The sequence below is a fragment of the Cetorhinus maximus genome, chromosome 6, assembly GCF_964194155.1.
Source record: "Cetorhinus maximus chromosome 6, sCetMax3.hap1.1, whole genome shotgun sequence".
Classification (NCBI taxonomy): domain Eukaryota; kingdom Metazoa; phylum Chordata; class Chondrichthyes; order Lamniformes; family Cetorhinidae; genus Cetorhinus; species Cetorhinus maximus.
In genome coordinates this window covers 123,430,394-123,552,289 of record NC_135884.1, presented here as the reverse complement: position 1 = coordinate 123,552,289, position 121,896 = coordinate 123,430,394, and the positions used below count along the sequence as shown (strand labels likewise).

Here is a 121,896-nt window from a genome sequence, read left to right as displayed (position 1 = left end):
GGACAGGTAGTATTGAGGAGGCAGGGAGGCTGCAGAAGGATTTGGACAGGTTAGGAGAATGGGCAAAGAAGTGGCAGATGGAATACAACATGGGGAAGTGTGAGGTCATGCACTTTGGTAGGAAGAATAGAGGTATAGACTATTTTCTAAATGGGGAGAGAATTCAGAAATCTGGAGTGCAAAGGGACTTGGGAGTCCTAGTCCAGGATTCTCTTAAGGTTAACTTGCAGGTTGAGTTGGTAGTTAGGAAGGCAAATGCAATGTTGGCATTTATTTCGAGAGGACTAGAATATAAAAGCAGGGATGTGCTGCTGAGGCTTTATAAGGCTCTGGTCAGACCACATTTAGAATATTGTGAGCAATTTTGGGCCCCTTATCTCGGGAAGGATGTGCTGGCCCTGGAGAGGGTCCAGAGGAGGTTCACGAGAATGATCCCAGGAATGAATGGCTTAACATATGAGGAACGTTTGAGGACTCTGGGTCTATACTCGATGGAGTTTAGAAGGATGAGGGGGGATCTGATTGAAACTTACAGATTACTGAAAGGCCTGGATAGAGTGGACGTGGGGAAGATGTTTCCATTAGTAGGCGAGACTAGGACCCGAGGGCACAGCCTCAGAGTAAAGGGAAGACCTTTTAGAACAGAGATGAGGAGAAACGTCTATAGCCAGAGAGTGGTGAATCTATGGAATTCATTGCCACAGAAGGCTGTGGAGGCCAGGTCATTGAGTGTATTTAAGACCGAGATAGATAGGTTCTTGATTGGTAAGGGGATCAAAGGTTATGGGGAGAAGGCAGGAGAATGGGGTTGAGAAACTTATCAGCCATGATTGAATGGGGGAGCAGACTCGATGGGCTGAATGGCCTAATTTCTGCTTCTGTGTCTTGTGGTCTTATGTTCTGAAGGACGTATCTGTTAGGCTGGGCATATGGCAGGTGATGAGGGAACCTCCTTATGAGGACCCCGGCATCACTGCTGCCAGTCTTCAGTCAATTCGATTCACTCCATGTTATTTCAAAAAATAGCTGAAAGCACTGGAAAGGCAATCAGCCCTGACAACATCTCAGCAATAGTACTGAACACTTCTGCTCCAGATCTAGTTGTGCCCCTAGCCAAGCAGTTTCAATGCAATGACAACACTGGCATCTACGCAACAATATGGAAAATTGCCCAGGTACATCCTGTCCACAAAAAACGTTCAAATCCAACCTGGCCAATTACTGCCCCCTTACCAGCAAATGATGGAAGGTGTCATCGACAGTGCTGTTAAACAGCACTCATGCAGCAACAACCTGCTCACCATTCCTCAATTTGGGTTCAGCCAGAGCAGCTTGGCTCCTGACCTCATTACAGCTTTTGTCCAAACATGAACAAAATAGCTGAAATCAAGAAGTGAGGTGACTTTGAGATTAAGGCATCATTTGACCAGTGTGGTATCAAGGAGCCCTAGCAAAATTGAAATTAATAGGAATCAGGGGGAAAATGCTCCACTAGTTGGAGTCATACTTAGCATAGAGAAAAATGTTAGCGTTGTTGGAGAGCAATCATCTCAGCCCCAGGACATCGCTGCAGGAATTTCTAAGGGCAGTGTCTGAGGCCAATCATCTTCAGCTGCTTCATCAATGACGTTCCCTCCAGCATAAGGTCAGAAGTGGGGATGTTCGCTGATGATTGTACAATGTTCAGCACCATTCCCGACTCCTCAGATACTGAAGCAGGTCATGTCCATATTCAGCAAGACCTGGACAACATTCAGGCTTGGGCATGGGAACACCACCACTTGCATATTGCACTCTAAGCCACTCACCATCCGGACTTGTAACTATATCACTGTTCCTTCATTGTCGTTGGGTCAAAATCCTGAAACTCCCTCCCTAACAGCACTGGGGGTGTACCTACACCACATGGACTGCAGCAGTTCAAGGACCATAGAACCATAGAACACTACAGCACATAAAACAGGCCATTCGGCCCTTCTAGTCTGTGCCGAAATATTATTCCACTAGTCTCATTGACCTGCACCTAGTCCATAACCCTCCAGACCACTCCCATCCATGTATCTATCCAATTTATTCTTAAAACTTGTGAGCCCGCATTTACCATGTCAGATGGTAGCTCGTTCCACTCTCTTACCACTCTCTGAGTGAAGAAGTTCCCCCAATTGTTCCCCTAAACCTTTCCCCTTTCACCCTAATGCCATGTCCTCTCGTGTTTATCTCTCCTAATCTAAGTGGAAAGAGCCTACTCGCATTTACTCTGTCTATACCCCTCATAATTTTGTGAACTTCAATCAAATCTCCCCTCACTCTTCTACGCTCCAAGGAATAAAGTCCTAACCTGTTTAATCTTTCCCTGTAACTCAACTCCTTAAGACCCGGCAACATCCTAGTAAACCTTCTCTGCACTCTCTCAATCTTATTGATATCCTTCCTGTAGTTAGGCGACCAGAACTGCACACAATACTCCAAAGTTGGCCTCACCAATGTCTTATACAACCTCACCATAACATCCCAACTCCTATACTCAATACTTTGATTTATGAAGGCCAGTATGCCAAAAGCTTTCTTTACAACCCTGTCTACCTGTGACGCCACTTTCAGGGAATTATGTATCTGAACTCCCAGATCCCTTTGTTCCTCCACACTCCTCAGTGCCCTACCATTTACTGTGTTTGTCCTACATTGGTTTGTCCTTCCAAAATGCAACACCTCACTTTTCCGCATTAAATTCCATCTGCCATTTTCTGGCCCATTTTTCCAATTGGTCCAGATCACTCTGCAAGCTTTGAAAGCCTTCCTCGCTGTCCACAACGCCTCCAATCTTAGTGTCATCAGCAAACTTGCTGATCCAACTTACCACATTATCATCCAAATCATTGATATAGACAACAAACAACAATGGTCCCAGCACAGATCCCTGAGGCACACCACTAGTCACAGGCCTCCAGTCTGAGAAGCAATCATCCACTACCACTCTCTGTCTTCTCCCACACAGCCAATTTCGAATCCAGTTTACAACCTCTCCATGGATACCAAGTGTCTGAACCTTCTGAACTAACCTCCCATGTGGGACCTTGTCAAAGGCCTTACTAAAGTCCATGTAGACAACATCCACAGCCTTTCCTTCATCTACTTTCTTGGTAACCTCCTCAAAGAACTCTACAAGGTTCGTTAAACACGACCTACCACGCACAAAGCCATGCTGACTATCCTTAATCAGCCCTTGGCTGTCCAGAAGGCGGCTCATCACTAATTTCTCAAGGGCAATTTGGGATGGGCAACAAATGCTGGCCTTGCCAATGACACTCACATCCCATGAAGGAATAAAAAGATCATTCAACAAGTTGCAACTTTCTCCAGGGTTTTTACAATGAAATTTAGAATGTTAGAGCAGAAGTTCTAGTCAATTCATTATTGCAAGCGAGTCTACAAGACAGCATTGCAGAATCTTTACAGTGCACCCTATGGAGGAGTGCAGACTGAATGAAAGCAACTTTGGGATTTCTGGGTTATCCTGTGCATGTCTAAACTCCTAAAGTCGCTTTCAGGGGAGTAATGACAGTGAATAATGTCAGTTTCACGCTGATTAGCAGTGCAAAATTCAGGCCATTAATTACTGGCCCTTCATAGTTGTAGCAGGAGTCTTCTTTAGTAACAGCACAAATCCAGGAATTTCACAATTAATTTCATTAATTTGCAAAGAATTGGACCTCATAGCATTCATCTCACCAGTGCATCCTGAATGATGCAACATTTACTCTCAATTTTTAATCTACCAAAATGGCGTTTTTTTTGCCAGTAATATGTCATTTGAATGATGCAAGATCCCCAACGATTTCTGACCCAGGGTGTAGATTTTTTTTATGCATAATTTGTGTCTCAAAGTCAAATGTTGTATTTTTTTTTTACGCGTACAATTGCACTTTTTATTTTACATTTTCTTCAGCTTCAGAGCGAAAAAAAAACACGACTTGGGTTTTTCTTGCAGAGCGACTCCTAGCGAGGCACCCCAAGATTGTGGAGTGAGTTGTTGCATCATTCAAGGATGTCCTTACCGGTGAGATGAATGGATGGGATGCGAGCGTGACGCTCTGAAGGGGCGCGCGCGGGGGCGCGGGGGGAGGCGGTTACGCGTTCCCAATTGGACTCAAATAGCGAGCAAGCGAAGTGGGGCGGGGGGAATCGCGTTCAGTTTGTAGAAGGACAGCAGCTACCGCCACCGGCTTTAGCGGGACAAAAGCAGCACTGCCGCCCCCCACCCCAAAAAAAAAATTAAAGGAAACAAAATAAAAGGGACCGAGTGAAAATTTTTTTTTTTGTCATTTCTTCAGAGGACCGGCCACTGCGCCTCAGACTGACTCCCATGGCCAACCTGAAGAAGAGGGGCTCGGGCGCGCTGCGGGAGCAGGAGGAAGAGGATGGTCAGCTGAAGGAGAGCATGCTGACGGCCAGCGTGAACGGGGAGCCGGGGCTGCCCGCGGGCGGCCGGGAGCGCCAGGCGGACTCGGGCGTCGCGCTGAAGCGGACCATCACCCTGCGGAGCGGCGTGGCCATCATCGTGGGCACCATCATCGGCTCGGGCATCTTCATCACCCCCACCGGGGTGGTGCGCGAGGCGGGCTCGGTGGGCTTCTCCCTCATCATCTGGGCGGTGTGCGGCGTCTTCTCCACCATCGGGGCGCTCTGCTACGCCGAGCTGGGCACCACCATCGTCAAGTCGGGAGGCGACTACGCCTACATCCTCGAGGTGTACGGCTCGGTCATGGCTTTCCTCAAGCTCTGGATCGAGCTGCTCATCATCCGGCCCAGCTCGCAGTACATCGTGGCGCTGGTCTTCGCCACGTACATCATCAAACCCGCCTTCCCCGACTGTGCCGTGCCCGAGAGCGGAGCCAAGCTGGTGGCTTGTATGTGCATCTGTGAGTATCGGGGCAGCAGCAGCGGCAGCTCCATCTCCTCACACTTCACCTACACTCAACCCCTTTCCCGTCACCCGGGAATTGGGGCAGGGAGAGGGGAGCTTGTCCCCCGGGAATGGGGGAGGGAGAGGGGAGCCTGTCCCCCGGGAATGGGGCAGGGAGAGGGGAGCCTGTCCCCCGGGAATGGGGCAGGGAGAGGGGAGCCTGTCCCCCGGGAATGGGGCAGGGAGAGGGGAGCCTGTCACCCGGGAATGGGGCAGGGAGAGGGGAACCTGTCTCCCGGGATTGGGGCAGGGAGAGGGGAGCCTGTCCCCCGGGAATGGGGCAGGGAGAGGGGAGCCTGTCACCCGGGAATTGGGCAGGGAGAGGGGAACCTGTCTCCCGGGAATGGGGCAGGGAGAGGGGAGCCTGTCACCCGGGAATTGGGGCAGGGAGAGGGGAACCTGTCACTCGGGAATTGGGCAGGGAGAGGGGAGCCTGTCACTCGGGAATTGGGCAAGGAGAGGGGAGCCTGTCACTCGGGAATGGGGCAGAGAGAGGGGAACCTGTCACTCGGGAATGGGGCAGAGAGAGGGGAGCCTGTCACTCGGGAATGGGGCAGGGAGAGGGGAGCCTGTCACCCGGGAATGGGGCAGAGAGAGGGGAGCCTGTCACTCGGGAATTGGGCAAGGAGAGGGGAGCCTGTCACTCGGGAATGGGGCAGGGAGAGGGGAGCCTGTCACTCGGGAATTGGGCAAGGAGAGGGGAACCTGTCACTCGGGAATGGGGCAGGGAGAGGGGAGCCTGTCACTGGGGAATTGGGCAAGGAGAGGGGAACCTGTCACCCGGGAATGGGGCAGGGAGAGGGGAGCCTGTCACTCGGGAATTGGGCAGGGAGAGGGGAGCCTGTCACTCGGGAATTGAGCAGGGAGAGGGGGGCACTCAGCGTTTTCTTTTAGCCATTCGCAATGGCTTACAAAGTTAATTTATTTTTAAATCAGCATTGAACATTTTCACTTGTAATTTTGATTGACCTGCTTAAAATAACGCAAGCAATACAATGCCGTTAAATTGCACATTTACTAAACCATGATGTTTACTGCGCGTTATTGTGGGTTTTTTCTTTTACAAAACTTCCCCTTTCCAAAACTGCAGGTCGGCTTGAGCTTATTGATTATTTTTTATGGTGCTGCTTTATTGCTAGTGTTTGCCAGCACGTGTTACACCGGACCAACGTGCCGAGTGATCTCTTCCTGTTTCATTTCTGCCATTTAAACATATGACTGTGTTTCCACATTTGTTCCTTCTCCTTATTCACAACGGCAAACCATCAAATGAATCTCGTCAGTTAGTTTTCTAGGCCAGTGAGTGTTTGACTTTCTGATGTGAACGGTTGCTCTTTGCCAGCGAGAGCTGAGAACCCAAACCAGATTACACTCGCTCCCTATTATTTTCCACATGACCCAGCTCAAAGATAGGATACCGGTATATGAAATAAGATTTTTTTGTCATACTTTCCTTGCCTACACTCTGGTTTGCCAATACACTTGAGGCCTTCTGTAACCAGGGGGCACTGCATGATATATACTGAGTAATTGATTTCAATAGTATCCAAGAGAGGGTGATCTTTTGGCGCAGTGGGCAATGTCCCTGTCTCGGAGCCAGAAGCTGTGGGTTCACGGAGGAGAAAATGCATTCATAATGTGGCCGAACAAGTTGAGTATCAACTTGTAGATCTTTCCAAAAATGCCACAGAAGACAATAGCAAACCACTGCACCAACTTGCCTAGCATAACCATAGCCCAATACAGGGAAGTCCATGGTTGCTGATGCCCTTTAAGGGCGTGGTACCTGAAGAGAGAAAAAGTATCCAAGAACATTGTTAGGTTATTGTCACACTAATGTGTAGCATGGATTCAGAACAGGTGCAAATCACACTCTGAGATAATTTAAAATCAGTTTTTAAAACGTGGCCTCAAATCTCAGCAAGGTATTAAGCTGCTGGAGCAGAAAATCAGATAGACATAAGAAGGAAAGTCAGAATCATTTATGTAAATTATGCCCCTGAGCTTCGTTGGGCAGAAATTGCTTATTCCATTACAGTTCCATAGTCACCAGGAATGCTGTGAGACCTTGCCCAGGTGTCATTGTGAGTCTAAGCAATTAAATTTGGTAGGTTATTGGGGTAAGGGCTAGGGGGGGTGAAGCACAGACAGCTTCTTTAGCAGAAGCTGTACATTCTACTTCTACCAATGCTGTAGTAAAAGCTTTTTATTGTCAGCAGTATACAATAAAGGGAACTAAACTTTATTGTCAAGCAACATACAATAAAAAGAACTAAACTAATATGTTCTTTAATGTGAAGCTATCTTAATTCTGCACTGAAGTTGCCATGCAGCAACTCCCAGGTCAGAGGAAACAGTCAGGGATTTTTCTGTTATTCAAACCCTGCCCTTGAGTTTGGTTATGTATAAATTATTACACTGCTTTAATTCAATATCTATGCACCTTTACATTAGAATACTTTATACCCTTGATTTTATGTGGTAGGACCTGAGATTCACTTAATAGTTGAACTTTTGCTGTAATCTATTTTTCTTTTTTCTGTTTGTTAAACACTGACAACTTCTCTAAATTTATCAAGTTCTTTGGTCCTTTAGTATAGTTTCTCTTTTATTTATAGTATAGCTTCTCTTTTACATTATTTACTAATGCATCATCTACTCTCCGAGGTTACAGAAGTTAGTTTGCTAGAGTCTTTGAACTAGTGAGTTGTCCAGTATCTCACGTGGTGTTTTGCCTCAGTTTAGAGGAGTATCAGATAACTACTTCTCATGGCAGGAGAGAAAGCAAGATATTGTTTTTGTTTGCTGTATGTTTGAACGCAATAGGGAGAAATAAAATCATCAGTACGCTCCAATACATAGCAAAAAGAAGAACCTGGATTTTTATCGTGCCTTTCACAACTTCAGGATATACAAAAGCACTTCACAGTCAATTACATACTTTTGAAGTGTGATTGTAATGTAGGGAAACACAGCATTTTGTAGACAGCAAAATCCCACCGACAGCAGTGAGACAAATGATCATATTATCTGTTTTATTAATATTGGAATGAAAGTTGGTCAGGACACAATGAGAAGCCTGCCATTTTTCTTCCAAGTGCACTAGGACCTTTGACATCCTCCTGAGGATGAAGATAGGGCCTTGGTTTGGCATCTCATCAAAAAAATGGCATTTGGTTCCCGTGCTAAATCATTCTAGGAGCATCATAGTATATTACATTAATTTCTGATACAATGTAACACTTGTTACTACATCTAGCAGTGAGGGAGCTGGGAACAGGATGTGCCGACCATCCTCTGCTACTCGATCTGTTTGAGGTTGGCTAATTATGTATATCAGGACTCAGCCAAACTGCAGATAATTTAGTCACTTAACTCAAAAATTCTTGATTGCAATGCAATTTTGATACAAATGGCAATGTGACATTGGAGAATCTTGTCATGGCTGTGCTGTGTCAAGTCAGCCACATCTGGACTTTGATCCAGCCCTAAAACCATAAACTACCTCTGCATGTCAGTTGGTAATAAATAGCTGAATAAATGTACTCTTTAGTTTGCTATGATTTCAATTCTCAACTGTAACTGTCAATGATATATACCACTTCCATATCAGAGTGAACTTCTTGCACTTCACTACAAAATTTCAATTCAATATCAATATAAGGATGACACATAAATACCTTAGGCTAGGATTTTACGGCTCCTCCCATCCGGCAGTAGCCTCTGTTCTCCTCCTTAACCCCAGGGCATCAATGATGAAGGGTTTATTAGACAAGCCTGTCTATGAATGAAATTTAAAGCATATATCTTTATGTTTTCCATATTGTGAACAGCAACTGCATAATTATTATGCTTGAGCTGGAAGTTTACATTGCAATTGTAAATTATGCTATTATAGATGAACTTCATCTATAATACATGGTTATTATCTTCATAGTAAGGAGACCAAAAATGGCCATATTCCTTCATGTATCTTCATAAAGTTGAGTCCACAAAAATGAAGTCTATTATAGATTGATACAATTCTGAGAAGGGAATTTCTCATGAAACCACGAGTTGCAATAAGATTATAATGTTTGCAAAATAAGTGAAGGAGGAAACCTCACTAGCTCTGTACGATTAACCCTTTCTAATACCATATTGATTTATTTGGAGAAACACATGGGCAAGATTTTAACCCACTCAAAACCACACACTTGCACAGAGTTAACATTGGGCCCACAGCTTTAATTTCACATTTTCCCATGTAATTTTCTTCATTTCCCATATTCCATAAAAGAAGATAGCAGGAGACATTCTTAATACCTTACAGAATTACAGCTATTTCTGACTATTACAGATGCATTATGAAGGCCAAGGAACCAAAATGTGCAAAGATGAAATACTGTTAAATACTTATTTTGAACCTGTACACTTTGGATAAGAGTCATAAGAACTTAGTTTACAAGGTCTTAAGCAACCATGATGATAACGTAACACAAAAGATTTTAAACAATAAATGCATTCCACTTCAATTTTGATTGACTTCATTAGAAATAGACCGATTTTAAATAAGACACACATTACTGTAAAATTGCTATTTTAAGTGATTAAATTTTGCATTATTTTGATTAATTTTGATTAAAGTAGCTTTAACAGTCACAGTTACCCACAAGGATTAGTATTTCTTGAAATTCTGTGCTCAAAACTAGTTTTAATTTAGCTTGAAAACAGTGTAAAAATGTAATTTAGCTTCAACTGGAACTATGTATATATATCAGAAAAAATTAATTCGGGTGTTTTCGCACGTAGCCAAGATGTGCTTTCACTGTAACAAATCAGCTTGAGGTGAATTTGCATTGCCATTACAGCCATTGAAATTTGAGAATAAAGGCATCCTAGAACAAGTTTATTCATTATTCTGAGTCTCTATTGAGGCCTTTTTCTGCAGCGTTGTAAGCTGTCGGAACAGGAGAGTGTAAGGGTTATTAAAAGTACTAATAAAAAAACAGACTTTTTTGAGCAAGGAAGCAAATTTTTCCATAATAGTGGATATCATAGCTTTGTTCAAAACTTTTTCATTAGTTTGTTAGGAATTATGCAGACTTGTCAATAGGCTGCAAAATCAGTCTTCATTTAATTTTTTGGGCGTGCATACGGTTTGTCTGATGCAAGCATAACCCTGTCTTACACACTAGTGTAGAATTACTCATACAGGTCATGGTAAAATTGCATGGTGAAGTTGAGGTTAACAAAATCAACATATGCAATGAATAGCTTGTATAAGTTAAAAAAATATGAAGTCCTCTGCAACCATATGCAGCAGTGAACTTTTTCACCAGACTGCATTTTCTTCTATTTTTTTTGCACTCTGTCCATTTTAGTAGAACAGAAGGCCACTTATAATAAATACCATGTTCCTTCTCAAGAATTTTTTTATCCATTAGATAGCCTGTACTTTGGTTCTCTCTCCACTAACAGAGATATACTTGCAAATAAATAGGGTGTAACACCATGCATTTTACCGTGCTGTTACTATAAATGTAAGTAATTCTATTTTTAAAAATGTATTTGTTCTTGAGATGTGGGCATGAGGCCAGCATTTTTTAAAATTAATTCTTTTTCATATAAATTGGTCATCTTGATTGGTCCATTGCATAAAACTTTTTAATAAAATGAAGTGTACTTTTGTTTCTACTCTTCATTTCATAGTTTATTTATTCATTTAGAATCCAATATTTTAAGCATGTTGCCATAATTTCAGGCAATACATAAAATTGGAATGCGATAATTTGGAACAGCTTTGAAGATTTAATTTGGTTTCTGGGTACTTGCATTATCTAATGTAGTTGTATTCTTTTGTATTAAAATAACAGACAATATGGCATGAAGTCTAAAATTTTGGTGGCAATGCAACTTTACATTGTGTACTTTGTGGCCTAATTATCCATTGTTTTTACTTCCGGCACTTAGCTTCTTAACTATTTACCTACAACACTTCATCTGACAGCCTGCTTAATAGGTATTACATCTCACCTTGCAACAAACCAATCTTGATTCAGAGGCAATAGTGCTATTATTGAGCCAAGCTTTCACCAATTTAAAAAGTGTAATCTTGCAAAGATGCAAGAATTTAGAATTATTTAGCTATATCTTGGTTGGCTTCGAAACAAAGCAATATGAGACAATACAATTAGATTTTAAACTCTCCTGTGGCAATGCACCCAGGAGTCAAGACCAATTGCAATCTTTAGGTGAAGTGATGGATAATTTGATTGGAGTGTGCATGCGTAATTCAGTTCCTATTTTATAATCCTTACATTTCGACATCGATTACAAATTCTGATGACCACATTTAAACATATCACACTGTAATTATACACTGCCACCAGTGGTAGTATAGGGCCTTGAGATAGGGTACTTGCAGCATGACCAGTTTACATTCAGAGTTTCATTCATGATAAAATAATACATAGTTTTAAAAGACAATTTTGACAGGGAATCCAGGTAAACATCATATTTTTAAATATAAAATACAAAAATATAAATCTAAAAATAAGGAGATAATCACAGAATCACAGTGCAGAAGAGGCCCTTAGGCCCATCGAGTCTGCACCGACATGTGAGAAACACCTGACCTACCTACCTAATCCCATTTACCAGCACTTTGCCCATAGCTTTGAATGTTATGACGTGCCAAGTGCTCATCCAGGTACTTTTTAAAGGATATGAGGCAACCCGCCTCCATCACCCTCCCAGGCAGCGCATTCCAGACCATCACCACCCTTTGGGTAAATAAGTTTTTCCTCACATACCCCCTAAACCTCCTGCCCCTCACCTTGAACTTGTGTCCCCTCGTGACTGACCCTTCAACTAAGGGGAACAGCTGCTCCCTATCCACCCTGTCCATGCCCCTCATAATCTTACACACTTCGATCAGGTCGGTGACTGCACTTGACCTTGATTCCCCATGTGTGACAGCACAGAAGACCTCAGTTCTATGCATTATGAAATGTTGTCCCAGAAGCACTAATATCTTTCATAAAATAGTAGTAGTGACAGTAATAAACAATTGTTATAAAACAAGCAACCTAAATTCAAAGCTCTAAATGAATGCAAATTGATCCGCATGAGTTTCTGTCCTACATTTTCCAATGATGTTCAATGTAAGCTCGAGGAAGTGTACCTCATCTCTTGATTAAGCACTTTACATCCTTCTGGACTTAACATTGAGTTCAACAATTTTACACCATAAACACTGCTCCCATTTTTTGTTTTTGAATGGCACTTGAAGATGATTCTGATTTTCCATTTACCCCTCCTCCAGACACATCTTTTTTTTCTTTACTTGTCCCATTATCTCTCTTTTTGCCTTGCTCCATCACCACTTTTGTCATTTTGATTTTTCCTCCCCTTTCTGACCCTTTATGCGTACTTTGCTTAAAACCTGTTACATCTCTAAGTACTCCCAGTTCTAATGAAGGATCATCAACTGAAACTGTAACTCTCTTTCTCTCTCCAGAGAGGCTGTCAGATCTGCAAAGTATTTCCAGTGTTTTCTGTTTTTCAGTTTTCCAGCAAGCAGCGTATTTTTCTCCTGCTCTGTTACTTATTTAACCTGATGTAAATTTTCCATGATTTAGGTATGCCTCATTTGAAGTGGCATTGCTGCACTTGTGCGGCCAAGATTTTGTAATTAAAATTCTGTTGTTTTTATCCAAGTATGCTTTCCTTCACTTCAGATCCTCTTCCAGCTAACTTAAAACCAAGTCCACTACCACCGTGCTAAATGTTTTCAAACAGATCCAGCAGCTCAAGACTGGGCATCCATGAGGCACTGTGGGCCATCAGCAGCAGCATTGTACTCGAACGCAATCTGTAACCACATGGCCCGGCATATTTCCCCCCATTCTACTATTACCACCAAACCAGGGATCAACCCTGATTCAATGAAGAGTGCAGGAGGGCATGCCAGGAGCAGCACCAGGCATACCTAAAAATGAGGTGTCAACCTGGTGAAGCTACAACACAGGACTGCTTGCGTGCCAAACAGCATAAGCAGCAAGTGATAGAGAGCTGAGCGATTCCACAACCAACGGATCAGACCTAAGCTCTGCAATCCTGCCACATCCAGTCGTGAATGGTGGTGGACAATTAAACAACTCACTGGAGGAGGAGGCTCCACAAATATCCAATGATGATGGAGCCCAGCACATCAATGCAAAAGATAAGGCTGAAGCATTCGCAGCAGTCTTCAGCCAGAAGTGCTGAGTGGATGATCCATCTTGGCCTCCTTCGTAGGTCCCCAACATCACAGATGGAAGTCCCCAGCCAATTCGATTCATTCCACACGATATAAAGAAACAGCTGAAGGCACTGGATGGGCTCGGACAATATCCTGGCAATAGTGCTGAAGACTTGTGCTCCAGAACTTTGCCGCGCCCCGAGCCAAGCTGTTCCAGTACAGCTACAACACTGGCATCTACCCGGCCATGTGGAAAATTGCCCAGTAATGTCCTGTACACAAAAAACAGGACAAATCCAACCCGGCCATTCACCACCCCATCAGTATACTCTCGATCATCAGTAAAGTGATGGAAGGGGTCATCAGCAGTGCTGTCAAGTGGCACTTGCTTAGCAATAACCTGTTCACTGACGCTCAGTTTGTGTTCCGCCAGGGTCACTCACCCTTTGACCTCATTATAGCCTTAGTTCAAACATGGACAAAAGAGCTGAACACCAGAGGTGAGGTGAGACTGCCCTTGACATCAAGGCAGCATTTGACCAAGTGTGGCATCGAGGAGCCCTAGCAAAACTGGAGTCAATGGGAATCAGGGGGAAAACTCTCCACTAATTGGAGTCATACCTTGCACAAAGGAGGATGGTTGCAGTTGTTGGAGGTCAATCAACTCAGTTCCAGGACATCACTGCAGGAGTTCTTCAGGTTAGTGTCCTAGGCCCAACCACCTTCAGCTACTTCATTAATGACCTTCCTTCCATAATAAGGTCAGAAGTGGGGATGTTCGCTGATGATTCCAGAAAGTTCACCATTTGTGACTCCTCAGATACTGAAGCAGTCCATGTTCAAATGCATCAACACCTGGACAATATCCAGACTGACAAGTGGCAAGCAACATTCATGCCACACAAGTGCCAGGCAATGACCATCTCCAATGAGAGAGAATCTAACCATCGCCCCTTGACATTTAATGGCATTACCATCCCTGAATTCCCCACTATCAACATTCTTGAGGGGGTTACCATTGACCAGAAACTGAACTGGACTAGCCATATAAACATTGTGGCTACAAGAGCAGGTCAGAGGCTAGGAATCTTGCAGCGAGTAACTCACCTCCTGACTCCCCAAAGTCTGTCCACCATGTGCAAGGCATAAGTCAGGAATGTGATGGAATACTCTCCACTTGCCTGGATGAGTGCAGCTCCAACAACACTCAAGAAACTTGACACCATCCAGGACAAAGCAGCCCGCTTGATTGGCACCCCTTCCACAAACGCTGCCTCCACCACCAATGAACAGTGGCGGCAGTGTGTGCCATCTACAAGATGCACTGCAGGAACTCACCAAGGCTGCTTCGAGAGCACCTTTCAAATCCATGACCACTACCATCTGGAAGGACAAGGGCAGCAGAGACATGGCAACACCACCACCATGATGTTCCCTTCCAGTCCACTCACAACTCTGACTTGGAAATATATCGCCGTTCCTTCACTGTTGCTGGGTCAAAATCCTGGAACTCCCTCCCTAACAGCACTGTGAGTGTATCTACACCACATGGACTGCAGTGGTTCAAGAAGGCAGCTCACCACCACCTTCTCAAGGGCAATTAGGGATGGGCAATAAATGATGGCCTAGCCAGCAAAGCCCACATCCCGTGAATGAATAAAAAGAAAGATTGTTTCCAATGGCCCATACAGAGTGGTTTAAAATTGATGTTTTATAATTTCTTGGGGACAACAACTTCTCCAAAGAAATAAGCCGTTACCTAAAGTAACAATGAAACTTCCAACTTGCATAACCTTAACACAAACGTTTTTTTCTTGCAGAGAGAATTGGCTCCTAAGAAAGATTGGAGTAATATGCAGACTGATGTCTGGTGCATTCTTGTTAGAATGATTACGTAGATAACACATAGGCCAGAATTTTCCAGCCCCTCAGGCCGGCAGGATCTTCCGGTCCTGCCGATGGGAACGGAGATTTCAAGGGCTCGCCAGTCCTGCCACGGGGGAACCCGCCACAGGGGCGGGGGAGTGGGGTTGGAAAATTGCGGCCATAATGCCTGATAACATACCAGCCCATAATAAGTAAAAGGAGACAGAGCAAAGAAATCCCTGGATGTATATTTATCTAGTAAACGACATTCTAGAAGCTGGCTTAAGTAACAGTTTTCCTCCTCCTCTCCCTCTCTAGCATTGTGCCCTGCTACAGAATTATTCTTTAAGTTCTTAAAAACCCCCCCTAGAATAATTACAGGACAGAAGGAGGACAATCGGCTGGACAAGTTTGTGCCAGCTTTCTGCAAAAACAATCCAGCCATTCCCCCGCCCTTTCCCCGTAACTCTGCAAATTTATTCTCTCCAGATAATTATTCAATACCCTTTTGAAAGCCATGATTGAATCTGCCTCCACCGCACTCTCAGGCAGTGCATTCCAGATCCTAACCACTGGCTGCGTTTAAAAAAAAAAGTCTTTCTTCATGTTGCCGTTAATTCTTTTGCCAAACACCTTAAATCTTTCTCCTCTGGCTCTTGACACCTCAGCCAAAATTGAACTCTGTATTTCACTTGAGGCCGAATCATTGTTTCATAAAGTTTCATCAAAATTCCTTGGTTTTGTACTCGGTGAGCTGGATTTTATGGCCCCCACCGGGTGTGTTTTTGGCGGAGGAGCACATAAAATACGAGGGGTGGCTAGCACATCACCTTCTCACCCACCCCTGAGCTGTACCCCACAATGCAGGAGCTTTTGGCAGCCTGCCCGTCATATGTAAATAAATAAATAAGGGTCATTTATGCTTGTTTACAAGCTAGTTGACCCCAATATTACTCTGCCTATGCCACAACACGATTAGTGTAGACAGGCAGGCAAAAGCAGCACATTGTTTCAAAAAAGTTTCTAAAAAGGGTGGAAGGGATGAGGGAGGGTTTTATCTCCAGGAGGTGGTGCCCTTTGCACACCGGAGGCACCCCCCTCCCCTCAAAAAGATAGTAACCCCTTCCTCCCCACCTGCACTGCAAAACCCAAACCCCACCACTCCCTACCAAATGCCTCTGACTTACCTACTTCTGGGATCCATTGGAGCCTTCATGCTGGGACTGCAAGAGCTGCCGGCCAATGGGGGCAGGACTTCCTCCCAGTGAGGGGCTGAAGTCCCACACTTGATGCCACCTGCAGCTTGTTTTTGCTGCGGGGCAGATATTTTTTCGTCAGTTGGTTTCCACCGACTCTTTAGTCGGGTTGGGGGGCTGCCTAGAGGGGCTAAGAGCTTTTAAAACACCTGGGACAAAGCTCCTGAGAACTGAGGCGGGCCTTCTAACCAGCCTACCCTGACACTCACCCACTCCCATGGCTGCCTAGGATCTGCTTCTGTGCCTGATTCAATCCCACCCCACCTCCTTGGAGTGACAAACTGTGTGTGAAAATTGCTTATATTGAGGCAGGTCTGCCGAGTCGCGAATTTACTGACTCGAGGTTATAGCACCTTGGTAGCCATAATCCAGCCTAAACCTTTTGTAGCCTGAAAGGACTAATACCACATTACCAGGTTTTATTTATCTAGTGAGTCTTCAAAGAACCAATGTCAGTGTACCGATTGATTGTGAATGTGTATCTTGTTCAAGAAGTATCTAGGGTGTTCTGGAAATTTGAAGAATTAAAATATTGACAGCATTTTCCTCTTCCTTTCAGTGTTTCTGACAGCAGTGAACTGTTACAGTGTAAAGGCAGCCACGAGAGTACAAGATATCTTTGCTGCAGCCAAGCTGTTGGCTCTAACTGTTATCATTATTTTGGGCTTTGTGCAGATTTTTAAAGGTAGGTGTGGACAAATTTTAATTGCACTATCAGTCTGTTCCAGTTGCATTTTTCTGAGAAATATATTATAAAAGACAGGAAGGTTATCATTTCAAATAAAATTGGATTGCGCCTATACTGAACAATTAACTTTGAAAAATATATTTCAGCTGCTATAAATTCTGGATGAATCAAACAATTTTTTGTTGGCTCTGCTGTAGTAAATAGGAAGTCTTACTTTAACTGCTTTAAAAATGCTCATATCTTTCTCTAGTTTCTCTCCTATCTCCCCTCATGCCCTCTCCGAGCACAACTTGTCCAAGAGATCAACCTCCTGCTGCCTCGATCCTGTTGCCAAAAAACTGCTGACCATCCCTCCTGATCCCCATGTTAGCCAAAATTGTTAATGGTTCTCTATCTTCAGGCTTTGTCTTCATCTTCAAATCTATTGTCACCAACCCTCTCTACAAAAAGACTAACCCTTGACTCCTTTTGCGCATCCTTGCAAACACCGCCCCATCTCCAAGCTCTCTTTCCTCTCCAAAGTCCTTGAACATGTTGTCGACTCCTAAATCCATGCCCATCTTTCCCAGAACTCCATGTTTGAATCTCTACACTAAGGTTTTCACCCTGCTGCAGTGCTGAAACCACCATCAAAGTCTGAAGTGACATCTTATGTAACTGTGACAAAGGTAAGCTAACCCTCCTCATCCTTCATCTGCAGCCTTTGACATGGTTGACCACATCATCCTCTTCCAACACCTCTCTACTGTTGTCCAGCTGGGTGGAACTGCTCTCACCTGGTTCCATTCTTATCTATCTAATTGTAGTCAGAAGATCAATTGCATTGGCTTCCTTTCCTGCTTCTGCAGTGTTACCTTTGGAGTCCCCCAAGAATCTATTCTTGGCCCCTTCCTGTTTCTCAGCTACATGCTGCCCCTTGGCAACATCATACGCAAGGTGTTAGTTTTCACATGTATGGTGACGACTCCCAGCCCTACCTCACTACCACTTTTCTCGTTGTTAAATTATCAGACTGCTTATCTGATATCCAGTACTGGATGAACAGGAATTTCCTCCATTTTAAAAATTAGGAAGACTGAAGCCATTGTTTTTTGTCTCCGATCCAAACTCTGTTGCCCAACTGTCAACTCCATCCCTCCCCTTGCAATATCGTAGACTAAATCAGTCAAACCAGTCTGTTCGCAGTAAGACCTCGAATTTCCACCTCTGTCGCATCGCTCAACTTCGTCCCTGTCTCAGCTCATCTGCTGCTGAAACCCTCATTCATGCCTTTGTTACCTCCAGACTCGACTATTCTAACACACTCCTGGCTGTTCTCCCGCATTCTATCCTCCGTAAATTTGAGGCTATCCAAAACTCTGTTGTCCGTGTCTTAACTTGAGCCATGTACACCTCACTTATCCCCCTTGCATTTGCTGACTTGCATTGGCTCTTCGTCGAGCAACATCTTAATCTTAAAATTCTAGTCCTTGTTTTTAAACCCCTCCATGGCCTCGTCCCCTCCCTGTCTCTGTAATTTCCTCAAGTCCCACAACTCTCAGATATCTGTGCTCACTCAATTCTGGCTTCTTGCACATCCCCAATTTTAATTGCTTTACCATTGATGATCATCCCTTCAGTTGCCTTGGCTCCAAGCTTTGGAATTCCCTCCTTGGCCTTCTCCACTGCTCTACCTCGCTTTCCACCGCTCTACCTTGCTTTCCACCACTCTACCTCGCTTTCCTCCTCTAAGATGCTCCTTAAAACCCACCTCTTTGATCAGATTTTTGGCCCCCTGAGCTAATGGGCAGAATTTTGCCCTTGGTAGGCGAGCGGGCCCCATCGGCTCAGTGGCGGGCGGGCAGCCGACCCCCATCGCCGAAACGGGGCCCACTGCCATTTTGAGTGGGCGGGCCAATTGAGGCCTGCCCGACAGGAAGTGCTATGCGCTTCCTGTGCAGGTGGGTGGCAGGGGGAGGGAATCCCCAACTGAGGCAAAGTGCTGTCTCAGGGAGTTTACTGACAGGTAAGAAAAGTCAAAAATAGAGAAATATTAAAATTATTAACATGTCCCCCTCATGTCACAATGTCACATGAGATGGGACATGTTAATAAGAAACACATAAAGTTTATTAAATTTTTAAAAAACGGACATGAAACTTCATCCTGCCAGTGGATGAAGTTTCATGAATAATCTGGAGCCCGCTGGGGCTCCTGGCCTGCCCACCAGCCTTAAGCTTGGACGGGCAGGGCCTGTAACAAGGTTAATTAGCCTGTCAATGGCCTTAATTGGCCATTGACAGGTCGGCGGGCGGACAGCTGATTTCGCTATCCGTCCGCCTTCCTGAAGATTTAAATGGACCGGGATGACGTCGGGGGTTCCTCCCGATGTCATCCTGCGTCATTTTCCCTTGGCGAGCGGGCCCCGCCCCCAAATCGCCGAGGGGAAAATTGAGCTCAATGTCTACTTATGTGGCTCGGTGTCGTATTTTGTTTTATAATTCTCCTGTGAAGTGCCATAGGACATTCTATTCTGTTAAAGGTGCCATATAAATATAAGTTGTTGTATATTATTTGCCTATATGTTTAATTCAACTTTCTTAAGACCAGTAATAGTTGAAAGGATAGAATTTCATAATTTCTGTTTGCATCTGTGCTTGTAAATAAAAACTGACTTCCACTCCATCACTTTGAGAACATTGAACCGAGTCCACCTATTTTAAGAACGTGACTTCACAAAGGACTGCTGTGTACTAGAACTCAAAGCAGTGTGAGTGTAGGCATCTTGGATGAAGTCTTGCATCGCCTTGAAGTTAGTGCACATGATGGGTATTCAGTGCGTCACTGAAGCTCTGTTTTGTATGATTCCATATGGTGTTTCACATGATTCATTCTGTGGCACTGGAACATTGTGCAGCAGTGAAGAAATATGAATGATTTCAATTAAACATGACTTCAGTGGCATGTGCCTGTGGCAGAGTTTTGGAGGGGCATCAGAAAAAATGATTTTATATTGTGCTTAGGGCTGTTAATTCATTGCAGCTCTGTGATGAGCAGATGAATGTTCTTAATACCTTAATCAAGGAAGTTTTGGAAATAATACAGGGTTTCAAAGAACTGAGCCCCAATGTTCAACAACTTGTTTTCAAACACCATCTATTGTTCCTGTTGTGCTTTCAAACTAAAAATATTAAAAATTATTTCAGTTTACTTGACAATGAATCATAGAGCCATAGAGCTTTACAGCACGGGAAGAGGCCATTTGGCCCATCGTGTCCGCGCTGGTCATCAAGTCTCTATCTGCTCTAGTCCCATTTTCCAGCACTTGGCCTGTAGCCCTGTATGCTATGGCGTTTCAAGTGTTCATCTAAATACTTGTTAAATGTTGAGGGTTCCTGCCTCTACCATCCTTTCAGGCAGTGAGTTCCAGATACCCCCACCCTTTGAGTGAAAAAAAATTTCCTCAAATCCCCTCTAAACCTCTTGCCTCTTACCTTAACTCTATGCCCCCTGGTTATTGACCCCTCTACTAAATAGAAAAGTTTCTTCCTGTTTACCCTATCTATGCCCCTCATAATTTTGTACACTTCAGTCAGATGCCCCCCTCAGCCTTGTCTGAGCATCAGTTGTGGCTCAGTTAGTAGCCCTCTTGCCTCTGAGTCACAAGGTCCTGGGTTCAAGACCCACTCAGGACTTGAGCACAAAACTCAAGCTTGACACTTCATGGGATGTTGAACTGAGGCCCGATCTGTCAGCACGGGTGGATATAAAAGATCCCTCACCCTTCTCTGCTCTAAGGAAAACAACCCCAGCCTATCTAGTCTCTCTTCATAGCTGAAACGCTCCAGCCCAGGCAACATCCTGGTGAATCTCCTCTGCACCCTGTCCAGTGAAATCACATCCTTCCTATGGTGTGGCGACCAGAACTGTACACAGTACTCCAGATGTGGCCTAACTAACGTGTTATACAGCACCATCATAACCTCCATGCTCTTGTATTCAATGCCTCAACTAATAAAGGCAAGTATCCCATACGCCTTCTTAACCACCACCTTATCAACCTGTCCTGCTGCCTTAAAGGACCAAGATTCCTCTGTACTTCCAAGGGTCCTACCATTCATTGTGTATTCCCTTGCCTTGTTAGTCCTCCCAAAATGCATCACCTCGCACTTTTCAGGATGAAATTCCATTTGCCACTGTTTAAGGCTTTCCTCCTCGCTATTTACCACACCACCAATTTTTGTGTCTGTGAACTTACTCCTACATTCATGTCTAGATCATTAATGTATACAGTACGCCACTGGACACAGGCTTCCAGTCACAAAAACAACCTTTGACCATCACCCTCTGCTTCCTGCCATTAAGCCAATCACCCTCTGCCTCCTGCCATTAAGCCAATTTTGTATCCAATTTGCCAAATTGCCCTGGATCCCATGGGCTCTTACCTACTTGACCAGTCTCCCATTTGTCAAAAGTCTTACTGAAGTCCATGTAGACTACATCAACTGCTCTACCCTCATCTACACACCTACTTGAAAAATTCAATCCAATTTGTTAGACATGATCTCCCCCTGACAAAGCCATGCTGACTATCCTTGATTAATCCTTGCCTCTCCAAGATGAGATTAATCCTGTCCCTCATAATTTTTTCCAATGGTTTCCCTACCACTGATGTTAGACTCACTAGCCTGTGGTTTCCTGGTTTATTTCTAGCATCCTTCTTGCATAAGGGTACCACATTGGCTGCCCTCCAGTCCTCTGGCACCTCTCCTGTGACCTGAGAGGATTTGAAAATTAATGTCAGAGCCCAAGCAATCTCCTCCCTTGCCTCCCTTAGCAGCCTGGGATCCATCTCATCTGGGCCTGGGGATTTATCCACTTTTAAGCCTGCTAAAACTGCTGATACCTCCTCCCTCAGTGCGAATTTGTTCAAAAAAGTAGCTGGAGGCTGAGACTTTGCTGTTGTGCCCATATATAAACAGAAATCCTGCTTTACAGTTGCACTTTTTTCCCCCTCAGGTTTGTCCCTTCCTTTCCTGAAGACAGTGATTCATACTGGGGTGTGACATCTTGGCCACCCCAGACCAAATGGCTCTTCGTTGAGTAAGTCTAGAACAGCAACATCCAAACTTACACACTTTGGGCTCTACCTCGCTTCAAAGGTGAAGCAGTTTAGCTGACTTATGCACATACCTCTTTGATTTGTCCTCACTTTTGAATTTCTGGTGTGTAGTGGTTTGAAAAGGAATGTTTCTGTCCCACTAATGAGCCAATTCATAAATCTGTTAGTAATCACAGGTTCAGATGTATGCAAATTCGTGGAAACATTTGGGGACAGTTTACAACATTTGTCCAAAACGAACATGAAGTTGGCGATGTATCCCCTACTCTTGCCTGAGCCGTTCACAATGCACCTGGACCATTTCCAGGTTCAGGTTCCATTAGAAAAAGCTACCCAGTACTCCATAAGGGCGAGCAGCTATCTCGTCGAACCAGGGGGCTGAAAATATGTTGGCTTCCTGAGTGAACCTAGTGCAAGCCAACAAAAATGAGGGAGGGAGTTCAGAGGTTGTTGAGGTGGGGCGGGGGCTGGCAGATCTACTCAGCATTACTGTTCTTCCTGGCCTCTCAAAACTTATGTGAAATGTTCCCAATCATTTTTGAAGTGCTCTCCAGTGGTCCCCTGCTAGACAAAAGCAATATACTGTGGATGCTGGAAATCTGAAACAAAAACAGAAATAGCTGGAAAAACTCAGCAGGTCTGACAGCATCTGCGGAGAGTTCTGATGAAGAGTCATACGGACTTGAAATGTTAACTGTATTCCTCTCCGCAGATGCTGTCAGACCTGATGAGTTTTTCCAGCTATTTTTGTTTTTGTCCCTTGCTACACCTTTGGTTAGGTTACTCGCTGCTTTGTGAAAATTGATAAAATTCTTAAAAATTGTGAACAAGATCTTACAATCAGGTGTGCGACCCCAGTTTGCCTATTCAGGCAGTCTCCCACCTGTTTGGGACAGGAGTGCTTGGCACCCATTTACAGACCTGTGTGAAAATCAGATTGGACAGGCCTTGAGCATTAAGGATGTTTTGTCTTTATATATAGACCATGAAGCTCTATGGTGCATACCTAGCGACCCTTTACCTTTGGTAAAGACCAAATAAAATGTCAACATTCCTGGTCTAGACTTGTGTGTGTTGGGAGACTGTTCTACAGCAGATGCTTCATAGCCTGGTCCGATCCTGCCTTCACTTGACTTGCAAACATGACTTTTTCCATTTGGAAAGATCTTGGAAAGGAACAGCTACCCTGGACTGTTTTTCCTCCCTAGATTGGGGACTCTGAGTAGAATTATGATACTCCTACTTCTGTCTGGTCGAAGTCGACTAATTCAGCATGTTTTCAGTTACCTGTAGGGTCGGTAATGGTTACAGGTGTGATTTAAAAATCATGTTCCTGGAGGGTGTCTGTGGACCCCAAAGCCTCTGGGTGGATGTGCTCCAGTTTTCAAAGGGAGTTGGGGGACGGGGAACAGGGAACCCGCTCACCTCTAATGAGCAGCTCGTTAAGCTGCTTGAGGAGCTGGGGAGAGCGAGACCGGAGTTTTCAGATGTGAATTCGATGAAGCTGAACAGCCTGGTGCATGTTAGTGCACAGCTATTGGGCTCAAAGTGGGCCCGAAGTTAAAGCCTTTATTTTTATGCAGTGGAAAGTCTCAGGACCTGGTGGGAGGTAGGGGGGATCTTGGGTTGGATCATGCACATCGCCTCTAATTTGCCCATTGAGGGTGATTATGTTGCTGGCCCTCTGGGGTGCTGCCTTCTCGGCTCTGCTCGTATCCTGCAGGCAGCTCCCACTTCCTGGACACTGGCGTCAGCACTAATTTGCCCGAAACATGTTTCCAGCTCAATCCGGTCATTTACATTTCGCAGGAGTGACACAGTTGCAGCTCAGCGTTGGGACCTGGAAATTGTCTTGCCGTCGGCTTCCCAAACCCGCTTTGAAAATCTGGCCCATGGAAGGAAAACTGGTTTCTTCTGTTCTAGATGCGTTGTCACCACATTATAGAGTGTATTTTCTTGGTACTAAATTACTGAGAGAAACAACTGTTCCTCTTATCTACATTAATTCTTTGGAGTACATTCGTTTCCATGATCAGTAAAAGTGTGTTTGATACATTTGTACATAGATCATTACTTTGCTACATATTGTAACTGGAGCTTGTTTTCATAATACCATTAGGTGCCACATTTTGCTCAAATATTGCAAGCACAGTCTCAGGCCAGCTAACATTTCGCCGAATGCTCTCATTACTTTTAAAAATCTGTAGCAAATATAAACTGCAGAGTGATGACAATTTTGTCAAAATAGCTGGTGACATGAATTATGATGTTTACCAGGCTCTGTCAGTAGCATGGAGACTCACTGTCAGCCAAGCTGCAAAAAGTTGTCACCCAACGAGGAGTGACATTGCAACAGGATGATGAAGCCAATAGGATTACAGGCACTCAGAAAGAGAAGTAGTTGTAACTGAAGTGCAGGCTGGGATTGGTGTGAACATTCTTGTGCTAGAGAAAATTATCCAGTCATTTTTGCGAGATGCCATTGGAAAAGTGTTGTACCCCCAAAGAACATGCTTTGCAGTGTTTGCATTGAAATCCCCTTCCAGCACTTGGTAACTTTCTCTGGCATTCCTCAGCAAACACTGTCTGTGCTAAAGAGCAATAAAAATATGAATATTTAGTGATCCGTCAAGTGCTCTAATTGGTGGCCAATTCCATAATTTAGAGATATGTCTAAATACCACTGGTGTCACATTTTAACCAAATAATGTAAACACGCTCTTAGGCAAGCTAGCATTTCACTGAATGCTCCCATTGCAGTTAGTATTCGCTTCAACTATTTTCTAATGAAACCTGAAAATGTGAAATTGTGAACTGCTCAGGCAGGAGTAGGCGATACATCGCCAACTTCATGCTCGTTTTGGGCATGTTGAAAATTGCCCTCAAATATTTCCATGAATTTGCATACATCTGAACCTGTGTGTTACTAACAGATTTATGAGTTAGTTCATCAGTGGGGCAAAAATGACAGAAGTATTTATTTTCAAACCTCCACACCACAAAAAAGAAGACAAACTTAGAAGTATAAGCATAAATGAGCTAAATTGCCTCATGTTTGAGGCTGGATAGAGCCCAAGGTGTGTAGTTTAGATATCATCTGTTCTGGCCTCATTGGGCAGAATCTTGGGGAGACAACAGGCGCTTCGGCTGCTGGCTGTAGACTCAGTGAGACCCCCGCATCACCTGTTTTCGGGAAGCCCCGCCACATTGATAATTCCAACAATTGTACGTTGAGGAAGAATGAATCTGAAACTAGCCTGTACCTTAAAACAGGTTAGTTTCCAAGACAACAAAACAAAGTTACAAACTCTCCCAGTTCCTCACCTCAGTGTTCCAGCTGTGCCCTTACTCTTTTGAGTAATCAAGAAAAAAAACAAATTAGAGCAAATTAAACAAATTAAAGAAAGAGGGGGCAGTCCCTTAAAGGGAACATTGTAACTAACAACAAAATCTTAAAGGAAACTTAACAAATCAAAATAAAATTTTGTTCTGGGGGTCAATAATGCACCCCAGCCCCCACGGTACCCAGTGGTTACAAAAGGCCTCAAGCATTGTGCCCATTTATACTCTTTTGAGTTAAACAAAACAAATTAACTTAACAAATAACAGGGACAGCCCCGTAAAGGGACACTAACAAAAAACAAAATTGCAAAGGAAACTTAGAGTTCAAATTAAAATGTGATTTTGGTGGGGGTGGTGTGGCGGTAATAATGCACCCAGGCCCCCGCGGTGCCCACCAGTCTTGAAAGGCCTCAAGCATAGTGCCCATTTATATTCTTTTAAAACAACCAATGAAAAATAAATTAAGCAATTGAACAAGTTAAATAAATTAATGGGGGGCAGTCCATTAAAGGGACACTTATTGAAAAAGCAAAATGTTAAAGAAAACTTACAAAAATCAAATTAAAATGTGATATTGGGTGTCAAATTATTTAAATTCTTCAGTCTCTAAGTGTGGCATTGCTTCATCCTTCACCAGTTCCAGAAGAGCCCGCTGCCTAATTCGGCGGGTTGCAACTCTCCTTCAGTGACTGGGCTAGGCTCTGGCCTTGGCCTGGAGTGATAGACATTCTCAGGAATTGGCCGGTCTGTCTGCACCTTGGTAACCTTTGAGAGTTCTCCTAGGTCTGCTCGAACCCAGCCCAGTTTGTCGAGCACACAATTATCAAAAGCATCTTGTTGCTTGCGCCATCGGTGGAACTCTTGCAGATTGCTACAATCAAGGCACGTACCAATATCCATCACCTGTTTAACAACGTAATTGCCATTAAACCTTTATAATTTACCATTTAACAAAGGGGTTGCCACTGGACCTTAATGTAATTAATAAAACATTGACAGATTCCCCTCTTTTCTTTTAAATTAAAACTTGTGAAAATGCAAGAACAATTCTTTCAAGTTAAACAAAAGGAAACAAAATCATGTATTTTCCATCCTCTATGGTTCACATTACATTATAACCAACCATTAATAGATCCCACACTTCCCTCTTCTTTAAACAAAAAAAATTCTTTACCATATGTAAATAATTACAAAGCAAAAGGAAAACATCAGTTTTTCATATCATCACAATAACACAATACATCCCTCTTCCAGTACATCTACTAATTTCTTGGAGCAAGCATTCCTTTTTGTAAAACAGTCCAATAATTGGTGACTTGCAGTGATCCTCGTAACTTAGGGATCTCTCTTTTCTCTAACATTTCTATTCTTAACCTTTTTTCAGTAACAGCTTTTATTGAATGGACATTGTCCCAAATAGACCAGTTATCAACATAGCATTCTATGGGCAAGTGTTTCTCAGACTGCCCCTTTTATAGTTCTTCAGTCAGTATGTTAGATAAGTAAACCCCCATATCTATTCCTTCTACTAACACCAATGTTTCAGAAGCTAAGGTGTTTTTAGTTACCCTTTTTATTTTCTTCACTTCCCAAGCCAATGGGCAACATTTATTATTCTTTCCCACCAAGAATATGAAAAACCCCTGCTGTGCTAGAATATCTATCTGGAAGATTAGTATGTGAAGCATCACTAAAAATAACTAACCTCATACCTCCTGGATCATCCAAGGCTGGAAACTTGAGTGTGCATTTCTCTGAATTTAATTTCTTTAATATTCTATTTGCTTTCAGAACTTCCTCAGCTGTAGCTTGTTTCACCATAGTACTCAGTTCCAATACATCATAACTAGCATCAGATCTAGTTTGAGTGCACAACAAGTTCAAATGTCCAATCAAACTTTTTAATTGGTCTATTTCCTCCTTGGATGCAGGATCCTATTTTTGTGAGGATCTGGCCCGATTTATTGGGATACGATTGACATTTTCTAAATGAGACTGTTGATTCAAGATCACTCCTGACTTATTCTGCTTAATGTCTAACTCTATGCATTTAAAGGCCCCCAAAGCCTGACTTCCAACCCTGACCTCTTGATCACCAACTCTTTTTTTAAAACTGCAAGCTACTCGTCTAGCTTTAGCCTTGTACATGCCATCAGGAAGCACCTTTTCTGTGCACATCCACCTGCATAACAAGCTTGGCTGTCCTCTGTCTGGTATTTCAGTGTATACACCAAACACTTTTCAACTGTTCTTGTTCGGCATCCTTTATCAAAGGGCTTCTACTTCTAGTGGCATTCCTAGCTTGTTCTATGGTCCTTGCTTTTGTCAAACTACAACCCCTCAGAGGATAGAGACAAAACATTTGTTATTCAGCAACCAGTCGCCAAAGTTTAATGTTCATCCTCTGCTACCATGATAATTCCAATAATTGTATGTTGGGGAAGAATGAGTCTGAAGCTAGCTTGTACCTTGAACCAGGTTCCATTTCCAAAACAACAAAGTCACAGACTCTCCCAATTCCTCACCTCAATGTTCCAGCTGTCTCCATTTATAGGTGTACCAAAGTGATTGCCACTGGACCTTAACAATGTAATTAATAAAACTTTGCCACACATCATCTCGCAAGGGGCAAGCCTTCCTTGGGATCAAGGAACCCAAAGCCCACTGAGAGCTGCTAGCCAGTCACAGGCCGGCAACTCATCTATGTTCAGCCAATACAAGGGAAGCTGCTAGTGGTATAGCACCCATCTGAGGCCTAGTATCGAGGAGGGACCCAGGCACAGGTGAGTGATGGTGGGATGGGGGTTCCAGAGGAGGGGAGTCAGCAGCAAGGACAGGGGGATGGCTTGCAGCAAGTCCTCCCCCTGCTCATTCCCAATGCCAGGCTCCTCGATCAGGCATTGAGTGCTTTTGAACAAGTGATAATGTCAACCCCCCCCCACCACCACCACCACCACCATACCCCAGGAACCCAAAAGCAAGCAAGCCAGGATTTTTTTGTCATGCTCCCAACATAGCAAGCCATCCATCTACACGCCTTCCCACCAGAGACTTGATTGGGAAGGTGACGGGGTCCCCGCCTGTCATCCTCCCGCCCAATTAATTCTCCTCCACTACCAAACTTGCCACAGGGGATGGCACACAATTCTGCCTACTGTATCTAACTAGTCCCAGGGTGCTAAGAACAACTGTAGTAATAGACTGCTTTTGGGCATTGTGAAACAGTAGGGCTGGTGGCAGTAATGAACATCCAGATGTGGGGTTAAGAGATGACTGAAATCATTGTTAGTAACGTAGTGGCTGTAAATGCCTGTCCAATCTCAAACAATTAATGGTCAAAGGAGCCTGGATGATGTGGTTAGATGTGAGGATCCCTTGAAAGGATGCCTTCTGCTCTGCTCTCTTTTCTTGTCACCTGCGGGGCACTTCAGCTAGATGACCAACGACCTGCATGCAAAAGGTCTATATGATGGCTAAGCCCACAACTGTAGTAGCTCCATCCGGCCAATCATTAATGTTATCCAACTCTAGCAGCAAAAAGCTCTTGTGGATACCTAAGATCTCAATTGTGACAATCACCATCCAGGACAAAGCAACTCGCTTGAATGGCAACCCATCCATCACCTTAAACATTCGCTCTCTCCACCCGCGCATTGTGGCCGCAGTGTGTACCATCTACATGACCATTGCAGCTTTGCCAAGACTTCTTTGGCACTATCCAAACCCGTAACCGTTACCATCTAGGGCAGCAGGTGCATGGGAACACCACCACTTTCAAGATCCCTCCAAGCTACACACCATCCTGACTTGGAACTCTATTGCTGTTCATTTACTGCCACTGGATCAAAATCCTGTAACTCCCTCTCTAACAGCACTGTGGGAGCACCTGCACAACATGGATTGCAGCATTTCAAGAAACCGGCTCAGCATCACCTTCTTGAGCGCAATTAGGAATGGGCAATAAATACTGGCCTAGCCAGTGATGCTCACATCCCATGAATGAATAAAAAAAATAATATTGATCTGCACCTGCTGTGTTTTAGGGTTTAACTGCAGAGTGATATGAAGATGCTGTCTTCTTATTGTCCATGTGAATATGTTAAATTGCATCATTGCACTGTTAGCAGAGGTTATCCACCAGCTGCTTAAACTGCCGATACAGCAGAGAAGGATTTTGCCTGGGTCTTTTATGCCTTGACCAAATGCTGTCCCAAGAAGGTACTTGCCACTCCAGCAGAGAAACAATGTGATTGCTCTGGCTGGCCTATTCTTCACTGTAAACATCCTACTACTTGTTCCTCCATTCATGAATGGTGAATCTCCCAGCTTTTGCAAAAGTCACTACCTACTTTCCCTGAAGTACTAGGATCTGTGCTTATGTTAGGGGTAGGTAGACTGTCGGACACCAGCTGTAATACTACTTGGTGTGCCCTCATCATCTTGAGAAGAACCTGTATAATGAGAAAAAAATAGGAAGAATTGTGTTAGATTCCCCATACAATGCCTGAAAAGACAGGTTAAATCAGGATATTTTGTTCCTCATACTGCTCCTGTTGCACCTAGTGGTGATGAAATGGTCGAAAGGAGTAAGCATAAAAAATGGAGGATACTTGGTACTTGGTGACATCACACCTCTAAACTTGCCCTAATCTGTACGCTCCACAGATCCATAGCCTGAAAAAGGCCAAGGCTGCCGCTTTTTTGTCTTGCTTCCTTCTGTGCTTGTTTACTACATTCACCTGGAAGCACTCAAGAGTGTATTAATGTATGACGACCCCAAACACTAGCCCTTTGCCAGGCCACCTTCCCTCTCTCTATGAGGGTGATGCAAAGTACCGTATATCTCAATTATTGTGACTGTAATATTTTGATCAGATAGTAGTATTGCTGTGTGCCCTGCCAAAACTATGCCCTATAGCTTTTCTGCAAAGAAGCATTATTGAGAAAAGGGACAGAGGGCCATCAGCAGCAGCAAAATTGTACTCAACCACAATCTGTAACCTTGTGGTCTGGCATACCCCCACTCTACCATTACAACCAGGCCAGGGGATAAATGAAGAGTGCAGGAGGGCATGCCAGGAGCAGCACCAGGCATACCTAAAAATGAGGTGTCAACCTGGTGAAACTAAAACACAGGACTACTTGCATGCCAAACAGCATAAGCAGCAAGTAATAGACAGAGCTAAGCGGCTCCACAACCAGTGAATCAGATCTAAGCTCTGCAGCCCTGCCTCATCCAGTCGTGAATGGTGGTGGACAATTAAACAACTCACTGGAGGAGGAGGAGGCTCCACAAATATCCCCATCCTCAATGATGGAGGAGCCCAGCACAGCAGTACAAAAGATAATGTTGAAGCATTTGCAATAATCTTCAGCCAGAAGTGCCGAGTGGATGATCCATCTTGGCCTCCTCCGGAGGTCCCCAGCATCACAGATGCCAGTCTTCAGCCAATTTGATTCACTATATCAAGAAATGGCTGATGGCACTGGATACTGCAAAGGCTATGAGCCCTAACAATATTCTGGCAATAGTACTGAACACTTGTGCTCCAGAACTTGCCATGCCCCTAGCTAAGCTGTTCCAATACAGTCACAACACTGGCATCTACCTGGCTATGTGGAAGATTTCCTGTACACGAAAAGCAGGACAAATCCAACCCAGCCAATTACCACCCCATCAGTCTACTCTCAATCATCAGTAAAGTGATGGAAGGGGTCATCAACAGTGTTATCAAGCGGCACTTGCTTAGCAATAACCTGCTAACTGACGCTCCGGGTTCCGCCAGGGCCAGTCAGCTTCTGACCACATTACAGCCTTGGTTCAAACATCAACAAAAGAGCTGAACTCCAGAGGTGAGGTGAGAGTGTCTGCCCTTGACATCAAGGCTGCATTTGACCAAGTGTGGCATCAAGGAGCCCTAGCAAAACTGGAGTCAATGGGAATCAGGGGCAAAATTCTCCACTGGTTGGAGTCATACCTAGCACAAAGGATGTGGTTGTTGGAGATCAATCATCTCAGCTCCAGGACCTCACTGCAGGAGTTCCTCTGGCTGGTGTCCTAGGCCCAACCATCCTCAGCTGCATCATTAATGACCTTCTTTCCATCTTAGGGTCAGAAGTGGGGATTTTCACTGATGTTGCAAAAGATTCAGCACCATTCATGACTCCTCAGATACTGAAGCAGTCCATGTCCAAATCGAACAAGGCCTGGACAATATCCAGGCTTGGGCTGACAAGTGGCAAGTAACATTCGTACCACACAAGTGCCAGACAATGGCCATCTTCAACAAGAGGGAATCTAACCACCCCATGACATTCAGTGGCGTTACCATCACTGAATCTCCCACAATCAACATCCTAGGGGTTACCATTGAGCAGAAACTGAACAGGACTAGCCATATAAATAGAGTGGCTACAAGAGCAGGTCCGAGGCCAGGAATCTTGCAATGAGTAACTCACCTCCTGACTCCCCAAAGCCTGTCCATCGGCACAAGTCAGGATTGTGATGGAATACTCTCCACTGCCTGGATGAGTGAAGTTCCAACAATACTCAAGAAGCTCGACACCATTTAGGACAAAGCAGCCCGCTTGATTGGCACCCCACCCACAAACATTCACTCCCTCCGCCACCGACGCACAGTGGCAGCAGTGTGTACCATCTACAAGATGCACTGCAGGAACTCACCAAGGCTTCTTAAAGGCAGCACCTTCCAAACCTACGACTGCTATCATCTACAAGTACAAGATCAGCAGACACATAGGAACATCGCCACCTGGAAGTTCCCCTCCAAGCCACTCACCACCCTGACTTGGAAATATATCGCCGTTCCTTCACTGTCACTGGGTCAAAACCCTGGAACTCCCTCCCTAACGGCACTAGATGATAGCAGTCGTGGGTTTGGAAGGTGCTGTCTTTAAGGAGCCTTGGTGAGTTCCTGCAGTGCATCTTGTAGATGGTACACGCTGCTGCCACTGTGCGTCGGTGGTGGAGGGCGTGAATGTTTGTGGGTGGGGTGCCAATAAAGAGGGCTGCTTTGTGGGCGTACCCACACCACATTTCAAGAAGGCAGTTGACCACTGCCTTCTCAAAGGCAATTAGGGATGAGGAATAAATGCTGGCCCACCCACATTCCATGAATGAATTAAAAAAAGACTATGTTTTAATTGTGATTTAACCGGAGGGTGATGTTTTCCTTCAGAGCCGTGTATTCTCCTTCATCTACTCTTGTTACCAGAACCTGCGCCAACTTGCCTGAAAAGCAGGGTTATTTCCATCGTCAGCGTTGCATGTATTTTCAAAGCTAATAATACTCACATATTTATCTTTACACTCCTACAGCTAGATTTTTTAAAGAAAATAGTGCGGTTCTTTTTAGTGATGAGCAAGAGTTCTTTAAGAGCTGCTACTTGCCTAAAATTGTGCTTCGCAGACAATTATTATAAAGGCCTGCCACTCTACATGCATTTCCCTACACACAGTGATTTTATAAAATGTAGGACGATGGACTCACCGCACAAAATTTGGTGAGGCCTGTCCTGTATTAAAAAATAAATTTTATTCCCGAGATTCCATTTTACCCCCAATGAAAGTTTCCCGTACCTGAATTGCGAAGTTTGAAACTTATACCTTCAAAAGTGTCTCATCCAAAAAATGTGTTTTAGATGTTGAAATCTGTTAGCCTTATATACCCATCAGGATCGCTAATTTTGAAATGTTAATTACTGGATGGTTGAAAGTGCAGCCAAACTACCAGAGGAGCTGGTGGTCACCCTTGTAGGGAAGGATTAAAATTTATCTCTGGTTTGGCTGGGCACTTGGTCATCTGCTAATCTCATGATTCATTTTTCTTTTAATTTGTTTTAAGTCATATGGACGTTGTTCCACCAGACTTTATGGTTGAATTGTTCAATCTTTGAGGAACTATCCAGCATGTGATGACTGAGACAGATGGATAGAATTGAACTTTTAAAAAAAAAATTATTAATCACTTTGTTCTTAAATTGTTTTTTCCTTGATGGCTTTTTCATATCAAAGAGGAGATTTTTCATTGTTTCTGACATTAAAGTTTTTTTTAATAAGCATTAATTCAGATTGAATGGTTCAGAACCATTTACTCGTTCAAAAGTTGATCTCATGTAAAAGTCGAACCCATGATTTTTGGCCTAAAAAACCCATAATGTTTCATGTATCTCGTGTTAAAATCAACCCTAGTTTCTCAGGGATCAAAACCTATAAATTTTAGAACCAAACTATAATCCTGGAGATGTTGATGATTTGATTTCATTGTAAATGTTCAAACGTTAATGAAATTGAGCGGTAAATAAATGTTTAAAACATTTATACATCCAAGTTTTGTTTTTATTTATTCAAATTATCTATTTAAATTAAAGTGATCAGGTTATGAATGATAATTAATATGCATTCTTTACTGTTGTTGGTTTTTACTTTGTTCTTTGGACCCAAATCAAACATGCATGTCAACCCATCGAAAACATTACCCATGTAAAAGTTGACCCCTTAATTTTTGGCCTAAAAAATTGGTTTCAAAATTTAACTTTTTCACGAGTATATACGGTATTTGAAAGGTTTTCAATCGCAATTTTGTTGCAATTTTTTATGAGAACAGTAAGTTTAACCTCTCCCACCTAATCACATTGCTCTTGTATTTATTCTTCCTGAACTGTTAAATTTAGTGAGTGATTTTGTTTTTCAAAATTATGTGTCTTTTAGTTGAAATCTTATCAGGTAAGAATACAATTTGGAGAATGTGAGTCAGGGTCTATTTCTAGTAGCTTAATGGGCACTTTATTGGTGTCAGATTTGTAATGACCCTTAAGGAATATGGTGCCAGTTATTCATTTCTGCCTTTTGTCTGATAAAACTATTGCAAAGTGTTTGTAAAGTTGCAGAAAAATTGGAAATGCAGTCCCCATTTAAAATACAGTGCAGGTATTGTTCTAGTAGAGTTTCTCATAACCTCTGTCATGAACTTTGGTGTTTCATTGAGATGAAATCTTTTGTTTAGTGTTGAACTTGCGAATAGTTTGTACTGGTGAAAGAAAATACAAACTGGGCTTTAATGAATTCTTTTGCAATGTGTTTACAGCAGTTATGCCCGTGTGAGAGCAAGAAACATGTCAGCTGAAGGGTCCACTGTTAAGTGACCCACTTTTTACATTGGCTATCTTCAGCTGCAACAAATAATAATGAACAATTGTCTGTACTTTGAGTTAGGATGGATTATTCTGAAGGACCAGTAAATTCTTTCAGTTGGCCTGCTATCCTTTTCCAATACAGATTGGGCTGAGTTGGTAATTTGGCAACATTTCTGGCTGCTTTTGGAAATTTTAGGAATAAACAGATTAACTTTTTGTATGTTGATAATTGTTTTCTTAACAGTAAATTAAATATTTAAGGACACCTGATGTGTTAAAAAAAAATCATTGGTGCTTACAGGACGAAACAGCACCAATGTTCTACATAGTCAAGAGTTTCTGGTGAGGACAGAACACCATCAAATTGAGTTTTGAGTGCTATACAGTCAGTTTTATTGCATTTTTCACTTGTTCAGGGCAGACTTCAGATTGGCGTTTTTCTTAAAAGTTTCAACAGCAATCATTTGAATTTATATAGCATCTTTTAATGTAGAAAACATTCAAAGATGCTTCACTGATTACAATTGGGGACATTGGAGAAAAATGCTAGGGCAGAAATCAAGAGGTGAAGAAAACTGAACCAAAGAGAAGAGTTTTGTGATGAATGTTAAAGGTGGAAGGAGAGGCCCAGAGAAAGAGTTCTGGAGAGCAGGATCAATATGACAAAGCCCTAGCATCAGTGCTGGAGTGAAGGGAAAGGGGCTGCACACAAGGCCTGAAGCAGAGGAGTCCAGTAGTCAAGAGGCATTATGGAACTGGAGGAGTTTAGAGATAGGCTGAGGCAGAACTGTTAAGTAATTCATAGACATCAATAAAGTCTCGAGCCTATTACGTTGAAGAACAGATTAGTTAGATGAGTGAGACCTCATGTAGGATGGGGCATAAATGGTGGCATTTTAGACAAGTCAGAGCTAATGAAGGGAGGGGATTGGGAGGACACTGAATAGGGCACCAGAATAGTTGAATCTAAAAGCGACAGATGCACTTAAGAATTTCTCTGATGGAGGAGTGGTTGAGATTATGGCAGAGAAAGGCATTACTGCAGATTTGTAAGGAAGGCCCATCTTAAGGTCAAACAGATTTTGTGTTTCAGCCAATGGGAGCGGTCAGGGATGAAGATGGAGGGAGTGATAAGGAAAGATTTATGTTGGGAGAAACATAGAAACTAGGAGCAGGAGTAGGCCATTTGGCCCTTGGAGCCTGCTCCGCCATTCAATATGATCATGGCTGATTCTCTATCTCAACACCATGTTCTTGCTTTCTCTCACTACCCCTTGATGCCTGTAATATCCAAAAAATGATCAATTTCTTTCTTGAATATACTCAGTGACCCGGCCTCCACAGCCTTCTGTGGTAGAGAATTCCACAGGCTGACCACCCTCTGAGTGAAGAGAGTTTTTCTTATCTCAGTCCTAAATGGCCTGCCCTGTACCCTGAGACTGTGGCCCCTGGCTCTAGATTTCAGTGTTGAGCTAATGGAAGTTGTGCTGAACAGGGTTTGATGTTAAAGAAGCAAACTGACAATATAGAGACAGTTGAAGGGTCATGGGAAATGACGGAGAGTTGGAGAGGCAGATTTGTGTGCCATCAGCATAGGTCTGAATGTTAATAGTGTCTGTGAATGATGCAGTCAAGGGACAGCATGAATTTTAATCAGTCTGGCTGGCAATGTAGTTCACTTACGCTTGTTAGAAGCTACAAATATTCATATGTGGTGACCTGTCCTCTGCAGCCAAAAGTAATATGTCCAGGCATTGCACCTTTTTGGAACAAACAAAAGCACGGTGGACAGTAGCTCCCTGGTACATTTGCCAGGGCAAAGCCTCGACCAATCAGAGTTGACTATCTCCTATGGTCAGATATTTTTTTTTTAGCCAATGTAGAGATGCATCCCCAGCGGAACACCAATTGCTCTGCTTGTGTTCATTCACTTAATGCCTTTTTCATATTCGGCACAAAACTCCAAATTTATCTAGCAATGCTGGAAATGCATTGCAACTACAAATCTCAGGTCAACAGTAAAACAAGCATAACCCCAAATGGATTAACTAACCAATTAAAAGTGAAATAAAGAAGTAAAATGACCTTTGGAAAACTTGTAGAAGAAGGGGGGAAGTAATTTAAAAGAGTGATCAAAGAGACCCAGAAAAACATGGGGCAGAATTTTCAGCTCAGCATGCGGGCGCCCGCCCAACCTGCTCGAGCGTAAAATAGCGCATGATGAAGTTGGGCGAGCGTCCCGACATCATCCCGCGCTTGCGCGATATTCCGGTCGGCAGACATGCGTGAAAGTCGGAAGCGTGGCCACCGACAACTAAGAGGGTAATTAAGCCCATTAAAGTTCCACTTGCCCCCGATTTTTCGTGGGCAATTCAACCTTGCGGTTGATGGACGGGCGAATCTGCCAGGCGAACTTTGCATCTTTGATGAAACCACAAACAAGGGCGAGATGAGGTTTCCGTTATTAAATTAAAAAACAAGAAGAATGTATGGACAGAATTTTCATCATTTATACGTTCAGGTGACTGATTCTGATGCGTGGACATTTTTTTTTCTGGATTTTAAAATATTTCTTTGTTGATTTTAAACTCTTCAGCTCCCTGAGGCAGCTCTCTGCCTTCAGGGAGCTTTCATTCCGCACTTGCCTGTGCCTGCGCAGACTTCAGTGCTGGCCCTCCCCCAACCTCCGCCCCCACCCCGGCAGCGCTGAGCCTTTCAGCACGCGTTTCACACTAGCTGGCCACTGTGCCCACCCGATGACCTGAAAATGCTGCCCTGAGTGTCAACAAAAACAACAATACTTGCATTTATATAGTGCCTTACAGGGCAGTTCACAGGCACGATCTAAAGCAAAATTTGGCGCTGAACTACGTAAGGAGATATTAGAGAGATGACCAAACGCTTGGTCAAAGGGAAAAGTGAGGTACAAAGGCAGAGACATTTAGGGACAAAATTTCAGAACTTAGGACCTTGGCGGCTGAAGACACGGCCACGAATCGTGGAGCACTTAAAATCAGGGGATGCTCAAGAGGCCAGAATTAGAGGAGTGCAGCTATCGCGGAGGTTTGTGGGGCTGGAGGAGATTACAGAGCTAGGGAGGGAGCGAGGTCATGGAGAGATTTGAAAATGAGGGTACAAATTATAAAACTGAGATGTTGCTTTACCAGAAGCAAATGTGGGCCCGCATGTTGTCACCAAATATCAGACAGCTTTCCAACCAGGCTTAATATTTATATGGGAGAGTTATTTGCAGCATTTTATGAATTGTAGTATTTAATTCCATATGGTTGGTCAGCTGAGTAAAATTGTCTCAGAAGAAAATTTTTTTAAAGTTTGATCAGTTTGTTTTGTTTTATGGCAGCAGTCAGACTCTAATTAGCTGATTTGGGGGGAGGGGGGGAAGATTGAGTGACTTGGTTGGTTTTGTATGGCTTGATGGCTGGTGATCATTAGCTTTTTCTCTCAGTCTTTTAGAAAATCGGTATTGTTAAATAACAGAAAGTAGTTGTCAGGTAAAAGTGTTGGATACAATCCAGCCCTCTGATTGGCCAGCAGCTCTTGGGGGTGGACGGCAGCCTCCATGTACCTGACCACCCAGAGGCCAACCCAGATTTATACCCTGTTATCAGGACCCCCGCCACAAAGGTAAAATTCAGCCCTTGGTATGTGATAGTCACTTTCTCATGCATTACAGACAAGACGACATAATACATAATTAAATTTAGCTAACCTAGAGTGGACTGAATGAAAGTTTAGCAGACAGTTTATTCAGCAGCCAGTCTACATGTTTGCAGTACTATACTGAGAACTGTTCAGATGAAAGACTTGGGGCAGAATTTTGCCGTTGGCGAGCAGGGGGCGGGGCCCGCTTGCCGACGCCGGATGACGTTAGGCGGAATCCCCGACGTCATCCCGGTCCATGTAAATTTTCAGGAAGGCTGGGGCACAGCCAAATCAGCTGTGTGCCCGCCGACCTGTCAATGGCCAATTGAGGCCATTGACAGGATCATTTAAACAATTAAAGGACCTGCCCGTTCAACCTTAAGGTTGGCGGGCAGGCCAGGAGCTCCGGCGGCTAATAGATAAAACATGAAACCTTATCCACTGGCAGGATGAGGTTTCATGCAGGGCTGCAAAAATGTTAATAAAGTTATAATGTAAATTATGAACATGTACCATCTCATGTGACATTGTCACATGAGGGGGACATGTTAGGGAATTTTTTTTTTCTATTTTTAATTTTTAAAAGTGCCAGCGATCTCCCTGAGGCTGCACTTAGCCTCAGGGAGATGTGCGCTTTTGGGGAATCCACCCCCCCCCCCCCCCCCCCCCCCCCCCCCCCACCCCCCCACCAACCCGCATAGGAAGCGCAGAGCACTTCCCGCTGGACATCATGCTGGGCAGGCCTTAATTGGCCCGCCCACATAAAATGGTGGCGGGGCCCGCTTCTCCGGCGGGGATCGGGTCCCTGCCCACCGGAGATTGGGTCGGGCCCACCCGACAGGCAGAAAATTCTGCCCCAATTGTTTTCAGTGTGTGAGAAATCACTTTTAAGCAAACTGTCTGAATAAACTTGCAACACAAGCTCAGGGAGACAAGTGTAAAATAATTAAAGCAAGCATTTTAGTGATGTAAATTTGTACAGCAATTTGATCTGATTTGTCATAATGGAAATTTGACACTGTTTACAGTAATTCAACCAGTAAACCAGGGAGGTGGCTAGGTTTCAGGTTGAAAGGCATCAAAATTAATTCTAAATGAAGTCTGATTCCTGAAGTCTGCACATTGTAACAATAGGTAGGTGAAAATTTGAGTACTGCCATTCCAGGAACCTATTGGATGTATTCCAATGTCATGTACAGCACTGTACTTTATACATAGGTGAACTTTTTTTGCAGACTAATAAACTAATGCATGTTACATGCAGGTTGTTTTCTTCAAATGGTGGGCCAGTGATTTTACTTTAATTGTTTCTGGGATCTAGGGGTCATTAGCAAGGCAACATTTATTGCCCATCCCTAATTTCCCTGGTAAAACCACCACCTTGAACCACTGTGGATCTTGTGGTGCACCCACAGTGCTGTTAAGAAGGAAGTTCCAGGATTTTGATCCAGAACAGTGAAGGAACGGCAATATTAGTTCCCAGTCAGGATAGTGTGAGGCTTGGAGCGGAACTTACAGATGATGGTGTTCCCAAGCACAGTGTTGTAGATGGTACACACTGCTGCCACCGTGTGCTGGTTGTGGAGGGAGTGAATGCTTAAGGTGGTGGAAAGACTCCCATTAAAATGGGCTGCTTTGTCCTGGATGGTGTTGAGCTTCTTGAGCGTTGTTGGAGCTGCACTCATCCAGGCAAGTGGAAGAGTATTCCAACACTCTCTTGACTTGTGGCTTATAGATGGCAGAAAGACTTTGGGGATCCAGGAGATGAGTATTTGCTGCAGAATTCCTAGTCTCTGCCCTGATCTTGTAGCCACAGTATTTATATGGCTGGCCCAGTTCAGTTTCTAGCCAATGGTGACCATGCACCCCCAACCCCGCCACCCCCCCCACCACAAGGATGTCAATGATGGGGCAATTCAGAAATGGTAATGCTGTTGAATGTCAAGGTGTATTGGCCTGTCTCTCTCTGGTTGGAGATGGTCATTCCCTGGCACTTGTGTGGCGTGAATGTTACTTGCCACTTATCAACCCGAGCCTGAATTTTATCCGGGTCTTGCAGCATGGACTGCTTCGGTGTCAGAGGAGCTGCACATTGTATGGAACACTGCAATCATCAACAAACATCCCCACTTCTGACTGCCCTGAGGAAATCCTGCAGCGATGTCCTAGGGCTGAGATCGTTGGCGTCCAATAACCAAAACCTATTTTACTTTGTGCTAGTTGTGACTCCAAGTGGGGAGTTCCCCACTTCCCGTTGAACAATTTTATTTGAGCATCTTGATGCTACACTCAATCAAATGCTGCTCTCACCCCACCTCTGGAATTCAGCTCTTTGTGAATAGGACAACTCTGGGAAATTTTTCATTTTGTCAGCTAGATGCCAGTATTGGAGTAGCTTGGCTAGAGGCATGGCTAATTCTGGAGCACAAGTTTTCAGCATTGCAGCCGGGATGTTTTCAGGGCCCTAAGCCTTTGCTGAGGTTCCAGTCCAGTGAGCTCAGCTTCTTGATATAAAGCGGAATGAGCCAAATTGACTGAAGACTGGCATCTGCGATGCTGGGGACTTCAGGAGGAGGCCAAGATAAATCATCCATTTGGCACTCCTGGCTGAAAATGGGTACAGACACTTCAGCTTTGCGTTTGCTCTGATGTGCTGTGCTTTACCAGCTTTGAGGGTGGGGATATTCTTGGAGCCTTCTCCTTTAAGTTGATTGATTGCTCAGTTGTGGGATCACTTAACTCTGTCCATAGCATGCTGTCTCCACTGTTTAGCATGCATGTAGCCCTGCGTTATGGCTTCACTAGGCTAGTACCTAATTTTTTAGGTATGACTGGCATGCACTCCTACACTCCTCATCGAACCAGGGTTGCTCCCATGGCTTGATGGCAATGGTAGAGTGAGGGATATGCCGGCCATGAGGTTACAGGTTGTGGTTGAAAACAATTCTGTTGCTGCTGATGGCCTACAGTGCTCAGTTTCGAGCTTTGAGATCTGTCCTGAATCTATCCCATTTAGTGCAGCGGTGGTGCCACACAATGTGAAAGATGCATCTGCAACTTTGGTGAGGAGAAGGTCAGGTAGGCGATTCTTTCTTGTTGGTTTTCTCACCACCTGCTGCAGGCCCAGTGTGGCAGATATGTCCTTCAGGACTCAGCCATCTTGGTCAGTAGTGGTGGTACTGAGCCAATCTTGGTGATGGACAATGAAGTACCCCACTTTGATTAGACTTTTCCAAATCTTGAAATGTCATTACAATTGGAGGAATGCAAATGAGTGTCTTCAAGAGATTATTAGTTGATACTCTAAAATATCCATTTTGGAGTAAATTAATATCTTGAGACAAGATATTAAGACAAGAGACAATGGCCAACAGCCATTTTAAATATACTCAATCACTTGCTGTTGAAAGACTTAGGAAACCAGAGCCTCTGGGTTTGTTCTTAGGAAAGAGAAATTGAGAGGAGATTTGACAGAGGTGCTCAAAATCATGAGGGATAGAGTAGGTAGGGAGAAATTGTTACCATTAGTGGAAGTGTCAAGAAGTGAGGACACCGATTTAAGGTGATTGGTAAAAGAAGCAATGACGACATAAGGAGGAAATCTTAGGCAGCGAGTGATTAGGATCTGGAATGCACTGCCTGAGAGTGTGGTGGAGGCAGATTTAATCATAGCTTTCAAAAGGGAGTCAGATAATTATCTGAAAAGATTTGCAGGGCTATGGGGAAAGGGTAGGGGCGTGAGACAGTTGATCTTGCAGAGAACTGGCACAGACTTGATAGGCTGAATGGCCTCCTCCTGTGCTGTAACTATTCTATGAAATTATAATTTTGAAACATAATGATGAGGGTATCTCAAGAATAACATGTAATAGCATACTTCATGTGTTCAGTAAAACTCTTTAGAATAAATGTAGTTAAACGTAATTCTTTTCATGTCACATTCATTTCTTATTCTCTGTAAGAAAGGCAGAGAGTATACAGGGAAAAGAGGGGCAATCAACATTTATAACACAAGTAGGGTCAATTGAAGGCCTACTACACAATCCTCACAGGCAGAATTTATCCTAATATGTGCATTTTTGTATTTATTTAATACAGTCTACTGTTAATTTAAATTTGAATTGCTGGATAATTTGTTTTTTGGATAAAATAATTGAATTAAAAGTAAATTGTACAGGGAAATGTCCATAAATCACATCTGTCTGCTTCCACAATTATTGATGTTCTTTCTTTTTAACCTCTGATGCCATTTCACGATAAGCCAAAAATAAGTTAGTTTCAAAGGCACCTCCATTTTAAGCATTTTAGCCAAATACAGTGGCTTTCCTATTTCCATTTAAGGAATTGCTAAGACATATGGGGATCCGATTAGTACAACTCTGATCTTGGAGACATTAGCAGGCGGCTGACAAAATAAACATAGGAAAATGCTGAGTCATCTCTACTAATGTTCTTGTTGGCCCTTTGTGCCGATGTGAGCAAGGTGTTTTAAGCAGTATCATCTTACATGCCATGTTAAACAGCTTGGGAATGTCTTTGCTGTTTGTAAATTCACGCTGCTACTTGAACTTCAGCAAAATCCGTTAAAAAGCATTAAATCCACAGCTCGTGGTAGAATGATTTGGTGTCAGCTATTGTCTGGCAGTCATTGCAGCACTTCTCCGACACTGAGAGATTAGCTTTGAGCGGCTGCCAGTGATAAAGCAGTAAATGCTAATAAATGTGCTCTGTCTGCTCCCAGCTCATTTCATTCTGAATTTTGCATTACCTTAAAAACTGTGAGGAGAAGCTGCCAGTGATTTATAACCAAATCAAACTTTGCTGATGCATTTGTCACCTGGGAAACATTATAAGATGAATTTTTAACTAGTTGGCATCAGCTGTTTAAAAGATTGTGCAAGAGTTTTGTGGATGTGCAATTGGGCTCGGTAGTGGCTATTTTTGGTGCTTTGAGTGTTCTCAATAGTTCCAAAATGGCACATGAGCACACTGCTGACAAAAAGCATGCCACACACCATGAATTTGATATGCTGCCTACATTACACTGGACCGGTGCAGGGAAATCATGCATTGTAATTTCCATTCCAGCTCTATCCAATTTAGTCCCTTGATCATTTCACAGATGAATGAACTGAAATAGAAGGGGGTATTTTAACTGGCAATGATTTTTGGGAGAGGCAGGTGGTCTTCATTTTGACAACCAAAGGATTTTAAACTGCTGGGCAGCATTAGCCTTTGATTGGTGGGGTTGCCTACCTGATCGTGTCAGTGATGGGCAGCATGTACTTATAGGGCAGAATTTCCTGAATGCTATTGAAAGAATGAAGTTATTGCTGAAAAAAGTGACTGCTGTCAAAGCTTTTCATCTTGCATTTTCACCCTCTCAGCATTCACACTGAATCAAGAAGCATCCCCACATATAGATATCTCTTTTCAACAGCCACTCACTAACTTTCACCCTCTTAGGGATAAATTGGCTTGTAATGCAAGGGAAGATAGCAAGCATTTGGGCTCTTTCACAAATGGAACAGGCAGCTCTGGAGATGATGATAAGGCCATCTAGAAAAAAGAGTGTCAGAAAGGGTGAGGCAGGGGTGTGGGGTGACACTAAACAAGGTGCCTGCCTATCATTTGTACCCTTGCACTGACCTCTAGCAATCCTCTTTTCAAGCAGCTTACCAACCTAAAGCTGCATAATGATGCTATTATCATCTTCTACTATCCAGACCTCAGTGCACCCCAGGTCTGGCCCATCCCCAATTCTATAGTTTCTTCCCAGCAGCTGGATCTTGTGGAAGAGGATTTGAAGTAGCATAGCCCTCCAGAAAAAGCGCAATCACAGGTTTCAACCCTCGTAAGCAGCAGCACAGAGACTAACACTTCAATGGGTGGTGAGAGTTTAGAGTGTTGAGTTAGAGGGCTACATCATTTGGCAAAGCACTCAGCACAACTGGGAATGGGAAGTGTGGAAAGGACCCCCCAAGAGACAGCTCACTGGAGGCAAGCTTTGCTCTAAGCTCTGTGGAAGAGGACGAAGATGCTAAATTGGGGTTATGGCCTTGACAAGAGAGTTCTTTTCAGCACACATGTAATTATGCAACCTCTTGGAAAACAAGCCAAGGAGTTGCTATACCATGGCCTGAATTTTCCCGTCGGCGATTTGGGGGCGGGGCCCGCTCGCCAACGGGAAAATGTCGGGAGGAACCCCCGACGTCATCCTGGTCCCTTTAAATTTTTAGGAAGGCGGGCGGACAGCGAAATCAGCTGTCCACCCACCGACCTGTCAATGGCCAATTGAGGCTATTGACAAAGTAATTAAGATAATTAAAGACCTGCCCGTCCAACCTTAAGGCTGGCAGGCAGGCCAGGAGCCCCAGCAGGCTTCTGATAACACATGAAACCTCATCCACTGGTGGGATGAGGTTTCATGTCCGTTTTTAAAAACTTTTAATACATTTTATGTGATATTTATTAACATGTCCCACCTCGTGTGACTTGTCACATGAGGGGGACATGTTAATAATTTTTTAATTTTTCTATTATTAAAGTTTTTTGGGCTGTCAATAATCTCCCTGAGACAGCACTTAGTCTCAGGGAGCAGTACGTTCTTTCGTGCGCATGTGTGAAAGAGCGCACTTTGACAGCTGGGGATTCCCCCCCACCCCGCACAGGAAGCGCGTAGCACTTCCTGTTGGGCAGGCCGCTGGGCAGGTCTTAATTGGCCCGCCCACTTAAAATGGCAGCGGGGCCCACTTCAGTGGCGGGGGTTGGCTGCCCGCCCGCCGCCGAGCCGATGGGGCCCGCACGCCCACCAAGGGCAAAATTCTGCCCCATATCTTTAAGTTTTCGAGCTCCATTTGTGTGACATTCTGTGGTAGGATATCAGAAGACTGAAGTTGAACCATTAAGTATGTGGACTCTTTGAGTGGCTGCCAGTGATAAAGCAGCAAGTACTAATAAACATGATCGGGCTGCTCTTTGCTCATTTCATTCGTAATTTTACGTAGGGCAGAATGTTACGTCCCGTGGTGGGGGCACGCCCGACCCGATCGGGCGTACAAGAGCACGCAATGAGTTTGGGTGAGTGTCCTAACATCGTCGCACACTCACGCGATATTTTGGTCGGCGGGTGCAAGCGAGAGTTGGCAGCCTGCTTACTGACAATTAAGAGGCCTGTTAAGACCATAAAAGTTTCAATTAGCAGGGATTTTTCGCTGCCTGTCCAACGTTACGGTTGGCGGGCAGGCGAATCGGCCAGGCGGCCTTTGCATTTTTGAGGAAACCTCATCCAAGGGCGGGATGAGGTTTCCGAGACTTATTTAAAAAAGATAAAAGTGTTTGGACACAAATTTCAGCATCCATATGTTTAGGTGACTCATTCTGATGCGTGGGCATTTTTTCCTGGATTTGAAAATCTGTTATTACTGAATTTAAATTCTTCAGCTCCCTGAGGCAGCTCTCTGCCTCCAGGGAGCTTTTATTCCGTGCGCCCCCGTGCCCACGCTGTCTTCAGCACCCACCCTCCTCCCGCCTCCACCCTGGCAGCGCTGAGCCTTTCAGCACACAATTCTCCAGCGGTGGTCCGTTCCCTGGCCGCACCTGGGCCCACCGATCGCGGCTGCCCACCAACCCAAAAATCCTCCTCATAATCTTTGCATTTTTTCCTCGCTATCCAACTTCTTAAATCTTCAGAGCGTGGGTCTTGCCCTGCTGCAGTAGAGGCTACAAGGGAAAGGAATCACTGGTAAGTAGTGGGTAAGGTATTTACTACTTTAATCGCTTATAGTTTAAGGTCTTTTTGTGGTTTATAGTTTGTATATTCTATAGTAACAAGGATCAGGAAAGAAGGGCCCTAGAGTAATTGACTTAAAAGGTTTAATTTAAAGGGATAAATCATGGCAGGAGCGCTCAAAGCAGTGGTGTGCTCCTCGTGCTCCATGTGGGAAGCCAGGGACATTTCCAGTGCCCGGGACCAGCATGTGTGCAGGAAGCGTGTCCAGCTGCAGCTCCTGGAAGCTCAGGTTTCAGAGCTGGAACGGCGGCTGGGGACACTGTGGAGCATCCGTGAGTCTGAAAGCATCGTTGATAGCATGTTTAGAGAGGTGGTCACACCGCAGATGAAGGGACTTGAGGAAGGAAGGGAATGGGTGACCACCAGGCAGTCCAAGAGAAACAGGCAGGTAGTTCAGGAGTCCCCTGGGATCCCGCTCGCAAATCGGTATTCCATTTTGGAGGCTGAGGCTGGTTCCTCCAGGGAGTGCAGACAGAGCCAAGCTTCTGGCACTACAAGCAGCCTGTCTGTACAGGAGGGGAGGAAGGGAGGAAGAGCAACAGTAATAGGGGATTCTATAGTCAGGGGAACAGATAGGCGCTACAGTGGCTGTCAACGTGACTCCAGGATGGTATGTTGCCTCCCTGGTGCCAGGGTCCGGGATGTCACTGAACGGCTGCAGGTGATAAGGCAAAGGTCATGGTACATGTTGGTACCAATGACATAGGTAGAAAGAGGGATGAGGTCTTGCATCAAGAATTCAGGGAATTAGGCAGTAGACTAAAAAGCAGGGCCTCTCGGGTTGTAATCTCTGGATTACTCCCATTGCCATGTGCTAGCAAGCTGAGAAATAGGAGAATAGCAGCAGATGAATATGTGGCTTAAGAGTTGGTACAAGAGGGAGGGTTTTAGATTCCTGGATCACAGGGACCATTTCTGGGAAAGGTGGGACCTGTACAAGCGGGACAGTCTACATCTGAACCAGAGCGGGACTAACATCCTTGCGGGCGGGTTTGCTAGTGCTGTTGGGAGGAGTTTAAACTAATTCGGCAGGGGGAGGAGACACAGAATGTTAGCAGAATAGGGACACTTCATAATACAGAAAAATAATCAAGTCAGAGGGAATGCAGCTGCAATAAGCTTCAAGGGAATAAGGCAAGGCTGGATGGCCTCTACTTTAATGCCAGGAGTATTACAGGTAAAGCGGATGAGTTAAGGGTGAGGATTGACACATGGAATTGTGATATAGTAGCCATCACTGAGACCTGGTTGAGGGAAGGGCAGGATTGGAAGCTCAACATTCCGGGATATAGAATCTTCAGGGGAGACAGGGGAGGGGGTAAAAGAGGAGGAGACGTTGCATTATTAGTTAAGGAGTCAGTTACTGCAGTAAGGAGAGATGATATCTTGGAGGGGGCATCGAATGAAGCTTTGTGGGTAGAGCTTAGGAATAAAAAAGGGGCAGCCACATTATTAGGTGTTTATTATAGACCCCCAGATAGTCAGCGGGAAATTGAGGAGCAAATATGTGCACAATTTGTGGAGGTGTGTAAAAACAATAACAATAGGGTAATTATATTAGGTGATTTCAACTTTCCCAACATTAATTGGGATAGACATAGTGTTAAGGGCTTGGATGGAGTGGATTTCTTGAAATGTGTACAGGAGAACTTTTTAGTTCAATATGTAGAGGGTCCAACAAGGGACGGCGCAGTGCTAGACCTAATTCTGGGGAATGAAGCCAGACAGGTGGCTGAGGTGGTGGTGGGTGAGCATTTTAGTGATAGCGACCACAACATGGTACAGTTTAAGTTTGTTATGGACAAAGAAATCGACAAGTTGCAAAAAAATGTTTTGGATTGGAGGAGAGTGGATTTTAGTAAAATACAGCAGGATCTGGCCAAGGTAGACTGGGAACAGTTACTTGTGGAGAAATCTACAGAGGAGCAGTGGGGGTGTTCAAAAAGGAAATGGGGAGGGTATAGACTCAACATGTTCCCTCGAGGAAGGAGTAACAAGCCCAGAGAACCATGGATGACCAGAGATATTCAAGTTACGATGAGAAGGAAAAGAGAGGCTTTTAGCAGGTACAAGGGAAGCAAAACAGCAGAGGCATTAGTGGAGTACAGGGTGGAGCTTAAGAAAGCAATTAGGAGAGCAAAGAGGGGATATGAGAAAGCTCTGGCTGGTAAAAGTAGGGAAAATCCCAAGATATTCTGTAAGTTTATCAATGGGAAGAGGATAACCAGGGAAAGAATAGGGCACATTAGGGACCAAGGGGGCAATCTATGGGTGGAGCCAGAGGACATCGCTAAAGTGTTGAATGAATACTTCACGTCTGTCTTCACCTAAGAGAATGAGGTTGAAGGTATGGAACTCGGGGAGAGAGACTGTGAGGTTCTTATGCAAATTGATGTAGGAAGTGACAAGGTATTGGAGGTGTTGGCAGGCTTAAAAGTGGACAAATCTGCAGGTCCAGATGATTTGTGTCCCAGACTGCTGAGGGAGGCAAGGGAGGAGATCGCAGGGGCTCTGACCCAAATTTTTAATCCCTCTCTGGCCACGGGGGAGGTGCCAGAGGACTGGAGAACAGCTAATGTGGTTCCGCTATTTAAGAAGGGTTGTAGAGATAAGTCAGGGAACTACAGGCCAGTGAGTCTCACGCCAGTGGTAGGGAAACTATTGGAGAAAATTCTGAAGGAGAGTATCTATCTCCACTTGGAGAGGCAAGGTTTATTCAGGGATTGTCAGCATGGCTTTGTCAGAGGGAGGTCATGCCTAACAAATTTGATTGAATTTTTTGAGGAGGTGACCAGGTGTGTAGATGAGGGTAGTGTAGTTGATGTAATTTATATGGATTTCAGCAAAGCCTTTGACAAGGTCCCACATGGGAGACTTATAAAGAAGGCAAATGCAAATGGGATACAGGGTAATTTGATAAGGTGGATTCAAAATTGGCTTATTTGTAGGAGGCAGAGGGTGATGACAGGAGGATGCGTTAGTGACTGGAAGCCAGTATCCAGTGGCGTTCCACAGGGATCTGTGCTCGGCCCCCTATTATTTGTCATTTATATAAACATCAGAAATGACTATGTGGGGGGTAGGATTAGTAAGTTTGTGGATGACACAAAGACAGGCCGGGTGGTTAACAGTGACGTTGAGTGTCTTGGGCTACAGGAAGATATTGACGGGATGGTCAAATGGGCAGATAAGTGGCAGATGGAACTTAACCCTGAAAAGTGTGAGGTGATACACTTTGGAAGGAGTAATTTGACAAGGAAGTATTCAATGAACGGCAAGACACTAGGAAGTTCTGAGGAACAAAGGGACCTTGGTGTGTGTGTCCATAGATCTCTGAAGGCAGAGGGGCACGTTAGTGGGGTGGTAAAAAAGGCATATGGGACGCTTGCTTTTATCAATCAAGGCATAGATTACAAAAGTAGGGAGGTCATGTTGGAGTTGTACAGAACCTTGGTGAGGCCACAGCTGGAGTACTGTGTGCAGTTCTGGTCACCACATTATAGGAAGGATGTGATTGCACTGGAGGGGGTGCAGAGGAGATTCACCAGGATGTTGCCTGGGATGAAACATTTAAGTTATGAAGAGAGGTTGGATAGATTTGGGTTGTTTTCATTGGAGCAGAGAAGACTGAGGGGCGACCTGATCGAGGTGTACAAGATTATGAGGGGCATATGGTGGATAGGGAGCAGCTGTTTCCCTTAGTTGAAGGGTCAGTCACAAGGGGGCATATGTTCAAGGTGAGGGGCAGGAGGTTTAGGGGGGATGTGAGGAAAAGCATTTTTACCCAGAGGGTGGTGATGGTTTGGAATGCACTGCCTGGGAGGGTGGTGGAGGCGGGTTCCCTCACATCCTTTAAAAAGTACCTGGATGAGCACTTGGCACGTCATAACATTCAAGGCTATGGGCCAAGTGCTGGTAAATGGGATTAGGTAGGTAGGTCAGGCATTTCTCACGTGTCGGTGCAGACTCGATGGGCCGAAGGGTCTCCTCTGCACTGTGATTCTGTGATCTTAAAACTCGGAGCTGGAGCTGCCTGTGGTGAGATTGATTTATAGCCAAACCAAACTTTGCTTATGCATTTGTCTCCTGGGAAACATTGTAAGATGAATGTAACTAGTTGGTATCAGCTCTTTTAAGGTTTGTACAAGTGTTTTGTGGGTGTGAAATTGGACTCCAGAGGTCTGTTTCATCAGCTTGTGTTGGTTCATTGGTAGGTCAAAATGCAGCTATTCAGATTCTTGGCTCCAACATCTGCAACACCTTGGATGGGCAAGGGACTACAAAGATAAGGGCTTTAGGTGCTTCAACTGATCTCCTGAAAGTTACTCATTTTCAGATCAGCAGGAGTAGTGAGCAGTAGCTCTATGGCAGATCTTGTGGCACATGTTGCCCCCTTTCAAGATGATGACATCATGCTTCCTCACTAGCCCCCAAAACCAATATCCGCCATACTGTCGGAAAGTCCGCTGAATCAGGTTGCCCTGGCAGCAGCCGAGTCCTTTAAAGCTGGAGCTCCTAAAGGTCACCAACTGGGTGTATCTCAAAGGATTCTCACTTGAGCAACAGCAGTGTTCCATCAGTTATAATGAAGCCACTGAAGAAGCACCTCATAGGAGTAGTAGTATTAGTAAAAGAACATTAAAGGAAGATGCAGTGGGTTGGTACATGGGCAACAAATGATGTTAACCTATTTTAGCCATTAAAGAATTCACTTTTCTGCCCTGTATTTTCATAGGTTATAAATGTAATGTCAGATTATTATATTGGGAGAGTGAAGTTGAGATAGATGATTAGCCCTGATCTTATTGAATGATGGAGCAGACCTGGGGCCTACTGCTGCTCTTATCTTATGTCCTTATCGATGGTACAATTCTATATCAATGCAGATTTAATGATGTGTCACGTTAAAAAACATTTTTAAAAACAAACGCATTAAGGGACAAGACAATAGTTGTTGTTCTGTCAGGGACAAGTTGGACAATGCATTAACACTTGTGGATTGAAAGAATTTTGTTTTTGTGTGTAATCATTCAAGGAATGTGGGTGATGCTGGCTAGGTCATTTTTTATCTATTCCTAATCGCCCTTGAGAAGGCGGGGGTGAGCTGCCTTCTTGAACCACTGCAGTCTATGTGGTGTGGGAATGTCCACAGTACTGTTAGGGAGGAAGTTCCAGAATTTTGACTCAGTCAAACAGTAAAGGAACGGCGATATATTTCCAAGTCAGGATGGTGTGTGGCTTGGAGGGGAACTTGCAGATGATGGTGTTCCCGTGCTTCCGCTGCCCTTGTCCGTCTAAGTGGTGCAGGTCATGGGTTTGGAAGGTGCTGTCGAAGCTTTAGTTGATGTTAACCCAGAACAGATTTTAGCTCCAGGGTTTTAATGCTGCTATTTTAATTTTTCTTCTTCTTTTGTTTTTGAACAACTTAATTTGATCTCTCCCCATAGTTCCTTTCTACCAGCCTGGTTGTTTATGAAATCCAGATGTTTTTGTCCCTGGTTTTCTTGATATTCCATTGATTAAAGTGGCTCACATTGGCAGAGGGATGTGCTTGTAATCTCACTGCCTGAACCACTGAAGAAACTCTACTGCCCTGGATCTGATTGAAGCTTGTTACAGCAGATCTCTGTGACTTCTCTGGTGATGCACACCCAGCTTTTCACTAACACATTTATGTAAAAACAAAGGATCAGCAGGGCAAATAGTTCAAGTCTTACAGTTCTGATACTGGAGTGTAAATGTGAAGCAAATAACATTGTGCACATGCTTTCACCATCAGGATTCACACATGAATTCCCATTTGGATGAGGTACCAAAAGACGATACTGCTGCCTGTGAAGTCAATTAACACCTTTAGGAAAGGGGATGGGAAATGGAGACCATTTAGGGAGGGACGGGAAGCGGAAAATTTAACATCTACATAAAGACTCTAGCAATTTAGCATACTTTATCCAGAAGAATTGATGAATTAAACCTGCCTTTTTACTCATTCATAAGTAAATTCAAAGTACAGTTAATGGAAAAAGTTCTCTTTAAAATATTTTACCATATTTTAAATTGATTAGCTTGTGTTACAACAATGTTTTTATTGTTTGTTAATTTGTCATTTGACATAATCCAATCGCTCAGAGACTTCCTCAGGAGTTTATCAGTGTACTAAAATCCCAGGTTGCAAACATTGAATTAATTATCTGCACTTGGTGACCTCATGGAGCACAGCTAACATCAGTCAGAGGATCCTGCTGGTTCCTTTATCTGTATATTTAATTTTTATCACTTTTTAAAATGCACAAAATCTGTACCAAAATAGTCACCAAGATGTTCCAGGTTAAAGGTAAGTATCTGGAATCTAGGACCCTGGACGAGGGGTTCATGGGGTTAGACAAAACTGGGGAGGCCTGAGGCTTGGCAGATCTTGTGTTTGGAGAACAAGGTAGAAATGCTCAGCTTTTGCATTACGGAAGATGGTCTGGTCTTTGGCAGCATAAATTTAAGGGTGCTGGAAAGTTAGCACAATGAGGAAAGTCCTGCAGTTTGGCACGAATATGGAGGGAGATGTTGTGGGCTACTGCCCACAAAAGATAGAGAAGATAGCAAGATAGCATCCTAGAAATTGGCTAGGGGTTTGGGGTGGGGGTGATGGTGGCATGACTTGCCATCCCTGTTCCATCAGCAACATGACCAAAATTATATTTTCATATTTTCCAAAGGCCCCCTGCTGAATGGATGCAGCAGCTCGCTGAGTCAGATGACGGGCCGTTTTAATATGGTGCACATTGGAACCTGATTGCACAGTTTCCAATTGGCTGTCCAGCTTTAGATGTGCCCAGAAGCTAAGTTTTTGTTATCCAGTTTAGTGGGTAGCAGTGTTGCTCTGGGCTCCAAAAAACCAACCTGGGCCACTGCCACATTGGAATCACCCAACTACCCCCCCAAACAACCCTGCTAAACAAGGGGTACCTCTTCTCGAGCCTGAATGTTGACTGTGTACTGCCATAGTGTACCTGTTTAACACTGCAGTCTGCTGCCCCTCTGTTAATGCAGCCCATCTGCTTCACAGGCCAGCCACTCCTAAATCACACAGCAGCCTGGATTTTCTAGGACCACCTTGGCAGGACCTGCCACGGGAGATTTGGTGGCCCAGCCATAAGTCCATTGACTTTTGGCAGGACCGGATGACCCCAGAGGCCACTGTACACTCAAAGTCCTGCCCAAGAGAGAAAGTCAACCCTGTGGTATGGGTCCTGTTGTTTTGCAACACTGGGAGGGAGGCTATCTAGCTTAACAGTAAGAATGGAGGGCTATTAGATATGGCAACATCATATTGTGACGCTAAGACTTCCGTTTCCTGTTTATCCAAATCCTTTGGGTTAGATGTTAATATTTTAAAAATCCAAACCTGCTTTCTACCCACCCACATGGGTATTACAGAGGCAGGGCAAAGGGCAGGCAGCCAGTCTGCTCCCAGGAGGTAGGTTGGCAATTTAACAATAACAGTTCGTATTTATGTGCCACCTTTTGACATAATAAAGCATCCCAGGGTGCTTCAAGGAGCATTATCAAACAAAATCTGCCTCGGAGCCACATAAGGGGAGATTAGGATGATAACCAAAGAGGTAGGTTTTATGGGGAACCCAATAGCTGAAGTGAGGCAAAGACAGCTTTAAGGAGAAGGTAAGTACATTTACAGCATTTCTTGTGGACCATGAAGAGTAGGCGTGCTTCCCCCTGGCTCCCAAGCACCACCTCTATCAACCATCACCCCACCCTGGGCTGGTGAATGAGTCTCACCTGCTCCAGAGTGCTACCCTTCTGACTGGATGCCAAGCCTGTCAATTAGGCCAACTTCTAGCGGGGAGCCTGTCAGTGACAGAAGACACATGCTGTGGAGTTAAACCATCCTTGTTAATATCCAAGCCTCAGTGATTGTTAAATTCCTCTCTGCAATACTAGCTTAATATGCTCCCCGCACATTCCTCCCTGCTATTTCAGCAGAGGCATCAGTTGATTTAAAATAAATCCTTACCCTAAAATAATAGAGGAATTTCAGATTTCTTAAGTAGCTTCATAATTTCTTTAGTAGCTTCATTTCTTCTTAACTATATTGTTCAAAAGTAATCTTGGACGTTGTTTTTTCCCAAACAGGAGACACTCCAAACTTGAAACCAGAGCGGGCCTTTGAAGGGACAACCACAGATGTCGGAAAAGCAGTGTTGGCAGTTTACAGTGGTCTCTTTGCATATGGTGGCTGGTGAGGCTGTTTGATGTGATATGTAATTAGCCTCACATTAACTTAAGCAACCCTTTTACGCAAATGTCGCTTTGCTCCCACAAAGAACTGATCAGGCCATTAGCAAATTTACTGCACTCAGATTACATGTAAATCTCAGCATTTTCTACCAGTCTTTTCATCTCCCCAACGAGTTTAACCAATGGGAAATGATGAGTTTTCAATCTCAAAAATGTTATAAATGGCATCTTTTGTAAAAGTACTGAAAGAGGAATGTTATGTCTGGGCCTTAGAATCTTTTGTAGATCATTTTATCGAACATGACTTGAAATCGCTGCTCTATTCAAATGGGTATTGAGATGGGAATATGAAAAGATGAATTTATGTTTAAGATTTTGATAGGATTGACAAAAATCGATCCACTAAAATTGCAATGCAGGGTTCAGATTTCAGTCAGGAATTTAGGAGGAAAAATAAAAATCAGACTCTTTCGCCCAGGATTCGACAGTTGTAAAATAAGTTACCAGAAAAGTAATTGAAGCAGATGCTATAGATGGGTTTGAAAGAAAGTTAGCCACATTTTTGGAGAGTGATGGCATTGAAGGATAAAAAAATGTTCTATTTTTGAAAGGGCTTTTGGTCCGGTGATCTTTTCCTGTGGCTAAAAATTCTTATCAGATTTATTTATTTTATGGGCTTAATCTCCATTTCTTTGTCATTTTCGTCCTGTTATTTAAGGGTATATTTTACAAATTCTGGTGTAGAGCTTCATATGTCAGAAGCACATCTCATCAAGAATTCCGGCAGGGAGATTAGTGGGTCTGACTGGATATTTCATCCAAAAACCAGCATATCCGGCTAATCTCCCTATCTGAATTCCTGATGTGTGTCACTGGTGTTCAAAACTCTGCCCTTGTTGAGAATTATTTATTGTTGGGATGTGAGTGCTGCTGGCAAGGCCACTTGCAATGCTCAACCCTCTACGGATATTTCCCTTGTACAGCTGCTTTCCTTGTGGTGATAGTCCTGCAATGCTTTTAAGCACAGAATTCCAAGATGCTGATCAACAAAGATGAGGGAATGATGATACGTGTCCAAGTTAGGGCAGTGGGTGACTTAGTGGAGAGCTTGGCGGTAATGTTTAAAATAAAAACCAAAATAAGTTGGAGGCTAGATATCTGAAATAGAAACAGAAAATGCTGGAAAATGCTCAGCAGCTCAGGCAACATTTGTGAAGAGAGAAACAAGCGAGTTAACGTTTTAGTTTGAAAACTTTCATTAGCCCTGAAGAAATGTTATCAACTTGACATGTTAGCCCTCATATTGATTCCAAGACACGTTAGGTCTGGGCGGATGGTGGGTGGTGTTTGGTGTTCCAGAGTCATGTAGGAAACCAGGAAGTAAGTTTGGTACATCTGTCAGTGGCATTTTAATGCAACAAACTCTTAAAATTTTATCTCTGGGTTTGACGTTGAATGTGCAGCAGCAGGTGTAATGAGGAGATGCCTGCCGCAATCTCAACTCTGGTATTTAAAGAATCATATTCAAAGACAGAATTGGAGGAGTTTGGAATTGGAAGCATGAGAAGACAAGGTGTGATAATGGATTCAGGATGCTCAAAGGCTGTGCCCCGCTTCAGTGACACCTCCTTGATGTACGCCGGGGTCAGTGAGGAGCCGGAGAGAGATACCCTTCCCGAGCAATGGACTAAAGAAATCTGCTGCTGCCACAAAAAAGGCATGACCCGAGGTGGCCTACGAGATCATCAGCAGGAGCATTGTGCCCTGTTCCTGGATTCAGTTCAGGAAGCACTTTAATGACCTAACTATGTCAGGAAAGGTGGTACAGTTGCACATTTAGCTACATGCTGCTGTGCACACCACCATTCCCCCTTCACTTGTCAAGCCTACTCTGTCACAACACACCTTACATACTCTTGCAAACCCTTCTCTTTCTATGCACTTCTTCACATCCCTATCTTACCACTGAATCACAAGGTTCCAGGTTCAAGTCCCCACTCCAGGGCTTGAGTACAAAAATCAAGGCTGACACTCCAGTTCAGTACTGAGGGAATACAGCACTGTTGGAGATGCCATCTTTTGGATGAGATGTTAAGCTGAGGCCCCATCTGCCTGCGCAAGCGGATGTGAAAAATCCCATAGCACTATTTCGAAGAAGAGCAGGAGAACTATCCTTGGTGCCCTGGCCAATATTTACCCTTCAATGAACATCACAAAAGACAGATTATCTCATCATTATCATATTGCTGCTTGGAGTTTGTGGACTTCAAATTAGCTGCTGCATTTCCTACATTATAGCAGTGACTACACTTTTTTTCAGAAAGGACTTCATTGGCTGTAAAGTGCTTTGAGATATCCTGTGGTCATGAAAAGCGCTATGTAAATGCAAGTCTTTCCTTTTTCTTATCATCCAACACTGCTGCTCTCCATCCATTGGGTGAACATGTATGCCATTGCCATAATTTATGGATCGGCTCTTTCTCTGTTCCAGGAGAAGGGCGCACAGAACTAAGGAAAGGGAGAGAACCGGAGCTGGTGCTCCACGGATACCCAGTTAACAACAGCAGAGTAGGAAGTGCTGGAAATGAATGGTGTTTTAGCATCCCTGGCCATCAGAGATGAGAACGACCCAGCTTTCTAGTGACACAATTAAATATCAGTGACTCACATGTCACATAACACTCAGTCATGTTGTTATGATTTCTGCTGGGAGTGAAATATGGGATAGAAATCCGCCCCCCCCCCACCCCCTTCTTGCCGGACAGTTGGGGGGGTGGGGGGGGGGGGGCTGTGTGCAGGGGTAGTTGCAAACCTGATTGGCACCCCAGATCGGGGACTCGCTGCCATTTTACGCGGGCGGGCCAATTTAGGCCAGCCCAGCGTGATGCTCGCCTGGAAGTGCTGAGCACTCCCTGTGTGTGTGTGTGGGAGGGGGGATATTCCCTGAGAGGTTCCCTGTGTTCTTTTGCGCATGCGCACGAAAGAGCACAAAGATCTCCCCAAGGCACGGAGGTGCCTCAGGGAGATTTGTTTCAGTGCTAAAGTTTTAAATGAAGATTTTTAACACTTTTAAAACATGTCCCCTCATATGACACTATCATATGAGTTGGGACATGTCAAAGAATAAATGTATAAATTTTTATTAGATTTTAAAACACTTCATGAAACCTCATCCCACCCGTGGATGAGGTTTCATGAAAAATGCAAATGCCACCTGGGCTCTTCGACTGCCCGCCAACCATAGACCTGGCGGACAGTGAATTCTTAAGACAAGCTCATTCCTTCCCAGAGTGCACCATCACAGGAGCCATGCTTACATGCACCACCTCAAATACTCAGACTTCAGTGGGACCAGTTAGACAGATACTTGTGTTTTCACCTGGTGACTTACACTATACAAGTGTACAAGAGCAGATGATGATGGCAGAGGCAGCAGTTGAAAGGCTGCACAGGAGGGCTCCGCCCTCCCTAAGCTCTACTCACTTGGACATAGACGCTGAACCCCGGGGACTGTGAATGAAAAGAGCAGTTATTGAGGAGCAACAGAAACTGTCCGACAGATGTTCCAAGCACACTGATGTCTGAGGGCATCACAATGATGCCGCCTTGCATGGATAAAGTGGCCATCTCCATGGAAACTCAAACACAACAATCAAGAGTCCATGCATGCTTTGTCAGACACCTAATCCTTGGCCTTGCAATGCCGCACTGATCTGCACCAAACTGTTCTCCAGCAGGGTTTTGGCAGTGAAGTGTAGCTGGCCCATGCGAGAGATGATGGAGGAAGGAGACATGGAAGTGGGAAATCCACTCAAAGTGCTTCCGCTTCTCATCCATTGCCCTCCCAGCCCTCCTCAGTCAGTTATCAACATGCTATCTTGAATCTCAATGGCCACGTCTGCCCCTGCTCAGGTGCAGATGGAGCGGGCCAGAGGACATTGGCCAGGAGCATCTCAGTGGTCAGAGCAAGGATCTAAGCAGTCTGCCTCTCACTCTGCTGAAATCACAGGGGTTGCACCAGATAAGAGTGGTTTCAAAAAAAGGAAGAATTAAATTTCTAGTTTCACAAAAGCATGGACATGGGCTATGAGGAAATGTTATGTTGAGAAATTTCTGTTCTTTAGCAGAATTTTATAAATGTTATTGCACTACTTTTGCCTCTTGCCCATTCTCAGTCGCTGGGTGGCAAGCAACTTTTTAATTTGCTTGTTGAATGAGATGACATGAATTAATGAGAACCAATGAGGGGATGTGCAGGGTGCAGTTGGTTGTTTGCAGGACTGCTTTGAGTTGGAAGTGATGGGAGGTGGGATAGTGGGAAGAGTGGGCGTTCCATGTGGTTCTGATGTTAGCGGTGGTAGCTAATTGGACCTTTCATCAGTGTAGACATCCCTGGCATCCCAGACATCAATATGAGCATTGGGTGCTGTATTGCCTTCATTACCTTCCTCCATCTCCACTTCTTCCTCATTCTTCTTAGAATCACCCGCAGATGATCTGCAGGTTGCGCCTTGTTCCATTTGCAGTTCCAAACCTCAAAGCTACAGCACTCCACAACTTTTCTGGAGACCCTGGCTGGTGCGTACTGACGGGCACCTCCAGATGTGTTCGGCATCTGAACTACATCTCAGCTTGCCAATGGCTTCTCACCCAGTTAAACACCTGGTGGTCATGTGGTATTTATTGTAGCGAAGTTGGGTTTTTTTGATCGGGTTTCTGATGAGTGTCATTGGCCAAGTTTGAAGTGGGTAACCCTTGTCTCCTAGCAGCTACTCTTTAAGTCTGCTTGCAGGTTCAAAGCGGTTAGGGAGCTTTGACTGCCCATGGCAGCTCCCCAGGAATCTTGCGCATACCTGCAGAAATATATTTTTGTGATTGCACACCAGCTGCACAATGTTGGGGTGGAAACCCTTGCAGTTTACAAATACCCCTGGTTGAACTAGGAGTGCATGGATTACCATATCTGTACAGTTCGATGGCCCCCTGTACCTGTCAGCCAGCTGGAGATGCAAACCTGAGCACTTACTCATTCTGACTGATATCATCACAGGCAAAGTTCAAATAATTCCCTTACATCCTGTACTATGTAGTTGCGGGCCATTGACGGAGAGATCGTGGATGTGCCTTGAGCAAGGGCCTGGAAGCATTCAGATGCAAATAAGTTGAGGCACTGGTTACTTTGGCAACCACTGCTAAAGTGTGTCCGGCAGGAAGCAAGACTTCTTCTTAGAGGCAACAGGTGCCTTCGGCTACTTGACATGATACCCTGAGCCTCCTGAAACATTGCTGTTCCGATAAGTTAAGAAAACACAGCCTCTGTCTGCACATCCTGTGTCGAGGATATTGCCGCCTGTGACCTACATCGCTCTGCAGCTCTCCTCTCTCATGTCCAACTGCAAGTCTGTCAACAACAGGCTGTTGCTGCTGGTCATGTTGCTCCTTGTCTGAGTGAGGTTCAGTCCAAGACAGCCGAGGTGCCACACTTTCTGATGTGATTTAGAAAACCTCCCAACTGTAGAGAGTAAACTCTTAGTAATAGCAATTTGAACAAACCCTTTCTCAATAGTAAATAAGAAAGCAGCTGAGTACTGAGTATTTGTTGCAGTCTTCCCAGTAGTTTTAATTAGCTCCCGCAATGGCCATTGTGTTCTCACCTTACTTGCAATGGCAACGTTCAGAAATCTCAGGAAATCCGTGAGTACAGCGTTAATCTTAAAACTTGGCTGTCGCTTTGGAATGTGCTGTTTGACCTTGGGACAGCAAATTTGTAAAACCTATCCCATTATGCACATAATTTTGTTTTAATTTTATCTTGTCGGAATTACATTTGTTGAAGTTTAAATAACTTTTCTTTCATTGTAGGAATTACTTGAATTTTGTCACAGAAGAAATGATCGAACCATTTAGGTGAGTGCAGCAATATTTCTGGATTAAAAATCATGGCCAGAATCTTCGGCCCGGCGAGCGAGGGCGGGGCCCGCGGTCCAACATTTAAGATGACGCGCGGTGATGTTGGGTGCGCATCCCGACGTCACCACGTGTCATTCCGATTTTCAGTTCGGTGTCGCGTACCAGAGTCGGCTGCACACCCGCCGAACTGTCAAAGGCCTATTAAGGCCACTTAAAAACTAATTAAACCAATTTACATAGCTGCCTGTCCAACCTTAAGGTTAGCGGGCAGGCGAAGAGCCCAGGCGGCCTTCGCATTTATCATGAAACCTCATCCACGGGTGGGAAGCGGTTTCATGAATGATTTAAAAGGGAAATAAAGATTTTCATTAAAATTCATAGACATGTCCCAACTCATGTGACACTTTCACATGAGGGGACATATCCTAAATTTTTTCTTTCTTTTTTAAAATATTTGAATCTCAAACTGATCTGTGCCTCAGGGAGATTTCTGTGCTCTTTAGCGCACATGCATGCGAAAGGGTGCAGGCCCCGACTCAGCCTACTCCCCCACCCGCACAGGGATTGCTCAGCGGGTCTTAATTGACCCCCCCCCACGTAGAATGGCGCCGTGCCCGCTCCCGCCCAACCTTCCCAACGAAGAGAAAATTCTCCTGCATGTTGCTCTTCAGCCGCATTAAATCTTAGATGAAGCTGTTACTCACCTTCTCACTCTGAATATACCCCTTGCCAGATAGTCAAATTGGAACTTAAAAAAAGTGAAATCTGTGTCTGACCATTGTTTCACAGTCCTATCAAAAATAGCAGGACTAAGTTAAATCATTAGTTGAAATGGAACAGAATTAACCTCTATCCTGGCAATATGCTACTGATGTTGGCTTTTTGCAGTGATTGATATTGATAATTAGGAACATTTAGCGTCTAAAAAATAATGTTGCAATGGCAGTTTGTGCAGCATTGAGTTTATGGGCTGGAGAATCATGTATTGATTTAGATTTTGAAGTGTATTCCCCTGATTAGGTAATACATTGATCCAGAAAGATGATTGGAAACAGATTGGCACCTCCTACATGTAAACTTTGTTTGCTTGTCGTACGTACTGTTGGAAAGACCAATACTTCAGGTTTTCAAGCATAGACTGGACTTGACCACACCTAGTCCTTGAGCAGGTTGATCTTTTGAATAAATTGACTGGCACTGAACCTAGTTACACCTCCTGTTAAACTTGGAATGTAACATTAGCCTGGAATTTGTGGTCAGTGGCAGAGCGAAGACGCTTGCCACTGACCACAGAAAGCTGCCCACAGAGATCTAGCAATCTTCTTGTCATGGATTTCGCCTTTCCCGATGTTAATTTCATTCTGGTGTCGGCTGTAGGGATCTTAATAAGATGATTTTATTGTTCACTTAATTTACAGAAAACAAAATAAAGGTTATAAGCAAGGGATTAAGGTAGAAATTGACCTCTCATTAACAAACCTGAAAGAAAATCCATGGAATTTAACATGAAACAGAGAAGATGCTGTCAGTTTCACAGAATAATGTTAGAGAAAGCTGGCAGTTTCACTGTCATTAAAACTATAAAATCTGGGACATTTGTAGTTTTTACTTTAGACATCAATCAAGCTAAACATCACCACCATATAAATTATAGTACTAAACAAGGCCAACCATTTGGACTGCTTGAGTGAACTAATTATAATTATATAAGTTTATAATTAGTTAGGAAAGAAAGAATAATTTAGCAGTGTCTTAAAGCATGTCCTAAACATAAGCATAAAGATTTTGTGGCTTTGTTTAAGCCCTGATCTAAGTTTGGAGAGCTATCTTTTTTTTAATGTTCTCCTGTTTGGAATCTAATACAGTGGGGTAATTTTAACCTAACTTGCTGGGCGGGAAACCAGTGGAATCCAATATTAAATGAAGAGTAAAATCAGGAGAGAGGATATAAATCAGAGTTGCCAATTTCTGGATGGGTGGTTTAGGTTAAGATTAAGCCCAGAGTGTCTGAGAACTTTCATGGAAGAATCATACAATTTTAAAGCACAGAAGGAAGCCATTCAGCCCATCATTGAAAGTTCCAACTGATTTAGTCCCACCCCTACAGTCTTCTCCCCATAACACTGCAAATGAGTCCTCTTGAAATACGTATGGAGTTGCCTTTTGAAATCTGATGATGCCACTACCCTTTCAGGTAGTGCAGTCCGGAACTTAACAATTCTCCATGAAGACAAACTTCCCTTCATTTCCCCCCCCTAATTCTTTTGCTGATTATTTTAAGAGAACAATTTCAGCTTCTCCATTCTCCCCCACATAACTGGAGTCCCTCATTCCTGATATCATCTTGTTAAACATTCTTGGTACCCTCTTCAAGGCTTTGATATCCTTTCTGAAGTATAGTGCCCATAATTATACATGATACTCCAGCTGAGGCCTAACTGGAGATTTTTAAAGGTTTAGCACAGCTTCCTTACTTATGCATCTATTTCCAAAATCAAGTACAACTCAATGTAATTGTCCTTGAAAATCAGTGATGTTTCCTGTTACTATAAAGGTTCCTTCAGTTCCCCAGCCTATTAATTGATTTGTAACACAGTAAATGATCATTGGCTTTAAAGCTATTGAATAAAGGCAGTTATCCCAAAGATCAAATAAAATAACATTCCTTCTACGAAAAGAGCTAAACCATTCCTGTTTGCTGCAAAAACTGTACTGGGCGTTTTTGTGGGTCCACTGCTTATTAATATAATTCCTGAATGTTAAAGTCTCGGATCTTTGCCTTGTGCAGTCTATGCAATACAACCTGCACCATTGGAATATTACATGCCTGTGCTTCATAACCATGCTGTGAGAACTGTACAATAAGCGATTGTTGTGCCTGCTACTCTAAAAAGATCAATAGATTTTCGTGAATATGTGAATTTTCATCTAGCATTCTTACCATTAATAATCTTTTTTGTTCCTCAGAAATTTGCCTCGTGCTATCATCATCTCCATGCCCATAGTGACTGTTGTTTATGTGTTGACCAATATGGCATATTTTACTACTCTGTCTCCTGAGGCAATGCTACACACACAGGCTGTTGCTGTGGTAAGTGGTTACAGTTGAATGATCATGAGCATCCATTAGTTTGAAACATGATTTTAGTGACATATATAACTAAGTAGTTTTGCCAATTTTTTTGCAAGTGACATCGATGGCTCTGCATTTAGCTATTAATATGAATATTGTTCTTATTACTTCCATGAAATTTCATGGCTTCATCATAATTGTCTGACCAGGAGATATGAATCCTGGAGCTTGGATGGGTGTATACTGCACAAGATATAAGTTGCATCTTTCTTTTCTGTTTCACAGAAATTATTCTGTTTTTCCTGTAAATTTGATAACCCACAAAGGAGTTGACATGTTGCCCACAATGGTTGCAGAAGACTAATCCTTAGCATGGCTTCAAACTTTGCAAAACAAGGACATGGATGCATTTGGCTATTTTTACAAGTGCTTTTATATTTGCAACTTTTATTTAATCCGCATTTTGATTCATTGCAAGCATCCTGAATGTGTTCTCTTCAAGAATGGCATAATCTGCACTGTAGATATCTCCATAACTTGTTGGATTGTGTAACTTGCAGACAGGGAGCACTTTTTAGGGCATGTGACTACAAAGCTGAATTTCTATTCCAGTGTCTGGAATTTGTTTTTAAGATTCTGTTGTAAGGGAAATTCATTTCCTGTAACTAAGAGGTCAGGTGAAATGGTTGTTTTCTGCTTTCACTCGTCAAATAACTTTTTTCCTGGGACAAGGAACAATGTTGGAAGCATGCGTGGTAGAATCTGTCTATCAGCTACACAATTTCTCTGTTCATTCTGTTTCTTCTCCTACACTGTGCATGGAATTTTGTTGGTAAAATAAACCAATATTCACAGTCAAAAGTGGATGAAAATATTTTGGTATAAAAACAGAAAGTGCTGAAAAACTCAGCAGGTCTGCCAGAAAGAGAGAAACAAGAGTTAATGTTTCAAGGCCAATGTGACTCTTCTCCGAAAAAACTTTCTGTTCTTATTTCAGCTCTTCAGCACCCAGAGTATTTTGCTTTTATTTTAGAAAACATTTTGGTTCTGTATTGCCCAAGTTAAGCACTCTTTGAAGTAAGCATTTAACCATACAGGTGCACAAAATCTAAACTGATTGCTTTTTACATTAGCCTTTTATGCTGAATTATTTCCAACCTGAAGTCGAGTTGCAGTATTTGTTTTCTTTGTTTATTTTAAGACTGTGTTTTTCCTTATTTTTGTAGGAGTTTGGTAATATCCACCTGGGAGTGATGGCCTGGATTGTCCCTGTATTTGTAGGACTCTCTTGTTTTGGTTCTGTCAATGGATCGCTCTTCACTTCATCTAGGTAACCTTATTAAAATGTTGTAATTTTATATTTGGCATTATTGCAATTAATAAACATCTATGTTAATAAGCCTTTTAAATGCCTTGTAACGTATTATATGGATCGGTAAATCAGTGCTCCGTTCTTGCAGCTCCTTGACAAATAGTGTTTTTCAAAATCATTAGATTAACAAGCACTTCAACTGAACTATCTTAGGTACAGTTTGGTCTTGATATTTTGATGCTGCATTGCAGATTGCAGATTGCAGAGACATCAGACAAAGATAACCATCACCGATCTTGATTTTCCTCCCTCTTCCATTGTAGGGAACTAGATAGCTAGAATCCAGAACCTCTCATTGCATGTAAACATGGAAGGAAGATCCCAGGAATCCACCCGATTCCCTTCTTTCTGTCATTGTTGTCGCCTTCTGGAGAGTAAACTAGTGGTCGTCATTGGGGTCACAGTGGAAGCCTGCAAGAACACTTTTTGATGGGACAGGGCACAAGAGTGGTACCTTTTCCTCTCTGCTAGCCCCAGAAAATTATCTTGTTTAGCCTTTTACAGAAATTCTTGTTTACCACTTGGGGACAGTTCTGTCTCTTTAATTTGGACTCTTCCTCTTCTGATGCATCATGGGTACTTCATCTTCCAACCCCAATAGTGCTTGTTCACTGTTCCTGGCATTGATCCCACCCTGATTCTCTTCTAGCAGTGAAAATGCCTTGCAATAAAATTCAGACCAAAATGTTATAAACTATTTTTCATAAGTAACTTGCTTCTCTGCACACCTGGCACTAGCATGGTTATCTGTTAGGTCGCTCAGGCTGTACAATTGGTAGCAATCTGGACTCTTGATTCAAAGGTTTGTTGGTCCAGTTCCCACTTCACCACATAATTTAGGCTGACACTTCAATGCTGTACTCAGAGCTCTGTGTTGTTGAACACACTGACTTTTGGGCGTGATATTAATCTGAGGAGTTGTCTGCTTGCTTAGTTGGGCTTAGAAACCCCTTGACTTCTATTTGTCCTGGCCAATATTATTCCTTTACGCAAAAGCATCAAAAAAATCATTCATTTTCTGTTCATGAGACCCTGGCACAAATTGGCTGGCATTTTTCCCATATAACAAAAGTAAACCATTTATTGTGAAGCAATTTAAGACATTCTGAGAATTTGATAAGGCATTATATCGACACAACTTGCTTGTTTTTTGTCACGAGATTCATATGGCTTCACCTCCCCAATAGAACAGCACTGGTAAGCTGAGTTGTGGAGAATCCAGTTCTGCTGGATTAATTGTATTATCAGTTTACTAAGATTTATAGCTGTGGTGTTAGGTGTTTTTCAACACAATGGCAACAATGGTAGCCAGCGCAAATAGTAAGTGCAAAAGGGCCTGGGAGCCCTTGTTCTATTCCAGAAAACCAGTTGGTGAAAGTAGAACTGGAGCCAATCTTTCCTTGGTCTAAAATTTGTTTGAAGAATGAAACATTACATACATACAGTTCCTAACTCAACTAGACCACAGCTTCAATACCGGTCTCCTTACATGTGTTCAAGTGACACCCCAATTAATGCCCACCGCCTGCTCGCCATTAAACAATTAATGCAGTAAAATCCCGCCTTTTGCAACTTCCTTATTCGCTTACTTATTCGTTTTCACTTACCCGCGCTTTGTACTTGGTACACCGCATTTCCATCGTGTGAGCAATGTTCGCTTATCCGTGTTTGAAAGGCCCAAATCTCTGCACTGATTCTTTGATAGGCACACCATTTGGGCAGAGCTCGAGTGTGGGATCAGTTAACTTACCCCAAGATATCAGTTTAATCATTAATTAATTTTCAAAAGATCTTTATTTTATAATAGCTGTTCGCAAATGCGCAAATCAGATTTGTCTCACAATGTAATGTGTTCCAGGTCAATGGATTTGGGAGAAGCAGTGAACACAAGTTTGAACTATATGAGTAGAAATAGACTGGATATTAGGTGATTTGTCTCTTCTCGGAGAAAAGTGAGGTTCTGGCTGGTGTGGTAGGTGCTGACTCTCCGAATACTTTGAGAGGGAACTGAATTAGTTCCTGCCAAGGACAGAAATCACATAATACAGAATGTAAGTGTCTTTATAAATCTTTGTAATCCTTAGTTCATGGCATCTCCTTGTCTGGTTTCAGTGACCTGAGGGGAAGGGATTGGAGAGGAATTTTCCAGAATATATTTTACCCCTTGTTGGCCCTGGGTTTTTCTATTTTTCATTAACTGTGATTTTTAAATGGGTTGCGAGTAAAACTTCCAGTGCTGGAAATCGGAAACAAAAAGTAAAAATGTGGAGTATACACAGCAGGTCTAACAGCTTCAGTGAAGAGAAGCACAGGTTATTGTAGAGTACTGTAACTGCCCAAACCAGTGCTGCCCGTGCATGGCTGGAACCCATTTAAATGAGTCTCCTTCAAAAGTATGTTCCTTCTGTGCGATTTCACCTTTTGCGATGTTTTGCAGGAACATAACCCGTGCGAACGGCGGGACTTAATACAATTAATAGCCTGTGCACAAGCTTTGCACTAGACATTTATGTACGATACATGTACTATAATCCATTTGGAATGGCCACTAAAGGGAGACCAGGTTAAATACATTGACCTGCATCAGCCCAGCCCCTGCCTAGTATTGTCTTTCCTAGTGCCCCTGCTTTCCCTCCCCTTCATCCTATGAATAAAAACAAAAATTGCTGGAAAAACTCAGCAGGCCTGACAGTATCTGTGGAAAGGAAGACAGAGTTAACGTTTCGATTCCGTATGACTCGTCATCAGAACTAAAGAGAAATAGAAATGTGGTGAAATATAAGCTGTTTAAGGAGGGTAGGACAGGTGGAGCTGGATAGAGGGCCAGTGATAGGTGAAGGCAAAGGAGAGATTGCCAAAGATGTCATAAACAAAAGGACAAAGGGGTGTTGACAGTAGCGATATTAGCTAAAGGATGTGCTAATGGTGACATTAAGGGTAGAAAGCAGGACTATATACTACACCACATGAACTGCAGCGGTTCAGGAAGACAGCTCATCACCACCTCCTCAAGGGCAATTGGGGATGGGCAATAAACGCTGGCTGAGCAAGTGAAGCCCACATCCCGTAAAAATGAATTTAAAAATAAGTAAAATGCCTAAAGGTGCCTCACAGGAGTATTATTTAACAAAATTTGACACCGAGTCCCTGAGGAGATATCAGTGCAGATGATCAGAGGCTTGGTCAAAGATAGGGGTTTTATGGAGCATCTTAAAGGAGGAAAGAGAGGTGGAGAATTTTGGGAAGGGAATTCCAGAATTTAAGTCCTTGGTAGCTGAAGGCATGCCTGCCAATGGTAAACAAAGACTGGATGAGGATTTCAGCAGCAGATGAGGTGATGCGAGGGCAGAGTCAAGTAATGTTACAAAGGTGGAAATAGGAAGTCTTGGTAAGGGCGTAGAAATGTGGTTAGAAACTCAACTGGAGGTCATTGTAACACCAAGGTTGGGAAAAGTTTGGTTCAGCCTCAGACAGTTGCCTGAGAGGGATGGAGTCAGTGACTAGAAAATAGAATTTATGGCAGGGTCTGATGACAATGGCTGAAGTCTTCCCAGTATTTAATTGGAGAGGATTCCTGCCCTCTAATACTGGAGGTTGGACAAGCAATCTGACAATTTAGAGACAGTGGAAGGGCCAGTTGATAGAGGTGACGGTGAGGTAAACTTGGGTGTTGTGAACTGTGATGCTGTATTTTCTGAAGATGTTGTCGGCGGCAGCATGCAGATGAGAAGTAGCAGAGGCCAAGGCTAGATCCTTGTGAGACATCAAAGATAATGGTACATGAGTGAGAAACGAAGCCATTACAGATGATTCCCTGGCTTTGAGTGGATAGACAAGGGCAGCCCCATCTAGCTAGATGACACTGGAAAGGCGTAGGAGGATGATGCGGATGGGTCAAGAATCAGCATTTCCCAGGAAACTGAATTCATCTTTTAATATCAGTAAGTGTTTGCTTTCCCTGCTGCACCTGTTTTTTTTTAACCTCAATAGTTCTTTTTTATTATTGCAGATTATTCTTTGTGGGGTCACGAGAAGGTCACTTGCCCAGCCTCCTGTCTATGATTCACCCAACACATTATACTCCCTTGCCATCATTAATATTTACGGTGAGTAACTCCTGGTCATGTTTTACTGTGAAAACAGACAAATTGCTGCTCGACAATTGTTTGCTTAATTTTTTTTAATGGGCTTACAAAGTTCAACACCAACCCCGTTATATTATTCAAAACAACTGTATTTATATTACTGAGTACATGAGGATTTTCAAATAACTGCAGTAATGTTGTATAATTGCAATTATAAGTTACTAATACAGAATTGTAACATGCACAAATGGCAAACTACCTGGTGAGAAGCTATTTTGAAACCATCAATTTGGTTCCTGATATCTGCTGTTTGGTCCTTGATTTGATCCAGATTAAGATGCCCCAGGTTTGTTTATTTATTTATTTTTATTCATTTACGGGATGTGGGCTTCGCTAGCTGGCCCTGCATTTATTGCCCTGAGAAAGTGGTGGTGAGCTATCTTCTTGAACCGCTGAAGCCCACATGGTGTAGGTACACCCAAAAGTGCTGTTAAGGAGGGAGTTCCAGAATTTTGACCCAGCAACAGTGAAAGAATGGCAATATATTTCCAAGTCAGGATGGTGAGTGGCTTGGAGGGGAACTTTCAAGTGGTGGTGTTCCCATGGTGTCTGCTGCCCTCGTCCTTCTAGATGATGGCAGTCATGGGTTTGGAAGGTGCTATCTAAGGAGCCTGGGTGAGTTTCTGAGGTGCAACTTGTAGATGGTGCACATTGCTGCCACCGTTCATCGGTGGTGGAGGGAATTAATCTTTGAGGAAGGGGTGCCAATCAAGTGGGCTGCTTTGTCATAGATGGCGTCAAGCTTCTTGAGTGTTGTTGGAGCTGCACTCATCCAGGCAAGTGGAGAGTATTCCATCACACTCCTAACTTGTGCCTTGTAGATGGTGGACAGGCTTTGGGGAGTCAGGAGGTGGGTTACTCACTGCAGGATTCCTAGCCTCTGACCTGCTCTTGTAGCCACAGTATTTATATGGCTAGTCCCGTTCAGTTTCTGGTCAAAAGCAACCCCTAGGATGTTGATTGTGGGGGATTCAGCTGTGGTAAAGCCATTGAATGTCAAGGGGCAATGGTTAGATTCTCTCTTGTTGGAGATGGTTATTGCCTGGCATTTGTGTGGTGCAAATGTTGCTTGCCACTTGTCAGCCCAAGCCAGGATATTGTCCAGGACTTGATGCATATGGACATGGACTGCTTCAGTATCTGAGGAGTCATGAATGGTGCTGAACAATGTGCAATCATCAGTAAACATCCCCACTTCTGACCTTATGCAGGAAGGAAGGTTGTCAATGAAGCAGCTAAAGATGTTTGGCCCTAGGACTGTACCATGAGGAACTCCTGTAGTGGTGACCTGGAACTGAGATGATTGACCGCAGCCATCTTCCTTTGTGCTATGAATGACTCTAGCCAGCGGAGAGTTTTCCCATTGTCTCCATTTTTGCTAGGGCCCCTTGATGTCACACTCGGTCAAATGCAGCCTTGATGTCAAGGGCAGTCACTCTCACCTCACCTCTGGAGTTCAGCTCTTTTGTCCATGTTTGAACCAAGGCTGTAATGAGGTCTGAAGCTGAGTGATCCTGGCAGAACCCAAACTGAGCGTCAGTGAGCAGGTTATTACTAAGCAAGTGCCGCTTGAGAGCACTGTTGATGACCTCCTCCATTACATTACTGATGATCGAGAGTAGACTGATGGGGTGGTAATTGGCCGGGTTGGATTTGTCCTGCTTTTTGTGCCGGACATATCTGGGCAATTTTTTACATAGCTGGGTAGATGCCAGTGTTGTAGCTGTACTGGAATAGCTTGGCTAGTGGCACAGCAAGTTGTAGAGCACAAGTCTTCAGTACTATTGCTGGAATATTGTCAGGGCCCATCTTCTTTGCAGTATCCAGTGCCTTCAGCAATTTCTTGGTATCACATGGAGTGAATCGAATTGGCTGAAGACTGACATCTGTGATGCTGGGGACCTCTGGAGGAGGCTGAGATGGATCATCCACTCAGCACTTCTGGCTGAATATTGTTGCGAATGCTTCAGTCTTACCTGTTGCACTGATGTGCTGGTCTTCCCCATCTTTGTGGATGGGGATATATGTGGAGCCTCCTCCTCCAGTGAGTTGTTTAATTGTCCACTGCCATTCACGACTGGATGTGGCAGGACTGCAGAGTTTAGATCCGACCTGTTGGTTGTGAAATCACTTAGCTCTGTCTATCACTTGCTGCTTATGCTGTTTGGCACACAAGTAGTCCGGTGTAGCTTCACCAGGTTGACACCTAATTTTTAAGTGTGCCGGTATTCCCTCACCACCTGCAGCAGATCCAGTCTATCAGCTATGTCCTTTAGAAATATACCAGCTCGGTCTGTGGTGGTGCTACTGAGCCACACTTGGTAGTGAACATTAAACTCCCCCACCCGGAGTACATTCTGCACCCTTGCCACCCTCAGTGCTTACTCCAAGTCCCCCAAGTGGTGTTCAGTATGGAGGAGTACTGCTTCATTAGCTGAGGGGTTGGGGAGGATCGGAACGTCATAAGCAGCAGGAGGTTTCCTTGCCCGTGTTTAACCTGATCCAATGAGACGTTATGGGGGCAGGGGTCAATGTCGAGGACTCCCAGGGCAACTCCTTCCCGACTGTATACCACTGTGTCGCCACCTCTACTGGGTCTGTCCTGCCAGTTGGACTGGACATACCCAGGGATGGTGATGCTGGTGTCTGGGACATGATCTGTAAGGTATGATTCTGTCAGTATGATTATGTCAGGCTGTTGCTTGACTAGTCTGTGAGACAGCTCTCCAAGTTTTGGCACTGGACTCCAGATGTTTGTAAGGAGGACTTTTCAGGGACCCAGGGCTGGGTTTGCCATTGTCGTCGTTGTTTCTGGTGTCCAGGTCGATGCCGGGTGGTCGATTCGATTTCATTCTTTTTTATTGACTTTTTAGCGGTTTGTTACAACTGAGTGGCTTGCTAGGCCATTTCATAGGGCATTTAAGAGTCAACTACATTGCTGTGGGCCTGGAGTCACATCTAGGCCAGAGCAGGTGAAGACAGCAGATTTCCTACCCTGAAGGACATTAGCGAATCAGATGGGTTTTTATGACAATTGACAATGGTTTCATGATCATCATTAGACTTTTAGTTCCAGATTTTTATTGAATTCAAATTCCACCATCTGCTTGGTGCGATTCGAACCCAGAGCATTACCCTGGGTTTCTGGATTAGCAGTCGGGTGAGAACACCACCCCAGGGCCTGCTGAGATCTTATTTGCAGTGCAGGAATTTTTGATTTCATCGAAGTGGGAGCAGTAAATGCATTGTCAAGTCATTGTGTAGTTACGCTATTACAAGAAAAAAACAAGTGGGTGCAAAATTGCTGTTGCGGTTGTACAAGAGAAGAGGAAATTTGAGGTTAACCAGTGTTGCTGGTTGAATAAGATGATGCATCACTACTCCATTTGTGTGTGCTTTCACTAACCTTTCAAAACCATGGAATTAAAAAAGGAATTGTGCAGCTCTGACAATTAAAGATTTGTTTGAAATATGTGTTGTCTTTACATACAAGTGTAGCATGTCCTTTTTTCCCAAAACTTGTGCACTGGAGAGGTACAGAAGTTTTAAGGCAGGCAACAATATACATAACAATAACATTTACACTTGTGTGTGTCTTTAACAAAGAAAATGTCCCTATACAATTCACAGAGGTGTAAGGAATACAGAAAGGAACATTCGGCGATGGCAAAGATTTCTTCAGAGGATAGTTTTAAACATGATGAGTAAGGTAGAACCGGCAGAAGAGCTTAGAAGGGAATTCGAATGTTGGGCCTGGAAGCTGAAGGCACAGCACCAATTAGCTGGGCAAAAAGAGAGGTAAACAGGAGGCTAATGTCAGTGGAATAGAGGGATCAGGCAGGAGGGTCCACAAAAAGCAGGACAAATCCAACCCAGCCAATTATCAGCCCATCAGTCTACTCTCGATCATCAGGAAAACGATGGAAGGGGTCGTCGCCAGTGCTATCAAGCAGCACTTATCAGCAATAACCTGCTCACTGACTCTCAGTTTGGGCTCTGGCGGGGGCATTCAGCTCCTGACCTCATTACAGCCTTGGCCCAAACATGGACAAGAGCTGAACTTGTGATGTGAAAGTGACTCCCTGGACATCAAGACAGCATTTGACTGAGTATAGTCTGGCAAAACTGGAATCAATGGCCCTGATTTTCAACATTTTCCGGCTCCACAAACCTAACCTGGGAAAAAAAGGCCCAGAAATTGGGATTTTTGTTCTGGGGGGTGAGCTATATCAGAAATCGGGCCCACCGACCCCAGAACCAGTGCAGAAGCAGCCAGGTGCGAAGGAGGTCTGGCTGGAAGGCCTGCCTCGGTGCTCTGACACTATGTGAAAGATTGAAAAAATAATAAAGAACATCCAGCTGTCACCCCTCGCCACATGCCCCATTCATACCAACCCATGCAACCTCATGCCCTTCACCCACCCCTTAATGACCTCCATACCACCCATGCCAACCTATGCCGCTGTACCCACCCCATGGCTCCTCATTAGGCCAGCTCATGCCCTCTACTCATCCCTATGGTCCTTAATAGCCACTATGCCAACAAAGTGCCAAATCATGCCAACCGATGTCCCCCTTTGCCCTTATCCCTCCTTGACAGCTCACCTAGTATCAACCATGGGCAAACCTCAGTAGCCATGCTGACATAAAATAAAATTATATGTCTATTGATGATGTCACGATTTTTTAAAAAAATCTCATTGAAACAAACACACATATGAATTAGGAGCAGGAGTAGGCCACTCAGCCCCTCAAGCCTGCTGCGCCATTCAATAAATTATGGCTGATCTGATTGTAACCTCAACCCCACATTCCTGCCTACCCCCAATAACCTTTCAGCCCATTGTTAATCAAGAATCTATCTGGTTCTGCCTTAAAAATATTCAAAGAATCTGCTTCCATCGCCTTTTGAGGAAGAAAGTTCCAAAGACTCACTACCCACTGAGAGAAAAATTCTCCTCGTCTCTGTCTTAAATGAGCGCCCCCCTCATTTTTAAACAGTGACCCCTAGTTCTAGACCCTCCCACAAGAGGAAGCATCCTCTTTACACCCACCCTGTCAAGACTCTTCAGAATCTTAAAGTTCATACACTGAAATTCCTTCAACTACTCTCTTACAAAAATAAACATTTCACTCATGTACTTCATCTCTAATGAAAACAGACATCTCTATTCCATTGTTAGGTTATCAAATCAGTCATGTAGCACAAATCCTATACTTATAGCCCTCAGGTTTATGTCAAAAGATTGAGTGAAATAGCCAGAACTGATTTATTTCAAAGCTGTACACATTTTTAAAAAAAATTTAAAGCCCAGAGGAGTTAAACTCCTTGACTGCTTTGACAGTTCCAATGAGTTTTGAAAGCAATTTGACATATTGACAGTTCTTTGACAGCTTTCACAGTTCTTGGACACCTTTACAGTCCTTTGATGGCTTTAACAGTTCCAGTGCTCTTTTTATGCACATTCATGTCTAGTTTTAACACTCGCAAAGGGCACCTGACCTCTCCCAAAGGTACCTGACCTCTCCCAGAGAGTACCTGACCTCCACCAAAGGGCACCTGACCTTGTCCATTGGTGTCCTGGGACTATATCCAAAGATGTACCTTATCTCTACAAAAGGGTACCCTGGCTATCCAAATGATTGTACAAGGTTCAGACCTGCTCTGATCAGGCCTAATCTGCACACTTCGGGTTTCAAGCACCTAGCTTCCCAAAATCACACGAATGGCGGCAGCTGCTGGGCATGTTCACTGATGACTTCACAATGATCAGTACCATTCATGACTCCTGAGATACTGAAGCAGTACGTGTCCATATGAAGCAAGACTAGAATAACATACAGGCATGGGCTAATAAGTGACAAGCAACATTCACGCCACACAAATGCCAGGCAATGACCATCTCCAAGAAGAGAAAATCTGATCATCTGCTCTTAACATTCAGTGATAATACCATTGCTGAATCCCCCATGATCAACATCCGGGGGTTATTATTGAATTGTCCAGAAACTAAACTGGACTAGCCATATAGATACTGTGGCTACAAGAACAGATTGGAGATTGGGAATTCTGCAGTGAGTAATTCACCTCTTGACCTCCCCAAAGCCTGTCCACCATTTACAAGGCAGAAATCAGGAGTGTGATGGAATGCTCTCCACTTGCCTAGATGAGTGCAGATCCAACAACACTCAAGACACCATCCAGGACAAAGCAGCCTCCCTGATTGGCACCCCATCCACCACCTTCAACATCTACTCCCTCCACACCAGCGCACAGTCGCAGCAGTGTGTACCATCTACTAGGTGCACTGCAGCAACTCATCAAGGCTCCTTTGACAGCACCTTCCAAACCTGTGACTTCTAGCACCTGGAAAGACAAGGGTAGCAAATGCATGGGAACACCACCATCTGCAAGTTCCCATCCAAGCTACTCACCATCCTGACTTAGAACTATATCGCCATTCCTTCACTGTCATTGGGTCAAAATCCTGGAACTCCCTCCCTTCAGCACTGTGGATGAACCTGCACCACATGGACTGCAGCGGTTCAAGAAGGCAGCTCACCACCACCTTCTCAAGGGCAGTTAAGGATGGGCAATAAATGCTGGCCCAGCCAGCAATGCCCACATCAGGTAAACAAAAAAGGACTAGATAGTGTCATTACAAAATAAAGAAACATGGAATATTTTGCTGACCAAATCAAAACGTAATTTGAAAGAATGTTACCTGGGTGAAACAGTTTTGCAGTGAAGAGTATGTTGGTTGCCATTGGCTGTTTGTGTCCACATTACTACAGATTAAAATACTCTATAGAGTTGTGTATGTGCATGGTGCAATCGGCTATAGCTACAGTGAATCTGATTTTCTATTGACACCAAGCAGAGAGGCTTCTTAAAATATAGATAGAATCCTGACCCACATGATTGAACCCTCACATATAACAAAGATTACATAATGTAGCACACAAATAGCATAGACTGAAAGTGTAAATGTTTCAGCTGACTTGAAGCAGTAGACTCTGAAGTGATTCTTATCATGATTGACAGCTCTGCTTGATGAAAGAATATAAATTGATGCAGGTTGCCTTGTAACGGGCTTCAAGTTAAACTCGCTGCCTGTCCAACTGTGAACTTTCAATGGTGAGAGTAGCAGGTCTCTGATGTTCACTTTCTGTCCTTCCAAAAAAATTAAAGGAGAATTATTGCACAGTCCAGTCTGTTTGTGTATTCTGTGAGAGGTTGACGTATTGCTTACATTTCCTGGTTTGGCAAATGGTTTCCCTGATAGAAAGTTGAAGCTCTGAACATATTGTTCTTTTCCTTTAGTGAAAGAAACAAAGATGCAAGATAAAATTCCCTGGCACATTACTAACAGCCTGATGCAATTTTTGACAAGAACAGTGGATACAAATCTGTTTGAGTAGTAAACAAGGCCCGATGGGCTAGATTCACCTCTTCAGGGGTGTACATGTTGGTGTGGGATTCCCATCCACCTCCCTGAGACTTCTGCAACCCTGACCTATTTTCTTGGATTGGGTGTTATTTGTTACAGAGGGTGGGCTTCAAGACTGAATCCTGCCACAATCGGAAGCCCTCACCTGCTGGGGCCAGGACATGTAGCAGTGGTTTAGTGGCATCACTACTACAGCACCAGATGAATTGAAGGTGGCGACATGGTGTTAATGTCACAAGACTAGCAATCCAAAGGCCCAGGCTAATAGCTGTAGGGACACAGGTTCAGATTCCACCAACACAGCTGATGAATTTTAAACTCAAATTAATAAATTTGGAATTAAAAGCTAGAGTCGGTAATAGTGACCATGAAACCATTGTCAATTGTTGTAAAAACGTTTCTGGTTCAGTAATGTCCTATAGGGAAGGAAATCTTCTGTCCTTACCTGGTCTGGCCTACATTTGACTCCAAACCCACAGCGATGTGGTTGACTCTTAAATGCCCTCTGAAGTGGCCTAGCAAACCAATCAATTGTGTCAAAACTGTTATGAAGTCTAAAAGCAATGAAACAGGATGAACTATCAGGTATTGACCTAGAGACCGGAAACAACAATGGCACACCCCCTGTCAATCCTGCAAAGTCCTTACTGGGGGCATGTGCCAAAATTGGGAGAGCTGTCCCACAATGAGTCAAGCAACAGCTTACCATAGTCATCCTCACAGAATCATATCTTTCAGATCATGTCCCAGACATCACCATAACCATCCCTGTCCCACTGACAGGACAGACCCACCAGTCGTGGCGGCACAGGGGTATATACAGTCAGGAGGGAGTTGCCCTGGGAGTCCTCAGCGTCGACCCTGGACCCCATGAAGTCCAATGGCATCAGATTAAACGTGGGCAAGGAAACCTCCTGCTGGTTACCACCTACTGCCCCCCATCAGCTCCTCCATTTTGAACACCACTTGGAGGAAGTATTGAAGGTGGCAAGGGCACAGAATATATTATGGGTGGGGGACATCAGTGTCCATCATCAAGGGTGCCTCAGTAACACCACTATTGGCCAAACTTGCTGATTCCTAAAGGACATAGCTACTAGACTGTATATGCAGCAGGCGGTGAAGGAACCAATGAGGAAAAAAGCTACTTGACCTTGTCCTCACCGATCTACCAGCTGCAGGTGCATTTGTCCATGAGAGTATTGGTAGGAGTAACCACCACACAGTCCTTGTGGAGACCAAGTCCCATCTTCACATTGAGGATACCCTCCATTGTGTTGTGTGACACTATTATTGTGCTAAATGGAATAGATTTCGAACAGATCTAGCAACTCAAAAGTGGGCATCCACGAGGCACTGTGAGCCAGCAGCAGAATTATATACAACCACAATCTGTAACCTCATGGCGTGGTATATCCCCTACTCTACCTTTACCATCAAGCCGGGGGGGTTCAATGAAGAGCGCAAAAGAGCATGCCTGAAACAGCGCCAGGTATACCTAAACATGAGGCATCAACCTGGTAAAGCTATAAAACAGGGCTACTTGCGTGCCAAACAGCAGAAGCAGCATGCAATGGACAGAGTTAAGCGATCCCACAAACAATGGATCAGATCTAAATTCTTCAGTCCTGCCACATCCAGTCGTGAACGGTGATGGACTATTAAATGACTCACTGAAGGAGGGGGCTTCACAAATATTCCCATCCTCAATGATGGGGGAGCCTCGCACATCTGTGCAGAAGACGAAGCTGAAACATTTGCAACCATCTTCAGCCAGAAGTGCCGAGTAGATGATCCATCTCGGACTCCTCCGGAGTCCCCAGCATCACAGATGCCAGTCTTCAGTCAATTCGATTCACTCCACTTAATATCGAGAAACAACTGAAGGTACTGGATACTGCAAAGGCTATGGGCCCTAACAACATTCCAGCAACAGTACAGAAGACTTGTGCTCCAATACTAGTCACGCCCCTAGCCAAGCTGATCCAGTGCAGCTACTACGCTGGCATCTACCCGGCTATGTGGAAAATTGCCCAGGTATGTCCTGTACACAAAATGCAGGCGAATCCAACTTGGTCGATTACCGTCCTATCAGTCAACTCTTGACCATCAGCAAAGTGATAGAAGGTGTCATTGACAGTGATATCAAGCAGCACTTACTCAGTAATAAACTGCTCACTGACTCTGTTTGGGTTCCACCAGGACCCCTCAGCTCCTGACCTCATTACAGCTTTGGTCCAAACGTGAACAAAAGAGTGGAACTCAAGAGGTGAGGTGAGAGTGACTGCCCTTGACATCAGGGCAACATTTGACCAAGTGTGGCATCAAGGAGCCCTAGCAAAACTGGAGTCAATGGAAATCAGGGGGAAAGTTCTCCACTGGTTGGAGTCATAACTAGCACAAATGAATTTGGTTGTTGGAGGTCAGTCCTGGGACATCATTCCAGGAGTTCCTCAGGCTAGTGTCCTGGGCCCAACCATCTACAGCTGCTTCATCAGTGACCTTCCTGCATCATAATGTCCAAAGTGGGAGTGATCATCATTGATTGCACAATGTTCAGCACCATTCACAACTTCTCAGATACTGAAGCAGTCCATTTGGATATGCAGCAACATGTGGACAAAATTCAGGCTTGGGCTGATAAATGGCAAGTAACATTGGCACCAGACAAGTGCCAGGCAATGACCATCTCCAACAAGAGAGAATCCAATCATCTCCCCTTGATGTTCAATGACATTACCATCGTTGAATCTCCCACTATCAATATCCTGGGGGTTACCATTGACCTGAAACTGAACTGGACCAGTCATATAAATACTGTGGCTATAAGAGCAGGAGAGAGGCTAGGAATTGTGTGGCAAGCAACTAACTTCCTGACTCCCTAAAGCCTGTTCACCATCTAAAAGGCACAAGTCAGGAGTGTGATGGAATACTCTACTCTTGCCTAAGCAGCCCACTCGTTTGGCACCCCAAACACAAACATTCATTCCGTCCATCACCGACGCACAGTAACAGCAGTGTGTACCATCTACAAGATGCACTGCAGGAACTCACCAAGCCTCCTTATCCTTAGACAACACCTTCCAAACCCATGACCGCTACCATCTAGAAGGACAAGGTCAGCAGACACATGGGAACACCACCATCTGGGAGTTCCCCTCCAAGCCACTCACCACCCTGACTTGGAGGTATATCGCCAATCCTTCACTGGGTCAAAATCCTGGAACTCCCTACCCAACAGCACTGTGGATGTACCTACACCACATGGACCTGCAGCGGTTAAAGAAGGCAACTCACCACCGCCTTCTCAAGGGCAGCTAGGGATGGGCAATAAATGCTGACCTAGCCATTGATGCCCACATCCCATGAATAAATTTTTTAAAAACCCGTTCCTGGAGGTGCATAGGCACTTTAAATACTATAATAAGGCTACATACCTCATTTTTATTCACCATTTGAAATTTAATCCCAACCGACCGAGCTTCCCATGCTAACCCTCCAGCTAAACCAAGGAGAGGGACTGCTATTTTCTACTAGGCCTTTCCACTTAGCAGCTGGGTTCAGTGTGCCTGGTCAACCTCCTACGATTGGACAACTTCCTCCAATCCTTCCGACCTCCCCCATGAGGCCTCCAGTTTTCTCTCCCCTGTCAATGAGGTTTCCAACCCTTTCCCTTCCCAGGCCACTATTTATTTTTCAGCTTTATCGCTTCACTTGCACCTCCCCACCATCTCCTCCACCCCACCTGCTAGTTAGAATATGGAACTACTTGGTCCTGTGACTGCTGCTACTGCTTCCCACCCGACTGGAACCCAAGCTTGTCAGCCATGTGCTCTTGTGGGTGGGGAACCTGTCAGTGATGTCAGACAGACAGTGCGGAGTCCACCCCCACTTCCAGATTTCCTGCACTCAACCAGACAGCACCCCTGCACCCGACCACCAATGCCCCAAATTGTTTCACTAAAGAAGAAATTGATTAAATCTTTGAAGCTCCATTTCTCTCCTGTTGCTGATGATGTTTTCTTTGTTCTTGTTTTTGCAGTGCTGCATGACTCTGTTGTACGCAATCTCTAATGACATTTACTCTGTCATTAACTTCTTCAGTTTCTTTAATTGGCTATGTATTGCATTAGCCATTGTTGGAATGATGTGGCTGCGCTACAAGAAACCTGAAATGGAGCGACCTATCAAGGTAAATGGGCAGTAACAATCCTGATGCATTTCACATGTGTACATAGGCAGCTTTGTGCATTGTACTGGAGGATTATCTTACTTGTGGCTGTAATATTATCAATTCATGCTATTCATTTTGAAGATAAATAGTACACCTAGACATTGGCTTTCCCAATAATTTCTAATTCGGCAATTTGTATCTGTAAAAAATAAAATCGCCCAGCCATCCAGGGGATAGTGCTCGGTAAAAGGGATACAATTTTTCGCGCAAGGAGGAGGAGGTCAGAAGTCTTAAGTCAGGTAATCTGTGCCACCTCTGCACAGCTCTTGGCGGTCATTTGCAGAGCTACTTTAAAAGAAACTTGGGGTTGGATTTTCCGGTCGTCGGGCGTGCGGGCCCAGGAGCAGCCACAAAATGGCCTGCCGCCTGCGATTGGGCCCCGACCGTGATTTTATGCTGGCTGGCCAATTAATGGGCAGCCGGTGTGAAAGGCGTGCTGACGAGTTCAGCGCTGCCGGGATGGGGGCGGGAGGAGGGCGAGCAGTAAAGCCTGTGCATGCATGGGGGAGTGTGCACGGAAAGCTTCCTGAAGTCACAGAGCTGCATCAGGGAGCTGAAGGACTTGTGCAATCAAAAAGAATGATTTTAAAAACATTTCCCAACATAGAACTCAGTAACAATAGCAGAAAGATAATAAAAGTTATGTCCAAAAGTTTTTAATTTTTAAAATTACTGTTGAAAACCTCACCTCGCCTCTCGCCTGTGGATGAAGTTTCATAAAAAAATGCCTGGCTGATTAGCCCACTCGCCAACCGTAGGGCTACAATGAAAACACTTAGACTTCTGAATGTTACTTCCACCCTCAGCACCTTCCTTTCTGGTCTGAGGAGAAACTTCCTGGGAATTCCCAGCCACTCCTTCTCTTCCCTGACTACCTACCTTCCTTTCACCTTCCCACTTTCCTTTTCCGATTTGAAAGGATGAAAAAAAAGGTTTAGCTCTATGAACTAACTCACAATTATAAGCTATCTCTGCTGCTTCTCTTACAGTGTGAACCCTCTGTTCTTCCACATGAATTCTCACTACCGAAGGGATTGAGTCTTTAAATTCTTCCAAAAGAATTCTTCCCTAAGAGCTGCATATGTTGTCTCTATTCTTAACGCCTATATTCACCGGTCAAAATTACTTTGTTTTACTCTCTCAAACTCGATATAAGTTTCCCCAGGCTACTTTCTCATATTTCTAAATTTCTGCCTGTATGTTTCAGGAACCAACTCGTATGCACTCAAAATTGCCTTTTTCACCACATCATAATTCACCGATACTTCTTCAGACAGCGAAGCGTATACCTCATGCATTCTACCCAACAACTTAGACTGTAATAATTACGTCCAGTACTCCTGTGGCCATTTCATCTGTTTAGCTGTCTTCTCAAATGAAATAAAGAATGCTCCAACATCTTTTCTCTCAAATTTTGGAAGAGCTTGTACAAATCTAAACATCTCCCCACCGGGTTTTAGCTTAAAGGTTTTTTCATCATCAGAACTCTCCTCAGAATCCGAGATCTCTTTTTTAACTTCCAGCCTTTTAGGCAGGTATTCTTTCTCTCTCTTTCCTGAAATTCCAGTTCCAGCTTCCTTTCTTTCCCCTGCCTTTCCGCTTGCTCCCTTTGAAATGCCCTTTCTTTTTTCTGCTGCCTCTAGCTCAGGTTTTTTCAGTTCCCTTGCTTGTTCAAATTCAAACTTCTTCATTTCAAACTGTGACTCACTGCCTGGAAAATGTGGTCTCTCTCTTACCCCTTCCAGTTTTAAATGCTGAGTTATTATGTCAACTATGTCTGCTTTCCTCGCCCCTTCAAGTTAATTCTAACTCCAATTTATCCACCAATTCCACCAGCTTATTCTTGGTTAATTTCTGTAAACCAGACAGAGTTATATTTTCCATCTGTAAAACAGTCTTAGCAACCCCCAATGCCATTTCGAATTCCAGCCTATATAAAAACCTCACAGCAACTCCAATTCCTATGTCCAGTGCCTCTTTACCTCCACGTACTTGTTAAAAAGGATTCACAGATCCCACCAATGTGAAGGATTTCCTGACCCAAACCAATTATTATTCCACGTCCAATCACCCGCTGTCCATGTTTCAAAATCCCGCAAGAGCCCCCACTTGTTACGATCCAAGCTGAGGTTACCCCTGGACAAGCCTGATCCCAGAGTGGAACCTAACCTTTAATTTTGTTTGTTTAGATACGTGGAGAGTAACTACTGAACAGAGGCATAAGAGTCAGCTGATGAACTTTTAATAAAAGAATGAAACATTTATCCGACAAGAAAACATGAACTATATTACAATACTCCTTCACCCACAACTACACCTTTACAGATTGTTATGACCGAGCAGTTGGTAAAGCTGAGTTATTTAAAATTCCAGAGGGAAACTTTAAACAACTGTCATAACCTCCAATTTTAAGTGTTATGTTTGAGATGCAGCTCTAAATTCAAGAATCAGACCACTAGTTCTCGAGGTTGTACATTAAACTACATGAAACATTTTATTAATTTATACGGGTTAAAATATATTTACACATGGGCCAGAAGTTGGACCTTGATGGGCGGGCGGGCCCCACCGGCTTGGCGGCGAGCGGACAGCCAAACTCTGCCGCCAAAACAGGGCCGGCCGCCATTTTACGTGGGCGGGCCAATTAAGGCCCGCCCAGCGGCCTGCCCGACAGGAAACGCAGTGCACTTCCTGTGCGGGGGGTGGAGGGATTCCCCATCTGTCAAAGTGCGCTCTTTCGCGCGTGCACACGAAAGAGCGCACTGCTCCCTGACACTAAGTGCTGTGTCAGGGAGAGCGCTGAATGTTTAAAAACTTTAAAAATAGAGAAAGAAAAACATTATTAACATGTCCCCCTCATGTGACACTGTCACACGAGATGGGACATGTTAATAAATATGAGTGAAACTTTAATAAACTTTTTGAAAACTGAAATGAAACCTCATCCTGCCAGTGGATGAGGATTTATCTTTTCTCAGAAGCCCTTTGGGACTCCTGGCCTGCCCGCCAGCCTTAAGGTTGGACGGGCAGGTCTTTTAATGAGCTTAATGATCCTGTCAATGGCCTCAATTGGCCATTGACAAGTTGGCGGGCGGACAGTTGATTTTGCTGTCCGCCCGCCTTCCTAAAAATTTAAACGGACCTGTCGGCGAGCAGGCCCCGCCCCCCAAATCGCCGACAGGAAAATTCTGGCCATAGCTACAAATTACTACCATCATAACTGTTAACAAATTCCCAAACTAATCTCCATTAAGGCAACAGCAACCCATAGACCTAACCAGACACCAGGCAAAGCATTCTCACCTTACGAATTCAAAATTAGATTATTTTTACTTTTTGGTTCCTGTGGAGACAGTTGGAGGCTTACAGCTGCTTTTGATCTCACATTGCCTCTGCCTTACACACACAAAATTGCTGAAGTTATACCTAGCACTGCTCATTGAATGTAAATTCTCATTGTATCATCAGCCTCTTTGAACTCCACCTTTTAACAATAAAACCTCTTTCATAGTATCAATTTTATTAGTAATATAAACATATTGCTTGGTATCTGCTAGCTAGGTGGTAGTTTTTACCCCACTTCTTGAATGCTCTATTCAAAAAATGCAAATACACTCTATCTCTCTTACATGTCAAAACTAGTACACATCAAAGCACCCAGACTAGCTGGCTTTAGTCCAATTAAGCCACACACACAGACTAAACCTCTATTTTAAAAGAAAAATATTTTTCAGTAATTTATACATTAATAGCTTCATGACAAGATGTACACAGATTTGTAAGGACAACACAAGTTACAAAAGTTCTTATTCTCTAATGCTCACAGCAAGCACCCAGTCCATGTAAACCTCTGGCACCCTGTGGTCAGACACACCACACTCTGAAACCAAGTGACAGATGCCACCCTAGACAGATGCTATGGATCTCTCCTCAACTCGCCCTAGACGCTTGTCACACCATGAGCCAAGCAGTCTCACTGAATTCCGTCCTTCACACGAGGGATTCCAGTCTCTACTCTCCAGGACCTTGCCTTGGAATCTTCTCCCAAACTGACGTTCTCGCTCAGACACTTTCCACAAGGGTTCACCTCCAAGGTTTCGAACTCTCCTTCTGATGTTCCTCTTCCCTGGGTCAAGCTGTCTTCCATGCACTCTCTCTCACCAACTCAGCCTTAACAGTACATCACTGCTTCACATGCCCATAGCAAAGAATTACAGACCTTCAGTTGTCTCTTTGAATCTTCTTGCTTCTTGCAAGCTGTTCTCACTTTAAATCTGAAGCTTGGAGCCTTTCTCGCTGCCCCTCACTCTTAACTTCACTTAACAGGATCTTTTCCCAGGTTCCTGTCCTTCCTTTAACTAGAAGGTTACAGCTCATGAAGTAAATCATATGACCTGATTTTGTTATCGTCTCTGAAGACTAGGAGAGCAAGAAGGCTTGTGGTACAGAAACAAGGCTTGTGTTTGACCCTTGGGGTAGGGCTCCATTACCAGGTGCTGTGTCTATGAAGCCGTACTCAATTCATAAGGAACAAGGGCCCACTTATTGGAGTGATCTCTGGCACTAGACCAGAAAAAAAAAACCTCTGTGAAGCCTGGAAGGTTAAGTGGCCATCTCCTTTAAATCATGTACTTCATGATAGAAACATTTCAGTTCCAGTCTTTTAGAGCAAAGGGTTGAAAGACTTATCGAAATATTCAAAACAGAACCGTGGGCTAAAAGGATATCAGCAAGGAAGTATTTTACAGTTTGTCAATGGCTCTCCTCCTTTCTAATATACCACATTGTTTTACAATATTGATATTGTGTTTGAGTGAACTTCAGCCATTCTTCACCAGCCCCTTTGTATTAAAACTGATCTGTAGTACTGCAGATGGCTTTTCTATTGGCGTAGAATGGTATAAATTCAGTGATGTTTGTGTTGACCTGATCTGCTCCCTGGTTCAAGTGTCCTAGAAAATAAATGTAGATGAAATAGCAAAATTGATTCAAATAGAAATTCAGTAGTAATTAAGTTTAAAGAAGCTTTTTTTAAAGCTGTTTCACATCTTTCTTATCTCTTGCAGTTTAACATCCTGCTCCCAATCTCTTTTGTGCTAGCCTGCATTTTCTTGATTGTTGTATCCATATGGATGACGCCAGTGGAATGTGCCATTGGATTTGGCATAATCTTGTCTGGACTTCCAGTCTATTACATTGGTGTTTACTGGCAAAACAAGCCCGTGTGGCTCTTGAATATAATCTGTAAGTATGACCACAATAAGGATATATGATTAGTAAAATAAAAATCTGACTTGTGACAAAAGATTAGTTGCACCCTTCAATTTTTGAAGCAGAAGTGTCAAGTAGTCTAGTCCTTTAGGTATCTGCTTCGTATTTTTTTTGCTGTGTCTATGTGCCTTTGAGGCTTAAGACTGAAATGATTAATTTTTCAAAGAAGAGGGTTCATATTGCACCATAAAGTAGTAACTCATTGGGAAATCCAGAGATTTTCTTTTAATTGATATAATAGGGGAGGTGGTGGCATAGTGGTATTATCTAGCACTCCAGAGACCCAGGGTAATGCTTTGGGGACCTGGGTTCAAATCCCACCATAGCAGATGGTGCAATTTGAATCCATCAAAAGTCTGATGATGACTGCAAAAACCCATCTGGTTTGCTAATGTCCTTTCAGGAAGGAAGTCTGCTGGCCTATGTGTGACTCCAAACCCACAGCAATGTGGTTGACTCTTAAAATAAGGGGTTAGCCAACAACACCCACATCCCATGAATGAATTTAAAAAAGATATGAATGTGCTGCAGCATTGGTTAAATGGTCAGTAGTAGTGACTGCATTCTTGCTTGGTCTTGGAATTATATTAAATAAAAACAGAAAATGCTGGAAATACTCAGCAGGGCAGGCACTATCAGGGGAGAGAGAAACAGAGCTAGCGGCAGGGATTTTCAGACCCTGGCACAGTGGGTCCCACCACAGTGGATGCTGGTGAGTCAATGAGTCCATTGACTTTGGCGAGGCCAAAAAACTCTGCCCAGCGTTTCAGATGGATGCCATTTGTCAGATCCAATGAAAGGTTATAGACTTGAAACATTAACTGTTTCTATCTGCGTGGATACTGTCTAGCCTGCTGAGCACTTCAGTATTTTCTGTTTTATTTTAAATTCCCAGTGACCTTGATGTTTCACTTTGGCCTGAACCACATTGGAGAGTGGTGGCTGCTGGCCTGTGTTGGCAGTGAAGTATCCAGGGCCAATTTCAGGCCCAGGTGTTGGTTGAATAGAAGTGGCGAGCCACTGCACTGAATGGGTATTCCGATGCAGCTCGCCGACTTCAAGCCTGCACAATATCAGAGAATCTGGCCAGCCGCAAGATGGTCATAGCGCATGGGCTGGCGGGGAGAGGGGATAGTAGAAGAATCCGGGGACAGCGGTATGGATTATTATTGTTCGGTCAGGAGGAGCATCCTTTCTACTCACGGTTCCACAGAAATACTTTCTTGAGGCTGCTTCAGTTATTTTCACCAGTAAGACAGCATATGCTGCCAACCCAACTGTTCTGTCCTAAAATGGCAATCAATGTCCTGTGCATATCATAGAACCCCAATTGCCATATTAAAACAGTCCTGCTTACTAAAATAGGCAGGTGCTTTGGCTGCCTTATGTTAGGCCCATGTAACAATGGCAGGGCCTAGAGGGTTGACATTTACAGGGGATTCTTGTCTAATGGCACAATTTTAAGGCGTTACTGCCTCATTAACTAGCATCCTTGAAAACTTATGTTGTTTATTATTAGCACATTGTTAATTTATCAGTAAGTACTGGATTTTCTTCTTTCTTGCAGATTCTGCAACTGTCCTCAGTCAGAAAGTTTTAGAGGTGGTACCTCAGTCTTCATAATAAAACAAATTAAGCTCCTTCAGAAAAACGCACAAAAGTTCCAAGCAAAAGAGGCATTGGTACAAGTTCCAAAGTCAACATTTTATTTTTAGAAGTAATTCCTATATCTTCAACTTAAGGATTGGTCAGCCATTTTAAAATTGGTTGAGAAAGCATCAGATGACCCCTTCGTTGGAAGGGACTCAATGGTCAGCAACGGTATCGGGTGAAGAGTACGCAGTGTGTTTTTGGTGTTTGTATAAATTTCTTGTGTGGCTATTTGCACATTGGTCAAACTGCCCGGTTTTGTTATTGCTAAATTTGATAAAGAACACAATCCTGAAATACCATCCTGTCTGCAAACCTGTCTGGTGAATAGTCCTGGCTATGGTCAGGACTAAAATCTCAAAATTACATGGGAAAGATTGACTTTTTGTTGGCCCTGTAGACAATCTTTGTTCATAAATATGGATGGTTTGTACATATAGATGTGAGAGATTTAAAGAAAAGACATTTTGTGAGCTTAAGTTTTTGTGTTCCTTTAAATTCAGAAACTGTTTCTTGAACTCCACGCATTGTTCCTCTGTATTGCAACCTTTTTTTAAAAAATTTTGAACTAATACACTCAATGAGTAATTCTATAAATGCAGTGGCCAACTGCTCCAACTGGTTTATCCAACAAGCAGCTGAACTATATGTTACAGAAGGTTCGATCCCTCATCTGTGCCGTCAGCTGATGTTAGCAAGAAGCAGCTATTCAGATGCCCTCATCATTTCTAGTGTCAGAAAAGGAAAATTGGTTAAGGTTCTTTGTCAGTTTCTACTGACAGTGGGTGGTGAGGTTAAATGTTAAGCGATTGCAATATTGGGCTTTGCTGTGATTGTCCCATGATTAATTAGCTTGCTGACACTCACAGCCAAGGTTCATTTATGAATCAGATGGCCATTTATGGAAGGTTCTGGAGGGCAACCAATGCTTATGGATCCAAACCCGAGGAGGAAACAATGCCTCCAGCTCGCACCCAATGGTGCTTCATGTTATCTTGCCAGAATCAGCGAGGCCAGTCGAAGGACATTTCATTAGCATGGACCACAGGGGCATAAGGGCTCACTCAGCACACTAGCCGCCATTACTGCACAGGATGTCCTTCTAGGCTCAGGAGCAGACTCAATCTTTGGAAACTGTATCCTGTCTCTACTACCTTTCTGTTATTTGCCTTGTGAGGGGTGGATGGAGGTTCTGTCCCATACACGGCAAGGGACCCCACACAATACTTGTGTGATTTCAGCCTTAATAGATAAACATGTAAATACAAAGACTTTGCATCCATCAGTTTTGAAGGAACTTGTTTTGTATTTATTTTATTAAGTTAGCTTTTGTATACCATCAATGCCTGCTGAAGGAGATGTCTTTTAAAAGATTTTTATTATTGTTAGGAATTAGCTAATTGCTTCCTTAGCCTAACCAGTCCTGTGTGATATAATTTTTCCTTAAGAGGAATTTCCCCCAATGGCAGCCTATGTCCTTGAATCATTGATGCTATTCTTTGAACTATCTCAGCACCTCAATATCCTTTCTAAACACCCTGTAAATTTATCAGTGTTTGTCTTTAAAGTTGTACTTGTTTTTAATTAATATAAAAATATTTCAGACATAAAAAAGTTATATATTTCAGCTGTAAAACCAGAGGTATTTATGTCTCAACTTTTCACAATTTGTAACATGTAAATGTTTATGGAGCAGTCATCAGCTTGCATGCTACCAGTACATTCTGCTTCTCATCTTTTGTATTAAGTTTATTTTTAAAACCAGTCAAAACAACAGGTTGCATTTTTGGGTAATTTAAGAATGCAGGTCCTTAAAGGGAACACAGCAATGGAAAACATGTACTTAACTCTTCCATTTAACTGTTTACAAAGTGGTATTGCTTACTGTGCAGCGAGGCTGCCTATTTCAAGAAATGGGCAATTTGACAGCTATTTCATGAAATGGGCAGTTTCACAAATTGAGTGTAATATATATACTGGCTATGAGTAGCAAATAATTCCAGCTGTTGTGTTTAAGGCTCAGTTCTGAATAGTGATGTTAGTAGTGTTAAATGAATCCCACAGGATTGTCAAGTTGGTACTGGTGGAAATGGAGGCAGTTTTGCCCAAAATACATTTCAAATGCCATTTAACTGATGCAAACTTAAATGGGAGAAAGCTTTTTTTTTGTTCTCTGTTCTCAGATTACAGAATCACTCCTTTGATGATTCAATATAGTTGGTTAATGCATAAAATTATTGGGGAGCATTTTGGTGACCATTTTCATTTTGGTTTTCATTCTCTGCTTCAATACAGCAACTTAAAATATGATCAAGTTGCTTAATGGAGTTATTGCTTACAACTGCCGTTATGTAGAATGCTGCAAGGCTACTTGACAGCAGAATGGGGCCAGAGCCTGAATGGACCATCTGTTTCATAATAGCAAACAATAATTGTACATTTTTATGTGTCAGCTGTGGCTCAGCTAGTAGCAATTCTGCCTCTTTGCAGGCTCAAATCCCACTTGACTACTTGTTGGAGGTGCCATTTTCCGGATGAGATAATAAACCAAGGCCCTGTCTGCCCCCTCAGGTGGGTGTAGAAGATCCCATGGAACTATTGTGGAGAAGAGCAGGCGAGTTATCCCTGGTGTCATGACCAATATTTATCCCTCAATGAACGTTACAAAAATAGATTATCTGGTCATGATCAAATTCCTGCTTGTGAGAGCTTGCTGTGCACAAATTGGTTGCTGTGTTTCCTACATTACAACAGTGATCACGCTTTACAAAGTACTTCATTAGCTTTAGAGCGCTTTGATATGTCCTGGGTTCGTGAATGAGGCTATAGAAATGCACTTCCTTTCTCTATTTTCTTGCCTTTTATTGAGAATGTGAGAATTTGTTGCTTATGCACCTGGATAATCAGTTTTTGCCATTTGTATGTGTGAAAACCTAGTATTAACCTAATTGTGTTTATGTGATGTGAAAAATGTTTTTATTCCATCTTACTGTTTTTAAGTTGAAGTTTGACAGTTTCTACATTGAAAGTACTATGTAAACGCACAATATTTAAGGATAGTCTAAAATTTGTTTTCAGGAAATTATGGTTTAGGTTGCCATTAATGAAATTGAGCCTTCAGTTCATAATTGGTTATAACTTGTGTTGTCACATTATAGTACAATGAAAACAAAAACCAGTTTTTTAGCCTTCAGATAGACAAATGCAAATTTAATTTAACTGCTGTATGATTTAGTTTGTTTACATTTTTAAAATAAAGCTCTAAGAGGATGAACGCCCAGAAACGGGATTGGGTTGAAAAGAGCAAGTAAAATTTATTTTAATCAGTGGAGTAAAACGATACCTGTAAATTACTGCTTATTTGCTTTGAAAGAGAATATTCTGAATTTTTCTGTTGTGTGATTCAATCCTAGACAAGTATGGAAGCGCCCCATCACAATGTCACTGATAATCTAGCGAGGAGGGTGACCTGTGCAAAGTTTAGAAAGCTTTCTATTTTGAAGTCAAAATACATCAGAGTTTGCCATTTTGAATTTTCTTGAGAAAATTAGGCCCTCCGAAAAGATCTGTGCCTAAATATTTCTGTAGATCACTGCATGTGGCTCAAGTTTTTATCCATACAGAATGCGTTTTAACATGCATTTATGTAAGAGTTTTATGTTTGGAGTATACACAAAGATGCTCAGGCTTGTTCTTTCCTCCAGTAGGAAATGTTTGGTCAATTGAGAAATTATTTTCTCTTCCCTCTCGATCTAATTTGCTACTTTTGAATGATGCTCTCCTTGACTCACAGGAACCTGTGAAAGCTTTTTTTAAAAATGAAATAGCTTACCTGGGCTTCCCGTGGCCAAAAACCTGCTGTCAGCTTTTGCTCATGGCGCTCGGTTAAAATAAGACCACCACTCTGGAGTAGGAATATCATACAAACCAGCTCCCTGCTCGCCATCTGGCTGCACTGTTACTGCTAGGAGTGGAAAGTTAAATACAAATGAAGAATATTCACTTGATCGAGTTGTCGAACGAGTACCAGTGACAGGAATCTTATTGCAGTGTGCCAGTACCAACAGCAGAGGAAAGGTGGACATATTGGAGGGAGGGGGAACTGTGCAGGACCCTTTGATAACTCTGGGTAAATGCACCATATAGCACGGTGTTGAGCTATACAAAAGAGGAAAGCTGCAGTTCAATTCCACTCACTGGCCTTATGAGTCTGCCAATTTAATCAAGGACAGTTTGGAGGCTATTCAATTAGTCTTGATGTCTTCAGGCTAGAGAGAGCTGGGGAAAAAAACCCTGATCATCCAATAATCCTCAAAAGATGTGTTTTATGCTGAGTGAGGAGAGGATCAGGAACAGCTGTGACACCCACACACAACTTAGCAAAATAACCTGCTAGGACTGAAAATGAATACAACCATTTAAGCAAGATCCTACAGCGCCCACTGGGACCTCACCCAACATGAGTCACTGCCTTGGGGACAGGGAGAAAATTAGGAAAATAAAATCTGCTGCCAAATTTAAAAATATACAAACTAATTTTCAATCCATTGAGTCACCACCGCCTTCTCAAGGGTAATTAGGGTATAGGCAATAAATGCTGGCCCAGCCACTGATGCCCAAATCCAGTGAAAGAATTTTTTTTTAAAAGTACTCTCTTTTGAACTCCTTATTTGTTCACGGGATGCAAGCATCTCTGGCATGGCCAGTATTTGTTGCCCATCCCTAAGTGCCCTTGAGAAGTCAGCCGCCTTATTGAATAACAGTCCATGTGGGTGTAGGCACACCCATAGCTGTTTGATAGGGAGTTTCAGAATTCTAACGCAGTAACGATGGAGGAACGGCGATATAGTTCCATCTTACAATGGCGTGTGACTCGAGGGGTTGATGAGGTGTAATCTGCTTGTTTGTGCCGAGTTTACTGAGAATTATTTGCTACAGAATTTCCTGCTCTTCTTGACACAGTGGATAGAATCTTTCCTATGGCGGGCGGTCTGCTCGGGAGTGAGCGGGTGCAGAGCCAGTCACCGCCTGCAATCGGCTGTGCGCTGCCATTTTAGGTGGGCAGGCCAATTAAGGCCCGCCCAGCGTGGCACCTGGCCGGTAGCGCTCAAAGCTCCCTATGTGGGCAGGAGGGGGAGTCGGGGCCTGTGCTGTTCCGCGCATGCATGCGAAAGAGGGCAGAAATCTCCCTGAGGCACGGAGCTGCCTCAGGGAGATTAAATTGATAATGTTTCAATAAACGATGTAAAAAAACTATTTAAACATGTCCCCTCATGTGGCAGTGTCACATGAGCTGGGACATGGTTGTGCATTTTGCAAAATTTATTTAATTATTTTATAAGACCTTCAGGAAACCTCATCCCGCCCGTGGATGAGGTTTCCTGAAAAACGCGAAGGCCGCTTGAGCTCTTCGCCTGCCCACCAACCTTAAGGTTGGACGGGCAGCGTTGTTAACAACTTTAATTATTTTTTTCATGGCCTTAATAGGCTGTTGACAGTTCGGCAGGTGTGCAGCCGCCTCCGGCGCACGCCCGCCAAACAAAATATCAAAATGACGTCAGGACACATGCCCGACACCATCGCATGCCATTTTATGCATTGGTGTGTCGGGCCCGCCCCCACAGGCCGATGGCAATATTCTGCCCAGTATTTACATGATGATCCAGTTAAGTTTTGAATCAATGACGATCCCCAGATTGTTGATGGTGAGGGATTCCATGATGGTGTACGCAAGGCACATTTCCCCAAGGTACTGTGTTGGCTGTGCCTTTGAGTCAGAAGACTATGGGAAGAATTTTCCCATTGGCAAGCGGGGGCGGGCCCGGTCGCCGACTCGTACAACGCTGACGCGTGGTGGCGTTGGGCGGGCGTCCCGACGTCACCACGCGTCATTTAGATTGTCAGTTCGGCAGGCTGCGTGCCTGCTGAACTGTCAAAGGCCTATTAAAGCCATTAACAAAGCAATTAAAGTTGTTACGAATGCTTAAGGTTGGCAGGCAGGTGAAGAGCCCAGGCGGCCTTCGCATTTTTCATCAACCTCATCCACGGGTGGGATGAGGTTTCATGAAGGGTTCATTAATTAAATAAAAAATTCTGAAAAAATTAATGGACATGTCCCAGCTCATGTGAGTTTCACATGAGAGGACATGCCCTTAAAATTTTTTTTCACCTTTATTAAATTTTCCAGAACTTAAATCTCCCTGAGGCACCTCTGCGCCTCAGGGAGATTTCTGCGCTCTTTCACACGCATGTGCGAAAAAGTGCAGGCCCCAACTCAGGGAATTCTCCCACCCTCCCCGCCCGCACAGGTAGCGCTCAGCGCTTCCAGGTGTGTGTCACGCTAGGCAAGCCTTAATTGACCCGCCCACGTAAAATGGCGGCACGCACCCGATCGGGGGCACCGATTGGGTTTGCGCTCACTCCCGCCCGTCCCCGCTCAACCCCTCCCCCACCCCATCCCCCGTATGAGTTCAAGTCCCACTCCAGGATTTGAGCACAAAAATCAAGGATAACACTCCAGTGCATTACTGAAGATGTTGAAGAGGGGATGATGTTGGAGGAGTGAGACCAAATTTTGGACCCTCAAATCAGTTGGGAGGTGGGGGGGGGTAATTTTTGGCAATTTTTAAAGCCCTCTGGGTAATCAAACTTGCACGGCATCTTAGATGCAAAGAGAGGTGCAGGCGCCCATCATTTATGGGCTATTTGGAGAAATTCCCCTGACTCCAGGAAGTTCAGCTGTAGAGTTTCTTGGTGAGCTCATAAGTACTGAGCTTGCTGGCCCACAAATTTTTGACCGGTGTATATTTTACATAAGTCTTTGGTTTCACACATCTTGCTGCCCCAAAGATAAGAACTGTTGGTTCAGAGAGGCGTTTAAACTGGTTCATGTTGTGGAAAAAGTAATACTCTGTAAATGATTTGAATAAATTAAGTAGCAGAGGTACTCATGATAATGTTTAAGTTCTGTTCTTTCTCAATGCAAAATTAAATTAAGTGAGAGTTGTCCAGATATTTTCACTCCATCTTTAGTTTAAATATTTTTCTAGAATTCATGGTACTAATTTGTAGTACTGAGGTGTACTGCTTTTCAGGTTTTATATGTGTACAATTTATCCTTTAAGATGTTTTTACTACTCAAATCAATCTCTCTTGTGTTGTAACATTGCTTTGTACTGTTTTGAAGTATTTTATGAAATCTCTTGACATGTATGTAAAATGCTGCCTACTGGCTTTAACCAGGGATGCTACAGTACTGACATTTTTATATGTTTCTCAAATTAATTGGTTTGAATAGTTTTATGCCAACGTCTAATGAATTGTATTTTACAAATTGAATTTTGTATTAAGATGGAGATGGGGAAAAATGTGTTAGGCAAAATTGTTTCTCCTGGATTGTTACAAAGGAGATGTATGGTGTCATTAGATAGGGGACTAAAAATAACTTCAACTAAACCGGAAGCAGGAGACCAATAACTAGTGTCTACCTTCACCAGCACACTACCTTGCATCATGTATCTTCAGGGTTTCACTGTATGAAAGTTAATTTAACACTGGAAATGTGAAGTTATTTTATTTTGCACCTTTTCCAATTTATTTATTTCAATAGATTAACCAAAATCTTCTTTAGTGGTTATCTTCTGTTTGAATCAAATAACTTAATTGCTTATGATCCCCAAAATGTTGTTCTTTTGCTTGTAACAAAATCATGCTTCAATCTTGAAATCTTTGACTGTAAAAAATTTTGTCAATCAATAACAGTACTTCATGATGATACATTGTGATTTTAGTGACCATGAGGTGAAAATCACTGTCAACTGTTGAGATGATAAAATATTTATTCACACACTGATTTGCTTGTCTCGGACTCTGATATATTGAAAGACTGCCGTCAAAATAACTCTGAAGCTCCTTTAAAAGCAAACTTAGTTGTAAAAAAATTTCAAGAGAGCTCACTTGTTTTAAAATAGTTAGTCATTACTGCCTGTCACATTGTTTCACAAACCTATAGGCGTTTCTGGGGTTTCAGATCTCAGTGCCACTTCATCATTATCATGAGAGTTATCTCATGTGATAACCCCCACTGCTCAAACATATAATTACAAGAATGTAGCTTTATAGTAATTGCGAATGTGATCCTAAGATTTTATTTTATTTTTTGCACATCTTATGACACCATAACTATTGTCAAATTCAGAAATCTTTGCTTGGCCTGATTGCTTGAGGAGTCAATGAATTCAGTTAGTCAGCTAACCCAGAAAATTTAATTCATAGAGAGATCTGCCTTTCCCAGTACAAACCTAAACAAGCATTAGTTGCTCACCCAGTTGTAAATAAACCTATTTGAATAGCACTGAGGTTAAATTGTTTCACAAAGCCCCTGTTAAAAAGATCTTGCGATATCTACAGGTTAGTTGAAGAAATCTGAAGCTTCGTCTAAAATAGTTAAAATGTTAAGTCACCATTTGTTTCTGAGACTTCCAAAAGTACGGCACTCCCACCATCTTCCAGCTCCTTCATTTCCCTCCCTTTCTACATGAACCCGACCTCCAGGCATTCCAAGCACTTTGATTCACCACAGCAATTAAGGCCCGCCCAGCATAACACCTGGCCAGTAGTGCTCAACGCTATTTTAATTTTTTACATTTTTTTAAATTAAAATTTTCTGGTAGGCGGGGACGCAGCAAAATCTGCTGTGTGCCTGCCGACCTGTCAATGGCCAATTGAGGCCATTGACAGAGTCATTTAGCTAATTAATGGATCTGCCCGTCCAACCTTAATGTTGGCTAGCAGGCCGGGAGCCCTGGCAGGAATTAGTAAAAGCATGAAACCTCATCCACGGGCGGGATGGGGTTTCATGTAGGTTTTTTAAAAATTTTGTTAAAGTTTTTGTAAAAATTATGGACATGTCCCAACTCATGTGACAGTGTCACATGAGGGGACATGTCAGGAATTATTTTTTTCTCTACTTTTAATTTTTGTCACAGAACAGCCGATCTCCTTGAGGCAGCACTTAGCCTCAGGGAGATGAATGCACTCTTTTGTGCGCATGCGTGAAAGAGCACACGATTTAGGAATTCCTCCCCGCCTGCACAGGGAGCGCACATTGCTTCCGTGCGGACATCGCGCTGGGTGGGCCTTAATTGGCCCACCCAAGTAAATTGGTACCGTGCCTGCGATTGGGGGCGCCGATCAGAAGCACACCTGTGTGCAAGCGCCATTCAACTTCGCTCCCGACAGGGGGGAAATCCTGCCCCTGGAATTTAGAAGGTGATTTGATTGAAGTTTTCAAGATATTGAAGAGAACACCTTGGCCGGAATTTCCCCGTCAGCGACGGGAAAATGATGCGGGATGGCGTTGGGAGGAACCCCCGACATCATCCTGGTCCATTTAAATTTTTAGGAAGGCGGGCAGACAGCGAAATCAGCTGTCCGCCCGCTGACCTGTCAATAGCCAATTAAGGCCATTGACAGGCTAATTAAGATCATTAAAGACCTGCCCGTCCAACCTTAAGGCTGGCGGGCAGACCAGGAGCCCCAGCGGACTTCTGATAACACATGAAACCTAATCCACTGGCGGGATGAGGTTTCATGTCCAGTTTTAAAAAGTCTAATAAAGCTGATGTCCTTTTTATTAACGTGTCCCATCTCGTGTGACATTGTCACATGAGGGGGACATGTTAATAATATTTTTATTTTTCTATTTTTGAAGTTTTTTGGACTGTCAGTAATCTCCCTGAGACAGCACTTCGTCTTAGGGAGCAGTACGTTCTTTCGTGCGCATGCGTGAAAGAGCGCACTTTGACAGTTGGGGATTCCCTCCCCCACACAGGAAGCACATAGCGATTCCCGTCGGGCAGCCCACTGGGTGGGCCTTAATTGGCCCGCCCACTCAAAACAGCGGCGGGCCCCATTTCAGTGGCGGGGGTCGGCTGCCCGCACGCTGCCAAGCCGGTGGGGCCCGCACACCCACCAAGGGCAAAATTCTGCCCCTTGGGTAGATAAAAAATTATTTCCACTGATTGGGGAGCCTACAGATGGGGACATATCTGAAAATTGGAGTCAGAGTTTTCAGGAGTGAAATTAGGCAACACTTCTACACACAAAGTAATAGAGATTTGGAACTCTCTCCTGTACACAGCAAGTCACTCACCATCCTGACTTGAAAATATATCGCCGTTCCTTCACTGTCGCTGAGTCAAAATCCTGGAACTCCCTTCCTAACAGCACTGTGGGTGTACCTACACCACACGGACTGCAGCAGTTCATGACGGCAGCTCACCACCACCTTCTCAAGGGCAACTGGAGATGGGCAATAAATGCTGAAGCCCATATCCCACGAATGAATTTTTAAAAAATTGATGCTATATCAATTGTAAATTATAGATCTGAGATTGATAGATGCTCTTTATCCAAAGATATTAAGGAATATGGGGCAAAGGAATTAGGTCACAGGTCAGCCATGATGTCATTGGCAACAGCAGACTGGGCTAACTGACTGACGTGCAACATTTGGGACATTGGCAGAGCGGCAGTGGTGAGAGGAGGAATGCTGTCATCTTGGGAGAAGGCAGCAGGTTCATGTTCCACAACTCCACTGTTATGAGGGTGGCACTTCAGCAGTCCTAGTATAAGGTGTTTGAAGGCAGATTGCTGGATAGTTGTGAGATCCCACAAGTCACTTTGAACATTGACATCCACAGTCAAGATAGCAACAGTCTGAGTGTGCAAGGCAGCAAGCTAAATTTCCATGGTTTCAGTCTGAGTTACCACAGCAGCACTAAGATGGGCGGTTCCTGTTGGTGCTGCAATGGAAATTGAGACATCAGCCATCAGGCACTGCATCATAGTTGGTTCACCATTGTGGTAATGGAGTTGGCCATCAATTCCACACTGAAAACAATGGACTCTTAGCTCTGTGCAAAGCCATGTGCAAGGCTGGTGCTGTTGGGCTCCTCCATACTCCTTGACAGTGACCGCAGGTGTTGTGGCAGGCCTTCCATAGCACCAGCCAATTTTATGTGCATTTCCAGCAGTGTTTTTCCCTACACTGCCCCAAGAAAGTCCTCTTCTGAGTTCTCTGGAGCAGAACTCATGTGTAATCTTGCCCTATGGGAACCCGGCACCTGTGCCAACTTTTCCCCCTGCACAGACTGCAGCTTATTTGTGCCCGATGCTTATTTGTGTCTCACCATGCGCAGATCCCACTTCTAAACCATTCACTAAATTACGTGCAGCGTCAGTATCTGAACTGGTGGCTGCGAGTATGAGTGAGAGAGATGGCATTTCATCATCATCAGTCTCATCTTCATCTTCCACAACTTGTTCCTGCATCATTGCCTGGCTAGGTTGCAGTTCTTGAGTATCTGAAAGGAGAAAGGCATAAGAGTAGGGTTGTGGTGAGGGGAGTGGTGGAAGCAAGAGGGCCATACTTACATCATCTGAAGCTTGTATATCAGAAAAGCTTGTGGAGAGAATTTTCTGCCCGTCAGAGGAAGTTGGGTGGGAGCAGGCACGGGCAGGAAGTTGTGGAAGATGAAGAGGAGACTGATGATGATGAAATGCCATCTCTCTCACTCATACTCGCAGCCACCAGCTCAGATACTGACGCAGCACATAATTTAGAGGATGGTTCAGAAGTGGGATCTGCGCATGGTGAGACACAAATAAGCATCGGGCACAAATAAGCTGCAGTCTGTGCGGGTGGAAAAGGTGGCACAGATGCCAGTTTCCCATAGGGCATGCACGCGAAAGAGTGCAGAAATCTCCCTGAGGCACAGTATGTGGAGATTGGAATAATCCAGAGTTTACTACCCTACAAGTCCTGCTCCTTAATCTCAAATTTAACTTCTTGAAATTTCTACTCACATCTATCAAATTGATTCCCAATGAACCTCTGACTGTGTGCCCTCCCATTCGAGGACCTTCTGTACCCATTCTGTGATGAGCTGAACCCTGGCACCTGAGAAGCAATTTACTATGTGGGAATCTGGATTATGTTCACAAAAGAAACTGTCTACCTGTTTACAATAGAGTGTCCCCACAATCACCATTCACCTATTGTAACTACTTGTATTGTTTCCCCCATGGATAACTAGTTGCTCCTCAGTGCCTTGTAGTCATGGTTACCCTCCTTTGTGTCACCCAGGGCTGAATTTTGCCCTTGTCGGGCGTTCTTGGCGGGGACAGTCGGGAAGCCGCCCGCTGCCCGCGATCGAGGCCGGAAGGTGATTTCACGCTGGCGGGACAATTAAGGGCTGCTCAGCATGAAAAGCGAGTGGCAGCGCTTAGCACTGCCTGTGCCTGTACGAGTGCGCACTTGATAAAATCAAGATGAAGAGTTTTAAAAAAGAATAAGAAAGAAATTAAAAATGTTATAAAACATGTCCCCTCACGTGACTCTGTCACATGAGCTAGGACACGCTATTAATTAAATTTTAAAACTTTTATTTTATTTTTATTTGCTTTAGGAAGCCTCATTCCGCCCGTGGATGAGGTTTCCTAAAAAGCCCAAAGGCTGCTTGGCCTTTTAGTCTTCCCGCCAACCGTAAGGTTGAACGGGCAGTGATAAATTTCTTTTAATTACTTTGTTAATGGCCTTAATAGGCTTTTTACTTGTCAGCGGGCGTGCTGCTGACAACCCACCAACTGAAATATCGTGCGACTGCATGTTGACGTTGGAACGCTCACCTGATGTCACTGTGTGCCATTTTATGCTCGAGCGCGCGCCCACCACCGAGGTAAAAAGTTTGTCCCCTGTTATCCATGTCACTAGTATAGTCACTAAACAATGCAGCTCCACCTCAGTTATTACTTCCTTCCTTGTCTGCCGATGGTCACACCAGCTCCTCTACTCCTATGAACATGTGGAGTGACCACTTGCTGGAATATTTGCCCCAGAACACTTTCTCCCACGTGCATATTGTAGAATGCGTCCAGTTGACTCACAAGCTGTGTTAGTTTCTACTCAAGGAGAGTAAATTTTATACACTTCATACATACATATGCACTCTGCATGGTCTCGTGAGCCTAAGTGCCATATTGAGTGGTGTAGGTGACCATGGTCTTCGAAACTTTCAGATCATATCAACTGTGAATTACCTCATTGTTGGACTTCTAGTTAAGTCAGTCTTTAATTTTGGCCAACTGTTTCCTTTCCTATAGCTTCTTGCCAAAAACATAAAGTTCATGCTTACAGTCAACATCACAGCCACTGGCACTGCCATCTGTGCCTTGCTCTGAGGTTGCAGCTATGGCAGCAGCAGGTGGTAGAATTCATTGAGGACATCCATACTTGAGCAAAGGCACCTGACAGACTGAGAGTCCATCTCCCCTACTTCTCCTCCTCCTCCTTCATCTTCCAGCAGCTTGTCCTCTGTTTTGCCTCTGCTCATTACCTCCACCACTGAAGAAAGGCGGAGGTAATGTTTCCACCTGTTAGTCTGTTTGTAAACAATGTATCTCAAAAACTATTTCAATGAAACCTGGTACACAGATAGAGGATGACTCAAGGAAGAACTGATTCATTTTTTGGTGATGGTGCGGATTGGATCCAGATTCTGGAATTTTTTAAAGGACCTGTTAACGTTGGGACATAGGGCAAATTGACGTTGTTTTAGAATGTTGTAGGTTATTTTAATTAGAATGTTGTTGATTGTTTCAAAATGTTGCGGATTGTCTCAGCTGCTGTGGTGGAAGTTGTCTGAGCTGTCAAAACGTGAGCAGGCTTTTCAGAGCAGGTTGTTGGATGCTGATTGGCCTGAAGCCTCTTCAGTGAGATGGAAGCTCTTAATAAAAGGATTTTTCTCAGCTTTGTATTACAGAGCATCAACCAGACAGGGAAAAGCCTCAAGAAGAGCGGCATAAATTAAAGAACATTGGGTTAACACTGCATGGAGGTTGTATGCACTCTAATGGCCCTTTTCACTTTTTCTTCCTGTCATGCTTTAGGATCAAAGAGAAGTCAAATTACTGCACTCATGCAAGTGGCTTGTGCAGAATCCGTGAAGTCAGGACAAAGTCCTTCAGCACTTGCCACGTCACCCCCTGTAGACTTCAGCACTTTAAAGAACCCAAAACTGCAACCTGAATATTTGAAAACCACCAAATACTTCTTTAATTGCAACAAGAGCAAGTCGAAATTAATCAGCAACTAACTCAAATGTAATATAGTTCCCTTTAAATAGCACTGGTGGGGTAGGGTGGGGAGAGGTTGGGAGGGTCCTTCCTGATGTTCAACACATGTTCAGCTGTGATCAGTTAAGAGATGGCGTTATCTGGAGTATTGAGCTCCAAAATTGCAGTGCTGATGTGAAATCAGCATTACACTCTGACTGATGTCATGATTTGCCTGCTGTACATACCACTAATGGACACTCCCTGCATATGCGCTATCATCCTTAATAAAATGGCTTCTACCGTGACTGGCACAATAGTATGCATGCATGCTGTGGTTGCTATTTGAGAAGCAAAGTGGCACTTGTAACGCTGACAAAATGGGTGCTAGGGAACCAAATGCCATGGCCCTGATGAGAAGTGATCTGCGAATGTGGTGGTACAGCCAAGCACACTTCACTGTTTCCTACTTATCACCTGGTCTGCTGTTGAACAATATTTTGCAGGAACTGCACTGCAGTTTCAGCTAAGTACACCTGTTTTCCACAAGATTTATGCCTATGATTACTCCAATGAGTATGCAAAAGAGAATTTTGGGGTAAATATCCATTTCAACCACCAGTAGTTGCAAATCTTTTTTTCAATTAATTTTTTTTATTAAGCAAGGAAAATAACAGAAAATGTATTTTCTGAGACCTTGCCCATCACCAGCATGTATTTGAAAATTGCAGGCAGAAAATCTACCCTCAGTTCTCAAGCCATGTGACTATTACTGTCCTTGATGGCCTGTTCACTTTTAAAATAAGCACAATGTGCTGCTCATATCTATATTATTATACCAACTTTTACAATTCTATCTTTGGGACATGCAATGTGATGTCGCTACACAACTGCATTCAATTAACAAGAGAGCACTGCCTTTCTTGTGTAAGCAGGTTTCGTGGACTGGATCTAACTCACGTGGAGACTCTCCTTTAGATGGCCATGTTACCACATACTTTATTCACTACCTTCCAACAGAGGGCAAAATTACAATATGACCAGCTCATGCAATATATTACACTCCTTTCCCATGTTAAAAATCAGTGACTACTTCTCAATATCACAAAATTTTTTTTTCTTATTTTATCACACTAACTTATACATCAACATAATTTCCCAGAATATAAAATGAGTAAACCAATATCTGAAATTTAACAGGTCGAGTTGTATATTTGTTTTCACTGTAATCACAACTAAAACATATTTGACCGGTAGTACCAGAGTAACTTAGATGTAAAAAAAAATGTTTTTCCTTACAACCTGGATGTGTTTAATTAAAAAATCAGCTTTTGACAAGAAATAATGAAAAGGACAGCTTCTTTTATGAAATAAACACTGCAATATTGGGGCTAATATAACTTTCAGAAGAAATATGATTATTTTGGATAGCAATATACATGTATCTTGAGTTTTGTGTATTGTTTTCAACCGTACAATATTTAATTGCTCTTCTTCAAGTATTTCAGACACACCTTTTAGTTCAATGGCGTTCTTTTTTTAAAACAAAATAATAAAAAATAATAACCTCTCTTGGAATGGGAAGTATAGGCTTATGCTTCCAATTTTCCAATCCCTCTTTAACATCTTGCTTATTCCTTCCTACATACTTTCAATTTACCTGCCTGGCTTCTTTCTCTTCCTGTCTGGGTATCTTCTCTCATTTCCATTTCCGTGAGCTTGATTCAGCTGTCTCAACATCTCTAACTGTGCCAACCCTGAACTTTGACTTTGACTACCTACTCCACTTAATGGTTAAGATTGTGACATTGACTGATTAGGTTTAAACAAAGACCCTGGCTCATTTTGCTCTACCGGTAGATTCTGTGATACCAGCAAACTTCTGTTTTCTTTATGACTTACACTTTCTTTCCGACTTTCACTTTGGATTGTAGGAAGGTTATCATGTTCTCCTTTCACCAGATTTCCTCTTTCAAACAAATTACCTACATGACACTGGTAGAGCCACTCTCCAATCTTCACTAGATATGTGAATGCACCTAGTCTCTACAACGAGTCAAATCACATACTCCTCCTTACCACCTCAGTGGTTTTTCACCATTACCTTCTGACCAGCAATGAGCTCTCTAAGTTTAATGCCTCTTGTAGCATGATTCATTTTCCTTTTGCCTTGCTTTTGGCTTACTTGTCTATTAACATCCAGTTTAAACAAATTAAACCTTGTCTTAGGGGCATGTTTAAGCACTAACTTGTAAGGTGGAGCAACCTGTTGTAGACTGTTGGGTTATTCTGCAGGAGAACCGAAAATTGGAAATGGAAACATGGGAACCATTGCCTAGGATTTTTTAAATTAATTCATGGGATGTGAGCATTGCTGGCTATGCCAGCATTTATTGCCCATCGCTAATTGCCGTTGAAAAGGTGGTGGTGAGCTGCCTTCTTGAACCGCTGCAGTACATGTGGTGTAGGTACACCCACAGTGCTGTTAGGGAGGGAGTTCCAGGATTTTGACCCAGTGACAGTGAAGGAATGATGATATATTTCCAAGTCAGGATGGTGAGTGGCTTGGAGGGGAACTTCCAGACGGTGGTGTTCCCATGTGCCTGCTGCCCTTGGTCCTTCTGGATGGTAGTGGTCGTGGGTTTGGAAGGTGCTGTCTAAGGACCCTTGGTGAGTTCCTGCAGTGCATCTTGCAGATGGTACACACTGCTGTCACTGTTTGTCAGTGGGAGAAGGAGTAAATGTTTGTGGATGAGGTGCCAGTCAAGTGGGCTGCTTTGTTCTGGATGGTGTCATGGTAACTTGTCACCTACTAAATACTTTTGCAAATACCTCTTTACAATCTGTACATTTGTTTCTGCAGCACCATTTGATGTTGGGGGATATAGTCATACCAGAGTGTGAATGACTGCATTTTTACTCAGAGATATTTCAAACTCTTCTGACATAAACTGCAGGCCATTATCTTGCACTATACCTCTGATTGGAACCCAATTTCTCAACACCTCAATTATTTTGATACTTGTGGCATTGGCATAAATTCAACATTTATCCGCTTGCTATAGACAAAAACAAAGTATTCTTTCTCTTCCACTTCAAAGAAATTGATATTTACATGGTTTCCTGTGTTTGACCATGACATGAAGGGAACCTTGCATGGATCAATTCTCATTTTGAGACGCACTTCACAACTTTTCTCTAATTCTTCAATAGCTCTGGCTGTCTTTGGATACCAAAAATAGTTTCCTGCTCCTGCTTTCATATGGGCTATCCATGTGTGCTCTTGATGTAGTTCCTCTAACAATCTCTCTCTAAATCTTGGTAGAATAGCGACTCTTAAATCTCAAAGGAGGCAACCTAGATCTACAATCAGTTCATTTCTATGTGTGAAATACGCCTGTAGTTTCTCATCATCACATTGTTTAGGCTAACGTTTCATGACATAATTGAGCACTTCACTAAACATCACATCCATGTGAGTTTCTACACTAATTTCTCTGGCAGACACTGGTATGTCATTTATATATGTAAAGTAATTCACAAGTAACCCAGTGGCTAGGATTGGCTAGGAGTCTTCATGGGAAATCCTGGAAGAACATCCGCATTAGCATGATCAGCTGACTTTTGATATTTAATATCATAGTGATGGTCCATCAAAATCAATGCCCCTCTCTGAAGCCGTGCTGTTGCACAGGATGATACCTCCTTCTTTGAACCAATTATGACTATAAAGGCTTGGCGGTCAATTAACAAAGTGAACTTCCTACTGGATAGGTCCTTGTGGAACTTTGTAACACCATATGTGATGGCTAATGCCACTTTCTCAATTTGTATATAATTTTGCTATGACTTAGTTAATGTACGTGAAGCAAAAGCTACAGGCCTCTCCGCATCACCTTTCATCATGCAAGATAACAGCATATCTAACCCTTGTAGTAAAGCATCACACAGTAAAAACAGAAGTTTGTTGGAATCATTCTGAGCCAAAACAGTCAGTACTTTTTTCACTTTCTCAAATGCCTTCTGGCACTGCACAGTCCAGTCCCAAGCTATTTCATCTTTGATCGTTTGCTTGAAAGAGGAAATATGATTAAAGGAGACTATGGTAAAGTCCAAACTCCTTCTACAGCCCAAAGTGGAAGTCACAAAGAAACTTAAAGTTTGCCAGTCTCACAGAATCCACTGTTAGAGCAAAGTGAGTCAGGGTCTTTGATTAAGACTAAACAATCAATGTTAGAGTCTCAACCATTAAGTGGAATTGGTAGTCAAAGTCAAAGTTCAAGGTTGACACAGTCAGAGATGTTGAGAGAGTAGGGTCAAGCTAATGGAAATAGAAATGGAAGAAGATACCCAGACAGAAAGAGAAAGAAGCCAGTTAATTAAAAGCATTTTGGAATGAAGGAGAAAAGAATTGCTCTTCGCCTTCTTAATTGCCCCTGTTCTTTCTAATCTATCCAGCTCTAACTGTGACCATAAGAACATAAGATGTTGGAGCAGAAGTAGGCAATTCGGCTGATTGAGTCTGCTCCACCATTCAATGAGATCATGGCTGACCATGAATGATAATCCTCAACTCCACTTTCCTGTCTTTTTCCCCTGATTCCCTTATGGATTAAAAACCTGACTATCTCAGTCTTGAACATACTTAATGACCCAGCCTCTATAGCCCTCTCCAGTAAAGAATTCCACAGATTCACTATCATCTGAAGGAAGAAATTCCTCCTCATCTCTGTCTTAAATGGACTACCCCTTACTCTGAGATGGTCCTAGACTCTCCCACAAGGGGAAACAGCCTCTCAGCATCTACCCTGTCAAGCCCCCTAAGAATCTTATATGTTTCAATAAGGTTGCCTCTCGTTCTTCTAAACTCCAATGAGTACAGGCCCGACCTACTCAACCTCCCCTCATAAGAAAATCCCTCCAAACCCACGATCAACCTAATGAACCTTCCCTGGACTGCCTCCAATGCCAGTAGATTTCCTTAGATAAGTGGACTAAAACTGTTCACAATATTCCAGGTGTGGTCTAACTAATGTACCTTGTATAGTTTTGGCAAGGCTTCCCTATTTTTATACTCCATTCTCTTTGAAATAAATGCCAACATTCTATTTGCCTTCCCTATTACCTGCTGAACTTGTATGCTAACTTTTTGTGATTCATGCACGAGGATTGCCGAATCCCTCTGTGCTGCAGCCTTCTGCAGTCTTCTTCCATTGCATAAAGTGCTGGCCTGGACCTGCAAAATGTCAGCTGTACATTGTTCTTTATCTTTACTTCAGCCTTGTGACGTTTATTTTTATCAGTTGGTCCTCCTTGTTCAAAGACCACTTTCTTAGCACTTCCTCAATATCAGACATACTCTTACTGATCCCTAATCTAAATAACTCGGACCCGTTTAAACATATCTTCTTAAGCCAATTCCTTCCCATCAGGAGACTTTGTTCTCTTCAATTACTACCAATGGCAAGTAATACGATGGATCATCATATTCCACCCTCACTCTAACTTGACCTGACGCTGGAATACTGTTATTGGAATAATGGGCAGAATTTTTAGCTTGGCGGGCGGGCAAGTGCCTGACCCGCTCGAGCGTTAAATAAAGAGCGTTGACGTCGGCCGAGTGTGCCAACATCAACGCACACTCTCACGATATTTCACTAGGTGGGCGCGCGATGGAGACGGAGGCACCATTAATTAAGTGGCCATTTAAGGCCCTTGAGACACCAATTTTTCTCAGCTTTACGTAGCCCGTGCAGTTTTTAGGCCATTGCACGGGCAAAATGGGCAGGCAGGCAGGCCACAATTTGCAAAACCTCATCCACGGGTGGGATAAGAGGGGTCAGTGGCCTTGTCAATGCGATTAGTGAAGAGTTCAGGATATCACTTGCTGCTGGTTGCTTCTGTGAACAGGACAGCTTCATCTCACTTCAGAGCTGCACTCAGAGCATTTAGAGGCTTCAGTTCAGGACTTAACTGTTGTTTTCCAGGCCCTCGGAGGATTCACACAGTGTGGGGCCTTCCAGGTATCAGACAGCCTTCCCTTACCCTGGTAATGGGGACTGAGCTCTCCACTGGAGGCATCTGCTCTGAGGAGGGAGGGCCAGAAGTGGGAGGACGCCAGGTGTCCCTATTCAGCTTCCAGGTGAGCAACTTGTGGGAGGAGAGGCGCAGGGCCAACAGGAAGTCCAAGCAGAAGGGGCCGCAGAAGACGCCAATTTCCTGCTACAAGGGGTTACAGGCGGCGATGCAGCTACCTCAATATGTCTGAGGTGCAATGCCGATGGAGGGCCCATCTCTCACAGGAGACAGTGACCTCCATCTGTCAGAAAATTGGGCTTGAGATCAGCTCCAACTGTCTGGGTGGACACCCCATACCAGTGGCATTGAAGTCACGGTGGCCCTCAACTTCTATGCCTCTGGCTCTTTCCAGGGGTCAGTGGGAGATCTTTGTGGAATGTCCCAATCAGATGTCCATAGTTGTGTCAAACTGGTGACAGATGATCTGTTCAAGTGTGCATTGACTTTCATTCATTACCGCACGGACGAGGCCAGCTAGGCGGAATGAGCCAGAGGCTTCGCAGCGATTGCTGGCTTCCCCCGCGTCCAGGGTGCAATCAACTGCACACATGTGGCCATCAAGGCTCCAGCAGGTGAGCCTTCATCAACAGGAAGGGATTTCACTCCATGAACGTGCAGATAGTGTGTGATCACAGGATACAGATTCTGCAAGTCTGTGCAAGTTACCCTGGCAGCTCCCACGACACTTACACACTCAGACACTCCCAGGTGCCAAGGCTCTTCAGTGCTCTAGCCCGACTGGATAGATGGCTGCTGGGTGACAAGGGCTATCCCCTCAGAAGGTGGCTCATGACGCCTCTCCACCATCTAAGAACAGAGGCCAAGCAGCAGTACAATAGGAGCCACGCTTTGGTAGGGGGAACCATAGGTCTTCTCAATATGCGCTTCCGATGCCTGGACTAATCAAGGGGTACATTCCAATACCCCCCAGATTGTGTGTCACTGATAGTGGTTGCATACTGCGCTCTCCACAATCTGTCACTGGCAAGGGGGGACGCAGTGGAAGAAGAAGATCTTAACGCAGCTGCACAGGCAACAGATGATGAGTCCAATAGTGAGTATGAGGACGAGAACGATGAGGAGAACGCTGAGTGCGTAGGCGCAGACCTGAGTAACCTCCTGGGAGGCAGGGATACCTGGGACGCTTTGATCCAACGCTATTTCAGCTAGCTTCCCAAATAAGAGCCACCACCACATGCCAGGGCTGCAGGCTCTACACTCGATCACTGACAGGACCAGATCCTTGGTCAACAACATAAGCTACGTGTCTTTGCAATAATGTTTCAGGAGACACACGTCCATCATGGCATCATGGCCTACCCTGCACCTACAGAACAAATGAAGCATCCAGACGCTAGTTGCACAAACTAACATCTCATTTACTTGTGAACGATAAAAGTTGTGGAAATTAACATGAACCAGTGTTTTCCATCACACCATTGAAAAATGAGGGAACCAAATATCACCCATGCTAAACCCGTGTTGTGCTTAAGGTGCTTTAAGTTTTCACTTATGGGTGCTACATCTAGGTGCCCCCCCCTCGCTGGCACTGGCATTGGAGACAGCCTGCTCACTCTGCTGTCCGGTTGGCCTTGATGACCTTGGCAGTCGTCTTCTGGCCTGTGTAGCCTGTGCTGGCCCCGCCTGAGAGGGAGTGGCCAGTGCCATGGCTGGCATTTCGCCAGTCGCCTCAGCCTCATCAGATGCCACAGTCACTGGCAGAGGAGCAGAGGAGCTGCTGCCCTCATCCGGGGCAGCCTGAGAGGAGCCCACAGAGATGACAGGCAGCTTGTGTGCCAACGTCAGGTCGCCTTGGACCTCCCAGCTCACCATTGATGGACTGGCGCCCAGCTGGGATACTGGGTGTCCAGTCCATCTCCCACATTGACACTGACCAGCTGAGGTCATTGCCGGTGTTTGGGCTTGCAGGTCCGAGCGCATCCCCAGGAAGCCCCTGGAGGAGCCTCCCCATGAGAGTCGCCACTCTCTCCATGGAGTTTGCAGTGCGCTCGGCAATGGGGGTCAACACAGTGCTCACGCTCCACAGGGACTCCTCCACAATGGACATCATGGCACGCATTCCCTCATGTATCTCCGCCAGATCCACCCGCACTTCCAGCATCTGCTGTCTCAGGGTCGACTCCAGAGGCTCATCATCGGCCATTGACTGAGCATTGTCCTGGTCCCCAGCAGCCCTCCGACTGCCGACGCCCTGGGCACTCTCTGCCTCCACCTGCACCTCAAGTGAGTGTGAAGTGCCCTCACCAATGTGTACCAAGATAGTAGCCGGCAATCTAATGCCCACTGAGATGCTGGTATCTGCGCTGGTGCCTGCTTGACAGAGAAGGTGTGATGCAGGTGCTCGGTGAGCATGGTGGTCCTAAGGGGTCAGGGGTGACCCTTCAGACTTCTTATAATGAACAGCCGGTGAGCCTGAAAGGGAGAAGAAGGATATGTTATTAGTTTAGGTCATGAAACTGTCACTGTGCATGCCTGGCACCCTGATGAGTCAGAGATCTACATCATGGTGCCCTCGTCTTTCCATTATCAATGGGGATTCCAGGCTCCAGGCTCACATCAATATAAGGACTACACTGGAATGGTTGCAATAACTGACATTCTCACCTCAGTGCACTGCACTCTTACCTTCCTCTGGCACCCCAACCTCACTGCAGCCACTTGACTGAGGTGCATGATCCCTCTCCAGCTCCAGGACCCCCTGCTCATATCAGGAGAGGATGAGGAGGTGTGGAGGGCCCCGCCAGTCCTTGACCTCTCAGCATTGTTATGGGATGTTTTCTCCTGAAAGAACAGAGGAGCATTGATGAGTCCACTCTCTACCTGCAGCGCCAGTGCAGCCTGGCCAATCCTACCTGAGGGGCTCAGCTGATTCATGATCCTGGAGCCACAAGGCACTCAGTCTAAGCAGCCAAGGCTCACCCCCTTGGCCAGCTCGTGACTCATTGACATTTGCCATTCACACTCTGACACCTCTGAGGTCCAAGGGGGGGATGGGCAACTCTTAGATGTTCTGCAAAGTGACCCATGCCAACACGGTACTCACCCTTCCCAAACACAGCAGATCGCTGAAGCGCTTCCGGCACTGCACCCATGTGTGCCTCACCACGTTGTGGCTGCTGACCCAGGGTGCCACCTCCTCCCAGGCCTTTTTGGTGAGGTGAGGGCGGGGGGCCTCCTCTCGTCCCTGGGGACAAGGGTTTCTCTCCTGGCTGCTAACTCCTCCAGGAGGGCTGCGAGGCACTCATCCGAAAAGCCCGGGGCCAACTGCTCCGCCGACCTTCCCTCCCACCTGCCGTGTCCACCCACTACGGTCTCCATCAGCAATACTTCCACATCCTTCGGTGGCAGCTTTTCAGGGGCTGCCGAGGCCGCATTTGTATCGGCCGCCGGGTCGCCATTGGATCCGGCAGACATCATACCCCCTCCCCCACCTGGACATTCGCACACATTCCAGGCTGCGTATCACACTGGGCCGGCCTTAGTCTGGCAGCATCTGTGGAGAGACAAACAGAGCTAATGTTTCCAGTCCGTATGACTATTCATATCCATTTAAAAGTCATATGGACTCAAAACATTGGGTGGAATTTTCCAATCCTGCCAGCGACAGGCATCGTGGTGTGCTGGATAGGAAAACTCGGAGTGTGGCCAAAAGTCTGTTTCCGCTCATAAGTTTCGTAGCAGGTTGGGTAGCCCGCCAAACACCATGTCAGGAACCGCATTTGAATGCCATGAATGCTCTTTCAAAACCCAGCTCGCCGGAATCACTCCACTGCCCCCACCCCACTTCAACCCCCCAACCCCGCCACAACCCAAATCAACTGGCCACACCAGCATCTAATGAGACTGGGGTGAATCACGACCGGGTGAAACAGAGGTGCACCTAGTGAACTGGATTTCACTCGCAACTTTGAGGTTTGCATGCACAGCGCTCACCTACCTTTCACTGCACTGTGTTCGCAGCTGCTCCAACTCTGTGCCAAGGCTGCTCAGACAAGACCAGTGGGAATGGGGGATGTTAGAAGGCAAAGGCTTGACTGGGTGGGGGGCGGTGTTGGGGCTCCGGTGAGACAAGATAGAGGCAAGGGAAGGGACTGTAGGCAAAGGCTTGACTGGAGGCTGGTCTTGAATGGAGCCTGGGGAGGAAGAGGAGGACAGAGCCACATGACAGGGGGGGATGACTTGGGAAAGGGTGGACAGAGACACATGGCTTGGGGTGATGACTTGGGAAGGGGTGGACAGAGATACATGGCTTGGGGGGATGACTTGGGAAGGAGTGGACAGAGACACATGACTGGGGGGGATGACTTGGGAAGGGGTGGACAGAGACACATGACTGGTGGGGGGAGCGGTGCAATTAGTCCGGGCCAGAAAGCAGAGACAGTCCTGGGCCATTTTGCACCATGTTACAAGGCTGTGCTTGGCACACATGTCTGGGTCCCAGTGGAGGGAGGGGAGGGCCTGTCCGTTCTGTGTCAGTCGTGCACCGCATGGTGTGCAGGGTGTGGTCAGTCCCTCACACATTTCAGTCGTGGGGGTTGGTGGCTTGGCATTGGGCTGTAGATGGGATAGCCACAGTCAGGGAGGGCACATGGGAGCAGGTAATACAGTGGGGGGCACTTGACGGTCTCATAGGGTGGGGTTTCTCGGTTTGTGACCATGCATTGGGCCTCAAGATGGGGAGGGGTCAGATTGACATGGGGCACTGGGACATCCACAAACAATGGTTCGAGGGGAGAAGAGGGATATCTACAACAATCACAATGGGATCCAGGATTAGAGGGGGGAGGAAGGAGAGTGATGGGAGGCAGGAAAACCTGTACACGATGCTCTTTCAGGACGCTAGGAGGGACTTGGATGGTCACAGGGTGGGGGGTGGGGGGTGTGGGTTGGGCGGGGTGCAGAGGTTTGGAAGCTGGTCTCATAATGGAAATGAGGCACCACCATTTTGCCAGCCAATGCAATGATGCAGCCTAGGAAAATAATCGCCAGGAGAGGGACTTGTGGGAAGAGTTGACTACTACACTTTTGGGCCGATCGAAGGGGCACTCTAATAATTTCCGCTTTAGGACATGGGGAGCAAGACTCAGCCGAGACATATTAGGAATACTCAAATGACAATTGATGAATTTGGGCACCTTAACTCATGGTGTGCATCCTTGTGAGAAACCATTGCAGCTTGGGGCAAAATGTTGATTGGGTTTGAATGACCATTTGTCCCTCCCATGGGAATGTGTAAAGGTCAGAAGGATCTAACTGTAAAGGGGCAATGGCTAAAGTGCATAAGCAGAAAGCTCCAAAGACCGCTACACAGCACAGCTGACAGGTTGAGGCTTTGCACACATTAACGATTACAGTCATTCCATTAGTGCAGGGTTAGGCTCCAGTCTAATCTAAAGGAGAAAGCCCGACAGTGCCCTGACTGAGGCTGCTAGTGCCTGGCTGCTCTCATTCAGGCCCTGCCCACTCTATGAAAGTGCTGTCTTGCCTAGGACATTTGTAGGTGGGGCAGGGGGCACTTCCAGTGACCCTTAAGGCTGTGTGACAGCTGCAAGGTGTGGAATGCCTGGAATGAGGGCAACCCATGGCCTTACCAATGACTCCCTAGCTTGGCAATGGAAGGTGGCCATTGCAGGGTTCTGGTCAATCGCGTCTCTGTTCAATGGTCTGCAGAGACGAGGAGAAGCTCAGAATGGATGCAGTAAGCAATGCTGCCTTTTTCATGGCAATCAAACAAATGAGGAAGAGAAGAAGGACCGTCGCCATAGGCAGGGCAAAGGGAAGAGTCTTGCCCCGAGGAACATGGACCAGCAGAGCCCCATGAAAACCCAGAAGATGAGGCTGACAGGCCCATTCCATGGAGGCATTTGGTTTGACCAAGGGTGTACTGAAGACACTTCTCATACTTGCAGATGAGCAAGAGTCAGTGCCATAGCTGCCTTTGTTTGTTAAGGCATGTGGTGGCTCACATCGGCCACATTCTTCGGGATGAGCTGACCATGCAGTGTCTGGGAGGCCATCTATTGCAAGTGGCTCTAAAGGTGACTGCCACACTCAACTATTTTGTGAGTGGCTCATTCCAGGGCTCCACTGGGGCCCTCTGAGGAATATCCCAATCCTCCACTTATGACTGCATCTGAGAGGTTAGAGATGCCCGATTTAGCAAGGCACAAATTACTTCCAGTTCTCCCAGGATGAAGCCACCCAGGCTGCCAGACCCGTGGGATTTGCAGTGACCTCCGGATTTCCATCGGTGCAGGGCCATCAACTGCACACATGTGGCTTTGAGACCTCCCTGGCAGCAGCCCCTATGATGCAATAAAAGAAAAGGCTTCCATTCTCTCAACATGCAGCTGATCTGTAACCACCAAAAGCAGATTATGAGGTCTGTGCGAGATACCTGGAACCTCTTACGGCTCATACATCTTGAGTTACTCGCAGGTGCCACAGGCCTTGAGTGCCCTCAGTGCTTACAGTGTTGGTTCATCAGTGACAAAGGCTACCCCCAAAGGACAGGCTAATGACGCCCATTCAGAGGCCACAAAGTGCTTCAGAGGAGAGGCACAATGTGACACATTCTGAGACCTGCTCCTTGATTGAGCAGACTGTTGGCATATTAAAGATGCGTTTCAGATGTCTGGATCAGTCAGGCGGCGCGCTCCAGTGCTCTCCCCAGAGGGTCTCCTGCGTCATCATGGTTTGCTGCGCTCTGAACAAGCTGGCATTCTAAAGGCGGGATGAGTTGCCAGGTGGGGAAGCTGCACATCTCCTCCGATGATGAGGACATTGAGACGGATGAGATTGAAGAGGGCGAGGAATTTGAGACACCAGAGGAGGAAGCCTTAGCATGGGCCAAATGCAGCAGACATGCCTGTGATATCCTCTATTTAAATGGAGAGAAACTTCAGAATGCTTCAGTGCAGAGGGATCTGGGTGTCCTCCTGCATGAATTGCTGAAAGCTACTATGCAGGTACAGCAGGAAATAAGGAAGGCAAATGGAATTTTGCCATTTATTGCTGAAGGAACAGTGTATAAAAATAGGGAAGTGTTGTTGCAACTGTACAAGGCATTGGTGAGACCGCACCTGGAGTATTGTGCACAGTTTTGGTCCCCTTACTTGAGGAAGCATATAGTTGCACTGGAGGCGGTTCAGAGGAGGTTCACTAGATTGATTCCAGAGATGCGGGGCTTGCCTTATGAGGAGAGATTGAGCAGTTTAGGCCTATACTCGCTAGAGTTTAGGAGGATGAGGGGAGCTCTAATTGAGGTATATAAGATGCTAAAGTGGATAGACAAAGTAGACGTGAAGTGGATGTTTCCCCTTCTGGGGCAGAGAGGCCATATTTTTAGGCTAAGGGGTGGTAGATTTAAATCAAAAATGAGGAGGAATTACTTTTCTCAAAGGGTCATGAAACTGTGGAATTCACTACCTCAGAGTGCAGTGGATGCTGGGACTCTGAATAAATTTAAGGAGTTGATAGACAGATTTTTATTTAGTAATGGGTTGAAAGGTTATGGGGAGAGGGTGGGAAATTGGAGTTGAGGCCAAAATGAAATCAGCCACGATCGTAATGAATGGCGGGGCAGGCTCGAGGGGCTGAATTGCCTACTCCTGCTCCTAGTTCTTACGTTCTTATGTTCTTATGGCTACAAGGTTCCAGGGCAATGATGAAGAATAGCTTATACGAGCCTCTTTCACCGGTGCCCTCCACGCAGGCTCGACATTAGCACCTTCTTTGCTATCCTCAGAACCTCAATGAAGGACATCAGCCTCAGAATGACCAGTCACAATCTTGAGTGATGATGGCCTCATCCTTGGAGGGCTAGGCAGCCTATGGAGAATGTAGCCATTTTGTTATGAGATAAGAACACCACCAGTGTACACTGTGAAAGAGTTGGACATGCATCAAGCATCGCGCTAACATTTCACTGCCTATGGCAGCCTTCAGGAGGCAGGAGCAGCACTGCAAACCTCAGTGCACTCATGGCAGTATGTCTGGAGTATTGCAAGGCACCTCAAGGAGGACAATCATCTTTCACTGGCTCTTGACTGAACATCTGAGGTCTCTTCTGACCTGGAGGATGGCATCTCTCCATAGGCCATCTCTCATGCAAGAATAGTGTTCTGGCCCCATCCTCAGACTGAGTCCCCAGCGTGAGGTCACTCTTTAGGATGCAGTGACCTGTCACTCTCAGTCAGGGATGTGAGTCTGTGAGTCAGGACACCTTTATGTGCACAGAGAGAGCATGAGCAACACCGTTGTCCGATCATTGACCAGCTCTCATTATCTAGCTTTCGCGTGGAGCTTTCCAAATTCACATCCAGCATTAATAAAAGCTAAAAACCGCGGATGCTGGAAATCCAAAACAAAAACAGAAACAGAAATACCTGGAAAAACTCAGAAAGTCTGGCAGCATCGGCGGAGGAGAGCACAGTTGACATTTCGAGTCCTCTTGACCCTTCAACAGAACTAAGTAAAAATATGAAAGGGGTGAAATATAAGCTGGATTAAGGGGGTGGGGGTTTGTTGGGACAAGCAGCCAGTAATAGGTGGAGATAACCAAAAGCTGTCACAGACAAAAGAACAAAGAGGTGTTGAAGGTGGTGATATTATCTAAAGGAATGTGCTAATTAAGAGTAGAAGGCAGGACAGCCAAGGTACAGATAGCTCTAGTGGGGGTGGGGGAATACTAAAAGGTAGAGCTAAACGATGGGTGGAAATACATTTAAAAATAATGGAAATAGGTGGGAAAAGAAAAATCTATATAAATTATTGGAAAAAACAAAAAGGAGGGGGAAGAAATGGAAAGGGGGTGGGGATGGAGGAGTTTTTCCAAGTATTTCTGTGTCTGTTTTTGTTTCACATCCAGCATTGCCTTAGCACAAAAGGCCCCAAAAACACCGACACTGCATTTAGGCATTAATTAGTAACTTTGTTCATTAAAAAGATCACCCATCAGGTGTAATGGAGCTTCACTCTGACCCCATTTGAGGCCTCCACATTTTCAGCCCAGCAGCTAGAGATATACACACGGAAAGCTGGCACATTGATGGCAATGTCACAATCAGATTACCAAGCCTGTTGCCCATTGGAGAGTTGGCTCAGGGATTATGTCAAGGCACACTTCCAGATCTTCGGGTCCAGAGTGGTATCCTCCCATTTGATAGTCCGGCATTTGAGGCCTTGACACACACCTCTGAATTCACATAGTCATTGCCTTCTAGCAGACATTTCAGGAATCACCAAGTGCTAGCTAGGTCCATAACTCTGTATCATGCAGGTGGAAAATGAGAACAACTATAGGGGTGGTGTCTAGCTGCACACACGGACACAATCTCATGCTACAGGCCACCATGAGACCTAAGATCCCTGACTATTACTTGTAATATAGCCCACACCAAGCCTGACAGGCATCACATGAAGGTCATTGAAAGATGCACAGAGTGAGATTGACTCCAGTGCAGGTCACCATTGAAACCTCTAAGATCCACATAGACCAGTCTTCAGTGCAGCAGCATCAGGAGAATAAACCAAACTGCAAAATCTATACTCATGAGGCCACATGATATGATCCTCTGACACAAGTCTAAGAAATGCATTGCCCAACCACCATGTCGATAGAGCAAGAGGCTTTGCTCATGTGCTGCTGAGTCACAGAAAGCTGACTCACTGTACTGAGATTGTGGGAGACACCATAGACCTGAAGCACATGATGGGAGATCAGTGAGGATTGTGGGGGGGGGGTGTTGGGGGGGTGGTGGGGAGCGTGCACCGGTTACTCTTTTATGACCTCAGAGCATTGCATCAGATAGACAGATAGAAGAGCCATTCACTAGATGAGAATTTCCGTGAAACACAGTAGATTTACAGATGTGCAAGGTATATACAGTTAGTGAACACCCGTGCCACCTTTGTGCTCTCAATATTTCTTAATTTTTCCTACCCTACTGTTATGTCCAGGTGCTTCCCCAACAGAAGTGGATGCAGCCTGCTGACTGTTCTGCCCTGTTGTCTGTGATGACCTTGCCAGGCGTCCTCAGGAGAGCCAAGGCCTGGATGGCTCTGGCCTGCTCTGGGTCTCATGCTGAGGGGCAAGTGCACCCTCCTCAGCCTGAGGAGCTGGAGTTGCTGGGGTCACAGGAGAGGGCACTTACAGCGGCTGGACAACCCAGGAGAGTCCTGGGTGAATTGGCCCTGGGTGTCCGGCTGATGCTCCTCCTCCCTCTAGGTGCCTGAGGGCCTCTCCCTGACTCCTTGAGGAGAAGAGGCTCCTGGAGGGTGATCTAGGTCCCCTGTCCCTCTCTCATGTAGCCACTGCTAAAACACTCTCATGGCTAGAGCGATGGTGTGCAGGTCCGAGGACATATCCGGCACAAAGTGCTGGACCAAGGTCTCCATGGCAGACGCCACCCTTCCATTGGTGACTTTGATGTGCTGGCATGTTGGCACAACAACAACAGGCAGAACATGGATGGACTCACCCATCCTCTGTTGTAACCTGGTGATGGCTCTGACAACCCTGCCTGATGTGCCCCTGCCTGTTTGCGGAGCTCCAACATCTCTCTGAGGGCCGATTCCAGAGGCTTGTCATCGGACTTGGGCTCAGCGGGAGCCAGGCCTCAAGCAGTGCTCCGAGTGTCAGAGGCCTTCGCTGTGACTGCCTCCGCTCTCTGTGGACCCGCATTTGGGCTGTGCTCACCCAGATAGTGACCCCGAGCCCACTTTAAAACTAGGCCCCACCGAGGTATGTGTCTCTGCGAGGGTGGAGGGCGCAGGTGAACACAGTGACGGCTCTACTTCTAGTGGGTCCTCAGGATCCTCATCAGAGGTGGTCTGGGGACTGGGGCTGGAGGGCTGGCTGGCAGTGTACCTCCTCCTTTTCTTGCTGGTGACTGTAATAGAGAGAAGAGAAAATTAGTGATTGACTGGAAAGTCACCTACACTAAAGAGCCCTCACAATTTTGGTGGGCGGGTGAAGACTAGTAGATAGAGATTCACTGGCTTGTTGGGAGATGCTGATTTTGCCTTCGGCGCAGGAACGGTCCCGCTTCTCACCCACTAGCGCTGCTGTCTGCTCCTCAAAGTGGGTGAGTGGCCCGAGCTCCGGCATTCCCCCTCTGGCCTGGGATCTCTCCCTGTCGTGGGTGATCTTTTCCTGCATTATGACAGATGGACAGACTGTGAGCAGGACGGATGCCAAAGCAAATGATAAGCTTGCCTGCCTTCTCTGTGTGCTGAGTGGACCTGTGTAAGAGCTAAAGCACGACGTGTGCAGGATGTCACAAGAGGTGAAGATGTAAACGTGTGTGTGAGAGAATTAGTGATGATATTCGTTTTGCTGGTAGTGTGTGAGGTCCCTGTGGGCTGTAACCCTGCGAATGCCTGATGCCCTTATGAGAGTGTGAGTAGAGACTGGGGAGAAATTCGACTTACCCTGGTAGAGTGGACGAGATCAATCATCCTCCTCCTGCATTGAATGACGGCCCTCTTCTGGAGACTGTTGGCGCTGACCACACTGGAGACCTCCTCCCAAGCCTTGGTGATGAAGTTGGTGGACCTCTGGCTCCCCTCACGCGGGTAAAGGACCTCCACTGCCTGGAGGAGTGCCACCTATGCCTTGTCGCTGAACTCTGGGGAACAGCAGTTGACTCTTCTCGGGGCCATTACAGTGCTTGCCATGACAAGTCCTGGGCTGCTGATGTGCACACGGGTGCCATTTAAGTATGGTGCCTGGAAATATGAGCTGATAAGGTAACAGTGGGGCCCAGCCAGCTCCGCCACGAGATACAGTGTGCTGCACGTTTATGCGTATATAATGAGCTAAAAAGAGAATGATCCGATGCGGCAACTCACCAACGGGAATCATGGCGCCTTTCCCGCCTGCAACCACGCTTAGTCTCCGGAGTGGAAAATTCTGCCGTTAGCTCTGTTTCTTTATCCATAGATGCTGCCAGACCTGCTGAGTTTTTCCAGCATTTGCTGTTTTTATTTCAGTCTAAATTCATATCTGCTTACAGTTCATACAACTGTGGTGGTGCAAAAATGTAATGCTATCCACACTATGTACTGTACTTTGACTCATTGAGTTGTTCACGAACACGACAGGTGCACATGGAACAATCTTTCGAAACACTCAAAACATCCTCCAATTTAACTTTAGGAGTTCCAAGAAGTGTATCACAATGTTTTCCAGCCCCAATTATTCAAATGAAACACTAAAAAAATCCACCCTATACTTGTCGCCATCTTTCCCTGATGTTTTGGACTGGAAATAAATCTCAAGAAAACTCTACTTTAGTCACCCATGCTGTTGCACAATTTATTCACCACTCTACAACAAAGGAGGCAGTATTACAATATGATCAGCTCTTAGAATATATTTCATGGTATGACGCAGCTAAGACAGGTCACCAATTTAAGTGAATGTGCCATGAAGGCCAGGTCGCAATCTACAATACTTTTGAATGTAGTTATCGAGATAAGTGTGTAAAAGAAAACTATTAATCAAAATGCAAATAGACAATTTTTCCTGCACCTCAAAATTTCCACTAAGGTGATTGTCATGTTTCAGAATTTGTGATCATTTGGCCTAGGAACATTTTCAAATTCAAATATATCTTAAAAGAATGTTATTAAACTAAAGTCACCTCACAAGAGATTAAATTCACACAGCACACCCTGAATCATAACTCAGGAAGCCATGCACTGGGCACTGAGAATTGGGGGGTGGGGTGGTCAGAGTTCACGTCTTTGGTTTACTGTCTGGTTAAATTACAGGAGGCTTCGGTTGAATGTAAAATGGGAATATATGATCGTCTCGCCAATGGAAATGGAAATCGGTCGAGTTATGTAATGGGCGATGGATCCAGTATCACCCATGTTACACCATCACCACAAGTTAAAATTACCCTCAGTGTGTTCAAACATGAACAAAACAAATTTTGTGTCTAATGTCACCAATCACAAAACAAAAAACAAGGGAAACTTTAGGTCACCTGTTCATGCCAAAGCTCCTATTGTTTCTTTTACTAAATTGCCAAAGCAGCATTTTCCTCCATGACGTTGAACAAATGTCATTTTGGTACAGAGGTGGCTACCATTAACAAAAAAATCTTTGTCTTTAAGGCAAGTCTGAGTGCTCAAATTATTCAACTGACAAAGAATCAGGTTTATTTCTGTAATTGCGAGGTCAGAAATAAGGGCAAACTGATGGTTTTGTACCACACTACACTCCCTATCAGTACCCTGCAGAGACTTATGCAACAAAGATTGCTCAGAAGAGATAGAACCATAGAAAAGTTACGACACAAAGAGAGGCCATTCAGCCCAACGTGTCTGCGCCGGCCGCAAAAGAAAAAATTTAAAAAAACAGTTGGCCATTCTAATCCCACCTTCCAGCACCTGGTCCATAGCCTTGCAGGTTACAGTCCTTTAGCTGCAGATCCAGGCGCCTTTTAAATGAGTTGAGGGTTTCTACCTCCATCAACAAACCAGGCAGTAAATTCCAGACACCCACCACCCTCTGTGTGAAGAAGTTTTTCCTCATGTCTCCTCTAATCCTCCTACCAATCACCTTAAATTTATGGCCCCTGGTAATTGAACTCTCCACTAAGGGAAACAGGACTTTCCTGTCCACTCTATCTAGGCCCTGCATAATCTTGTACACCTTAATTAAGTCACCCTTCAGCCTCCTCTGTTCTAAGGAAAACAACCACAGCCCATCCAATCTTTCTTCACAGCTGCAATTTTCAAGTCCCGGCAACATTCTTACAAATCTCTTCTATACTCTCTCCAAAGCAATTTTGTCCTCCTTGTAATGTGGTGACCAGGACTGTACACAAAATTCCAATTGTGGCCTAACCAACATTTTATACAGCTCCAACATTACATCCCTGCTTTTGTATTCAATATGTCATCCAATAAATGAAAGCATTCTGTTATAACGTGGCAGGTGATGTGTACCAGACACACCAAACCCACAAGAGAAACTTGGCCACATGATCACAACGGTTTTGCAATTTGTATTTATTATGAGAAGATTTGTGCAATGAATTCAGGAGTAATGAGCCCACTAACACCTTTAGAGAATTTAAAAACTAAACTAAAAAATTTATTAACAAAAGAAAAGATTTCAAGCACATACATAAGATTACAGTTACTTAATACTATAACAAATCCCTAAATCCCTAATTAACCTTACTCCCAGCTACACACCCACTTTAAGGCAACAGTCCAAAAAAGATTTTAAATTTAAATAGGTAGGCCAGCAAGTTTA

The 121,896-nt window shown here is 44.3% G+C and overlaps 1 protein-coding gene across 1 annotated transcript; it reads left to right on the top strand.

Annotated features, from left to right (window-relative positions):
- The first annotated feature begins 4,232 nt into the window (after positions 1–4,232).
- On the top strand, positions 4,233–90,687 carry slc7a5 (solute carrier family 7 member 5). Its single transcript, XM_078544432.1, has 10 exons — positions 4,233–4,919; positions 16,869–16,994; positions 54,197–54,302; positions 60,164–60,208; positions 63,179–63,302; positions 64,511–64,614; positions 68,666–68,762; positions 80,295–80,444; positions 85,553–85,730; positions 87,325–90,687. Exons 1-10 carry the CDS (start codon positions 4,364–4,366, stop codon positions 87,378–87,380), a joined length of 1,542 nt encoding a protein of 513 aa, XP_078400558.1. The 5' UTR covers positions 4,233–4,363; the 3' UTR covers positions 87,381–90,687.
- The last annotated feature ends 31,209 nt before the right edge of the window (positions 90,688–121,896 follow it).

Coding starts and splice junctions, on each gene's coding strand:
- slc7a5 (XM_078544432.1), top strand. CDS start 4,364: ATGGCCAACCTGAAGAAGAGGGGCTCGGGCGCGCTGCGGGAGCAGGAG. Junction 63,303..64,510: donor ACACACAGGCTGTTGCTGTG/GTAAGTGGTTAC, acceptor TTATTTTTGTAG/GAGTTTGGTAATATCCACCT. Junction 85,731..87,324: donor GTGGCTCTTGAATATAATCT/GTAAGTATGACC, acceptor TCTTTCTTGCAG/ATTCTGCAACTGTCCTCAGT.